The 136,227-nt window shown below is 48.0% G+C and overlaps 4 protein-coding genes and 1 long non-coding RNA gene across 8 annotated transcripts; 2 read left to right on the top strand and 3 right to left on the bottom strand.

The window, feature by feature from the left end:
* The first annotated feature begins 54,639 nt into the window (after positions 1–54,639).
* Positions 54,640–69,701, top strand: XYLT2 (xylosyltransferase 2). The gene is made up of 11 exons (XM_054456108.2): positions 54,640–54,867; positions 62,205–62,697; positions 62,983–63,158; positions 63,430–63,632; positions 64,080–64,160; positions 64,360–64,576; positions 64,664–64,840; positions 65,091–65,353; positions 65,637–65,832; positions 66,781–67,114; positions 68,545–69,701. Exons 1-11 carry the CDS (start codon positions 54,733–54,735, stop codon positions 68,865–68,867), a joined length of 2,598 nt encoding a protein of 865 aa, XP_054312083.1. The 5' UTR covers positions 54,640–54,732; the 3' UTR covers positions 68,868–69,701.
* A 6,711-nt stretch (positions 69,702–76,412) lies between these two features.
* MRPL27 (mitochondrial ribosomal protein L27) lies at positions 76,413–81,834 on the bottom strand. Its single transcript, XM_054456105.2, has 4 exons — positions 81,688–81,834; positions 79,007–79,138; positions 78,584–78,651; positions 76,413–76,844 (listed from the first exon to the last, which is right to left on the bottom strand). Exons 1-4 carry the CDS (start codon positions 81,734–81,736, stop codon positions 76,638–76,640), a joined length of 456 nt encoding a protein of 151 aa, XP_054312080.1. The 5' UTR covers positions 81,737–81,834; the 3' UTR covers positions 76,413–76,637.
* Positions 81,696–90,110, top strand: EME1 (essential meiotic structure-specific endonuclease 1). 4 transcript variants are annotated; one of them, XR_008494929.2, is made up of 9 exons: positions 81,696–81,834; positions 83,769–84,570; positions 84,653–84,780; positions 87,215–87,313; positions 87,406–87,527; positions 87,739–87,856; positions 88,084–88,199; positions 88,298–88,409; positions 88,940–89,073. XR_008494929.2 is itself a non-coding variant. In XM_054456100.2 (9 exons), the coding sequence occupies exons 2-9, from the start codon at positions 83,793–83,795 to the stop codon at positions 89,565–89,567; spliced, it is 1,728 nt and encodes a 575-aa protein (XP_054312075.2). In that variant the 5' UTR covers positions 81,696–81,834; positions 83,769–83,792; the 3' UTR covers positions 89,568–90,110. The 4 variants fall into 4 exon arrangements, 3 of the variants coding, with proteins under 3 accessions (XP_054312075.2, XP_054312078.2, XP_054312076.2); XM_054456100.2 differs by lacking the exon at positions 88,298–88,409 and adding an exon at positions 89,391–90,110 and having other exon boundaries at positions 88,940–89,129; XM_054456103.2 differs by lacking the exon at positions 88,298–88,409 and adding an exon at positions 89,391–90,086 and having other exon boundaries at positions 87,700–87,856; positions 88,940–89,129.
* On the bottom strand, positions 89,865–106,831 carry LRRC59 (leucine rich repeat containing 59). Its single transcript, XM_054456104.2, has 7 exons — positions 105,938–106,831; positions 103,651–103,710; positions 101,461–101,619; positions 101,119–101,223; positions 96,754–96,826; positions 93,791–93,964; positions 89,865–91,903 (listed from the first exon to the last, which is right to left on the bottom strand). The coding sequence occupies exons 1-7, from the start codon at positions 106,040–106,042 to the stop codon at positions 91,656–91,658; spliced, it is 924 nt and encodes a 307-aa protein (XP_054312079.1). The 5' UTR covers positions 106,043–106,831; the 3' UTR covers positions 89,865–91,655.
* Positions 106,832–122,030: 15,199 nt separating this feature from the next.
* Positions 122,031–131,810, bottom strand: LOC134738745 (uncharacterized). The gene is made up of 3 exons (XR_010124731.1): positions 130,058–131,810; positions 128,800–128,902; positions 122,031–126,915 (listed from the first exon to the last, which is right to left on the bottom strand). It is a non-coding gene; the product is annotated as an uncharacterized LOC134738745 (long non-coding RNA).
* Between the last annotated feature and the right edge of the window lie 4,417 nt (positions 131,811–136,227).

Raw genomic sequence — 136,227 nt, 5'->3', positions numbered from 1 at the left:
TTTGTTTTTTTTGGCAGGGTCTTGCTTTGTCGCTCAGGCTGGAGTGCAGTGGCGCAATCACGGCTTACTGCAGCCTTGACCTCCTGGGCTCAAGAAATCCTCCCGCCTCAGCCTCCCAATTAGCTAGAACTACAGGCACATGCCACCATTCCTGGCTAGTTCTCTGTTTGTTTGGTTTTGGTTTTTTTTTTGTTGAGATAGTGTCTTGCTCTGTTGCCCAGGGTGGTCCTAAACTCCTGGGCTCCAGTGATCCTTCCGCCTCAGCCTCCCAAAGTGCTGGAATTACAGGCATGAGCCGCCACACCCAGGTAATTGTAAGAATTCCTAGCAGCCCCTCTGACAATTAGCTGCTCCAAACAGCTTCCTCAGAGACAGCCTGAGCCAGTGCCTCCTCCCAGGAGGTTGAACCCTCTGGACACAAACCCAGTGACCCACCACCATTCCTTTACACAGTGTCCCTCCTTTCTAGCTCCCATTTGGTTCCTGTGCCACCAGGCCCTCTACAAAGGATGCACAGGGCTCGTGGAGGACTCCAGCTCCACTTCCCTGGGAGCTTTACTAAGATTTCAACATTTTACGCCTTTGGCCGGGAGCGGTGGTTCACACCTGTAATCCCAGCACTTTGGGAGGCTGAGGTGGGAGGATCTCTTGGGCCCATGAGTTCAAGGCTAGCCTGGACAACATGGTGAAATCCCGTCTCTACCAAAAATTAAAAAAAAAAAAAAGAATTAGACAAGTGTGGTGGCGCACACCTGTAGTCCCAGCTACTACGGAGGCTGAGGTGGGAGGATCGCTTGAACCTGGGAGGTGGAGGTTGCAGTGAGCCGAGATTGCGGCAGTGCACTCCAGCCTGAGGGACAGAGCAAGACCCTGTCTCAAAACAAACAAAAAAACATTTACGCCTTTGATGGAAAAGAGTCTTAAAGCTTAATTGCTGGGCTGGGCATGGTGGTTCACATCTATAATCCCAACACTTTGGGAGGCTGAGGCGAGAGAATCACTTGAGGCCAGGGGTTTGAGACCAGCCTGGGGAACATAGTGAGACCCTCTACTCCTAGCTATTTGGGAGACTGAGTCAGGAGGAGCATTTGAGCATTCCACTGCATTCCAGCCTGGGTGAGAGAAGGAGACCTCAGCTCTTGAGAAAAAAACAAAAAAAGCTGAATTCCTGTAGCCAGCACACACTATTTTCATAACCCTGCCTGCAGTTCTAGAGTGTGGCTTAAGGGCACAATCTAAATGTGAGGTCCATGGGCCCCAATAGCTTCCTGGATAGAATTCAGGGAGCTATGAACTGAAATGGAAAAAACATTACATCTTGATTTTCACAGACCTCTAACTGAAATTTATCACTTCCTTCAGTATGAGGGTAAGCAACAAGCCACAGCAATGTTAGCAGTGCCTGCGGATTTATCACATAGAAACCACAGCTACTTTAAACAATTGTTTATATTATTATTTATTACAGATGAGGTTTTGCTCTGTCACTCAGGCTGGAGTATGGCAGTGTGATCATAGCTCACTGCCGCCTCAAACTCCTGGGCTCAAGTGATCCTCCCACTTCAGCCTCTTGAGTAGCTGGGATTATAGGTGCAAATCACTACACCCAGCAAAACCACTACACCCAGCAAAACCACAGATTTTTTTTGTCACCTTATAGTTGTTACAAGTATCTTAAAATATTATTCACACTCCAAACTCAGCTGGGTGCGGTGGCTCACACCTGTAATCCCAGCACTTTGGGAGGCCAAGGCAGGCAGATTGGTTGAGGTCAGGAGTTAGAGATCAGCCTGGCCAACATGGCGAAACCCAGTCTCTACTAAAAATACAAAAATTAGCTCGGTGTGGTGGCGGGCACCTGTAACCCCAGCTACTCTGGAGGCTGAGGCATGAGAATCGCTCGAACCCGGGAGGTGGAGTTTGCAATGAGCCAAGATTGTGCCACTGCACTCCAGCCTGGGGATAGAGTGAGACTCTGTCTCCAAAATAAATAAATAAAAGTATGTTTAGGCATTATTCTGAGAAGGGGTCCATAGGTTTCACCAGCTTGCCAAAGGAGTCCAGGGCAAAATAAATAAATAAAAATTTAAAAAATTAAGTATTCTTGTAATCTGGGGAGAGGCTCCAGGCATAAGAATATTATGAGGAGGAAATCCACTTTTTTTTTTTTTTCAAGGAAAGCAAGGCTGAAGGAGTAAAAAAGATGCAATTACATGCTGCCTACAAGAGACTCGCTCCACCTTTAAAGAGACACATAGACTGAAAGTTAAGGGATAGAAAAGATATTCCATGCAAATAAAAGCCAAAAGAGGGCAGGAATAGCTAGACTTATAATAGATGAAATCGATTTTTAGTCAAAAATGGTAAAAAGTGACAAGAAGTTCATTATATAATGATAAGAGTCAATTCATCAAGAGGCTATAACAATTGTAAATTATATGCACCCAACATCACATCACCTAGATATATAAAGCAAATATTAATAGATCTTAAGGGAGGGATAGACTAATACAATAATAGCAAAGGACTTTAACACCTCACTTTCAGCAACAGACAGATGGTCCAGGCAGATAATCAATAAGAAAACATTAGACTGAAACTACACTTTAGACCAAACAGACCTAACAGACAAATACAGAACATTCCATCCGACAGCAGCAGAATGCACATTCTTCTCAAGAGCACATAGAACATTCTCCAGGATAGATTACACGTTAGGCACATGACATGTCTTATCAAATTTAAGATTAATATCATATCAAGTATCTTCTCAACCACAATGGTATGAAGCTAGAAATCAATAACAAGAGAAATTTCAGGAAATTCACAAATATATGGAAATTATACAACATGATCCTGAACCACCAATGGGTTAAAGAAGACATGTAAAAATATCTTGAGACAAATGAAATGGACCCACAAGATACTAAAACTTATGGGATGGGGCAAAAGCAGTCCTAAGAGAGAAGTTTATAGCTATAAATGCCTATATCACAAAAGAAGAAGGATCTCAAATAAACATCGTAACATCACGCTTCAAGAAACTAGAAAACTAGAAAATGAAAAACAGGCCAGGCACAGTGGCTCGTGCCTGCAATCATGCCACTACACTCCAGCCCTGGTGACAGAGCACGAGACTCCCTCTCAAAAAAAAGAAAAAAAGAGAAACAAACGGAAACAGAAGGAAGTAAATAATAAAGATCAGAGCAGAAATAAAGACTAGAAAAGATCATTGAAACTGAGTTTTGTTTTCTGTGACAGAGTCTCAAAAAAAAGAGTGCAGTGGTACAATTTCGGCTCACTGCAACCTCTGCCGTCTGGGTTCAAGGGATTCTCCTGCCTCAGCCTCTCAAGTAGCTGGGATTACAGGCACCTGCCACTATATCCGGCTAATTTTTGTATTTTTAGTAAGAGACAAGGTGTCGCCATGCTGGCCAGGCTGGTCTCAAACTCCTGACCTCAAGTGATCTGCCCACCTTGGCCTCTCAAAGTGCTGGGATTACAGGCATGAAACACCGGGCCTGGCCAAGTTGCGTGTTTGAAACAGTAAACAAAATGGACACATTCTAAGCTAGACTAACTAAGGAAAGCAAAAGTGATTTGTCTGGGAGACGCATTGGTTTGTGCGACCAGACCTCTGCATTGTAATGCAGAGGGCCCTGGAAGTCTAAGCATTCCTAAGGAGTTGTGAAGAGCCTGTCTCCATGTGCCTGCCACCTGTCCTGCCTGGGTCCATCATGTAACTGTCAGCGGACTCACCTTGTGCCTTCACATTCCCATGGCATGTCTGGGACATCCTGTCACTTAGTCTATGTGTGTCTACATGTGCCATTACATGTTCCCCTCAAAGCTCTGCTGTTTCTGTCCAGTGCCTGCCACATGTCACCCACATGTCAGCTGTATGTTCACATATGAATTCCATGTGTATTTTATTTATCCATGGGGTAATATTGCTGTCATAGGTCCTGCATGTTTTTGACATGTAACCATCAAGTTAACTCATGTATCCATTCATTCATTCATTTATTATTGAGTTCCTAGTATGTGGCACTGTTTTAGGCTCTGTGGATACAACAGTGAATAAAACAGACAAAAATACTGTCTTCCCAGAGCCTGCATTCAAGACGATATATGTAATAACAATAACAATATAGTAGAGGCCAGTAATCCCACACTTTGAGAGGCTGAGGTAGGCAGATTGCTTGAGTTCAGGAGTTTGAGGCCAGCCTGGGCAACGGGGCAAAACCCTGTCTCTACCAAAAATACAAAAAAGTAACCTGATGTGGTGTTGTGCGTCTGTGGTCCCAGCTACTTGGGAGGCTGAGGTGGGACGATCACTTGAACCTGGGAGGTGGAGGTTGCAGTGAGCTGAGATCATGCCACTGCATTCCAGCCTGGATGACAGAGTGAGACTTCTGTCTCAAAACAAAACGAAACAATATAATAAACATAGAAATAAATCAACAAGCATAATAAACAAATTATATAGTATGTCAGAAGGTGATGAGTGCCACGGAAAAAAATGGGGGAAAACAAGGGAGATCAGAGGTGCGGGTGGGACATATATTACAGTGCCCTTGTGAAAATTTAAAAGAAACAAAGAGAGCAGCAGGCAGAGTGGATACAGTTGTAAACAGGAGGTCAGGGTAGTCCCCTTGAAAAGTTGTCTGAGAGTAGACTTGAAGGCAGTAGATGAAGTGAGCCTTGAAGATATGGAGGAAACGCATCTAGGCAAAGCAACAGTAGGTACGGAAGCAGAGGCAGCAGCTTGTCTGGTATGTTGGAAGAATGTGGAAGCCAGTGTGGCTGGAGTGGAGTAAATTGAAAGAAGTCAAACAGGGCCTGGTGCAGTGGCTCACACCTGTAATCCCAGCACTTTGGGAGGCTGAGGTGAGTGGATTGCGTGAGCTGAGGGGTTCAAGACCAGCTTGGGCAACACAGTGAAACGTCAACTCTACAAAAAATAGAAAAATTAACCAGTATGGTGGCGTGCACCTGCAGTCCCAGCTACTCAGAAGACTGAGGTGGGAGGATTGCTTGAACCTAGAAGGCAGAGGTTGCAGTGAGCCAAGATCACGCCACTGCACTCCAGCCTGGGCAACAGAGTGAAACCCTGTCCAAAAACAAGTACATTAAAGAAGACAAACAGGACTTGAATCAGTTTATCTTGGCCTCAATGAATTTCAAGTTTCCAGTTTTCCTCCACCTTTCATATGGTTTAGCATAAACCCATCTGTGGACAACTGCCCTGGAAACCATTGACCACTGTGGTCCCAGGCCATTTTCAAATACTCTGAGTTTAATCTCAAGAAAAACAAAAACAAACCCATCTCAATGTAAATAGGAGTAGGGCAGCTGGGTCAGAAAATGAAAATTTTCTCCCGGGGAGGGAGAAGGGTAGGGGAAAGAATTCAGGCTTAGAGTCCCAGCTCTGCCACTCCACAAGCTAAGTGACAGTGGTCACTGTGCCAGCCTTGCTGAATCTGTTTCCATGTATGGAAAATGAGGTGAGACCCCCCACAGGGATGTGAGCATAGAATGCAAAATAAACATTCAGCCCCCAGCCCAAGTCTGACTCTCAGGCCAGCTCAGTCCATAGCCACTGCCTCCCTTCTTGGGCTTGAATGCCCAGTGTACTCCTCCTTTGACCTTCATTGTCTTGAAACTATACATTTAGCACCTGAGGGTCAGCTCAGGTGGCAGGTAAAATCTTTGCATAGTTCTGATGTAACTTTTTTTTTTTTGAGACAGAATCTCGCTATGTCACCAGGCTGGAGTGCAGTGGCATGATCTCAGCTCACTGCAACCTCCACCTCCTGGGTTTAAGTGATTCTCCTGCCTCAGCCTCCCAGGTAGCTGGGACTACAGGCGTGTGCCACCAAGCCCAGCTAATTTTTGTATTTTTAGTAGAGATAGGGTTTCACCATGTTGGCCAGGGTGGTCTCGATCTCTTGACCTCATGATCCACCCGCCTCAGCCTCCCAAAGTGTTGAGATTACAGGCGTGGCCTCTGATGTATTTTTTATCCTGAATTCTCCCATATAGCACAGGGCTTCAATTCTTGGGGAGAAAAAAGCTGGAGTTTAAATCCTAAAGAAATAAGAATGTGAATCTGAATTGGTATGGTTCATCTTGTAACTAATTAAATGGACACCGGAAACGTTTACAAGTGCCTACCTGTCACCCAGAGTCGGTGGGTGGCCGCCCTCTGGGACTCCTTGTCTTCTGCTGCCATCGCCTGGAGGCAAGAGGGACTGCAGGGACACAGAGGGACCGAGGCCCACAAAGGTGGGAGCAGCAGGGGCTCAGCCCCCTGGGGCAACTAAGGCCACCCTGGGGAGGCCAGTGGCTCACCTCTCATGAAAAGGCAGGTGGAGTGACTTGAAAGGCTAGGATGGCTGAGCATGGTGGATCATGCCTGTAATCCCAGCGCTTTGGGGGACTAAGGTGGGAGAATCGCTTGAGCCCAGTAGTTGACCAGCCTGGGCAACAAAGCAAGCCCCCCATCTCTACTAAAAATTAGCCAGGCATAGTGGTGTGTGCCTTTGATCCTAGCTACGTGAAAGGCTGAGGCAGGAGGATCGCTTGTGTCCAGGAGGTTGAGGTTGCAGAGCTGTGTTTGAGCCACTGCACTCTAGCCTGGGTGACATCGAGACCCTGTCACAAAAAAAAAAAAAAAAAAAAAAGGAAAAGCTGGTTTCCTGGCATATTAGTGGCCAAGAAGTCTCAATGACAAAGCAGGGAGTTTTAACGACTACAGCTCTAGTCTCACCTTCTCCTACAAAAGAGGAAACTAAGAGTCCCGCACTGTGGTGGAGTGTTTTTCCCAAGGCAGAGCTACACTGCTTCCCAAGGCAGGATGTGGCTTAGGGACAAAGTCGCATTCGAAGGCAGGCCCTGAGGCCTGATTCCAGGGTTGCTTTATAGCGCTGCTCACAGTGTTGTCCTTGGACCAGCAGCCTCAGGTCAGCTGGGAGCTTGTTAGAAATACAGGATCGCAGACCCCGCTGGCAACCTACAGACCCAGACTCCGCAATTTACCAGATCCCCCAAGAAATCCGGACGCCAGTCAGAGCCAGTGTGAGGGACTGGTTTAGACCACACTGCCTCTCAACAGTTTTAGGAGGGCACGTGAAGATAGTTTTATTTCCCCAAATGGAAATCACAGTATTGTTTATTCCTTTTTTTTTTTTTTTTTTTTTTGAGATGGAGCTCTCTTGCCCAGGCTGGAGTGCAGTGGTGCAGTCTCTGCTTACTGCAACCTCCACCTCCCAGGTTCAAGGGATTATCTTGCCTCAGCCTCCCAAGTAGCTGGGAATACAGGCACCCGCCACCACACCTGGCTAATTTTTTTTTTTTTTTTTAAGTGGGGACGAGATTTCACTATGTTGGCCGGGCTGGTCTCGAACTCCTGGCCTCAGGTGATCTGCCCACCTCAGCCTCCCAAAGTGCTGGGATTACAAGTGTGAGCCACTGCCCCCAGCCAGCATTGTTTTTTCTTGGTTATAATAGTTCTACATGCTCACTATAAAAAAATTCAGACAATATAGGATAATTTAAAGAAGAAAGCAATAAATATTGTGTTGTGTAAATATCCTTCTGGACATTTTCTATACACACACACTTTTTTTTTTTTTTTTTTTTAGATGGAGTCTCGCTCTGTTGCCCAGGCTGGAATGCAGTGGCATGATCTCGGCTCACTGCAACTTCTGCTTCCTGAGTTCAAGCAAATCTCCTGCCTCACCCTCCCAAGTAGCTGGGATTACAGGTGTGCACCACCACACCCTGCTAATTTTTGTATTTTTAGTAGAGACGGGATTTCTCCACGTTGGCCAGGCTGGTCTCAAACTCCTGACTTCAGATGATCTGCCCACCTTGGCCTCCCAAAGTACGAGGATTATAAGCGTGAGCCATCGTGCCTGGCCCACAACATTTTTACAAAAATCAGATTATGTGTGTATCCTCCATACTGTCTTGCCGCCTTTTCTTTCTTTTCTTTTCTTTTTTTTTTTTTTTTTTCCGAGACAAGATCTTGCTCTGTTGCCCAGGCTGGAGTGCAGTGGCATGATCACAGCTCACTGCAGATTCAACCTCCCGGGCTCAAGCAGTCCTCCCATCTCAGGGTCCCGAGTAGCGGGGACTTACTGGGGTGTGTGTGTGTGTACATATATATATTATATGCATACATGTGTGTACATATACACACACATATAAATATATATACATATATACATTGTATATATATTATTTTTTTTATTTTGTAGAGATGAGAGTCTCACTATGTTGCCTAGGTTAGTCTTGAACTCCTGGGCTCAAGTGATCCTCCCATCTTGACCTCCCAAAGTGATGGGATTTCTAGCATGAGCCACCACACCTGGCCAGCCTTGGATGTGATTTCTCTTTTTTTCTTTTTTTGAGACAGAGTCTTTGCTCTGTTGCTCAGGCTGGAGTGCAGTGGTACAATCTCGTCTCACTGCCACCTCCGCTTCCTGGGTCAAGTGATTCTCCTGCCTCAGCCTCCTGAGTAGCTGGGATCACGGGTACACGACAACACGCCTGGCTAATTTGTTTTGTTTGTTTGTTTGTTTGTTTTGTTTTTGTTTGTATTTTTAGTAGAGACTCATGCAACTGCAGCTGCTTGGGTCACGCAGGAGCCCTTGGGACTGTCACCCACCCCTTTTCCTTGCCTGGAATGCTCCTCTGCTCACCCACTCCACCCCTCCCTCCACGCTTACCCAGTAATTCCTATCTGCGTTTAGGCTTGGCCTGAAATGTCAGCTCCTGGGGAGGCCTGGGAACACCGAGGCTGGATCCCCTTGGTATTCACTCCTCTAGTGCCCTTTCTTTTCTCCTTTGGAGACATTTATCACAAATTCATGAAGTTTCCACTTGAATAAGAATTTGTTTATGTCATTCTTGTCCATGAAAGCAGGGCTTGTGTATCTCTGGGCTTAGGGACCTCTCTGTGCCTCACACTTTGTACAGGGCCTGGCACATAGCAGATGCTCAGAACATGCTTGTGACAGGATGAAGTGAAGGGATGGATGTTGCGGGTCCTCAGTGCACACTCAGCTTGGGTTTCTACTTGATCGTGTCAATCAAGCTCAGATTCAGAGCTGCTGGGGAACTGAAGATCTCTTTGGGGGCACTGCCTCTCGGCAACACTATTGCACAGAGGGATTTTCTGATTAGAGCACCAGAAAGAGCTCATCCCAGGGTCTGGTACACAGAAAGCACTCTGCAGGCCAGGCGTGGTGGCTCACGCTTGTAATCCCAGCACTTTGGGGGGCTGAGGTGGGCAGATCACCTGAGGTCAGGAGTTTGAGACCAGCCTGGCCAACATGGTGAAATCTCCTCTCTACTTAAATACAAAAAATTAGCCAGGTGTGGTGGCATGCGCCTGTAGTCTCACCTGCTCAGGAGGCTGAGGCAGGAGAATTGCTTCAACCTGGGAGGCAGAAGTTGCAGTGAACCAAGATCACTCCACTGTATTCCAGCCTGGGCAACAGAGCAAGACTCTGTCTCAAAAAAAAAAAAAAAAAAAGGAAAGAAAGAAAGAGAGAGAGGGAAAGAAAGAAAGAGAGAGAGAGAGAGAGAAAGAAAGAGAGAAAGAAAGAAAGAGGAAAAGAAAAAAGAAAGCACTCTGGAATGGCAGCTCCTTGGTGGTGGTGTGGAGGCTGGCATGGGTGTGCCCCCACTTGCTCCAGCTTGTAACACCCTGAAGTTTCCATGTGTCTTTGCCTCTTTCCAGACAGGCCACACCGAACAGCACGTAACAGCACATATTCCAAACACAAGCAGGGAGATGGTGCTGTAGGGTGACTTCACGGCTGACTAAACATGGACAGAGAACTACTAATGTGCCAGGTACTGTTCTGACCCAGGGTCCACAGAGATGGTGAAGACAGAAACTCTGTCACAGTCGCTCACAGCCTAGAAGCAAGGAGACCAGTCAGTACAATGCAGTGGAATGCATGTCATGGTACAGGTGAGTTCAATGCCAGGAGCAGGGGACCACAGAGGCAGTGAGTGCCTCTGTGTGAGCAGAGGCCACACCCTTCCAATGTTTTTTGTTGTTGTTGTTGTTGTTTTGTTTTTTTGAGACAGAGTCTCACTCTCTTACCCAGGCTGCTGGAATGCAGTGGTGTGATCTCCGCTCACTGCAACCTCCACCTCCTAAGTTCAAGCAATTCTCATGCCTCAGCCTCTTGAGTAGCTGGGATTACAGGTGTGTGCCACCACGATCAGCTAATTTTTATATTTTTAGCAGAAACAGTGTTTCGCCATGTTGGCCAGGCTGGTCTCAAACTCCTGAACTTCATGGGTGATCTGCCCACCTTGGCCTCCCAAAGTGCTGGGATTACAGGCGTGAGCCACTGTGCCTGGCCAGCCCTCTCTTAAAATCCACCCACACATTCCCACATCTCTTCAAATAAAATAATTTTTAAAAAGGTATCCAAGGTCGGGGATGGTCTGGCCTCTCCTGACACCTGCACCCTCACCTCCCAGCTTTGTCCTCTCACTCTCTGTATCCAGCCACATCATCATTCTCTCAGCCCCTTCCATGTGCCAAGCTCTGTCCCACCTGGAGGTCCTCGCAGATACTGGTTCCTCTGGCTGGAACCCTTCCCATGAGCACATTTTTGTGACTAGGCATGGGTATACACGAGGCTACTGAACAAACTGCTTTACTTCAGCCTTTAGTTCTGTTCCCAGTGCCCCGTGAAGGGTAGGCCCTCAATAAATATTTGCTGAGCAGACTATCTTTTATTCCTCACATTCATGGCAAACAGTTTCCCTAGATTATGGCTTGCCCTTAAATTTATTGTTTCTTTAACCTTCAGAAGTTTTACATTTTGATGTCGTCAAATCATCCAATCTCTCTTTTGGGGTTTGTCTGTTGCTTTACACACAGAAAGTTTCAGAGGTTTCATAAGGGCTGGTGCCTGAGCAAGGGCCCAAGTTTGAGGGATTCGAATCAGAAGGAACAGGAAGCTGATAACCTTGGTGGAAGCTGACGGAGGGAGTTGTGTGGCAATACCAGGTGCAATGGCGATATGGGGTTAGCATGTCTTGGGTGTGGCGTTCTTGGTCTAGCATTTTCCTCACGGTGCTCACCACCTCCTTAATGGGTCAGGAAAGTATTAACACCCTGGTACATGTTAAGGAAAAGCAGATCAGAGCCCACTGTTTGCTAGGCATTGTGTTAAGCGCTGGGGAACTTTTTTTTTTTTTTTTTGAGACAGGGTCCTTCCTCTGTCACCCAGGCTGGAGTGCAGTGGCCCATTCATAGCTCATTGTAGCCTCCAACTCCTGGGCTCAAGCAATCCTCCCACTTCAGCCTTCCAGGTAGCTGGGACTACAGGTGTGTGCCATCTGGCTAATTTTTTAATTTTTTGCAGAGGTGGAATCTTGCTATGTTGCCCAGGATGGGGAACTGACTTTAAAAGTAAGAATCAAAGAATAGAGCAGTAGTTTATTATGTGCAGGCTGTGTGTGTGTATGTGTGTGTGGGGGTGGGGGTGGGGGGGTGTATGTGTGCGTCTGGCAGGGATTCCAGACAGAGGGAAAAATATCTGTGAGGAGCCCAAGGTGGGATATAGTCAGATGGTCCTCATTAAATCCCAAAGGAGGCTGCAATCGCCAGCTCTCTCATTCAAAACTCAAAGACAGGTTTTGAGGCAAGGCAAGGAGAGGACGTTATTGACCATGATGTGTGGCCACGTTCTTGAGGGTCTCAGCCCAGCCCCAGTTGCCATAGAGGACAGGACCAGACTGCTTTTAGACTACAGCCACCATGACTCTCCACACGCTGCTGCAAGAGTTAAGGCAAAGCCGTTAGTACAACACAGCAGTTGTCCCAGGTGAAGCCCTTGTCAACAGGCGTCCTGCGGCTTTGTGGATGATTGTTCTATCCTTGGCTCTGAGAAGGGGCAGCCATTTGATGTTCAAAAATACCTGTGAGCGGCTCAGCTTAGTGGCTCCCGCCTGTAATCCCAGCACTTTGGGAGGCTGAAGCTGGCGAATCACTTGAGGCCAGGAGTTTGAGACCAGCCTGGCCAACATGGCGAAATCCTGTCTCTATCAAAAATGTAAAAATTAGCCGGGTGTGGTGGTGCACTACTATAATCCCAGCTACTCAGGAGGCCGAGGCAGGAAAATCACTTGAACTTGGGCGGCAAAGCTTTCAGTGAGCTGAGATCACACCACTGCACTCCAGCCTGGATGACAGAGTGAGACCCTGTCTCAAAACAACAATAACAAGAAAAAAACCCTGTAACCTACAGCCATTTAGGTGTAGGGTAGAGCATTTAACCTCATGGGGTGGCTAAATCAATCAAAGTGCTGTTCAGGCCTCCCCAGCCCTTAGTCCCGCCAGGTGACGCTGGGAGAGGGTCTCTCACCGCCCGCTGGAGACAAGTGAGAATAAATGACAACGCTATGACTCCCAATTGTGGGCATTTAAGCGGGAGCCAGGCCTTGTGCTGAACAAGCATTTCCCTTGTGTATAACCTTAGATGGTGGGTGTGGCTCTTTATTTTCTTTTTTTACAACTTCTTTAAAAATCTTTTTTTTAATCTTTTTTTTCTTTCTTTTTTTTTTTTTTTTTTTGAGCTAGTCTTGCTCTGTAGCCCAGGCTGGAGTGCAGTGGCGCTATCTCGGCTCACTGCAACCTCCGCCTCCTGGGTTCAGCAATTCTCCTGCCTCAGCCTCCTGAATAGTTGGAACTACAGGTGCCCGCCACCACGCCCAGCTAATTTTTGTATTTTTATTACAGATGGGGTTTCACCATGTTGGTCAGGCTGGTCTCAAACTCCTGACCTTGTGATCCGCCCGCCTCAGCCTCCCAAAGTGCTGGGATTACAGGCATGAGCCACCGCGCCCAACCAATTTTTGTATTTTTAGTAGAGACAGGGTTTCACTATGTTGGCCAGGCTGGTCTCGAACTCCTGACCTCAGGTGATCCGCCTACCTCAGCCTCCCAAAGTGCTGGGATTACATGCATGAGCCACCGCACCCAGCCTCCAAAAAATCATGTTTTTTGAATCATAAGGCGTGACTCTTATCCCCTTTACAGATAAGAATGGGATGCTTAGAGAGGTTTGCCCCAAGTCACTTAGCTATAACTGCCAAAAGTCCAGGATTCAGACCCAGATTGCCTGCCTCTATGGCCATGCGAGGAACTTCAATGCCCTGTGGTCTCCCAGATCGTGGTGGAGGAAGGAACATGTCTGAGAACCAGAAGTGGACACACATGAGGCAAGATTGGGAACTCAATGTCAGATATCTCTCGGGGAGGAACATGACTTCTGAGACTTTGACTCAGAAAAGGAACGGCTTCATAGGGATGCTGGGATGCCACTTTGCAGGCATTTCTTATAAATGTCTCCTCTGTCCTGTTGCAGGGCTGGAAGAGAACGATTTCAGTAGCATTAGGGCTGTGTAGGCTGCAAATGAATGGCAGGAGCTGGCTAGCCACGTACGGACAGAACTGGGGAAACACTGGCATGGTGGCTGTTAAGAAATATGGGAAGAAGGCTGATGTTACATGCTGTCACACACAGTGTCACATGCTGTTATATGTGATGTTACATGCAGTTACATGCAACATTACATACAATGTTCCATGCTGATGTTACATAATGTTACATCATCTTACATGTACTGTTACATGCTGATGTTACATAGTATTATGTGCACGGTTACATGGTGATGTTACATGATATTACATGCTGTTACATGAGAGGAAGACTGTTGGGCTGTCTGCTGTGTGACAGCTGGCAGAGGGAGGCTGTCCCCAAGGAGTATACAGGGCAAGGTGCCCATCTGGGCTGCGAGATGCACGGGCATCCAGTCCTCACAAAGAACAGAGAGGGGCCACCTCCCCTTGCGGCAGGCCCCGGGCTGCCTTCCTGGAGGAGGGGAACCCCAAAACATGGTCTGGAGACAAGTGAGTGGGAAAGGAATGTGGTGAAGCGCTCAGGTAGCGATCTGGGAACAGTGGCGAGTGCCACAGGCTCATTCACTGAACTGTGAGACTCCAGGAAGCCTTTGTGTGTCTCTGTGCCTGTGTGTTTATAAACTTCCTCCCTTCCAAGTTGCAATCAAGACTTATTTGGCAAAGAATGTTGTCTTTGGGGAGGGAGACTGCCCAGAGGTGGAAAACATGTAGATGAATTCGTTTCTTAGAGTTCTATATATGGCCTATCTGTCCAAGGCTCTGGTATTTTTCTAAGATAAATAATTGAATTGTTGAAACTGTGAAAATGAACATAGTGAAAACTTTGGAAGACTCTTAGTGTATGAATCTGGGGGGTCTGTGTCAGTTAAAGTTTGTGTACATGTAACTGACTTGAAGGGTGACGAAATTGGGGCTTCCATCATTTTTTCTGTGTGTTGAACGGTTTTTTTGTTCGTTTGTTTGTTTTGTTTTTGAGTTGTTCGTTTGTTTGTTTTGTTTTTGAGATGGAGTCTTGCTCCTGTCTCCCAAGCTGGAGTGCAGTGGCCCGATCTTGGCTCACCGTAAGCTCCGCCTCCTGGGTTCAAGCAATTCTCCTGCCTCAGCCTCCTGAGTAGCTGGGATTATAGGTGCCTGCCATCCCACCTGGCTAATTTTAGTATTGTTAGTAGAGAAAGGGCTTCACCATGTTGGCCAGTCTGGTAGAGACAGGCTTTCACCATGTTAACTAGGCTGGTCTCAAACTCCTGACCTCAAGTGATCCGCCCTCCTTGGCCTCCCAAAGTGCTGGGATTACAGGGGTGAGCCACTGCGCCTGGCCTGAATGGTTTTCTTTGAAGAAAATACAGTTGTAACCCCACACTATAATTTTTTATTGGATGAGACTAGAAATACGACCTTATATTGTTAGCTTTGTTTTAACTAATTGGTAGACTCTTTTGAGAGTAGTTTTAGGCTTATGGAAACATTGAGTGGGAAGTACAGACAGTCCCTCGTATTTCTCTACCCCCTATGCCCACGGTTTCTCCTATATTAATATCTTGCATTAGGGTGGTGTATTTGTTACAACTGAGCCAATATTGATGCATTGTTATTAATCAAAGTCTATCATTTACATGAAGGTTCACTCTTCACATTGTACATTCTATAGCTTTCCACAAACATAATGACATGTATCCACCATTATAGTATCAAATAGAATAGTTTCACTGCCCTAAACATTCCCTGTGCCACACCTGTTATTAATAGCTTTTTCAAAGGAAGATTTAGATTTCAGTGTTTTTCCCTTCCACTTTCTTTTAGAAAGTAGAAGTTCTGTTGCATCCTTCCCAGCCACATTTCTACCTTGCTCAGCACTGCTCTCCCACACACACATTCTAAGAAGCTGGTCAAAATGATTCCTCACTGACAGCCTCCAAAGGGATGGCCAGGAGATGCTCAGCACCTCAATTTGACATGACAGGCCCTTTAGGAATTGAGATGTTTACATGACTGTCCCCTGACATTGTAATGGGAGGTCGTTTCCCATGGTCCCAGTTCAGGAGTCCTGGGTGGTTTTCATTCCACTCATCCACATACGGGTATCACTCTCAGTCAGAAGCAACAGAAACCCAACTCAGGCCGGGTGCGGTGGCTCACACCTGTAATCCCAGCACTTTGGGAGGCTGAGGCGGGCGGATCACGAGATCAGGAGTTTGAGACCAGCCTGGCCAACATGGTGAAACCCTGTCTCTACTACAGACACAAAAAATTAGCTGGGTGTGGTGGTGCATGTCTGTAATCCCAGCTACTTGGGAGGCTGAGGCAGGAGAACTGCTTGAACCTGGGAGGCAGAGGTTGCAGTGAACCAAGACTGAGTCATTGCACTCCAGCCTGGGCAACAGAGTGAGACTCCATCTAAAAAAAAAAAAAAAAAAAAAAAACCCAACTCAGACTAACTTAGTCAGCAGGAGAAATGTACGTACTATAACAAAGACACTACTCAGAACTGGCCCTGCACAAGGTAAAGTCTCCATGGTGTCTAGTGGGGCTGGGTTAGCATCAATCTCCAAAGGACCCCTTCATCTTTTTTTTTTTTTTTAATAAAGCCTGGGTCTCACTCTCACTTTGTTGCCCGGGCTGGTCTCGAACTCCTGGGCTCCTGGGCTCATCATGCTGCTTCAGCTCCCCAAAGTGCTGGGATTGGGTCTTTGTATCTTGATGAGATGATAGAGATGACAATGCCTTTTATCTTTTTTCTTTGTTTGTTTTGAGACAGGTTCTTGCACTGTCACCCAGGATGGAGTACAGTGGTGTCTTCACGGCTCACTGCAGTTTTGACTTCCTGGGCTCAGGCCATCCTCCCACCTCAGCCTCTGGAGTAGCCGGGACCACAGGCACGTGCCACCATGCCCAGCTAATTTTTGTATTTTTGGTAGAGATGGGGGTCTCACAATTGTTGCCCAGGCTGGTCTTGAACTCGTGAGCTCAAGCAGTCCACCTGCCTCAGCCTCCCTGAGTGCTGGGATTTCAGGTGTGAGCCACCGCATCTGGCCCTTCTATTTGTTTCGTTGTGCCAGGGCCTTTAATCTCTTTCATTGTTTGAGGGGTTTGGTCTTAATCTAGGAGGGCTTCATATCTCCCCAGGTGCACAAATACAAAGTCAGGCTATTTCCCTCTCCTCTGGCCTTTTGTGCCTTTCCTTGTTAAAGGTCCAGTTCACTTACCTCATCTTTGTGAAGTTGCCCAACTCGGGTGGTTGAGTTGACTTGTAAAGAAGGTGAGTTTGACCCCCCACACTTGCCACAGGGAGACAGTTAGCTGCCTCCCAATCCTGCCAGGCTAGTTCTTCCCCTCTGTGGCTGGAGACCCAGGCAGGCCCCTGACAACTCTGGCCATCTTTTCTCCACTCCCTTCAGGTCACAGAACAGTGTCAAGTTAGTCATTAAAAGGTCTAATTCTGCAAAAGAGTGAAAACATCAATTCCCCTTGCAGAGAGATGTAGGAGACCAGAATATGCCGCCCCAAACTGTGCCCCTTCGGCACAAGGATTATTTTGAGTTTAAGACAATTGAGATGAAGCAGATATAAGGAGGCCTCTGCTCTCCCGCTATTTGCCTAAAAGTAGGACATAAACTTACAAAGGCGCCCTCCCCCCATCTACCAGGAAGGACAAAGAGTTGGCCACCAGAGACAGCTTTAGACCCTTATCAGCAACAGAAGAATCTCCATAACAAACCTTACAAGCTAGCCTCTATATACAATTTATTTGCGTTCTCACAATCTGCCACCCCTAGAGATTCCAAGTCCTTTCCCCTGGTCTTGTTATTTGCCTAAAAATTTATTGTGGCTGGATGTGGTGGCTCATGCCTGTAATCCCAGCGCTTTGGGAGGCCGAGGTGGGTGGATCACTTGAGGTCAGGAGTTCAAGACCAGCCTGGCCAACATGGGAAACCTCGTCTCTACTAAAACTACAAAAATTAGCCGGGTGTAATGATGGGCAACTGTAGTCCCAGCTACTCTGGAGGCTGAGGCACAAGAATCGCTTGAACCTGGGAGGCAGAGGCTGCAGTGAGCTGAGATCGCGCCACGGCACTCCAGCCTGAGCAACAGAGCGAGACACCATCTCAAAATAATAATAATAAATAAAAATAAAAAATAAAATTAAATTAAAAATGTACTGTTCTTTGTTGAAGATGCTGAAGGTCCCTTCTGTGGGATTTACTCATTTCCTGGGCATTTCCCTTGTTTATCTGAGATATGCATGTTAATAATCTCCTGGTTTTTTTCTCCTGTTAATCTGTCTTTTGGCATAGGAGCCCCAGCTAATAAACCTAAGGTGAGTAGAAGGGAAAATTATTTTCTTCCTCCCCTACAAACACTTCTGTCCAAGTTAGGACCCGTGTCAGGGAGAAGCTGGTGTCTGGAGAGAAGCAGGGCCATCAGTTTTGCTTGCTTTCTGCTCAGTGGTGGGACAGAAAAGTGCCACCCCATACTCCTCCAAGCAAGGACTTATCCCAGCTCCAGGAGGGCTGACATCTTCTTCAGGGTTCGCCTCAGCTGCAAAGTGCTGCCTCACCCAAGAGCACGCCTTTTGTTTCGTGGGGGGTCCATGTATAATGACTGATAGAGGTAGGGGTTGAAGGGCTGGCCATTTAAGTTATTAAAATAATTATCTGGGAGGCTATTAGGCTGGAACAGTTCCAGTGCCTTGGTTTTCTACGTAAGCAAACTGAAACCCAACTCAACATAAACTCAAGCGTAAACAATCAGTAACTGCCAACTAACCTCAAACTAGAGTTTTTACCAATTAAAAAGCACTAACTAAATTCTAACTAGGGACTTCCTACTTTAACCAATGGAAAATGTTATTTGTCTTTGCCTTCATTAACATTTCTCTACTCTTCTGGGACTGTCCTACCCAAGCAAATGGTTTGACTGTTCATTGCAGAATTTCCAGGAAGACCTTATCAGCTCTTCAATGGAAAGCATCAAATGTTACTTGTTATTTGTCTTATTTGTTAATTGTTATTAACAAATAACAATGTTATTTGTTATTTGTCTTATTTATCTTTCTGCAGCCACATTATAAAAGTCTCCTTTCCTGCCTGTTCTGGGGAGCACTGAACCACTTGTGGTCTGGTGCTGCCTAATTCATGAATTGTTGAATGGTCAAATAAACTCATTTAAAAAAATTATTTTTTTGAGACAGAGTCTCGCTCTGTCACCCAGGCTGGAGTGCAGTGACGCGATCTCAGCTCACTGAAATCTCTGCCTCCCAGGTTCAAGGGATTCTCCTGTCTAAGCTTCTCTCGAGTAGCTGGGATTACAGGCATGCACCACCACGCCCAGCAAATTTTTTTTTTTTTTTTTTTGAGACAGAGTCTAGCTCTTTCACCCGGACTGGACTGCAGTGGCATGATCTCGGCTCACTGCAAGCTCCACCTTCCGGGTTCATGCCATCCTTCTGCCTCAGCCTCCTGAGTAGCTGTGACTACAGGTGCCTACCACCACGCCTAGCTAATTTTTTGTATTTTTAGTAGAGACGGGGTTTCACCGTGTTAGCCAGGATGGTCCCGATCTCCTGACCTCGTGATCCACCCGCCTCTGCCTCCCAAAGTGCTGGGATTATAGGTGTGAGCCACCGCACCCTGCATTTTTTTGTATTTTTAATAGAAATGGGGTTTCACCATGTTGGCCAGGCTGGTCTCGAACTCCGACCTCAGGTGACCTCAAGTGAGCCACCCACCTCGGCCTCCCAAAGTGCTGGGACTTCAGGTGTGAGCCACTGCACCTGGCCTCATTAACATTTTAATATGCCAGAGTTTATCCTTTAAACTAGGCTCCCCACAAGCCATCACACCTCACCTTGCCCCTGCCCACACCTGCTCCGTCCTCTTCCCTTACTCAGGTATTGTTTCCTAAGAAATAAACCTCCTGAAGCTCAAACTCCACCTCTGCATCTGCTTCCAGAGAAGCCCACCTGTGAAGCCCTCCCTGCCTTTCACTCCTCTCCTTTTCTGTTAACAGAGGATTCTGACTCATCCAGGGCTGAAGTTCAAGGACAGAGATGATAGAAAGAGAGGCAGGAAAGCTCTTACTTCACTGATGCTGTCATGCAGCCCCAGCCTCTCTGTGCCCTCTGGACTTGGGGCATATTTGAAGCTGACCCTCTCATTGGCACTTACAAAAGTTATTCATGGGCTCAGCCCCCTTCCCATTGGGGGATTCTATCATCTTAGTGTCAGAAGTGGGCTCCCCAGACATCACCATCACGACCAACTGGTAAGACAAAGCTGAGCTTGTTGCTTCCAGCAGAGGTGAAAGATAAGGTCAGGATGTATGGAGAACTGGAAGTTTGGTTTAAAGTGAGTCTTTGAGAGAGGGAGAGTTGGCTTGCTTCAGACAGGGCAGAGATCACAATACAACAGTCCTGGATTGGTGGGAAAAGCAGGCTAGGATTTTGAACCACAATATTTAAAGAATCTTAGGGTTCAAACTCTTGATGCTTTCCACTGAAGAGCTGATAGGTCTTCCTGGAAGATGCTGCAATGAACGGTTGAACCATTTGCTTGGGCAGGACAGTCCCAGAAGAGTAGAGAAATGCAAATGAAGACAGTGGCATAACCAGGTCATGTTACTCTAGACTGTGAGGTGTGATTTCCATTCTCAGTGTCCAGGACAAGTGTGGGGAAGATGGTTTTGGTTCTGATTAATCGTTGGTTCAGGAGACAGACACACCCCAGGCAATAGAATCACAGCACTGCTGGGATGCTCAGAAAAAAAGACTTCCTGCTGTTCTCAGTAGGATTTGAACTTGCAATATAAAGTCTGGTTGCTGCTGGCAGTCACTCTAAGGGGAGAGCCTGCCTGAGGGTATGGTCAACACAGAAGAAAGAAACAAGCAATGGGAAGAGAGGAACTGGTCCTGAGCGAATCATCTGAGCCCCTGTGTTCAGCACCACCTATGCTGGTCAGACACCTGAGCCAACACTCCGCTGCTTCCACATAACCCGGTTAGGCCATTTTCTCCTATCAGGTGTAAATGCGGAATCCCCATGCACTAACAATGGGCCAGTGCTCCTAATCCCGGTGCCCTACTGCGTGTTTGCCTGGACTGGCCTGAGGCAGAGAGGGAGGTTCCAGTGATATTAAAGTAACTGTTGGCATTGAAGAGTCCCGGTGAATTACACTTTATGATGTTCTCTCCTGCAGCTCTGAACCAGATGAGAGATTGGCAAAGAAGCTAGGTAGATGACAATCACAATGTCAGCTTTGGCTGGATGCAGTAGCTAACGCCTATATTCCTAGTGCTTTGGGAGGCTGAGGGCAGAAGGATCACTCGAGGCCAGGAGTTTGAGACCAGCCTGGGCAACATAGCGAGATCCCATCTCTATGAAAAATTTTTAAAAGTAGCTAGGCATGGTGGTGCACACCTGTAGTCCCAGCAACTTGGGAGGCTGAAGTGGGAGATCTGCTTAAGCCCAGGAGTTTGAGGTTACAGTGAGCTACAATCACGCCACTGCACTCCAGCCTGGGTGACAGAGAAAGAGTCTATCTGTAAAAAAAAAAAAAAAAAAAAAATTTTTTTTTTTAATAAAGTCAGCTTTATTACTGTCACAGCTGGAAAAGAGCATGGCTTAGCTGAGCAACAACAACAGATTTCCCAACACTGTACCCCGGAACCAGGCTGACCTGTCCCCTGGTCACAGGCAGTGCTGGGCTGGGCAAATTGTCCTCTGTAGCTTACTACACTAAATGTGGGCTTCCCATGGGCACCCAGCTCCCACGCAGAAGGAAGGAGCTGGGAGGGCCTGCCTGGCTCCTCCATGGAAACTCAGAAACTTGACAATCAGATGTCACACCTCCTGCCATGGGGAGGAATGAGGGAGAGGGCGGAGCAAGGCCAGGAGCTTAGCCTAACAAAGCTGCTTTCACAGGCAGCATGAAGCAAGATCTCAGGAGGTCTCCCGCCACCTCCCCAAGAACTAATCAAAAGCCCAGGAAAGGATTAAATCTAAAGTCCAAGTGGTTTTGTGTTAACTCAGAGCTGCTCCACTTCAGTGCCGCTGACATTCAGTACCAGATACATCTTTGCCATGGAGGGGCTGTCCTATGCTTTGGAGGAATGGATTGAGCAGCATCCCTGGCCTCTACCCACTGGATGCCCATAGCATCTCATCACCCCCACCTCCCAGTCATGACCAGCAAAATGTCCCCAGACATTGCCAAATGTCTCATGGGGCTGACATGACGCCTGGTTGAGAACCGCTGGGTCAGGTGATTAGAAAGACAAGGATGGGCCCCTCTCCTAGAGGCCACAGCTGCAGGAGTCAGAGGAATGCACCCCACCTGGAAAGGAGAGGACCAGAGGTGAAAAGAAGAGTGAAGCTGTTTCTCCTGGAGATAGGTGTGGTGGCAGGGAGTTAGTGGCAATGCAGGAGTCTACCACTGGGTGGGCAAAGAGGAACACATGCGGCAAATCCATGCTGAATAAGTCTGATTCCTCAGGACGACTGAGAAGAGTTCCATGATGGAATAACGTATATGGTGTGGGTGGCATTTAGGGATACCAACAAGGGGCAGAGAAGCACCCTCAGACCAGCATCCATGGGGCACTCTTGCCTCCACCATGCCTGAGGGTAAGGGCAAGAGGCAGTCCCCAGGCTGTAGGAGAGAGCCTCTGGGCAGAAGCTATGGCAGTTGGGAGAATAATGCCACCACTGCTATGCCCAGCCTGTCTAGTCAAATCAATATCCCACCTTACTTCTGCCTACCCTCTGATCTCCTGATAGTGCCTTTCAAAGACCAAACCCAACTGGAAGGTGGGAAATGGGCCCTGGGGACAGATGAAGATTACTCAGCACACACACCATGGAGTACTTTACAAAGTTAGAAGCAATGGGTTAGATGCACCCAGGGCCACATGGACAGATCTCAGAAATATAAGAATGGGTGAAACAAACAAGCAACAGAATGAGATATATAACCCGATAGCATTTGTGAACATTTAAAATGTATGCCTAGAAAAAATACAAAACATCAATACTCCCTTTACAAGAATACATGAAAATGAAAGACTCACAGAATATGAGCCTATGGCCAGGCGCAGTGGCTCATGCCTGTAATCCCAGCACTTTGGGAGGCCGAGGCAGGCGGATCACTTTGAGCCCAGTAATTTGAGACCATCCTCGCCAACATGGCAAAACCCTGACTGTACAAAAAATACAAAAATTAGCTGGCATTGGTGGCATGTGCCTGTAGTCCCAGCTACTTGAGAGGCTGAGGCCAGAGGATCACTTGAGCCTGGGAGGCAAAGACTGCAGGAGCCGTGATCATGCCACTGAACTCCAGCCTGGGCAACAGAGCAAGACCCTGCCTCAAAAACAAAAAAAGAACATGTGCTTATTATGGGGAGGGGCTGGAGACTGGGATAGGATATGTGGATAAAAGAGAATAACTATAAACCAGAGAGGGGACTTACATGGACTAGTGATGAGAAAGTGCCATGAACTAAGGCATATGATTAACTAACTCAAATGTCTGCAGCTGAAGTTTAAAAACAGTGGGGAAAGAAAAGGAAGGGAGGAAGGAAGAGGGAAGATAGCCCATCAGCCCTGTCCAGCATGTCTGGGGGGAGAGGACTAGGGGTGGGAGCCCCTCAGGGGCGCTCAGTCTCTGGTCTGGAGGGGCGCAATCCCAGATGGGGAAGGAGTTGCCTCAGGGAGCCTCTCGGAACTTCCTTTTCATTTTTATAAAAATGGGAGACACATCAAGAGATTGTACAAGGGCAAATGCCGTCCTCATTTCCCAAAATGATTCTAGAATTTTAAGCCACCGATCTTGACACCTTTGATTTTGGAATGAATTCAAGTCCAAAGACCCGAATGGAGCCCCGACTTTGTATCCAGCCGGGTATGAATCATCCAACAGATGGTGGGTGCACATTTAGAAACCAGCCCGGTGAGCCCTCAGAGACAGGCTCTTAAGACAGCCCTGCCAAGCTAAGCTGATGTTCTCTTCTGACGTCAGAGAATTTGTGGGTTCTACTCTTTCTGGCTTCAGGGATTGGCTGTGACTCCACAAATTCAAGTCATGGGGAGTGGGGAAGTGGCAACTGTCAGAACAGGAAAGCAGATGTTAGGAGCTAGCTCAGCCTGAGTCACATGTCCACAATGGAGCAGAAGCCAGTGGGCACTGTGATTAACAGCATCCTCACCAGGACTCCAGGGAGGTGGGTGCAGTTGCTCCAAAACAGGGGTGCTAATACCGGAAGAAGGCTGATGAGCACACAAAATCAATAACTATGACAGCCCTCTAGGATCCCCTTGGAAGTGGGGATGAGATGTAGGGGAGGGGAGGAAGAATTTCATCTTTTTTTTTTTTTGAGGCGGGGTCTTGCTCTGTCTCCCCGGCTGGAGTGCAGTGGTGCAACCTCCCAGTCGCAATTGATCCACCCACCTCAGCCTCCTAAGTCGCTGGGACTACAGGCACTCACCACCGCACCTGGCTAATTTTTTTATTTTCATAGAGATGGGGTTGCTCAGGCTGTCTTGAACTCCTGGACTCAAGTGATCTGTCCGCCTTGGCCTCCCAAAGTGCTGGGATCACAGGCGTGAGCCATAACGCCTGGCCCCTATTCTTACTTTGTAACAAAACAGGCATTTTTGGTTATTTTAATCTGCTATTGCCTTCTATACTGGATTTCTGTCACTCGCAATCAAAAGAGTCCTGACTCTTCTAGAAGCAATATGGGGGGGAAATCATTTTTGCATTTAATTTCAGTATCCATGTGCTTTGCCATAAATGTTTTTTAAGAATTTTAAACTATTTGGCCAGGTGCGGTGGCTCACGCCTGTAATCCCAGCACTATGGGAGGCCGAGGCAGGTGGATCACGAGGTCAGGAGATCGAGACCATCCTGGCTAACACGGTGAAACCCCATCTCTACTAAAAATACAAAAAATTAGCCAGGTGTGGTGGTGCGTGCCTGTAGTCCCAGCTACCCGGGAGGCTGAGGCAGGAGAATGGCGTGAACCCGGGAGGTGGAGCTTGCAGTGAGCTGAGATCGCGCCACTGCATTCCAGCCTGGGTGACATAGCAAGACTCCATCTCAAAAAAAAAAAAAGAATTTTAAACTATTTTAAGGTTTTTAAAAAAAATTTTGGTAGTTAATTCTTAATTATGACATGCATTTTAAAGATATGCTTTCAGTGGTTTATCATATTCTCTCTTTTCCACATAAAACTTTTGAATCATTTATTGGCAAATGTGACTTGTTTAAAGTGTAAATTTCATGGTTTTGCAGGTGTACATTTAGAAATGAGCACGGTGAGCCTGCAGAGACAGGCTCCTAAGACAGCCCTGCCAAGCTAAGCTGATGTTCTCTTCTGAGACCAGGGAATTTGTGGGTTCCACTCTTTCTGGCTTTGGGGAGACCGTCTGACTACACAAATATTGGCCACCTAAAGAATTTAGGTCCTTGCCACTCGGACAAGCATGACCGGCCCCAGTTCCCACAAAGAAACATCTGTCTTCCTTCGTGTCATGGACTTGCTTGTATAGTTTCATTTTAGTTTCAAGTACTTGTCTGAGCAAGTCTGTCTTTTCATGGATGGCTGAAAACGCTTTATGAAGACGTACACTTCACAAGAGTTAATAACAGAAAGCACTGTGTCAAAACCCAAGACATAAATATAATTAAAATCACACTGTATTTCCTATTGGTTGCTGAAATAGACATTAAGAAAGTCTTATCTTTAATAGTACATTTAGAATTCCCTGTCATAGAAAATTATCTTTAAATGATAGCTCAGAAAAGAAATACAAAAAGCTCTCATGCCATTTATTATTAATGTGATTTATGTTAAGTCTCTCAGTGGAATGCTGAAAATGTGCCAATAAATTAGTTCAAGAAATGATGCAAAATTAAATATTAATGAAGCCCTCAAACAAGCACCAATTATACTGCAGTATAAGCTTGTAAATATTTCCATAAGTAATTTTCACTCCGTATTCAGGTGGCACCATGGAGCAAGAAAAGAACCATCATTAATTTATGCAGAAATCTTTTTTACTAATAAATTTTCCAAATCACAAATTTAATTTTAGCTTTTGATTTTTAAAAGGCAGTAAACTGTTAAAGTTTGTACTTGGATTCATGGATACTCTTTTTTTTTTTTTTTAGAGATGGGGGTCTCACTATGTTGCCCAGGCTGGTCTTGAACTCCTGGGCTCAAGTAATCCTCCCACATTGGCCTCCCAAAGTGCTGAGATTACAAGCATGAGCCACTGTGTCTGGCCTTTTCTTTTCTTTCTTTCTTTTTTTTTTTTTTTTTTCTGACACAGGGTCTCACTCCGTCACCCAGGCTGGAGTGCAGTAGTACAATCATGGCTCACTGAAGCTTTGATCTCCTGGGCTCAAGTGATCCTTCCACCTCAGTCTCCCGAGTAGCGGGGACTACAGGCATGCATCATTATGTCCAGCTGATTTTTTAAAATTTGTAGTAGAGATGAGGTCTCACTATGTTGCCCAGGTTGGTCTTGAACTCCTGAGCTCAAGCAATCCTCCCTTGTCAGCCTCCCAAAGTTTTGGGATAACAGGCCTGAGTCACCACGCCCAGCCCATGGAGAGTCTTTATGTCGTAAGTGATAGAAAGCCCAATTCACATGGTTTAAACAAGGAGAATTTGCCTGCATGCTTTAGAGAAAAGTGCAAATAAAATGCCGCTTCAGGCAAGATTTTATCCAGCAGCAGAAATCCCAACTCACGTGGCTTAAACAAAGAGAACTTGCCTACATGCTTACCTGAAACGTATACTTGAAACGTGGCTTCAGGCAGGATTTCATCCTGCAGCTCAAAGGATGTCACCAAGAACCTGGTGTCTTTATGCCCTTCCTCTCTGTCTTCTGCTGGGTCAACCCCTTCCTCAGGTCAGTGGCTCCTAGAGTGCACTACCTCTCTCTCTCCCCTTCAAAACCAGACCACTCATTCTCCAGCTGTAGGGAAGATTGGCTGCTGATGGCTCACAGCTCTCGCAGCTGAGCCTCCAGGCATTGTTTCATGTTCATAAATGCCCAGGCTTTATTTATTCCCATCCAAAGACTATCCTCTGCCTAGCCCAAGCTTTATGTGATCTGCCAACGATTGGTCAGTGCAGAAGTACAAAAGCGTAGTCCTCCTGTCTAGATCTGAGACAACTCCGAAGGGCCACCTCAGGTCCAAAGCTCCCTTTAGCATCAGTTGAAGCTCTGCTGCAACTGCAACCCAGTTCCACTTCTCCCTCTGCTCAACCTGCTTCATTTACTCCCTTACAAGTATTGTTTCTGAGACCATGGCCCAGTAAACTTCCGGTGTGTAAATATCCATCACAAATCTGTTGGCAGGGAGGGACCCAGACATGAGGCAGCTGAGGCCAGGAGTAATTTTTAGGAAGCAGATTCTAAAATAGGTGTTTGGAGCTGGAAGGTGGAGCACTAATTGCCCCTGGCATTCTAGCATGGTGTACTTGTTTAAACTTTCACTGGGGATGTACAGGAATGATGGGAAACTGATGGAAGGGAGGCACTGGTGGAAGCAAATTCCCAGGCATTTGAGAGGTTTGAGTGAACTAGTAATATAAGGACTGTGAAATCAGATGGCTCTGGGGCTAGCAATGCTTAAAGGAAGACAATGAAAGTTTGAGAGTACTTAATCATCAGTTTGAGACAAAGTGTGAAAGTCTCTTGGCAGCATATAGAGACTCTGTAGCTGGAGGGCAGAAAAAGCTAAGGATCAGCCCGAAGCTTCATTATAAGGGTAATACAGCTTCAGAGAGGTTGGATTCTCAATCAGAGCATGTCTGCTCTGTCAGGTCATACCCCAGTAGAGAAAGATCAGAACTCAGAGACTTGGGGTGGCACATCTGGGTCAATGCACTAAAAAAATCTTGAATCTCCACATTCCACTGAACCCACCAGGCCTGCAGAAGCGGCCCCCTGCCCACTGTTAAGGGCTAAAACTCCCCTCATGCTTGAAGATGGTGCAGGGCCTTTGCTTTGCAAGATGATATGCACCTCCTTCCTGGCCACCAGACAAATAGCTATCAAGTCACAACAAAACCGGCCAGGGATGTGCCAGACCTGCTGCTGAGGAAGGAATGAGACTGCACCCTGGAGGAGCTGCAGGAACTTGCCAACATGTGCTGGCAGGATTCTGGAGAGTAGAGATGGGACTGGATTCTGAGGATGGGGATCAAAACATAAAGCTTGATAGGAAAGAATATTGAATAGGAGTGTGCTCCTGTGATGCAGGATTTTACCCCCTGGCAAGGACCCCAGGAGAAGTGCTAGAATGGCTCTTGGAAGCCTAGAAACAGCACTGGCCCAAACTAAGTTAAGGAGAAAAGTTCAAACAGCATGGCAGATGGCAGAAGGGATCAAATGGATCAAAGGAGAGGGTTTGCTCAACCGGATCAGCCTGTGTCGGGCCTGCAAATTCCCCAGCTGACTATGTTCCCTGGGAGAGCCCATAAAACACTCTTTTACCAAAGCAATAAAGAAGGTGCCGGTGGAGGAGGAGCAGCAGCATCGAGAAGTCTATCATTGGCCATCCTCAGGGAGGCCGTGAGGGTGAGAGACGCTGTTACAGAGCGGGGTCGGGGGGTGGGGGGAGCTGATAGTAATGGGGATAAGAGGAGCCCAAAATAATCAAGGCCAAGTGGCAGTGTTATAGGAAAGGGGTCCCGATCCAGACCCCAAGAGAGGGTACTTGGATCTCACGCAAGAAAGAATTCAGGGTGAGTCTGTAAAGTGAAAGCAAGTTTACTAAGAAAGTAGAGGAATAAAAGAATGGCCACTCCATAGACAGAGCAGCCCCGAGGGTGGCTGGTTGCCCATTCTTATGGTTATTTCTTGGTGATATGCTAAACAGGGGGTGGATTATTCATGCCTCCCCTTTTTAAACCATATAGGGTAACTTCCTGACATTGCCATGGCATTTGTCAACTGTCATGGCACTGATGGAAGTGTAGCAGTGGGATGACCAGAGGTCACTTTCATCACCATCTTGGTTTTGGTGGGATTTAACCGGCTTCTTTACTGAAAACTGTTTTATCAGCAAGGTCTTTATGATCTATATCTTGTGCCGAACTCCTATCTCATCCTGTACTTAGAATGCCTAACTGTCTGGGAATGCAGCCCAGTGGGTCTCATTTTACCCGGACCCTATTCAAGATGGAGTTGCTCTGGTTTCAACGCCTCTGACAGCAGCACTTATCTGTCAGAAGGTGGGCACGATTCTCACACTGAGCAGCAAGGTCAGGGAGGCAGCCAGAGGTCCTGCTGCAGAGAACTAAGTAAATGGTGTTTTTTTCTTTCTTTTTTAAGATATATTTTTAATAGTAAAGACGGGGTTTCACCATGTTGCCCAGACTGGTCTTGAACTCCCGCACTCAAGTGATCTGCCCGCCTTGGCCTCCCAAATTGTTGGGATTACAAGTATAAGCTACCGTGCCAAGCTGGAAATGATTAATAGAACACAATATTCCTTGTGGTAAGATAGATGGGCAGCCAAAGACAGCGTATTTTATTTTATTTTTTAAATTTATTTTGAGACAGAGTTTTGCTCTTGTTGCCCAGGCTGGAGTGCAGCGGTGCAATCTCGGCTGACCACAACCTCCACCTCCAGGGTTCAAGCAATTCTTCTGCCTCAGCTTCCCAAGTAGCTGGGATTACAGGCATGCACCACCAAGCCCAGCTAATTTTGTATTTTTAGTAGAGACGGGGGCTTCTCCTTGTTGGTCGGGCTGGTCTCGAACTCCTGACCTAAGATGATCCACCCGCCTCAGCCTCCCAAACTGTTGGGATTACAGGCGTGAGCCACCGCACCCGGCCCGAGAGCTTATTTTAAACCATCAACCACCCAACAAAAAGCCATGATTCCTTGTCCAGTTTCCAGCCTAAGTTAAGATCTAGAACGTGCTGAATGAAGAAGGACGCTGCATCAGCTGGCATATGGACAGAATAAGGTTTCACCAGCACTTCCACAGGGAGAACTTGAGTAATCATACACTGGGGAAAGAATGCAGATCTTCTGAGAACTGCTGAACATAGGGTCCAAATTGACATTGATACCAAGGAAACTGAAGCATCATCAGGGTGCCTTGTTAGGGTGGTGGAATATGGGGTCAAGTAATAAGTATAGTCCCAGCCATGACCAGCTTCACAGTATGTCCATTAGGTCCACAGACCCACCTGGTAGTCATTTCCCTGGTCTCTCTCTCTCTCTCTTTATTTATTTATTTTTTTTGAGACAGAGTCTTGCTGTGTCGCCCAGGCTGGAGTGCAGAGGTGCAATCTCAGCTTAATGCAACCTCTGCCTTCCGGGTTCAAGCGATTCTCCTGCCTTAGCCACCAGAGTAACTGAGACTACAGGCAGGCGCCACCATGCCCGGCTAATTTTTGTTTTTTTAGTAGAGATGGGGTTTCTCCATGTTGCCCAGGCTGGTCTCAAACTCCTGGCCTCAAGTGATCCGCCCGCCTCGGCCTCCCAAACTGCTGGGATATAGGCCCTGGTCTCTTAACATATAACTAGACTCAGCATAACCAGTATTGCCAGAACTCTTCCAGTGGTTCCTTGGCCTATGGGGTAACAGCCATCATAGTGAGGCAGGTGAAATGGAAGCCTTTCAAACGGACTCCCACCTCAGCCAATCGAAAACCATATCACATCCTGGGGGATGGCAGAGATTAATGCCACCCTTACAGATGTAAAATGTGGTCTCCATAATTTCCTCCATTTAATTCCTCAGTATGGCCCCTACAAAAGCCAGAGAGATCCTGCAGGATGACAGTAGACTACCACAAGCTCTGTCAGGTGGTGGCCTCAATGGCTGCCGCTGTGCTGGGTGTGATTTTGCCACAGCAGATTCACATTGACTCAGGTGCATGACGTGTAGCTACTGACCTGGCAAGCGCATTCTTTCCCATCTCTGTAAAGGAGGATCAGGAACTGTTTCGTACTGCCTGGGATGGTCAATAGCACAGTTGTGCCTTGATATTCACAGGGGATTTGTTCAGGACCCCCGCCCCTCCACATACGAAAATCTGAGGATGCTCAAGTCCCTTATATATAATGGCACAGTATTTGTATGCAACCTACATATATATTCCCATATACTTTAGATCATCTCTAGATTACTTGTAATACCTAATACAATGTAAATGCTACTTAAGTATTTTTCTTTTTCTTTTTTTGAGACAGAGTCTCGCTCTGTTGCACAGGCTGGAGTGCAATGGCGTGATCTCGGCTCACTGCAACATCCACCTCCTGGGTTCGAGCAATTCTCCTGCCTCAGCCTCTCAAGCAGCTGGGACTACAGGCCTGTGCCACCACGCCCACTATGCCCAGCTAATTTTTGTATTTTTAGTAGAGATGGGATTTCACCAATTTGGCCAGGCTGGTCTCAAACTCCTGACCTCAGGTGACCCGCTTGCCTCGGCCTTCCAAAGTGCTGCGGTTATAGGTGTGAGCCACCACACCTGGCCTGTAAGTAGTTTTTAGTTTTTATATTGTATTTTCTATTTGTATTATTTTCTATTGTTGTATTGTGTTTTTTCACTGTTTTTTTTTTCTAATATTTTTAATCCATGGCTGCGGAGCCCATGGATATGGAGGCCAACTGTACACATTTGCAGTCTTGACCTTAGGCATGCGAACTCTCCCACTGTCTGTTATAATATAGTCCAAAGAGACCAGCATCTTCTGGGCTTCCTGCACAACATTACAAGTGCACAACTGCATTGATTACATCACGTTAATCCAATCAAATGGGTAAAAAATGACAAACACGTTAAAGCCCTGGTTAAAACGTGCTCTGGAAGGTGGGAGATAAACCCTACAAAGATTCAGGAAACCATCACATTAGTGAAGTTCTCTTAGGAGTCCAGTGGAGATATTCCCTACGAAGTAAAGGGGAAATTATTTCATCGTTTTTTTTTTTTTTTTTTTTTTTTTTTTTTTTTTTTTTGAGACGGAGTATCGCCCAGGCTGGAGTGCAGTGGTGTGATCTCAGCTCACTGCAAGCTCCGCCTCCCAGGTTCAAGCCATTCTCCTGCCTCAGCCTCCCGAGTAGCTGGGATGACAGGTGCCCGCCACCATGCCCAGCTAATTTTTTGTGTTTTTAGTAGAGACGGGGTTTCAGCATGTTAGCCAGGATGGTCTCAGTCTCCTGACCTCATGATCCGCCCGCCTCGGCCTCCCAAAGAAATTATTTCATCTTATAGCTCCCGTTATTAAGAAGTAAGCTCAAGATTTGTTAGGCCTCTTCAGGTGCTGGTGGCACTTGGAATCCTGTTCTGATCTAATTACTGAGTGAAATGGAAGACTACCATCTTTGAGCAGGGCTTGAGGAGGAAAATGTTTTGTAGCAAGTCCAGTCTGTAATATGAAGGAGCACAGGGAACTTCACCCCAAAATATGGCTCCCTGGTATGATGAGTATTTAAATTAAAGGCCATTAGGTATCAATAGATGCTGGAAGACACTTTCGCCTTGTGTACATAAAGACCAGACAGACCCACCTAGGAGAACGATTATTTTCCTTCCCCTCCCCGCTATTTCTTAATCCTCTGAGAACTTCACTGACATCGTGGTTTCCTGAATCTTTGTAGGGTTTATCTCCCACCCTCTGAGCACATTTTAACCAGGGCTTGAACGTGTTTGCCATTTTTTACTCATTTGATTGGATTATCATGATGTAATCAATATAGTAGTGGACTTGTAATGTTGTGCAGAATGCCCAGAAGATGCTGGTCTCTTTTCTTAATCCTCTATTTCAAGCTTGTCCAACCCATGGCCCCCGGGCAGCATGCAGTCTAGGATAGCTTTGAATGTGGCCCAACACAAATTCTTAAACTTTCTTAAAACATTATGAGATCTTGGCCGGACGCGCTGGCTCACACCTGTAATCCCAGCACTTTGGGAGGCCCAGGCGGGCAGATCACCTGAGGTCAGGAGTTCAAGACCAGCCTGGCCAACATGGGAAACCCTGTCTCTACTAAAAATACAAAAATTAGACTGGCCTGGTGGCAAGAGCCTGTAATCCCAGCTACTTGGGAGGCTAAGGCAGCAGAATCGCTTAAACTCGGGAGACGGAGGTTGCGGTGAGCCAAGATCATGCCGCAGGACTCTAGCCTGGGCGACAGAGCAAGACTCTGCCTCAAAAAAAAAAAAAAAAAAAAAAAAAAAAATTACGAGATCTTTTTGCAATTTTTTTTTTTTAGCTCATCAGCTGCCGTTAGTGTTAGTGTATTTTATGCGTGACCCAAGATAATTCTTCTTCCAATGTGGCCCAAGGAAGCCAAAAGATTGGACACCCTGCCCTATTTATTTCAAAACACAGGCTGAAGTTCCCTTATCTGCCTAAAGTCTGGATCTACCAAAGAAGAAAACGATTACCTCCAGTCCCTTCTCTGAGTTTGTATTAACTGAACCCGTATCACAGGAAGCAAGACTAAAGCCTGTTAACAAACCAGGACAGACTTTTGTCACAAATCATTGTCCCCTCTGCGGGCCCAATGGGTCTGCCCCAGACCATTGTATATTCTTCAACCCCATTGAATTCCCCTAAAAATCACTTACCATCCCCCTAAAATCACCCATACTTCCCCATCCCCCCTTTCCCTAAGAAGTAGGGTACACAAGCATCTGTACCCCATTAGGATATGGGGCACGGTAGTAATGCATTTGTAAAGGTTTTTCTCTTATTAATCTGCCTTATTGTGGGTTGATTTTTCAGCGAACCTTTGAGGGTGAGGGGGAAATTTTCCCTTTGTCCCTACAAGTACAAGCAGCTCTGCCATTTGGACCCTATGACTCAAAGTACTCTATGGTACTACAGATATCTGTGGGAGGAAAAGATTCTGTGTGAAGTTTACAGAAAGCACCAGTGGGAGAATCACAACATATCCCTAGGGTTCTGGAGCAAGGCTGAACTATCCACAGTGGAGAACTCCACGTCAGTTGAAAACCAGCTCCCAGGATGCGTCTGGGTCTTGGAAACAGAGCATCTGTATTAGTCAGGGTTCTCCAGAGAAACAGAACTGATAGGCTATATAGAGACATAGAAGAGGAGACTTCTGTGGGAATTGGCTCATGCAATTAGGGAGGCAGAGAAGTCTGTAATACTGTCTGCAAGCTGGAGAATTAGGAGAGCCAGTGGTATAACTGGCTTGAAAGTTACACCATTGGCTACCCTGCTTCTCAGGCCTTCAAACACAGTCAGAGTTACAATAGTGTAACTTCCAGTCCAAGGCCAAAGAACTGAAAACCAGGGAGGCTGCTGGTATCAGTCCTGGAGTGCAAAGGCCCAAGAACTAGGATCTTCAGTGTCCAAGGGCAAGGGAAGATGGATGTTCTAGCTCAAGAAAAGGGAGGTTGGGTGTGGTGGCTTGTGCCTGTAATCCCAGCACGTCCAGGTGGGAGGACTGCTTGAAGCCGGAAGCTGGAGACCAGTGTGAGCAACATAGTAAGAACTGTCTTAAAAACAAAAACAAAAACAAAAACAAAAAACATGTCCGGGTGTGGTGGTGCAAACCTGTAATCCCAGCACTTTGGGAGGCCGAGACCAGTGGATCACCTGAGCTCAGGAGTTTAAGGCCAGTCTGGGCAACATGGTGAAGCCTCCTCTCTACCAAAAAATACAAAAAATTAGCCGGGCATGGTGGTGCAAGCCTGTGGTCTCAGCTACTTGGGAGACTCAGGTGGGAGAATTGCTTGAGCCTGGGAGGTGGAGGTTGCAGTGAGCTGAGATCATGCCACTGCACTCCAACTTGGGTGACAGAGTGAGACCCTGTCTCAAAAATATATATATTATTATATATAATTTAATATATAACTGTGAAATATGTATTATTACACAGTTTCAGTACTACCTCCAGGACTGGACACAAACAGGACCAGCAGGCTCAAGTGAACAGCACGAGCAGATGACCACACCCCTCTGTCATCCACCACTGTTGAATCCCTGCCTCCTCCTTCGATCACATCTATAGCCACCTTAGGATACAGGGTCACGGGCCTAGAACCAGCTGATGGAGGACAAAAACCAAGCAGGTTTGCTTCCTGGATGAGTTGGCTGGGAAGCGGGGGTGAAAGCCACAAATGGGATTCTGCCGCTCTGTGGCTCTACTCAGGGCTGGCCCTGGAAGCACAGGGGCAGAGCTTCGAGGGGTATGTGTGGTTGTCCACTTTGTGTGCACAGAGAATGGCCAGTGGTGGGAATAGCCGTGGACTCAGGGGTAGTGGCAAGTGGCTTGGCTGGTTGCTCAGGGACCTAGAAGGAGACACATCGGATTAGGGAAAAGCAATTCTGGGGAAAGACACGTGGATGGGCCCACGGAGGCGGGCACAGGGTGTGAAGATTTGAATCACATGTTAGCGTGATCAGTGAAGACCACCCAGGGGCTGGAGTGAAGCCAATCCCACCCAGGCCAGAGAGAAATAAAGAAACAGTTTTGACAGAAGGGATAAAGTGTTCTTGGAGGCGGAAACAGCAGATGTCCATTACAATGACAAATTCTTTTTTGGAACAAGTAGCCAAGAAAAATTTCCCTAGATCTTTACTTCTAGATAGAGTCGATTGGTCCAGTCTCTCACCAAAAAGGTAATTAACTGGCCTCCGTGTGAATACTTTCAAATCAGGATCCTTATTACCTGTAGAGGCAACGTGTGTCCCTCGAGGACATTCGCCATTGAGGCAGGCTGGGGCTTTCTTTCTTACCCTCCAGGGAGGTGCTCTTACCCTCCCCATGTTAGGCTCACACCAAGCTAGGATATGGAAGAAGGTTTTTGTTTTTGTTTTTGTTTTTGTTTTTTTTTTGAGACAGAATCTCCCTCTGTCACCCAGGCTGGAGTGCAGTGGAGCAATCTCGGCTCACTGCAACCTCCGCCTCTCAGGTTCAAGCAATTCTCCTGCCTCAGCCTACCAAGTAGCTGGGACTACAGGCACAGCACCACACCCGGCTAATTTTTGTATTTTTAGTAGAAACGAGGTTTCACTATGTTGACCATGGTCTCGAACTCCTGGGCTCAGGTGATGCGCCCACCTTGGTCTCCCAAAGTGCTGAGATTACAGGCATAAGCCACTGCACCTGGCTGAAAGAGGGTATTCTGATAAGATGAAGAAAAGTGACAGATGCTTTGTTAGTAGAACAATCTAGTGAAGTTATGCTGCAGGAAATGATATATTTTACTAAGAGAATGAATGGTTTGGTAAATGTTTCACTCATGGGTGGGTGGGGGGTACTAAAACCGTCTCCCTAACACACAAACCACCTCCACTTCCACTGAAAGAAAAACCAGAAAGAATCATTTGATGAGAGCCTGGAACAGGGATGCAAATGGAAAAAAGGCCCTGGGGGCTGGAGTGGGAGTTGGGCGCGGGGTGTATGGGGGAGAGGAGAAACCAGAGACGGGGATTTGCTGAGCTGGTCTCTATACCATGCTTGAGGCTCTGACTGCAGTTGATTGTCTAAATGACAAGGCTTCCTCTTCCTGCCCTTATATTATTTATTTATTTATTTGAGACAGAGTCTCGCTCTGTCACCCAGGCTGGAGTACAGTGGTGCGTTCTGGGCTCACTGCAACCTCTGTCTCCTGGATTCAAGTGATTCTCCTGCCTCAGCCTTCTGAGTAGCTGGGACTACAGGCGTTCGCCATCACACCTGGGTAATTTTTATACTTTAAGTAGACAAGGGTTTCACTATGTTGTCCAGGCTGGTCTGGAACTCCTGACCTCAAGTGATCCACCCACCTCGGCCTCCCAAAGTTCTGGGATTACAGGTGTAAGCCACCACGCTGGGCCCACCCTTTTAGATAGTAAGGGTTATACTTACCTGTAGCTTAAACCGGTACTAATTACTTCTTTTTTATTTTTTTTTCTTGTTAAATTAAAAGAGATGATTTATTTGAATGGGAAAGGAATAGAATAAGAAATGATGTATTTGAATGGGAAAGGAATAGAATAAGAAGACACTTTTATTATCACCATGACCATATAGAAGGAAGATATATTTTTAAATAATATGAGTGGAGCCAGTTAAGAAGCAACCTTTCTTCTAGCAGATTTACTATTACCCCCCTCCCCCAAATTGTCTTCCCATGTTAGGCCCAAAATTCTACTTAGAATGACTGGCTTTACATTCCATTTAGTCCTGAAGTAATGTCTCCAAAAGTATACTGAATTTTGAATTTAGAGAAAACGGTAACAGACATGGATGTCTTCATTTTTATTTATTTTTTGGAGATGGAGTTTGATTCTGTTGCCCCGGCTAGAGTGCAGTGGCACGAACGCAGCCCACTCTGCCTCAAACTCCTGGGCTCTAATTACTTCTGAGTATGATCCAGATGTCTCTTGGTGGAGCCACATTAAGAGGCAGGCCACGGGTGTTGCAGTGAGCCGAGATCGCGCCACTGCACTCTGGCTTGGGCGACAGAGCAAGACTCTGTCTCTAAAAAAAGAAAGGCAGGGCAGTATGGCAGCCGCCTGGGGCGAGCCCTTGGGATTAATCAGAAAGGTGCTGCCAGTGACCTCAGGTTTCCACCTGGGCTTCCTCACGTAAGGGGTGAGGTGTAAACGATCCCTATCCCACCAGAGTGGGCGATGCCCTCGAGTGGAAATTTTAAAATACTGTTCACCGGCCCCAAAGGGTTTCTGTGGAGTGTTTTCACAGAAAACGCATACATCGCAAAGTGCGGCCGCGGGCCTGGCAGTAACTTCAACGCGGCCGGCGACTCTGATGTGCTTCCCTGAAGTCAGCAGCTGCAGTCAGCTGAAATTACAAAAGCAAATCACACCAGGGGATGCTGCTCACACCAGAAGGAGAGATTTATTTTGTTGCCTAATATTTAAACAGTTTAAAATCCTCACAATAAACTGTCTAGTTCAGAAAAGAGGAGGTAACAAATGCATGCAATAAATCTCTCATTTTTAAAGAAAGGGAATATATTTAGTTTTTATTAACAGAACATCTGTTTCTCTCCATCTCCACTTAGTAAGTGTTTAAAGAATGTTGGTTTGAAGGGGCACCCACATCTCCCAGTCCTCCAGCCCCGGCCTTAATAGCCTGTGAGTGCAAACGAGGCCATGTTATCATTGACGCCCAACCACAAAGTGCTTTGCAGCACCCCAGGTGCACAGCCGCCCCCTCCCCAGCATCTCTGCACCAGTCTCCCTGTGCCCAACAAGCCTCCCTGTCCGAGCCTCCTCCACAGCCAGCCACTTCCCACGTGCTCCCTCATAAGGAGCCCAGCACTGCTATGGATTCTGGAACCATGCAGCACTCAAGGCCTCTGCTGATGCCATGGGCCAGCTGGTCCGTGCTGGGGGCACCCAGAGCCCTTGGGCCATGAAGCAGCTTTCTGTAGAGATCTGGAGATAGAGGAACAGAGGGACAAGGCCCCTGGGCAGCTCCATACCACCCACTGTCACTTGGATTTTGAGGGGCAGAGAGGTGTCCAGAGTGTCCCCACATCCTTCAGCTTCTGGCCTGACACCTGTCTTCATGAGGATTCTCAACCTGTTTCCCAGGCTGAGCCAGGAGATAGCCCCTCCATTCCCTCCCTTCTCCTCTCCCACTTCCTCTCTCTGCTTCCTGGATTTTCCTCTTTGCCAGTGTGTGTGCATGCACACACACACACATGCACACACACTGCAGGCACGCCACCACACCCAGCTAATTTTTGTATTTTTAGTAGAGACGGGGTTTAACCATGTTGACCAGGCTGGTCTCAAACTCCTGGGCTCAAGTGATCCACCCGCCTTGGCCTCCCAAGCCCATGAGGTCAGAGGTTTTTTGCCCATTTAATTCACTATTATATCCTTAATGCCCATAACAGTGTCTAGCACATAATAGATGCTCAGTAAGTTTTGTAGGCCAATTGAACAAAAAGTGAATAAAAGAAATGCTCATGACTCCTCCTTCCACATAAGAGCCCAAGCCCCTCTATGTATCATTTCAGATAAACAGAACCCATGGGGTCCCCAGTCCATCAGCTCTACAGGTTGGGCTCAGCTAGGAAACCTGCTATAGGGGATGCTGCTGTTATCAGCACGCCCTGGCCTCACCAGCTGGGGTCTGCCCAATGGGCACAAGTCCGAGGGCTCCAATTCCCATTCCACGCAACTCTAGGAAGCCCAGCCTTCCCCAGTACTCCTGGGACCCACTGGGCACTACTGACCTGTTCCCTTGGGTCATCCTTGTGCCCTGTGCCTCTGCCTCTACTGGCCACTTGGCTCTCTCCTCCTACTGCCCCCTCTGTCACAACCTATCCCAGCTTCCTACAGCCCCACCCTCTTCCTCCCTGGCACTGGCTCAGACCTTCCACGATAGGAGGAGACGAGGTTCTAAGTACTAAGGACTGCTGTAAGTTTGAGGCTAGAGGAAGAAAACAGAAGATAGAAAAACGCATGCAACAGCCTCTCAATGAACCTGAGCTCATCCTTCAGGACTGCTGACATCTCCTTGACCACCCCAGCCAGCTGTTATGGGCAGCGCAGCCACCCTCAGATATAGGATTTCTCCTTTGCCATCACTCTTCCCTCGGGTCCTACTGCTCCCCTCAGCCCCTCCGTCTGCAGTCCCTTGAGCCTTCCTTCTCTTCCAAGAATGCACTGGACTCACTCTGCCGCAGGACGTGTGCTTGTCCTGGGATGCACACCCCCAGAACCTGGGCCTGGCTGGCTCCTGGTCATGGCTTTCTGTCCTCCTGTTGCCACGGGGGGCTTCTCTGAGCACACCATCTACAATAGCCACTGAGCCCTTCTCTATCGCTTCAGCCTCTTTATGATCCTCACAGCGTCTGCCACTATCTGTGTCTCTCTGACTCATTCATTTCTGCTTATCTGCTTCTCTCTTTGGTAGACTGTTCTGTCCTATATCCCAGTGCTTAGAATAGTGCTTGGCCCAGGCACAGTGGCTCAGGCATATAATCCCAGCACTTTGTGAGACTAAGATGGGAGGATCTCTTAAGGCTGGGAGTTCAAGGCCAGCGTGGTCAAAATAGTGAAACTCCATCTCCACAAAGAAATGTTTTAATTAGCTGGGCCAGTGGCATGTACCTGTAGTCCTGGCTACACATGAGTTGAGGTAGTATCGCTTGAGCCCAGGAGTTCGAGACTGCAGTGAGCTATAATTGTTGCACTGTATTCCAGCCTGGGTGACAGAGAGAGACCTTGTCTCAAAAAAATTAATTGTTTTAAAAGAATAGTAACTGGCACATAGTAGGTGCTCAGTTCAAATCCACTGGGTGATGAAAGCTGAATATCCTCTCTACTGGGAGTCCTGGGCGAACAACAACCCAGTCCTGAGAGAGGAGAGGCTTTCCCTCCTCCTAGCTTTAGGTTCACCTCCCAGTTTCTGATATTTCATGATGGGACCTAGCTCTTCCCAGCATGCCTGGTGATGGAATTGCTGCCCCTCCTCAAGGGTCAACAGGGATGTGGCCCTGAGCCCCAGTCAACCTGGACAGAACTCCCCAACATCAAGACGCTTCGTAGCGATGGTTATGCAGGGTTGAAGACCACTCTGTGGAGGGCATCAGCTGTCCAGTCAAAGTTAATCTCTGGCCAATCCAGGCCAGTTTCTTTTCAGTGAGTCAAAGTGAAAACTGAGTCAGGCCTATGTGGGCTTCCTCAGAGCCCCAGCAATTCTGAGAAGCAAATAATTAGTATGGAGGTCCGGTTCTGCACAGCATGACCCCTTACCATGGGGGAACAGACCACTTACTTCGTCACAGGATGACACTGGATGGTCCATGACTCAAGGGTACTCTCCAGGAAGGATGGGGGGAACTTGCTTCTCGTCCATGTAACTCATTCCCCTCCTGGCGCTTTGCCCAGAATATGAATCAGCCTTGGCACAAGGTGAATTCAAGAGTCCACTGCAGTTGCTTACACTTATCTTTTTTTTTTTTTTTTTCAGAGACAGGCTGTCGCTCTCTCACCCAGGCTGGAGTGCAGTGGCATGGTCATAGCTCACTGCAGCCTCAAACTCCTGGGTTGAAGCGATCCTCCTGCCCCAGCCTCCTGAGTAGCTGGAACTGTAGGTACGCACACCACGCCCAGCTAATTTTGTTTTCTTTTTTGGTAGAGACAAGGTCTTGCTATGTTACCCAGACTGGTCTCGAACTCTTGGCTTCAAGCAATCTTCCCACCTTTGCCTCCCAAAGTGTTGGGATTATAAGCATAAACAACTGCGCTGGGCCTGCTTCCACTTTTCAAAAGGCAATGTTTCCAGATCTAGCCCTCCAGGTTTCCAAAGCCCCCCAGGCCCTGGGCATTCTGTTCTCAGAGTGCTTTCTCCTGCATTATCTCCTCTAATGCACAAACACCGGGGAGGCTTGATTAACTGGGAATGTCTTTAGTTGTTTTAGCCTCTCTATGATAATTTTTAAAATGTTAAAAGCACAGCAGATGACTCTTGAAGTGTTTCACAATCAGAAATCAAAGTAGGGGGGAACCTTTTAAAATCAGGACAGACCAAGAGTGGAACACGTGCCTCACGTATGGGTAAGTGTGCTGATGGGGAAGTAGGGGGCACATGCACTGGGAATCGGGCACGTGTGGTCAGCCCTGCCTGGAAGAGCGAAGGGACCTTGAGCTGCACTCAAATGAGATTGTGCATGCCTGGTAACAGCTGATGAGTGGTTCAGAGGTTGTCCAGGCCTGTGCTCTGCCACCTGATACCATTTTCATGCAGAAACTTCTGTCTTCAGAGCCTTTGACCTCAGAATATTGTATCACAGTAACCAGGAAAAAAGGAGCCAAAAAGTGTGGAATGTAGAACGTTAAGAATAGGAAGCTCCAATGTGGCCAACGTGGCAAAGCCGCATCTCTACAAAAAATACAAAAATTAGCCAGGCGGGGTGGCACACACCTGTAACTCCAGCTACTTGGGAGGCTGAGGTGGGAGGATCGTTTGAGCCCAGGAGGTGGAGGTTGCAGTGAACTGAGATCATGCCACTGCACTCCAGCCTGAGCGATGGAGCAAGACCTTGTCTCAAAAAAAAAAAAAAAAAAGTAATTACGTTTTCTCCTTTTCAAAGTTTCAAGTAGACATGATAATTGTGAAGATGTAACACTTGGCTGGGAGCACCCGGCAGACAGGTGGCACACACATGGCTCTCTGGATATTGTCCTTGGTTTCCCCTGATTCCTATCCCAAAAAAATACCTCTGAAATGGCCATCTGAAAATGGGGAAGACTTGCAACAGAACTGAAAACTAGCCATCCACACCGAGGAAACTGGAGGAACTTCGACCAGGCTGTGACTATGGGGCCAAATGGAAGGCATCATTGAGAGAAAACAAGCCGTCACCCTGTGTGTTCAGGTCAAAGCAGGAAGGCCGGGCACGGTGGCTCACGCCTGTAATCCCAGCACTTTGCGAGGCCATGGCGGGTGGATCACCTGAGGTCAGGATTTCGAGACCAGCCTGGCCAATATGGTGAAACTCCATCTCTACAAAAATACAAAAATTAGCCAGGTATGATGGCGGGTGCCTGTAATCCCAGCTATTCAGGAGGCTGAGGCGGGAGAATTGCTTGAACCTGGGAGGTGGAGGCTGCAATGAGCTGAGATTGTGCCACTATACTCCAGCCTGGGCAATAGAGCAAGACTCTGTCTCAAAACACACAAAAAAACACGAGATGCCAGCTACCCCAGGGAGTCCCCTGCACTCAAGGGCAAGGACTAGAGGCCAGGGTGGCTGGAGGGATGATGAGGCAAGGGCGCCCCCAAGGTTTTCAGACCGCCCCAAGTGCACTGTGGGTGCGCTTTTCTCTTTGAGAACCAGGCAAAGCAAAGCTCACAGGATCTGGGGAAAGATTCTGCAGCTTGAAAGATAAACATCCCTGAAGGTTTGGAGGAAGCTGCCTCTCTGTGGGGGAGCGAATTTACTACAGCACAAGTTTAAAAAAAAATCTGAATATTTAATTCAAATTCTCAATAAGATTCCATGGGGTGCTGGAAAAGATCTAGAAACTAGAAAAGATCCTAATAAAGAGGGAGACATCTGAGAGCAGGAAGTGTAGCAAGGAGACAGAAACCACAATAGCCTGGTGGGAAACCATGATGGAGGCTGTAAATAGCAGACAAGACACGGAGAAAATAAAATTAACATGACCAAGGGCAAAATGATAAAAAGACGAAAAGAAAGAGGCAGGCAGTCAGACACAGGGGATATAACCTGGGAATAATCGGAATTCTGGAGAGAACAAAACAGACATAGGGAAAGCAGTATTCAAAGAAATGGGAGGGGAAAACTTTCCTGCTGTAAAGAAAGAACTCAGCTGGAAACTGACACCATGTTCTGACTTCCCAGCAAAGTTAATGAAAAGAGGGCCCCACTTAGACACACTATGATGGAATTCTCAAAGTTAAAAAAGTTAAGAAAATTGCCGGAACATACACACAGACACACCCTTGAAATAGGAAACTGAAAGGGAAGAGAGATTTTACTTTACTTCTTTTTCTTTTTCTTTTTTTTTTTTTTTGAGACAGGGTCTTGCTCTGTTGCCCAGGCTGAAGTGCAAAGGTGCGATCTCGGCTCACTGCAACCTCTGCCTCCCAGGTTCAAATGATTCTCGTGCCTCCCCAGTAGCTGAGATTACAGTCATGTGCCACAACACGCAGCTAATTTTTGTATTTTTTTGTAGAGAAAGGAGTTTGCCATGTTGCCCAGGCTGGCCTTGGACTCCTGGCTCAAGTGACCTGCCCGTAAAGTGCTGGGATTATAGGCATGAGCCACCATGGTTAGCCAGAGATTTTACTTTTCTATCTTTTGTTCTCCTGGATTTTTTTTTTTTTTTTTTTTTTTGAGACGGAGTCTCGCTCTCTTGCCCAGGCTGGAGTGCACTGGCATGATCTCGGCTCACTGCAACCTCTGCCTCCCAGGTTCAAGCAATTCTCCTGCCTCAGCCTCCTGAGTAGCTGGGATTACAGGCATGCGCCACCATGCCCCACTAATTTTTGTTATTTTTAGTAGAGACAGGATTTCACCATGTTGGCCAGGACGGTCTTGATTTCTTGACCTTGTGATCCACCTGCCTCAGCCTCCCAAAGTGCTGGGATTACAGGTAGGAGCCACTGCGCCCGGCCATATTTTTTTAAATAGTTTTTAAAACAAATTTAAATGCAGGCAGGGGTGGTGATAAATAAGGATCTTACAAACAAATGGGAAAAAATAACAGAAAGCTTAAATTAAAATGATCTCAGACTTCCCTTGAGCCCAAGAGTTCGAGGCTGCTGTGAGCTATCCCTCCTGAACACTCTTCTTGAATAAATCACTGTCTTCTGAAGACTACAGCATGCAAAAGAAGAAAATGTCAATTTCTTTTTATCTCAAGTCATCATTAGAAATACATTTTACTTTTAGACCAGGCGTGCTGGGATTACAGGCGTGAGCCACTGTGTGGAGCCTTGTTTTTCTTGTTTTTCTGAGACAGGGTCTTGCTCTGTCACCCAGGCTGGAGTGCAGTGGCATGCTCATAGCTCACAGCAGCCTCAAACTCTTGGGCTCAAGTGATTCTCCCACCTTAGCCTCCCAAGTAGCTGGGACTACAGGTGCACATCACCATGCTCGACTAACTTATTTTTATTAATTTTTCATTGAGACAGGGTCTTACTCTGTTGTTCAGGCTGGAATGCAGTGACACAACCATGGCTCACTGCAGCCTCCCAGACTCAAGCAATCCTCCCCCCTCAGCCTCCTGAGTAGCTGGGACTACAGGCATGCGCCACCACACCTGGCCAATTTTTTTTTTTTTTTTTTTTTTAGTAGAGACACCCAGGCTGGTCTCAAAATCCTGAGGTCAAGCGATCCGTCTGCCTTGGCCTCCCAAAGTGCTAGGATTATAGGTGTAAGTCACCATGTCCCACCCCCATTCTATGTTTTTAAAAATGTAGCCATAATCCTTTAAATTGAGTGGGTTGTGACCTGTAGTTTGAACTACACTGATCTAGAGAAACCTAAAGGAGAGGCCATGTTGTCATTCATGTATGAAGGCAACAAAAAGACCTCAGGTGTGTAAGTTATTTTGAAAAGAATCCCTCCTGAATACTCTTCTTTAATAAATCACCTGAAGATGTATGCCAGGACAGGAGGGAAAAAATCAGATGTAAATACTCAAGAATGAGAAAAATATCTAGCTTGAAGCACCTGCTTAGAGGTTTAGGGGAAGGAGAGTTTTCATGTCTTCTCAAGACTACAGATTGCTAGCACCTTTTTGCAATGTTCTGGCAATATCTTTTAAAAGTGAAATGTACATACCCACCTCACTCTTGGAAATCTACCATACAAAAATAAAGACACCGGTATATCAGGTGATATGAACTAAGATGCTTCTTGAAGTCATATGTGTAGGGGCAAAATAACTAGCAATGACCTCAACGCCCAGTAACAGGTGAATGGCTTAATAAATTATGGTGTATCTATACTAAAGTAATAAACATTGTGTAGCTATTATGTATTAACCTGGAGGGGTAAAATGATGATTTATTTAAAAACGCAGTGTTGGGTAATTTCCATATCATCTTACTTCTGTAAAACATGGAGTGGAAACCTATCAAAGTGTTGACATCTGCATATATTTATATGAGCAGAGAGAAGAATGTGGAAGCAACAAAGCAAAGGGGCCAGGCTGGTTAATTCTAAGTAGAGAGCAGAGGGGAAAGAAAGGGAGATCATTGGCTGTTCTGAAACAGTTTTTAATTAATTCGTTGCCTTGTTTTTGAAATTTTTGAACTATTTCTTTTGAGACAAGGCCTTGCTCTGTCACCCAGGCTGGAGTGCAGTGGTGTGATCATGGCTCACTGCAGCCTCACTCCCCTGAGCTCAAGCAATCCTCCCACCTCAGCCTGCTGAGTAGCTGGGACTACCGACGGTAGTCCCACATCTGGCTAATTTTGGTATTTTAAATACAGATGGGGTTTTGCCATGTTGCTCAGGCTGGTCTCAAACTCCTGGGCCCAAGCTATCTGCCTGCCTCAGGAAGTAATTTTTTAAATTATCTATTTGGCAAAGGGCATTGAACAAGTTAATATATATGCATTACTCTAAATATTTTTAAATAGTCTCAAAACTGAAGATTAAAAAAAAGAGATTATTCCCTTAAAAGAAATTAGCTACATTATAGACCAAAATGACAAAGTTCATAACCCCAGATGAACTTTTAACAAGTGAGAATGATCTTTGTTCACATAGTAGAGAGAGAAAAGAAGTGGGGATGAATAGGGAGAAACTAATTTTCTACAACGCGAAATAAAAATTATAGTTCTATGTGGACTGTGATCATTGAATATCTGTGAAGGCTAAAGCAACTCCACATTGGAGGCTAAGCCGCCATGATGACTTCTGATTAGCCCCAGTTCTGGGAATTCCTCTAAGCTTTCCAGTCTATCTGTTGTTACCTGTGTAAGAACAGGTACTTACCTCCCTTAGGTCAAAACAACTTTGATGTTATCATACTTCAATTGTCCTTCACCTGCCTTCTGGATCACGTATACCCCTTCCCTGTGGTAGATAAGCCCTGGGTCTTAGGGGGTAACATCTTGTCTCCCTGCCAGCCACTGCACAAGACACAGACCTGGCTTCTGTTTCTAATTTCCTATTGTGTATTTCTAAGAAACTGAATTTGTCAGCCTTTTTAGCCTTTTTCTTCAGTCTCTCAGTTTCCTTGGACTTTGGGGACAGGTTTGCACAGGCCTACCCACTGAGGAACGATGTCACATTAAAATTATCTGAAAAGTTGTAAGTAAACACAAGTAGAATTTTAAAAAGAATTCTAGAGCTAGGCACAGTGGTGCACACCTGTAGTCCCAGCTACTTGGGTGGCTGAAGAGGGAGGATCACCTGAGTCCAGGAGTTCAAGGCCAGCCTGGGCAATATAGTAAGATGCTCCTTGTCTAAAAAAAGAAAAAAAAATTTTTTTAAAGAATTCTAATTCTTGCTTTCTAAATTATTAAGGAAGATTATAGCAGACGAACAGTCTATATAGCCCTGAAAGGAAAATTAACAGCAAAATGCGTTTAAGGCCTAAAACTCAGGCCCAATATTAAATGCTGATGCTGACTTTATATGCGGTGAAATTGGGAGGCTTTGACTGGCCTAGCCACAAGTTCACCTCCTCACTCTGCTCGCTTGGATAAGGTCCTCCAGCCAAATAACCCCCCTTATCAAGGGGACCAGGAGCACTTCCTGCTTATTCCTGAGTAGTGGGTTTCAGTTTCCTGCCAGGCTGCAGCCTGCATAATTATCCACATAAGCCAGTCACATCTTCCTGCTGAAACTAGGGCACATCTCATCCTCTCGATACTACAAAGCCTGCCTCCCACAGCCCTTAGTTGCTCACTGTCTCTGAGTGCAACCCCTGTGTGGCCCTGCATGGTGTGTGATATCCTGCCCTGGGCTATGAGTATATGTGACTAATACACTGCTGTCAATCTCATCCGCCCAGAATCAAATGTCATGTGTTTGGCCATCTCTGTAAACCTAGGAGGGGAATCCCTCCCTCACCAATGGAGTGAATAGCACAGAAAATATTAAGGAAAGCCATTAAATAAGTTGATAAAAGCTGTACCAATCCTGGTACTGCTGGAAGAGAAAAAGGAGAATAGAAGATTTTACCAATCCAACAGAATATAGTAGAGGGAAAAAAAGTGGAGAAAGAAGGCAGTGAGCAGAAAATGTGGAATAATCATAATCAAAGAAAATCCAAATAATCCATTAATGGCACTAAATGTAAACTGATTAAAGAAACAGTAAAACATAGAGTATCAGATTGAGTTTTAAAAATCAAAATCCTCTTGTATGTTACTAATATTTTCCTTGAATTCTGAAATAATCTCAGCTATCATAGCTTCAACATTATTTCCTTGCCATTTTCCTTATTTTCTTACTCTGGAAATCCTGTTATACATAGTTTGAGTCTCTCAATCTATTCTCCTACTCTTCAAACTGTTCTTATTTTTAATCAAAGTACCTCTTTTTGCTGCATTCACTGTCAATTCTTTAGAGCTATCTTCCAATTCATTAATTTTATCTTCAGCTATATCCAGTCTAAAGTTCATCTTATCTTTTGAGATATTTTTATTGCTTTACTACATTTTTATTTCTGAGATGTATAATTATTTATATTTCATTTGTATATCTTCACTTCATTTTCATCTACATTTGTTTCATAATTTGTCAGATGATTTCTTCATTTACTTCTTTGAGCATCCTTATTTTCAAGTCTTTGTCATATGAGTCCAAGAGATGAATTTCATGTGGAGAAAGTTCATATTCCAGTTGTTGAATTGCTTGGCTATCTTTTTTATCATTCCATTTCTTCATGTCCTTTGGAATTTGGGTTTACAGGCTCATTGTAGCTGAGAATTTTTGTTTTTGCTTTGTGCTTTTTACTCTCTCCTTTTTTGTCTGGTGGGTTTAGTTTTGTCATGGCTTTCACTGTGCCCTAGTCCAGAAATAGTTCTGTGATGGTGGTTGGAAACTCATGCTCTTCACTGATATTGGGAGATGTGCAGACCCAGAGTTAGAGGATGGCTTGACCTAAGTCTTGGTTGTGAGGCTTTTTTTATTCTGCAGCCTTCCTAGGTCCACCATTTGGGCCATAGTTCCTGAGATCTGGTCAGCTGCACTTTTTGTTTTCAGTCTTCACAAGCAGGGTAGCCTCACTCTAGTCTGTGGCTGCTGCCAGAGTCTGGTTCCATCCCCCATTCCCTGTGCAACATTTTAGCTCCCATTACCCCATAGGCCCTTGGCTTTGGTCCTACTCACCACTTTGTTTTCCAGTTTGTTCTCTTTCTTATCCACCTAAATGTATGTCCTGTTTTTAAGCCTATATATATCTTATCAATGCCTTTAAAAATTTTATCTCTCATTGTTAAGTATTTGGAGAATAGAGAGTGGGTCAAAGTATGAACTTTCCAACCTTCCTCTCATTTTATTTATTAATTTTTTTCTTTTTTGAGACAGAACCTAGCTCTGTCACCCAGGCTGGAGTGCAGCGGCCTGATCTTGGCTCACTGCAACCTCCACCGCCCAGGTTCAATTCTTCTACCTCAGCCTCCTGAGTAGCTGGGATTACAGGCATGTGCCACCATGCCCAGCTAATTTTTGCATTTTTAGTAGAGACGGGGTTTCACCGTGTTGGCCAGGCTGGTCTCGAACTCCTGACTTCAAATGATCCACCCCCACTTGTCTTCCCAAGTGCTGGGATTACAGGTGTGAGCCACCGCACCTGGCCTCATTAATGTTTCAGTCACTTGTACTGGAGTGGAGACGGAGTTTCTACTTCTCACAGTGGAAATATACTAGCCAATAGAATCTGGGGGTGAAAGAGCTGAGCACTGAGGCTGCAACCCTGGGAGTCCAAGTAATGGGCACTTTGTCTAGGCTTAGTAAGCAGGTCAAGGAAGTGGATCAGAGGAGCAGTGAAAGCCCGTATGGGCAACTTCTAATTATGGACCAGCTTCCTATAGCAACCCCATGTAGCAGTAAGATGATTTGCAGGAGCACAATGTTCCATCACCAGTGCTCTTCAGCCTGGGTGTGGAAGCCCAGTTCATATCCCCATGTGAATTACACGTGCCTACCCCACAGGCTTAACTAGAGGACCAAAGAGGAAGCGAATATTGCATATGGGCTCTCGGCTGGCTAAATAGAAAAATGAAAGATATGTGGACCTTTCATTTTTGGAACACTTCATACTGTTGACATACAATATAAATAAAATAACTGCAAAAGAAAAATAAGAGAGATGCAGTGGAGTGTTTACATTTTTCTCTAGAATAACATTCATAATGACGATGTTGATTGTTTAGTAAGAATTATAGGAGGCTGTTGTTTTGTATTGAGCTCCTGCACTAGGCTCCAACAGACCAGACTAAAAATCAAAATGGATTCACTCATGCTGGGGTTCCAAAATTGATGTTTTGTCCTTTAATATCTCTATTTTTTCCCCTATTGGTTATTGGTCCCATTCAGAATTTTCTGCTTTTTTTTTGGCAGGAGATCGGGGGGATGGTCAAAAGTCAAAATTACAACAAACATAGTTTAAAGATCTTAATTGGCTTTATATGTGATTCTAGAATCAGGCAACACTTCATCCATAAAATAGAAAAGTGTTCCAGGGAGCCCACCAGAGGAGGTTGGGCTTAGAGACAGAGAAGGGCTGAAAACAGCAGATGCAATGAGCAAAGAGCATCTTCATTAATTTTCAAAGTTACTTTTTTGTGGTAAGGCAGGAACATAGAGACAGAACAATAGAAAATAACTGATGAGCGAACATCGGGTTACTTCAGGCTACCTTTGTAATGTAAGGATTAAAGCAGAGGGAACTTATGCCAATTAAAATTTTAAACTGGCCTGTTTGGGAAATTGGCCATTATTTCTCTCTCTTGATTTCTCACAAGGTCAGATAGTGACTCCATTTTGATTTTTAGTCTGGTATGTTGGGGTCTAGGGGTCTAGCACAGGAAATTAGCCATATGTATACATACTTTTTTTTTTTTTTTTAAGACAGGATCTCCTTCTGTTGCCCAAGCTGGCTGGAGTGCAGTGGCACAATCATAGCTCACTACAGCCTCAACCTTCTGGGCTCAAATGATCCTCCTGCCTCAGCCTCCCTAGTAGCTAGGACTATAGGTGTGCACCACCATGCCTGGTTAATTTTTTTTTTATTTTTATAGAGACAGGGCCTCACTATGTTGCCCAGGCTAGTCTCAAACTCCTAGGCTCAAGCGATCCTCCTGCCTATTTCCCAAAGTGCTGGGATTGCAGGTGTGAGTCACCATGCCTGGCCCTCCTATAATTTTTATTTAACAGAAGTTACCAAAGAATTAGCTTTCTAAAGGGCTCCTGTTAGATGCTTTTGCTAGCAAGGCTTTTCAAATGCTTAAGGAATAGCAGTGTCTATTGTTACATAAATTATTTCAAAAACAGAATTTTAAAAATGCTCCTCAACTTATGTTGTAGACTGGAATAACTGATTCCCAAATCTACCAAAGCTTTAACAATGAGAAAAGAAAACCACAAACTGGGGGTGTCTACAAGAGCCAGAAAATAACATAAATGGGTGCAGCTGATTGGGTATGAAATGAAAGGAAAAGGTGAGAGCTGCAGGCACTGGTGAGTGTGCACCCCTTCTTCAGGAATTCAAACTCGAATGCTTCAAAACCCTGTGCTGGTCAAATAAACAAGGCCTACAAGTCACCTCTGATTTTGCAGCTTCTGGTACATCTCCATTACAAACAGAGATGTAAACATTCTTAGGCCGGGCATGGTGGCTCATGCCTGTAATCCCAGCACTTTGGGAGGTTGAGGTGGATCCCTTGAGCCCAGGAGTTAAACAGCAGCCTGTGCAACATAGTGAGACCCTGTCTCCACAGAAAATTTTTTAAAAATTAGCTGGGCATGGTGGTGCACCTGTGGTCTCAGCTTCTCACGACGCTGAAGCAGGAGGATCACTTGAGTCCAGGAGTTCAATGTTACAGTGAGCTATAATCATGCCACTGTACTCCAGCCCGAGTGACAGAGTGAGACCCTGTCTCTAAATAAATAAATAAATAAATAAATAAATAAGACCAGGCGCAGTGGCTCACACCTGTAATCCCAGCACTTTGAGAGGCCGAGGCCAGTGGATCATGAGGTCAAGAGACTGAGACCATCCTGGCCAACATGGTGAACTCCCATCTCTACTAAAAACAGAAAAATTAGCTGGGTGTGGTGATGTGCGCCTGCAGTCCCAGCTATTCGGGAGGCTGAGGCAGGAGAATCGCTTGAACCTGGGAGGCAGAGGTTGCAGTGAGCCAAGATTGTGCCACTGCACTCCAGCCTGGCAACAAAGCGAGATTCCATCTCAAATAAATAAATAAATAAATAAAATATTAGTAAATCCAATTGAACTTACACTACAACTTAAAGAAAAAAAAAACAGCTGCTAAGACCAAGTAACATTCATTCTAGGGATGCAAAAATGTTTTAATATGTGGAAATTATTTTTAAAATATTTCATAATCTCAATAGGTCATGCTAGAAAAACCCATATGATCCTTTCACTAGGTGTTAGAACTTCCTGACAAGCAGGGACCCAGGGATCCAGAACTGGCGTGGGTGTGGGCTGGCAGAGGGTACACGCAAAGGTAGCATCCAGAGGGAACGCCAGGATCAGGGCCAGCAGACAGCCTAGTAAAGTGTCAATCAGAAGGAACTGGATGGATAAGCAGAAAGCAGATAAAGGCCATGGGACAGAGCCCAAGGAGATGCTTGGAGGCACAGCCTGGAGGTTTTCCTGCAGGGACCTCCATGCCTGCTGGTGTTGGACCAAATTTGGACTCTAGCTGCTGCAAATGCATTTGAAAACATTCAGCATACATGCCTCATAAAATAGCCCTAAAAATGAAGACTATAAGGATCATTTCTTCACATGAGAAGGAATATATCATGCAGGCAGCCCAATTATGACTAAAGACTGCTTTCCTATTCTGCTTTTCTGAAAACCATTTGGTACTTTCAAGACTTTTTACAATAAAAGAAAAAAGCACAATGGAACCTATTAGAGAACCAGAAGAGGAGACAGAGGGAAACAATGATTCTTGCATTTTATATGGTCAAATCTAAGCCAGTCTATGCATGCTATACCTCAATAACAAATTTGGGATTTTATTTTTAATTATTTTTTAGAGACATCTTGCCGTGTTGCCCAGGCTGGTCTCAAATTCCTGGACTCAAGCAATCCTCCTATCTCAGCCTCCTGAGTAGCTGGGAATTACAGGCACCACAATAACCAGATAACAAATTTGTTTAACAACAACAACAACAAAAAAAACAGTGGGCTGGGCTCGGTGGCTCATGCTTGTAATCCCAGCACTCTGGGAGGCCGAGACAGGTGGATCACGAGGTCAGGAGTTTGAGAATAGCCTGGCCAACATGGTGAAACCCCGTCTCTACTAAAAATACAAAAATAAGCCGGGCATGGTGGCGCGCACCTATAACCCCAGCTACTCGGGAGGCCAAGGCAGGAGAATTTCTTGAATCCGGGAGGCAGAGGTTGCAGTGAGCTGGGATCGTACCACTGCACTCCACCCTGGGTGGCAGAGCGAGACTCAAAAAAAAAAAAAAAAACCCAGGCGTGGTGGCCACGCCTGTAATCCCAACACTTTGGGAGGCTGAGACGGGCGGATCATGAGGTCAGGAGATCGAGACCATCCTGGCTAACACGGTGAAACCCTGTCTCTCCTTAAAAAAAAAAAAATAGCCAGTCGTGGTGGTGGGCGCCTTTAGTCCCAGCTACTACTTGGGAGGCTGAGGCAGGAGAATGGCATGAACCCGGGAGGCAGAGCTTGCAGTGAGCCGAGATCGCGCCACTGCACTCCAGCCTGGGCAACAGAAGACTCCGTCTCAAAAAAAAAAAAAAGAGAAATGGAAAGGAAGGGAAAGGATAGCCACCAAAATGTTAATGATGATCATCTTAAGGGGTGGGATTGTAGGTGACTTTTACTTTTTTTCTTATTCGTTTAGTGTTTAAATGTTATATAATGAGTATTACTTATATAATCAGTGAAAAATAAACCTATTTTCATTGTTGTGGGGGTAATTATTGGCAGGTAGAAGTCCCTAGAGGATCTGATTTAATGAGCACACAAGATCAATGTTTAATTAACATATCAATTGCTGGGATGTCAACTGATGTTTTCCAAAATCGTTGAAGTGTAGGCTCTCTTAAGTAGCCAAACTGTCGTCGGAAACATGGTTTACAATTCTCCCATTTAACAAACGCGGAGGAACAGAATGATTACAAATGCTAAAGCGCAGGAGACAATTAAAGTAGGTTTATTTATGTACCATCAAATGCTTGTGTATCCTGTACACATCAGTTTAGAATTCTCTCATCAACCCAACCTTCTGGCAACTTCCAAACCCCTCCATCATGGCCTTCTAACTTTTCAAACTTTTTTTTTTTTTTTCTGTAAGCCACTTCTCTTTCCAGACCTCTCTGTAGTGGTTCCTAAAGTCTTCCCTTTAAACCTTCTAACTTGTGTTTGCTATTTTTATGACTTCCTCCTCCCAGTGCCTGGCTTCCCCAGCTGGGGATTCACCTTGTTTTGGTGGCCACTGTTTTGCTCTTCTCGCCTTCCCTCTCTCCATGGGCCTGCCAGGCTTAGGGAAGGCCGCAGGTGCTTAGACCTTGTCCAATGCGGTGCTCATTGAACACGCCGGGTTCTCAAACAAATGTTAGGGACAGCTGGTTAGACGGGAATCTGAGCCCCGCCTGCTTGCTTTCCGCAACATTTCTTGAGCATTGCTGGGTGTCCAAGGCAGGGCGAGATCCCAGAGCAGTCACGACCGGATGTATGATTGGTGCTCACTGCACAGTGCTGGGGACGCACAGGGAGGATGCCACTGATGGTGTAGGGGGTGGGGACTTGGCAGAGGGAGCAGCATGTGTCGAGGTCTACTGGTTCTCCAAGTTTGGTCCCAGAGCAAAGGCATCAGCATCACCTGGGAACCTGCTGAAAATTCTAATGCTTAGACCCCACTACCGACCTACCAAAGCAGACACTCTGGGGGAGGGAGGAGGGGCACTAAAAATCTGTTTTATCAGACCTCCAAGAGACTCCGACACACACTAGAGTAGTTTGAGAATCACGACTCTGGGAGCAGCCTGAGGATGCTTAGGATGAGTGCAGAGCGGAAAGGAGGATTCGTGAAGGCTCTCTGACGCCAGTCAAGGGGTTAGACTTTGCCCCGCAGGTGCGGCCTCCAGGTTTTTAAGCAGAAGCCTGTGGCTCTCACACGCCCTCTCCAAAGGCGGCGTCTCTGGGAGCCCCGGCGTACCCTGGGTCCCCAGGACCGAGCGCTTACCCGCGTGGGACTGAACTCGCCCACGACCCCCGACACCAGGCAAGAGAGGTTGTGCCGCAGACCCTCCACTCCCCAGCACCAGGCGCTCGCCGTCCAGGTGGAGGGGAGCACACGTGGCAGCCAGGGGCACCGGCGGAGACACCAGCGCAGAAGGCACGCGCTCAGGCCCACGCCCGCGGCTGCCTGGGCTGAAGGTGTTGCGAGCCCCGGCTCCACCCCTAGCCTTCGGTGCCCCGTGCTTTGGCCCCGCAGGCCCCGCCCCCAGCCCCGCCCCGGCGCGCGCCCAGCCCGCCTCCCTGGGCGTGGAGGCGGGGGGGCGGCTCAGCCCCGCGCCCGTGCGCGAGCACGCGGCCGGGTTGCAGCGCTGGGCGCGCGCCCCGCGTCCCGGGCAGGAAGATGGTGGCGAGCGCGCGAGTGCAGAAGCTGGTGCGGCGCTACAAGCTGGCGATTGCCACGGCGCTGGCCATCCTGCTGCTGCAGGGCCTGGTAGTGTGGAGCTTCAGCGGCCTGGAGGAGGACGAGGCGGGCGAGGTGCTCCGACGGCCGGGCGGGCGGGCAGGCCGGGCGCGGGGGCGCGCGGGGTCTTGGCGGGGCTGCGGGCGGCCCCAGCCGGGGAAGTGGGGCACGGGCGGCGTGCGTGCGTGCGGGGCGTCGGCGGTCGCCCAGAGCGGAGCATCTGGCCCCCGGCACTCCCTTCCCCAGCAGGCCTAGGAAGCTGCGCGCGGGGGCAGTGCGTGACCTGGAGACCCGGGCCCTGGTGGATTGGGAGTCGGGCGGGAGGAGCAGGTCATGCTGGGGTGGTCTCCGGCCAAGGGAGCGATGAAGGTCAGGCGCGGCGAGCGGGGCTGGGAGGCGGGGCTGGGCCCGAACCTGTTCGGAGGTGGGGGGCCCCAGGCCAAACTTTCTGAAGTTGGGAGGGGGCGGGGATATGCGCGCCGTGGGCGGAGGAGTAGGGCCAAGGGACTCAGGGCGTCCTTCCCCAGCTGAGCCCGAGGGGCAGCGGCCGGTGAGGAAGGGGAGCTCGGGGGTGGAATTCAGGCCTGGGACAAAGTGTGTACCCGGGAACTGAAGGAACAAGGAGTGACCCCGAGGGAGAGAACTGGAGTCTTCCCGAGGTGTGTGGCTTCCTCAGCCGGGGGTTTGAAGAACCTGGATGGGTCTTCGGAGGGCAGGGGGAGGAGGAACTGAGCTGGTGAGTGGCCTCAGGACCTTAGGGAATTAGGGAGGGGCCCTCTGGCTTTAAGGGAATGGGGACTGTAACAGAGCCCCAGCCGCAGAGCAGGGGCAACCAACAGCCGTCTCAGCCCCCAGGTCCCTGCCTCGAGGGTCTTTCTCCCTCTTCCCCGATGTGGTTTCAGCTGGAGGCTCAGACACCTCAGCGGTGTGGTGAGGAAGGGTCCATTGGGTCTGGGTTCGTGCTGCGGTAATGGAGAGGACAGGCCACACCACAGCCCTAAGCTGAGGCCCAGAGGTCAGGACCTCCCTGCCCCCAGCGCCCCTGTTCTGCTGCCTCCAGGGCTCCGGATCAGAGACTCTGTCTGCTGCTGTCCTCAGGCAAGCCCCGATACCTGCGACCCCTTACCGCATCTCGCCAGTCTGGAAGGCCTGGTGTGGAGACAGAAGAGCTGCCCTTGCCTTTTTTTGGGAGAACCCAGAGGGTGGGATGGTGACGGGGGCTGGAACAGAGTCACATGAGACCATAACTCCAAAAGGAGGTGGGGCGGGGGTGGGGCTGGCTCCGTGACATCCGCGGGGTGTGGACCTACAAGTAGGACGAGTAAGTAGGAGAGTGTTTCAGGCCCAGTGTAAGAAGACTTTTTGGGCAGATGGGACATTCCATGATGGAATGGGCTGCCAAGGCAGTTAGGGAGCCCTCTGACCCTGGAATATGTGACCACTCTAGGCTACCGCCCCCATCCCCCACCTCCTCCTCCTCCAGCTTCCCGGCTGAATGAATAGGGGAATCCTGGACTGGAATGTTTGAAAAAGCTTGTGCGGTCCAGGCACCCATTGCTGCTTGGACCCCCTCAGCTGCTCCCTCACCTGACTCGGGTTGCCAGGCAGCATAACGGGGTGCATGGGAAGGTGAGTGCTGAAGCTGGACCGCCCACTTCACCACTTTCTTCCAGCTCTGACCCTGAGAAGCCCACCAGCAAATCACTTTGCCTCCTCCCTTATCCTTATCAGTATCCCTCCTCAAGATGGGGATAATAATGGCACCTCCATGTTGGGTGATTATAAAGATTAAGTGAAAATGATGCCTGTGAAGCACTTGCAGGAGTTCCTGGCACATGCTCAGCTGTCAGTAAATAAATAACTCTTATTATCCCAGCACTGTGCATTGGGAATACGATTCATTCATTCATTCATTCATTCCACAAATAGGTATGAAGTCCTACTTTGTACTAGACACTGTGCTAATACTGGGGATACAAAAATAAAATAGATGAGGTCTCTGCCCTTATGGACAGGTAATCTACAGAGAGAGACAGCGAAAAGGAATTTAATAGAATTACAAAGGGGTTGGGTTAGATCAGGGGGTCAGGAAAGGCTTCTCACAGGAAGAAGTGGGCAGGAGAGTTCAGGCAGAAGACCTGAGGAGAATGGGCTTAGCTGGGCACCCTTGAGGAATGGACAGGAGGGTGTGGTGCTTTCCCTGGAAGAAGGTTCCATCCTGTGCGGCTGAAAGGACCACAGCAAGGGGCAAGGGTTTTATTCTAAGTGCAGCGGGAGAGCACTGAAGGGGTTTAAGCAGCACAGGATTCAGTGTGCATTTAAGACGTGCACTCTGCCCATCTATGGAGAGGCTGAGAGTGGATCCCAGGGATGGTCACTAACCTCCAGAGAGCCACTTGATAGTTTCCAAAGCTTCCACAAACACCGTCTCACCACTTGTTTTAAATGCAGCCTGAGAAGTCCAAGGAGGTGGGGTATGGGGGGAGCATTTCTGTCGTCACCCTTTCTGTGACTTACAGAAGGATTCTAAGGTGGAGCTACAGAGCCAGGAGGTGGCAGAGGATTTTAATTGCCTCCTTGGAGGAGAGGATGGAGCCTCTGAGGCCAGAATGTATCCTGGCCAGAAGTCAGAGGACCATTCCCCACCCTCAGTCATCAGAAGGGCTCCTGACCTCAGGGGCTGCTGGGGGCAGCCTGTGAGGGGCACAAGGCTGGGGCTGTGATGATGATGCTCCTTGGACATGCCTGGAAGGGATGGAGGTGGGGGCTGACTGCCCACCAGGGCCTCTCTGATCCCTCACTACTGCCTCCTCATTCCCCAGCCTCCTCTGGGATTGTCCTTCTCAGGGTCAGCCAGCTCCCACTGCAGTGCAGGGACCAACATGCCCATCTCCTCCCATACCCTGGCCCCCACACAGCCAACCTGGCCCCGTGCCTCATGCCCTACCCTCCTGACCAGCTTCCTAACTCACTGATACTGGCTTCCACTCAGAGAGCCTACAGCTCTCTGCCATCTCTACCCACCTAAGCTTGGGAATGTCTTTCTCTGCTTGCTCTGTGGCCAAGTCACATGTCACCAGGCTGATGCACACTCAGCTCAATGGGGCTGCATTTACCTTTGCTAGGGATTCCCCAGCCTGTGGTGCCCTCCCCAGTGTGGGTAGAGAATAGGGTCTGCTGCCTCCTCTTGTAGGTATCTCTTCTCGGATGGGAATGGGCACTCCCCAGCTCCCACTGGCCACCTTTAAGAGATCAGAGGGCAACCGGGCACTGTGGCTCATGCCTGTAATCTCAGCACTTTGGGAGGCCAAGGTGGGAGAAGCGCTTGAGCCCAGGAGTTCGAGACCAGCTTGGATAACAAAGCGAGACTGTATCTCTATTAAAATAAATAAAAAGATCGGAAGGCTGGCTGGGTGCTAGGCACAGAGGGCATGGATGTAGGGATGGGGCTCTGGCCTGAAGGTGGCTGTCAGCCTGACAGCATGAGGTTCCTGATGTGCCCATACTGGTAGTGGGTAGGGTAGTGGGTAGGTTGGGGGAAGTCCTGGGGAGGTGAGGAGCACAGAGAACCCAACCCAGCTGAGTCCGAGATGTCCGGGATCTTGGGTCTCTCTTGACTTCATGTTTGACTATTTCCTCCTCCCATCTGAGTAATCATAATGATAAAGATGGCAGCATTGGGCCAGGTATGGTGGCTCACGCCTGTAATCCCAGCACTTTGGGAGGCTGAGGCGAGCAGATCACTTGAGGTTGGGAGTTTGAGACCAGCCTGGCCAATATGGTGAAGCCCGGTCTTTACTAAAAATACAAAAAGTTGCCGGGCATGGTGGCACATACCTGTAATCTCAGCTACTTGGGAGGCTGAGGCACGAGAATCGCTTGAACCTGGGAGGCAAAGGTTGCAGTGAGCTGAGATCATGCTACTGCACTCCAGCTTGGGCGACAGAGTGAGACTCCATCTCAAAAAAAAAAAAAAAAAAAAGAAGTAGCAGTACTTATTGAATGCTGTGCCTATGCCAAAAGCCTTGCATTCATTCATTCATTCAACAAATACTAAGGCCAGGCACAGTGGTTTAGGCCTGTAATCCCAGCACTTTGGGAGGCCGAGGTTTGTGGATCACTTGAGGTCAGGAGTTCGAGACCAGCCTGGCCAACATGGTGAAACCCTGTCTCTACTAAAAATACAAAAAATTAGCCAGGCATGGTGGTGCGCACCTGTAATCCCAGCTACGTGGGAGGCTGAGGCACAAGAATCGCTTGAACCCAAGAGGCAGAGGTTGGAGTGAGCCGAGATTGCACCACTGCACTCCAGCCTGGGCAACAGAGTGAGACTGTCTCAGAAAAACAAACACTTACTGAGTATGTGCTACAGCCAGACACTCTCCTAGGCGCTAGGACTATGTCAGTGAACAAAACAGGAAAAAAGCCTTGCCCTTGGGGAACTTACAGTCTTCTGAGGAGAAAGACAAATTTAAAAAAACAGTATAAATAGTAGGATGAGAGGAAATGTTGTGCTATGGGAAAAAGCAGAGGAGGAGGGAGGGCTGGCACTGTAAATCCAGTGGTGAGGGTGGCCCTACTGAGAAGATGCCATCTGAACAAAGAATTGAAGGAGGCAAGGAGTGTGAGCAGTAGGGCTATCTGGGGGAGGGTGTGCCAGGCACAGGGGATAGTGGGTGCAAGGGTTGGAGCCAGGAGTGCCAGGGGGGATGAGGGGACACAGAGAAAGCCACTGTGGCTGCAGGAGAGTGAGCATGACAAATTCCCAGATGAGGTCAGAGAGGCCTGGGTGGAGAAGGGGGCATCCAGACAGCTCATGGAGCCTCTGTAGTCTCCTGTAAGGGCCTTGGTTTTTATCCTAAGAGGGGAAGCCACTGGAGGTTTGGAGCAGGGGAGTGATTAAATGGGATTTTAAGAGTTGTAACAGAAACACCAGCTGCTGTGATGAGAACAGAATTTAGGGGAACAAGAGTAGGAGCTGGAAGACCAGGGAATCCAGGCAGGGATAGTGAGGGAGGTGTTGAGAAGGGATCGGATTCCAGATGTATTCGGAAGGTGGCCCTGATGGGATTTACTGATGGAGTGGATGTGGGGTGTGAGGGAAAGAGAGTCAAAGATGACTCCTGGCTGGGCGTGGTGGCTCACATCTGTAATCCCAGCACTTTGGGAGGCCAAGGCAGGTGGATCACGAGGTCAGGAGTTCAAGACCAGCCTGGCCAACTTGGTGAAACCCCATCTCTATTAAAAATACAAAAATTAGCCAGGCGTGGTGGCATGTGCCTGTAGTCCCAGCTACTCGGGAGGCTGAGGCAGGAGAATCACTTGAAGCCAGGAGGCAGAGGTTGCAGTGAGCCAAGATTGTACCACTGCACTCCAGCCTGGGCAACAGAGCAAGACTATCTAAAAGAAAAAAAAAAAATGATTCCCAAAAGTTTTTGGCCTGAGCATCCTGAAGGATGGAGATGTCATTAACTGAGATGGGGAAGATGAAGTAGGAGCAGGTTGGGGACGAAGAGCAGGAGGTACTTTTGGGCTTGTGGCCTTGAGAGGTCTATCGAGCTCCCACGTGAGATGTCAAGGAGGCTGGTAGTTAAATGCCTGAAGGTTCAAGGGAGCTATCCAGGCCAGAGAGACAGAGAGATCAATCTGGGGGTGGGGATGGAGTTTAGAAACCCAGGGACTGAAGATCACTTAGGAAGTGAAGGTGCTAGGACAGGAAGGGCCCCCAGATGTGTCCTGGGAGACAAGGAAGCACCAAGAAGACCATAAGGAGTGGCAGTGGAGAGAGGAGAAAAGCCAGGTGGGTATCCTGGAAAGCAAATGTGGAGGGCGCTTCAAGCAAGACAGAGTGGTCCATTAAGTCACGCCGCTGAAAGGCCAAGAAAGAAGAGGACTTAGTCCTGGAGAACTTGTGAGCGTGGAGGGGAAGGCCTGTGGGAGAGGGTTTACAAGGCTGGAGGCGGCTCTCCCTAGCTGCGGTGTCTCATGCTCAGTTGTTACTCCTCCTTACAGCTGAGGGAGCATGCTCAGAGAAGTTAGGGAACTGCTGGTGAGCTGGCAGAGCTAGGCCCAGAGCCCTGGAGACTTTAGAGTGTTCACATGGTGGCCCCTGTTCCTCTGTCCGTTCTACATCTCATCCACCAGACACCAGCTAGGTGTCCATGTGTGCTAGCTGCTCTGCTGGGCCTTGGAGAGATGGAGCTGACATGTCTCTCGTCAAGGAGTTCATTACTAGAGGAACATCCAGGGCCTTGGAGCCCAGCCCATTCCACTGCAGGGCAAATGGAATGGCTGCATGCCAGGGGCCTTGGAGCTGGATCTGAAAGGATGGATGGGATTTGGTCAGGCAGGGCAGGTAGGATGGGGGAACGGAGGAGGAGGTGGCTGGACATGCTGTTCAGTCACCACCAGGCCATCTAGGGAAGTGCCTGGATTTGAGGAGAGGCAGCAGGTACCAGAGCACTTAGAGCCAGGAAGCAGGGGCGCAGCAGCGGTAGAGGCGCCCCGCTGCAGGGATCCCTTCAAAGGAGAACCTGCTGCACATGCAGCGAGGTGACAGCCTCCAGCTGTGGGCACCTTCAGGCCCTGCCTCAGCTTTCAAGCCAGGGACTGAGTGTGGAGGTGGCTCAGGGCTCACCAGCTCCAGGCAGTACATGTGCCAGAGTTTTCCCGGGAGCCGGTCAGGACTTCCTCGAGGCTGTGCTGGAGGCGGATGCTCTTCTTGCCCCTCTCCTTGCATGGCCGTCTCCTTCGTGGTCCAAAGCCTTCCCCTGCCGGCTCCTGCCCCATCGTTCACAGGGGTACCCGCAGTGAATCTCATGCCCTATCACTCTGTCTTGATCTGCTTCCTAGAGGACCTAAGCAGTATTGGGGTCTCAGGCTTCACCTCCATCATCCCCCATGGGCACTCCTCCTTCACTGTGAGGTGGCCTCAGTCTTCCCACATGGAAATGCTTTGGATTCATCTGGAAGTTAGAGTCTTCTGAAGACCACTGTCTCCTTCCAGCCCTCGGTGGGAGTGCTGAGTCTTAGGTGTACACTTGTACCCTCGGTGGGGTCTTTGCACCCTTCCCTTGGGACACACGTGGATATTTATTTTAACATCTGCTGAAAAAGAAAGTGGTATCTGAGTCCAGAACAGAAAACCAAGCACAGTGCCATGTAATCTGAGAGCAGTGGGGGACGGGGGTGTTGGTATGATGGAGGGAGGACCAGTGCTCCCTCAGTGGCTGGACAGGGAGGCGCTCCCATGGTGGTGCTGATTGTGCAGAGTCCTTAGGTGAAAAGCACTTCTCTGGGTAAAAGGTGGGCAGGAACATCTAGGTCTGAGGGTGCCCCCAACCAAGATGGAACTCAAGGAGCAGGAGGAGGTGAGGGGCTGCCCCAGTGATGTGTCTGCATCTCTCTTACAGAAAGGAAGGCAGAGGAAGCCACGGCCACTGGACCCTGGCGAGGGTTCCAAGGACACAGACAGTTCAGCAGGGCGACGGGGCAGCGCAGGCAGAAGGCATGGGCGCTGGCGGGGCCGTGCTGAGAGCCCAGGAGTGCCCGTGGCCAAGGTGGTACGGGCAGTAACCAGCCGGCAGAGAGCCAGCCGGCGGGTCCCACCTGCCCCACCCCCGGAAGCCCCAGGCCGCCAGAACCTAAGTGGGGCAGCAGCTGGGGAGGCGCTGGTAGGGGCAGCTGGCTTCCCACCACACGGAGATACAGGGAGCGTGGAGGGCGCCCCCCCGCCCACGGACAATGGCTTCACCCCCAAGTGCGAGATCGTGGGCAAGGACGCACTGTCTGCACTGGCCCGGGCCAGCACCAAGCAGTGCCAGCAGGAGATCGCCAATGTGGTGTGCCTGCACCAGGCTGGGAGCCTCATGCCCAAGGCTGTGCCCCGGCACTGTCAGCTGACTGGTGAGGGACAGGGGTGCTCCAGCCCTTCCCAGGCGGGGGCAGGGGTATGGCATGGCCCGGATCCTCACCCCTATCTCTCTGAGGAAGAAAGAGCCAAGGGGATCCTACCTCCCTGCCTAAGTCTTCATCCAGTGTACTTACTAAGTGGCAGAGGCAGAGTGGGGACCCACAAGCATGGAGCTCCAAGTCTAGGCTTCTTCGGAAGGCAGGCAGCTCCCTCTTCCCATCTCACCCCCACCCTGTGACCTAGGGTGGGCCTCGCCAACGCCTGTCCTCTGCTCTCAGGGAAGATGAGCCCCGGCATCCAGTGGGATGAGAGCCGAGCCCAGCAGCCCATGGATGGCCCCCCGGTGCGAATCGCCTACATGCTGGTGGTTCACGGCCGCGCCATCCGCCAGCTGAAGCGTCTCCTCAAGGCCGTCTATCACGAGCAGCACTTCTTTTACATCCATGTGGACAAGGTACTGTGGTGGGGAGAGGCCAAGGGGTCTGGGATGAGCAGAGCAGAAACAGAAGGTTGCAGACAGACAGGGTCTCTGACCTGGCCCAGGTAGCCTAGAAAGGGAAACTGAGGCCCTGAACAGGGGGGTGGCAGCACGAGCCAGCTCAGCCACTTAGGGGTTGGAGCCCTGCCCTGTGCTTTCCTCGTCTTGTGTCCCTTCACTCTGTCCTGGGGTGGGAGTGGGGATGGCGATAACACTGGGGGCTAGCTGAGTGTCTCCTCCCCACCAGCGTTCCAACTACCTGCACCGGGAGGTGGTGGAACTGGCCCAGCGCTATGATAACGTGCGGGTGACGCCCTGGCGCATGGTTACCATCTGGGGCGGGGCCAGCCTCCTGAGGATGTACCTGCGGAGCATGCGGGACCTGCTAGAGGTGCCTGGCTGGGCCTGGGACTTCTTCATCAACCTCAGTGCCACTGACTACCCAACCAGGTGTGGGGATGGGGCTCTGAGTCCTCGGGATGGGAGGGGACCCCTGTCTGGGCACCTGGGGTTGGAAGGCTTTGGTGGACCTTCTCTGCCCCATAAGTGTAACTCTGGGATCCGCCCTGCTCAGACATGGGCCCCTGGGCCCCAGCCATGTTTTAGGGGAGGGGTTGGTGTAAGATGATCTGAGAATTGAGCATGATAGGAGATGGGGAGGAGGAGGAGGAGCCAGAGGTCTGTACCTGGTGTGCTGGGTCAGACAGCATGGGGCAGAGGAAGGATGGGGTGGTCTTCCTCAGGGGCCTCTGGTGCTCACCACCCCAGACATCAGCCAGGGGTAGGGCACATGGCCAGACAGCAATCAGGGAGAGAAGAAAAGCCAGAAGGTCTGCTCTGGGCCAGTGACTGAGCAACTATCTCATGCGGCTGCCTGTCAACCCATTCCTTCACCAGGACCAATGAGGAGCTGGTGGCATTCCTGTCCAAGAACCGGGACAAGAATTTCCTCAAGTCACATGGCCGGGACAACTCCAGGTGAGAGGGTGGGGAAGGAGGCCCTGGCCCCAGAGTCTTGTCCCGACCCCTCCCACACAGTTGGGCTTGGTGGCTCCAGCCCTGGGTTTCAAAGCCTCCACACCAGTCACAGGTTGAGGAGTGTTGGTTGCCAGGCGGATGAAAGAGCTTAGATCCCACCCTGCAGGATCCCCAGCCATGGCCTCTCTGCCACCCACAGGTTCATCAAGAAACAGGGCTTGGACCGGCTCTTCCATGAGTGCGACTCACACATGTGGCGCCTAGGCGAGCGGCAGATCCCAGCAGGCATTGTGGTGGATGGCGGTTCTGACTGGTTCGTGCTGACACGCAGCTTTGTGGAGTATGTGGTATACACAGATGACCCGCTTGTGGCCCAGCTACGCCAGTTCTACACATACACACTGCTCCCAGCCGAGGTGGGTGGCCCAGCAGGCATGAAGGCCGGGGAGGGCGTGGGTTGGGCTGCCTGCAGCTCACCTTCCACCCTCCCTTGCTGCTTGCAGTCCTTCTTCCACACGGTGCTGGAGAACAGCCTGGCCTGTGAGACCCTCGTGGACAACAACCTGCGGGTCACCAACTGGAACCGCAAGCTGGGCTGCAAGTGCCAGTACAAGCACATCGTGGACTGGTGCGGCTGCTCCCCCAACGACTTCAAGCCACAGGACTTCCTCCGGCTGCAGGTGCTTGCCCGAGGCCCCAAGGCCCCTGGCTAGGTCTTCTCCCCCGGCTTTTCACCAGGAGAATGGCAGGGTGGGCCAGTCAGAGAATCTTGGGGGGCCACGGCCTGCAGCAGCCTTCAGGGGTCTGGGGCTACAACAGCAGCAGGAAAAGCCACAGGAGGCTGAGCTCTAGGCAGTGCTGAGGGGCCAGCCCCACCATGCCCTCTGGGGCTTCCAGAGCCCTTCACCCTCCTTGCCTCTCCCGCTCCAGCAAGTCTCCAGACCCACCTTCTTCGCCCGGAAGTTCGAGTCGACTGTGAACCAGGAGGTGCTGGAAATCCTGGACTTCCACCTGTACGGCAGCTACCCCCCCGGCACGGCAGCCCTCAAGGCCTACTGGGAGAACACGTACGACGCGGCTGATGGCCCCAGTGGGCTCAGTGACGTCATGCTCACTGCTTACACAGCCTTCGCCCGCCTCAGCCTGCACCATGCTGCCACTGCTGCACCCCCAATGGGCACCCCACTCTGCAGGTGAGACCCCCTTCTGACATACAGCAGGCCCTCGGGGTGTGGTGCCCTAGGGGGAGGCCAACCAGAGAGTGACGTCCCCTGCCCACAACAAGGCCCCAGTCTGAAGCAGGGAAAAATGCAAATATCGAAAAGACGGCTAGAGCCAGGCATGCAGGTGCTGTGGGGGTGAGATCTGGGGAAAGGAAGTGCCTGGGGATGGGACTCCCCAGAGCCCCCTCCCTGGGACTCCAGGCCAAGTCAGGTGTGCTGATGGCATCTCCCTTTCTCCCTGCTGGCACCTTAGGTTTGAGCCCAGGGGCTTACCGTCCAGCGTGCACCTGTATTTCTATGACGACCATTTCCAGGGCTACCTGGTGATGCAGGCGGTGCAGCCCTCAGCCCAGGGGCCGGCAGAGACGCTTGAGATGTGGCTGATGCCCCAAGGGTCGCTGAAGCTGTTGGGGCGCAGTGACCAGGCCAGCCGGCTCCAGAGTCTGGAGGTGGGACAGGTCCCCCACTTGCTTTCTCCCAACCCCCACCCAGACTTGGGGTAGTGGGAAGAGAGGGACAGACACCAAGGGAGGGATAAGGTTATTTTTCCCAGTCATGGCAGCCATGGTGATGCCCCCACGCAGACATGCTGTGTCACCCCCCAGCCTGTGCACACTGAGGAGCACCTCCTGGTTGGGCTATGAAGAGGACATGCAGGGAGCAGGGAGGGAATTGTCAGTTCCACTACAACACAAGTCCAATCTTCGACTACAGAGATTTCGCCTCGAGTGGCAGGGACATTCGAGTTGGGCCATGAAACTACACTTCTGAGTGGCTCCTCATAGTCTCTCTTTTTTTTTTTTGAGACAGTCTCACTCTGTCACAGCAGCGCAATCTCGGCTCACTGCAACCTCTGCCTCCCAGGTTCAAGCGATTCTCCTACCTCAGCCTCCCGCGTAGCTGGGACCACAGGCGCGCGCCACCACGCCCAGCTAATTTTTTTTTTGTATTTTTAGTAGAGACGGGGTTTCACCATGTTGACCAGGATGGTCTCGATCTCCTGACCTCGTGATCCACCCGCCTCAGCCTCCCAGAGTGCTGGGAATACAGGCGCGAGCCACCGTGCCTGGCCCCTCCTCATAGTCTTTCTTAGAGGCTTTGGCTTCATGTGGGAATGGTCTCTGGGCAGGACTTTGAACCTCATCCCTGCCGTATTGTCCCCAATAAGGGGGACTGACCTCCACTGCCTAGCAGTCAGAATGGAAGCCTAGAACGAATCTCAGAGCTGGGAGAGATATTAAAGATCTCCTAGTCTGACCCCTTCATTTTGCAGATGGGGAAACTGAGGCCCAGAAAGAGACAGTGACTGGCCTGAGACTACACAGTGAGAGGCAGCTTCAGAGGAGGGAGAAGGACCTTTCCCCCACACTCCTGCCCAGCTGCCTCTCTCTCTACAGGTTGGCACTGATTGGGACCCCAAAGAGCGTCTTTTCCGGAACTTTGGGGGGTTATTGGGGCCGCTGGACGAGCCTGTGGCCGTGCAGCGCTGGGCCCGGGGCCCCAACCTCACAGCCACAGTGGTCTGGATCGACCCAACCTATGTGGTGGCCACATCTTATGACATCACAGTAGATACGGAGACTGAGGTCACGCAATACAAGCCCCCACTGAGCCGGCCCCTGCGGCCAGGGCCCTGGACTGTTCGACTCCTTCAGTTCTGGGAACCGCTGGGTGAGACCCGCTTCCTTGTGCTGCCCTTGACCTTCAACCGCAAACTACCTCTCAGGAAAGGTAAGCGTGCAGTTCTCAAATGAGGCCCAGAAACCAGACAGAATAGGACTCATCAGAGAGGTGACCCGAAGAAGCCAACCATCAGAGCTGACTCCCATCCCTAGAGTCAGGGGAGCATGGAAGGGCTGCGGCCTTCATCTTCTTTCCTGTAGCATGCAGGGTCCTGCACTGCAGTGTGGTGGAAAGGGGAGCTTTACAGTCATGCACACTGGGTTTGGAACATAACTCTGACGAGTTCATTGGCCTTTTGTCCTTGGAAGTTACCTGGCCTTCCTGGGCCTCAGTCTTAGCATGTGAAGCTGGAATACTACACCTATCAGGGACCTCCTGGTACATGCAACACAAATCCACTCAACCTAGCTTGAGTTAAAAAGGGGAGAAGACTGGAAGAATGCAGAGGTCTCCTTCACAAAACTAGGAAATGTCTCAGGCCTCACTGTGAACCAGAGGTGCTTTCTCCATCTCTCTGGGGCCATCTTGTTCCTCATCCTGTCCTGTCTCTATGCATTGGCCTCAGGCTCTGGCTCCCCATCCGTGGCCTCTCAGTGCAACAGACACTGACCAGGGACTTTTAGTCCCCAGGTTTCACATTCTTGGGACAGCAAATCTGATTGGCTATCCCAGTCCACTGTCTGGCCAGGGGGCAGGGTCATGTGGCTCTCTGCCCACTTGGCTGAGGCTAAGGGAGCAGGCTCTGAACAGACACACAGGCTGGGCAAATTTCCTGCAAGGGAGGGCCTAGTATAAGTAACTCCCCCTGGGAGCTATGGGGGATGAGCCTCTGGAGGGAAAGTGGCCAGTATGCAGGAGGTGATCAATTGGTAGGTGTTTCCTTCCCCCACCACGTCCTATCACAAGAAGGTGGTTAAGAGGTGGGGTACCCTAGAGGAGGAGGGGGTGCTGGTGGGGCTGCAGCAGATCCAGGGCAGGCAAGCTGTGTCCCCCGCACACCTGGACCTCCCAGTCAAGGGAAGAATGGCAACAATGCACAGCAGGTAGGGACAGGGGCTGTGCCTCAAGGACAAAGTCAGAGGAGGTGCTCTAAGCCAAGGGGACAAAGCTGGCCACTGTCTGTGCATGAAGGGCTGAAGTGCCCGAGTACAGGCTTCTGAGGGCTCCAGGAGCCACCGATGATGGTCAAGAAAGGGTGTGGGACACAAACCAGACTGTTCCCTTCTTTTCTAAAGTGCCTTGAACCCACTGCTTTACTGCATCCTAAAGTTGGGAATCTAGGACTTACTGCCTTGATTTTATAAAACTCAGTTTTATAGGCACAGAAAGTCCCTTGGATTAGCCTAAGGTCACTCAGCAAGCTGTGACTCAGAAGTAGGGCTGTGACAGGAACTGGGGTACCCAGACCCAACTCCTGGGTCTGGCCTCCACGGAGTCTGTTGCAGGGGGTGTGCTTACTGCCTGCTCTGCACCCACAGATGATGCCAGCTGGCTGCACGCAGGGCCACCCCACAACGAGTACATGGAGCAGAGTTTCCAGGGCCTGAGTAGCATCCTGAACCTGCCTCAGCCGGAGCTCGCGGACGAGGCTGCCCAGCGGCACACACAGCTCACAGGCCCTGCGCTCGAGGCCTGGACAGACAGGGAACTGAGCAGCTTCTGGTCCGTGGCTGGACTGTGTGCCATAGGCCCCTCTCCCTGCCCCTCCCTGGAGCCCTGCAGACTGACCAGCTGGAGCTCTCTGTCCCCCGACCCCAAATCAGAGCTGGGGCCTGTCAAAGCAGACGGGCGACTCAGGTAGCAGGGCCCCAGCCAGTACCGGTGGAGGACCCGGGGAATTGCACCTTACAGACAATGGAGGGGTGTCCCCTCCCACAGGCAAGAACCAGAGGCCCAGGCTGCACACCCATTTCAGCCATCTAGAACCCACACAGACGGCAGGGAAGGTGGACACAGTATGAACTACTGCTGATGTCTCTGTTGGGGATCAGAGGGCTGGTGGGAACGTGAGAAGGGCACCAGCAGCATTCCACACCCAGCTCTTCCTTACCTTCCTGTCTAGTTTGAAATTTTTTTTTTTTTTTAAAGGAAAATCAGTGGTTGGGAGAGAAACTAGAATAGAAGATGTGCAATAGGGCTCAGAGCAGCCCCAGGAAGTGGGCCATGTCTGTAGGGAGCAGGGGCTTGCTGAGCCCACCTGCTATTGTTCTGCATGAGGCTGGGCCTGCCTCGCTCTCCAGGGCCTCATGCCCCATCCTGGGCCTGTGGTGCTCATGGCTGAGGCTCCACAGGGCTGCAAGTGCCCTGCCAGGCTCTAAGGCCCGAATAACAGGTGATATCGGGGGCACTGCAGAGCTGGGCTCTAGCAGGACAGTTCTTTTGTAGCCAGGGGACCCTAGAAGCGGGGTGGGGCTGGTTCCAGGGCTTTCCAGCATACCCTGCCCCTGGATGGGAAAGGCACGGTCAGGGCCCACTGAGACCCATGCAGAGTTTCCAGGTGTGCACTGGAAGTGAGGTCACACGAGCAGCGTGAGAAGAAGACTCAAGACTCTCAGAAGAACCTGGAGTAATTGTGCCTGAAGCTCAGCGTGAAGTCTGAAATATGCAACAGAAGAAATATAACTCTGTCTCTCTACTCTGGGCTCTGTGTTTTTCCTCCTGGGTGTCAGGAAGCCATCACCATTCATTGAGCCTTCTCCAGAAGTCTTAGCTGGTACTTTGGTAGCCTTGAGAAGGTAAAGATCTCATTCCTCCAGATTAAGAACAGTTTGGAATCCACCCAAAAGGGACTCAAGAACCCATCTAGCCTGGGTGCAGGGGTTCATGCCTGTAATCCCAACACTGGGAGGCTGAGGCAGGAAGATTGCCTCAGCCCAGGAGTTTGGGACCAGCCTAGGAAACATAGTGAGACCTCGTCTCTACAAAATTTTTTTTTTTAATTAGCCAGGTGTGGTGGCGCACATCTGTAGTCCCAGCTACTCAGGAGGCTGAAGCAGGAGTTTGAAGCTGCAGTGAGCCAAAATTGCACCACTGCACTCCAGCCTGGGTGACAGAGTGAGACCCTGTCTCAAAAAACAAACATCTAATCCAGCTCCTTTTTCTGAGGGGTAAACAGGCCCAGAGAGGCTCGAAGACTTCTTCTTTGCCACCCAGCAGGCCAGGGGACCAGCAGGACCTGAGCTTAGTTTGAGAGCCCTGACCCAGCACTCCCACCCCCACCACCAGGCCAGGCTGCAGTAGGTGCTGGCTTCCCTATCCTTGGCCTTAGCAGGGCCCATCCTAGAAGCCTGGCCCTGCCACATGGGGCACCTTCAACAGAGGCAATCCCAGCCATGGCCTGGTCATTGCGATTGGAGCTTTTTCTTTTAGGGGCAGGCGAAGCAGCAGCCTAGGTCCCTGGTCACTGTCCTAGGACTCCTGTTGAAAAGGGTTGTCCATCCTCCCTCCCTTTCCCAAGCCTCCTCTCCCCCTCCCACTCTCCTACCATTGACAGCCAGAGCTCGGTATCAGTCCTTCACAGCTTGCTTAATGTGGGAGCAAGGTTGAAGGTTTCCAGACCTAAAGTCACCCTATCAGCCAGCCACACTGAGCTCAGCTTGGGGAACAAATTCCTGCCCAGGCTGCCACATGTCAAGTTCTCCTAGTTGCCAGGAGGGGGCACTCCTGACAACCAACCAATAACAGCATTGGGGTTTTTGTCAGCTGCCATGGTGCTGACCATGCCTGCAGTATCTCAATCCTTACAACTCTTGGAGGGAGGCATTTTTATTATCATTTAGCAGATCAGAAAACTGAGGCTTAGAGCTGTGAAATGACAAGCCCAAAGTCACAGCTAACTATTAGATGGTGGCAGCAGCCTTCAGAAAAAGGCAGGAAGCCTCCAGAACCACTCAGTCACTACACTCTCCTGCTCGCATAAGAGCCTGACTGGGCAGGTAAGTAGGAAGGAGCTAACAGCAAGAATTTGAAGGAAAGGGTGCTTAGGTTCAGAGGCTAAGATAATTTGTTTTTCCTGGCTCCTGTTTCAGTGAACATCTGAAGCTGTACCCTGGTTCTCCAGAATGTTGTGGTTTTTGTTTCCCAATATCAACTCTCAGGTCAATAAGGAGGAAAAATTAACAACTAGGTTCAGCATATTAGGCACAGGCAGTAAATATTAGAACACTTAGACTCTGCTGCCCAAGAGCTCACAAACTAGCCTGTGGGTTTAACCTGGGCTATGGCTGTGCTGTGTTAGGCTAGCACAACGGTTTTCAAAGTAGTAGTAGCAGTAGTATTTTTAGAGACAGGGTCTGGCTCTGTTGTCCAGGCACGATCACGATCATAGCTCACTGCAGCCTTGACCTCCTGAGCTCAAGTGATCCTAAGTAGCTAGGGTCACAGATGTGCACCACCATGCCTGCTATGCATGCATGCATGCATTTATTGATTGATTGATTGGCAGAACAGGGGTCTCTCCATGTTGTCCAGGCTGGTCTCAAACCTGGCCTCAAGCAGTCCTCCCGCTCCAACCTCCCAAAGCGTTGGGATGACAGGCATCAGCCACTACTCCTGGCCTCAAAGTACCATTTAAAAAAAAAAAAAATCTTAGGTAGCGTATGCACTCACTGCATCCCTGTCCTTCTCCACCACCATATTAGATCAGGTCGTAGTTCCCCATTATTGTCACCTGCTGTTAACATTTTGAGTTTACATTCTTCAACTCAAGTGAGTTGTGATCCTGACAGAGGATTCTGATTTAACGATCTGAGGTAGCAACCCACAATGGTATGCTTTTAAAGCTCCTCAGGCCTTTCTAACAAGCAGGCAGGCAGAACTAGGGAAGCATAACCCCACCCCTGCTGCTCTGGCAGGCCTGTCTTGGCCCCACTGAGTTGGAAGCACTGCAGGACCCAGGACCAGGCTCCAGGACTCCTCCTGACAGGTTCTGAGGGCAGGTTTGCAGGTGGAGGCGCTCCTCTCCCATTCTCCCCCCTGTTCAGGTCACTGAGGTGAGTGACAGCCCAGCTTTGCTGCCTGAGTTCCTGGCAGACAGTGTTCTCTATCCCCCACCTTTGTGTAGGGTTAGCTCAGCCTGGAGGCTTGGGTTTTTTGAGGTTTCTTTGAAATCCACTCCTGGCTGGATCCCTGAGGTCAAAATCAGGATTTGGGCCAGGCAGGACACAGAGTGGGGGCGGGGAGCGGGCAAAGGCAGGCTGGACCCCCAGAGCTGCACAATAACTGCTTTGGAGGGAGGAGGAGAGCCTGGGCAGAGAGGCTTTTGTATTTCATGGCCTGGCGTACCCAGTTTCCAGGGCAACCATGGACACCACGGTTCTGTTAGAGGTGGAAGCCAAGACCAGAAGACAGCCAATTAACATCCAGAGCCCAGTTATCTAAGCCAATGGGAAGTGGAGGTGGGCAGTGGGGCTGGGAGGGATCTGGGACTGAGAAGTGCAGAGATCTGGGCGAGTTGGAGTCCCACTGGCTGTCAGGTTCAGCAGAAGCAGAGCCTGTTCCCCCCAACCCCTGCTCTGAAGGTTGTAGCGGGACCCTCATAGCTGCCAGGCCTGCAGAGGCAGGAGAGGCTGAGAGCCTGGAAAGCTGCTTACAGATGCCCCTGCTCTGAATGAAGCTGTTCCTCTGGGCCAGGGTTCCCAGGGAGGGGTGTGGCACCTCGGGGAGGGTCAGCCCTGTGGCCCTGCTGGCTGCCCTCAAGGCTGATGCCCTTTCTTGGCATCCCCTGCCACTGCTTCTCCGTGTGCAGACATCACCATGGACAACAGCCTCCTGGCCATAGTCGTGGCCACCGGTGAGTACCTACTGCCATTCCGTGTCCCAGGGGTGGGGCAGAGGCACCTTTGGCCCCTCACCGTAGGCAAAGCCCAGATTCTTCATCTATAGGGTCACCTCAAGCAACAGCCCTCCCCAGCCAAGACTTGAGAAGTATGCTGTGCACGGCTGGTCTTTGATCCCTCTGGTCCCTTCCCTGTGCCAGGTCCTATGATGCCACAATCTTTGGTAACGAGAGGGGCTGGGCACCAGGGGCTGTTGAGCTGGGCTCTTGGGTCCTTTCCTGCCTCCTCAGATCCACTGTTTCTCAGGGTATCTGCTCCATCCCCTCCCTTTGTGTCTCTGTAAAATCTCCCTTACACACATCACCCCCTGGGCTGCAGGCAGGGAAGGGACAGGGCTACTCTGCTCCCCCTCACAAATCTCTGCCCCAAGGACTTGATGCTGTAGCAAAAAGGGAGCTGCCTGCACCTCAGTTTGCCTTGCTTGTCAAGCTGGTATCAGTACCAGTCAGGTCATTCCTACACCAGCTTCTGGAGTGAATTCCAATCTGGTGAGGAGATGGGCCTGTGCGTGCTGGGTCCAGGCTGCTCCCTGACGGTGCCTCTGGGGGGAGGGCAGCCTCATCCACGGTGTTCATCATGGCCATCCTGCTGCTGCTGCTGCTGCTGCACCAGCGCGACCCCCAGTGCTGCCAGGTCCTCTGCACCTGCCACTTCTTCTGGAGTCCCAGCCAATACGTAAGCACCCCGACCCACCAACCTCTTGCCTTCATGACCCCAACCCCCGGCCCAAATCCTGACAAAAGGGCACCTGTGCTCTGGCCAAGGAGAGACAATTGTTCAGTATGGAAAGGAAAGGGCCTTTGGAATCTTTCTCTGCAGCATCCAGTCTGGGTTCCCTCTGAGTCAGGGGAGCAGTGTGGAAAGGGTTAATAACATCTAGGCCCCTCCCTGACCATTGTTAAACATAACTCAGTGCAAGGAGCTGCTCAGTGAAGACAAGGTCTTTTTCCAGCTCCCAAGAGAAAGTGCAGAGCCCCGACTTCTGGGGAAGGGGGTAAGTGGCAACTACAGCACTGTAAGTCCTCTCCCCAGGGACAGCGTGCCATATGGCATCCTGTATAGAAAGGAAACAAAATCGGAGCTGCAGCCCCCCAGTCTCTGACACCATTCCCCAACACTGGGCACCAGACAGGATGGAGGGGTAGGGACAGGAGGTGGTTTTCTCTGACTCTCCCACCAAAGGTCATCAGACCTGGCTACCAGACGGTGACAGAATGAGCTACTGGCCAGAAAGGAGTGGATTCTCTTTACACCGTAGTGCATTTCAGAAAGGCTGAGGGTCTGAGCTTTGTGCCTTGGCCCAGGTGGAGAGGATTAAAGGGATGGAGAAAGGGGCGTGGAGGGAAACAAAGGGTTTGGAATCTGCTGTCTTGCACACTGACCCTGAGCTTCACCTTGAGCTGTGCTTCATGATCCCAGGGCTGCCCGCCTCCCTACTTCAGCACCATGGGATGCCACACTGAGGTCCAGCCAGTGGAAAGGAGCCGAGAGTCCCAGGGGATACAAGTGAGGCTCCCTGGGCCTGCCACCTGGGATGGGGGAAGAAGTGTGTGCTGGGGTTCTGAAGCCAGGCAAGGGACCTAGCGTGGTTAAGGGGACTAAAAAGAATGCAGGGGAGGGGAAGGATGGGATGAAGACTGGAGAGGCTTCTTGGAGGAGAGGGAGGAGTGCAATACCCCTGAACTTAGGCTTGCTCTGGGGAAGAGGACCCAGACTGAAGCTGGATAATGCTGGTGCATGCCTCCCTGGCTCCCTTGGCTTTTCTTGGTCACAGGGCCACTCCCAGGGGGGTGAGGTATTCTGTGTGGGGCTGCCCAGGAGCCACCAGCTGCCCCTGTGGCAGCCAGCTCGCCTGCCCAGCTATGAGAGTGTTCGAAAGAAGGACCGGCAGCAGCAGATTCACCAGCTGATTGCACAGCACTTCGGGCTCCGGGCCTGCAGAGAGGTGAATGTCCAGCCTTCTCAGCCCTGGGTGCCCTGGGTAACTGAGCTTTTCACATATCGTATTTTAACACACAATACCCAATTAGAGGCCCTGGGGGTCAGGAAAAGGACCACTAGTGGAGAACTCAAGGATATGACTGGAGGCCCCAGTTCACCTCTTTGTGTAGATGGTGCAGACCCCAGCGCAAGGAGGCCTAACCAGAGGGGTTTCCATGGAGCCAACATCTCCAGGGGAGATGCAGAAAGCCACAGTCCAAAGAAAGGGTGTTGCATATATGGGAGGAGGGTAAGAAAGTGGCTAATGCCTTTGCTCTCCCATCTCTCCAGCTGCCACCAAGCTATGAGGAAGCCATAAGGTCACTGCCTCCACCACCAGCCAGCTGTGGCTCTACTCAGTCATCCCAGGAAGCAGCCACCTGCCCTGCTCAGGGGAACACCACAGTGTAGGAGGGAGCAACCACCTCTGTCCTGCCCTTCCCCTTTCTCCAGGGGATTGGAAAGGAGAGCACTGAGCCTGTGGAGACAGCCCCCATCAATCTCCCCTGCCTAAAGACTATCCCAGCTGGGCCTTGGTACCTGATGCCCCCACACAGGGTGCCAAAGTAAACCCCACAAACCCCAGGTCATCTCTGTCAAGGACCTGCAGGAGGTGAGGAATCTAGGGTCATGTCCGGGGAAAACAAGATGACATGTTCAAGGCAGAACTCCAGAACTGGGAGGCTTCTCTGACCTCAATCTCTGGAGTGTCTACCTTCAGGGCAGAGTAGAGTCCCTGAAAGGAAGCCACTGGACCCAACAGGCCCCTCTCTGGGGCTGCAGCCAACACCACCTACCTCCAACAGCCAGGAATGACCATCCAAAATGAGATTTTCTTCCCGGCCCCTCCACTCAAAGCCAAGCCTCTAAAGGTCCTGGCTGGGACGACAATAGAGTGGCCTGACCCCAGCGCACTCTAAGCCCTCACCGAGTATTCCTGAAGCCAGATTCTTTGCTACTGTTTATCATTTGAGATAAATCAAGAACGAGAAGAGAATGTGGGCTTGGTGCACCTACCTCTTCAGGTGAGCGGGAAGAAGCCATTTGTTACCTACTCTGCCCTACCACTGGAAAGACCTCGGTAGTCCAGGGCAGTTGGGGCCTGACTGAGCCTCTCAGAAGCATCTCCTGCCATCCCACAAGCTCTCTCTCTGCCCTAGACCTGGACAGGCAGGGAAGAGGGTTTCCTGTGGCCCCCTCTGGGGCTGCAGCCCCAGCTCCCTTTGAATGTGGCTACAGGAGAACATGACTGTGTTGCTTCCTTTACTGGCTGGCCCCACCCCTCCTCCCAGGGCCCAGCCCCTGGCCTTTTCTGGGATCTAAGAGGGGAAGCAGCAATGACACCCTCAAGCACAAGCTCCCCTCCTCCCCCTCTGGAGGACAGTGCCAAAGCAAGTCCCTCCTACAAAGTCCCCCCCTTCTCATTTCCTCACTCAGATATGTTCTTTCCTGCTTTGAGGCTCCCCCTTGGTGTGCACTAGAGAACCTGGGTAAGGACCAACAGATCACTAGGCAGTTCCATCCAGGTGTGTCCCTAAATAGCATGCGTTCATGACGCTGGCTCATTTTATTTTTGGCCCCAGGTCAGGTCTCCCAAAGGGTTTCCCAGCAGTCACTTCAGAGTCTCCTGCAGAGTCACCATCAAGCAGACCTCTTCCTCGGGAGGCCGTGTCGCCACCCCAACCCTTGACTTCTGGTATCACCATCTCCTGTCACCTGGGCTCCAGTCTCTGTCCGATGGCCTCAACAGGACATCAAAGCATAGCTACCAGTTTGAAGGTGCCCTCAGGCTTGGCAGGAACCACGTGGACAAAAGTCTTGTAGAGCACAGCACCCTTGGGCAGCCTGGTGATCAGATCCACAGCCTCCGTGTTTCTGGGATGAGGCACGTAGACCTCCTTAGTGTAGCGGACTATCCCCTCTTCCAGGGCATACAGACATTTATTCTTCCCAAGACCCACCTGCAACACACAGACCTGGTCAGCTGGTCAGCGAGGTGGTCCGTCCCAGAACTTTGGGACAGACTTCTCACACAGAGCCAGGCCCTGGGGCCAAAGGGGGGATCAGAGAGCTCCATCTCAGGTTCCCTTTCCCACTGGCTGGCACGTCCAAACCTTCTGCTTCTTTATTGATTCATAACAAATGAGGGGAAAGAAAGCTCCAACAGCCAACATAGGCTACTGCTCAGTCCCAGGGGCTGTTACCTGGAGCCATGTCTATGCAGCTGGTCAGAAGCCACATTGGACAAATCCCAAAACCCAGGAAGATGCCCTAAATCTTCACTTAGACTTAAACAACACTAGAACTGTCACATTAAAACACTAGTTTGATGTAAATTTTCATTTAGATAGTGATCTATAAAGTTTAGGCTCTATGGAAAATATAGACCAAAGCTATATGGATAATGCATATGCTAATAAAACAATCATACTACTGCATTAGCTAATACCCATGTAAGCCCTTTAATACACATTAAGTCATTTAATTCTCACCTAGTGAAAGAGGTATTATTTCCAACGCCATTTTTCAGATGTGAAATATGAAGCAGAGAGGTTAAACTGTGTTGTATATAGTTTTTAACCATATTTTTTAGCTTTTTCTTTTAGAACTTCAGGCTGGGTGTGTGGCAAATTTTACCCAGGTAGTCCAGCATTATTCTCTGTCTCTCTGATTAAAAGAATAGGCTCTGGAGCCAGGATGCCTGGTTCAAATACCAGCACTGCTACTTACTCCTGTGTGGTCTTAGGCAAGTTACTTCACTGTGCCTCTATTTCTTCATCTGTCAAATGGTGATAATATTAACTATTTTACAGGGTCATTTTGAGGATTAATGCTCAACAATCATAAAGGGCCTAGAATACTGTCTAGCTCAAAATGTGTTAGCTTTGATTGTTATTGTTGACATAGCTACACATCTAATGTCTTCAGTTCTAAAAGATAAAGCTACTACATACATAATCAATTCACATACAAATTATTATCTTTGAAATAAATACAGGTTACTATCAACCTTTTTGTACCTACTAAAATTATCGAAAAAGGGGTGGGGGAGGGGAAACTGTTTACAAAGGCAACTAATATTTAAAATAATGTGAAGAGTACAGTGTCATTATGTCTCTGTAACAAAGAACTGTCCTACCTATAAAAATGATGCCAACTTGCTGAAACTGAAATCCCCACCTGGTATGAACCTAATTTCTGGCACACTGAATTGTATTTCATTAAATTCAAGCTATCTTTCAACCATCTGCAAGTAAGTTTATACAAAGGAAGAAGTCTTAGACATAATGAAAAACTAATAAATTGAAATTAGTTTCCCAAGACTAAAATAATATTTTAAATCACCAGGTATCTTGTCCTCCAAGAACTGAGGGTTAGAAAGGAGAACCAAGAATACCAGGCCAATGCAACACCAAGGCAAATCATAGTGATCTGGGAGTTAGGCAGACCTGGTGCAAATCCCAGCAGTCACTTGCTCCTTCCACCCCTCTAGGTCTCTGGCATTTCAACTATAAAATGGCATTTCACCTTACTCACAGGGATATGGTAAGGAAGAAATGAGATCGGGTAGGCATGGGAATCAGCACAATGCTTGCCATTTGGTAAACACTCAGTACATGCAACTGTTATTACCATGCTTAGGGGTAAGGAGAGTTCATCCTAGAAAAGGAAAAAGGGGGGCAGCAACGGAGCAACTCACATGGGCACCTGGGTGCCAGCGGAAATGGCGCTGTGTTGCAATGATGTTCCCAGCATGAACATAGTGACCTAGAAGAGAAGTCCACAGTGACTGGGGCAGCATAGCAAACTACCAAGAAAACATGACGGCCCAAATGCTGCACACCAACCTCCAAGCCTGCCCCTGGCCAAAATCAACTCCCAGACAGTCCAACACAAGCAGCGCAGCATCTGCCACCCAGCAGCTCTTGTCTCTAATTGCATGGTTATGGCTCACACCCACCCACTCGATGACCCTTCCTCAGGTCTTATCTGTTCCTTTCAACTGGAGCCAATTATGATGGTGAGGAAGAACACGGCCAGGCACACTCAGGGTTCTTCTGCTCTCCTAAGGAACACGAGGACAGGGTGCAGCTAGGAAAGGGAAGCCAAGGCACATCCTCACCTTCCATTTTCTTAATGCCTTGGCGTCTGCCTGATGACTTTCCACCGAGGTTTTTGGAGCTACCACCCGACTTCTTGGATGCATATCTGACAGCAAGAGCTGTAGCCAGAGTGGGGCTTAGCAAGGATGTAACTGCAGAGAAAACAGAAACACTGTTCAGACAGACAGGCTCAAACTATTTCTGCCTCAATGGGCCACATGCTGATAGGTGAGAGGCGGTGGGGAGATGAGAAAGATGTGTCAGGGGAGCAGAAGTGCCACTGAGTGTATTAGTTCTCAGGGAATACCTGCAAGTCCTTGGCTTTCTCCTTTTGGGGGAGGGAGCGGGGGAGCAGTGAAACACAAATGGAAAAAAATAAACATCATGTGTTCTGGGTCCTGACACATTCAGTCTAAATGTGCTGAGGAGAAATGGACACCACAGAGCTGCCTGCTTCAGAGACTCACTCACCCTCATGCACCACGGAGGGGCCAGAACAGACTTGGGGAGCCCAGCACATCCAGAAAGGCTTCTGTTTCAGGCTCACCCACGACTTTCTTTTTTTTTTTTTCTTTTTTTTTAAAGACGGAGTTTCGCTCTTGTTGCCCAAGCTGGAGTGCAATGGCATAGTCCTGGCTCCCTGCAAACTCCGCCTCCCGGGTTCCAGAGACTCTCCTGCCTCAGCCTCCCAAGTAGCTGGGATTACAGGTGTACGCCACCACGCCCAGCTACTTTTTTGTATTTTTAGTAGAAACGGGGTTTCACCATGTTAGCCAGGCTGGTCTCGAACTCCTGACCTCAGGTGATCCCAAAGTGTTGGGATTACAGGCCTCACCCACGACTTTCTCAGCTGTCCACTCATCCACTGCTCACCAAATACTAGTAAACCAAAAGGATAGCTGGCCTAAAGGTGGCTCCCACAGGGTCCTGGCCATTTCAGAAGGCTGGGCCCTTTCTTCTCAAAGCACATCAAGCAGAGGCCCAACCATGACCCACACACTGCCCTTGTTAATCTGACCTCTCCATACTCATTCCAAAGTGCTCAACAGCATTCATTTGAAGAAGTAAAATGAACTAAAATTCATACTAAGATGGTAGTCCCTTGCTGTATGACAAGCCTAGGGGTGCAACTCCTTGCCTGCAGGTCTCCAGACACAGCCATGATTTAAGGTCCATGCCAGTGTCTTTAGAGAAGCCTTGTGGGTCTCTGGAGCCTATACGTTCAGAGTTCCTGAAGCCTGGGTTTCTGACATTTCCATGACACCAGAGACTAGCTGGGGCAAAGGACCAGAGATAAGGACTCAGAAAGACAACGTGTTAAAACATGCCCGGCGCCAGGATCTACCTACCTTTAAACATCTACTCATTCATTTACATACTTACTAAGCTCAGGAGCTGGGCTTTTACTTTACTTACATTATCTCACTCACAAATCTTTGCTCTTCACCTTACTCCCCATCCTCCTCCTCAAAGTAAATGGTGCTACCATTCATCCAGTTGCTTAAGCAGAAACCAGAGTCATTGGGGATTCCTTCTCTTTGCTGACCTCACATATTCAGTTCACCAGCAAGCTCTGTGTATGCTAACTCCAAAACAGATCTCAAATTCATCCGTTTTCCTCCAAGTTCACTGCCACCACAAACATCTTGGCTAAATCATCTCTCCTCAGGGCTATTACGACTTTCCATTTGATTTCCTCATTTCCACTCCTATCCCCTTTAAATTTACATAAGAGCAATAGTTTGCTTCTCAAAATGTAAAACTGGCTCAAGTCACTCTCCTGTCCCTCACTCTACACAGGGCTAGGTCTCCTGTCATTCTTTTTTGGGGGGGGGAGGGGATAGGGCCCCATTCTGTCACCAGACTGGAGTGCAGTGGTATGAACATAGCTCACTGCAGCCTCGACCTCCCGAGCTCAGGTGATCCTCCCACTTCAACCTCCTGAGTATCTGAGATCACAGGCAAGCGCCACTACAGCCAGCTAATTTTTGTATTTTTTGTAGAGATGGGGTTTTGCCATGTTGCCCAGTTGGTCTTGAACTCCTGGGCTCAAGCGATCCGCCCACCTCGGCCTCCCAAAGTGTTGGGACTACAGGCATGAGCCATCACGCCCCGCCTCCTGTCATTCTTTAGGTCTTAAATGTTATCTCCTCAGAAGCCTTCCTTCACCGTCCAATCTAAAAAAAGACACACACACAGACACACATTTTCTTTCTTCACAGCACTTGCCAGTCTGCAACTACTTTATATGTTCATTTATTGGCTTATGCACCAGAGAGAACCGTTCGGGGGCTAGAAGCCACGTCTTCACGTTTTCTGCTGATTTTCCGAACACCTACCGCCGTGTCTAGCACAAAGACCTCAATCTGCTGAATAAATAGATTAATTTTTTCAGCCCCAATGTGCCAATGTTACTAATACTTCTACAGAGAAAGGATCCACCCAAACCTCCAACCGCCAAGGAACCCGTTCGTGTGCTGAGGCAGGAGAAAGACAAGTGCTCTTCAAATGCCCTCACTCACGGCGCCACCCAGGATGTGTCACGTGACCAGCGACACCGTCCCTCAAACCTGGAGTACCCCACACACTTCCCCTCGCATCCAAGGTCCTCCGCGGGGATCAGTGTCACCTCCTTCCCTCCCTGCTGGAGCTCCACTCTGCCTCTCCGCCTCGCCCCGCTCTGACTACTGCGTCCCATTACCGGCTGTCCGGGTCCTCAGCGCCAGCACCACCGACGCCATGCTTGCCATCACTCACTTCCGGTCTCGAAAAGTTTCTAGTTCCGCTATCAAGAGATCTACTTCCGGGCCCTGCGTGGCAGTTGGAAGAGTGGCTGGAGAAGTTGCAGGTGAGCGTCCCCGGTCGCAGGCCTGCGGATTGGGCAGGGCTTCCCTCCTGAGCACCGCTCTGCAGAGTCTTGGTGGCTAGGGTGTACAGGAGCCTCTGCAGCGGACCGCCAGCCTGACAGGCGCAGAGCTTGTCGGGCAGGGGCCCGCTTGTCCCACTCCCCTGATTTGCAGATGTCAACGGAGGCCCAGCGAAGGGTCAGAGATGAGGCCCCCTCCCTAGTCATTTAACTTACTCTACTTAGCCAGCTGTGTGCCAGATGCTGTACTAAGCGCGGTGGATGCATTATTTTATTTAATTCTCCCTACCTTATAAAATGGGTGCTGTTATCATCCCTGTTTTACTAAGGAAGAAACTGAGGCCTAGGCAGGTTACATGTCTCCTCCTGGGTCATACCTACAGTGTTAGTAAATGTTCAAGAAATGATTAGCTTTGCATATGACCCAGCAATTCTACTCCTAGGTATATACACGAAAGGGATTTGAAAACATACCCCCACAAAAGCTTGTACGTCAGTGTTCATAGCAGCATTATTCATAATAGCCAAAAAAAGGAAACAAATTAAATGTCCAAGTGATGAATGGATAAACAAAATGTAGCATATCCATACAGTGGAATATTATTCAGTCATGAAAAGCAATTAACTACTGATACAGGCTACATCATAGATAAACCTTGAAAACATGCTGAGTGAAAAAAGTCAGTCACAAAAGGCCACATAGTGTATGATTCTATTTATATGAAATATCCAGAATAGGCAAATGCATAGAGACAGATTTATGGTTGCCAGGAGCTGGGGAGAGGGAGTGAATGGACAGTGACTGCTTAATGGCTGCAGGAATTCTTTTTGAGGTGATAAAGATAGTGGTGACGGGTGCACAACATTGTGAATATACTAAAATCTACTGAACGTACACTTTTAAAAGGATATTATGCTGTGCAAATTATCTCTATTTTTATTTTTATTTTATTTATTTTTCTTTTGAAGCAGGCTCTCACTCTGTCACCCGGGCTGGAGTGCAGTGGTACAATCACAGCTCACTGCAGCCTTGACCTCCCAGGCTCAAGCAATCCTCCCACCTCAGCCTCCTGAGTATCTGGGACTACAGGTGTGAGCCACCATATCCAGCTAATTTTTGTATTTTTTTGTAGAGACGAGTTCTCACTATGTTGCCCAGGCTGTTCTCGAACTCCTGGGCTCAAGTAATCCTTCTGCTTTGGCCTCGCAAAGTGCTGGGATTATAGGCATGAGCTACCATGCCCAGCCTATATCTCAATTTTTAAAAAGAACAGTTTTTGGCCAGGTGCAGTGGTTCACGCCTGTAATCTCAGCACTTTGGGAGGCCAAGGCGGGCGGATCACTTGAGGTCAGGAGTTCAAGACTAGCCTGGTGAACATGATGAAAACCCGTCTCTACTAAAAATACAAAAATTAGCCAGGTGTGGTGGTGGGCGCCTGTAATCCCAGCTACAGCGCCTGTAATCCCAGCTAGGCTGAGGCAGGAGAATCGCTTGAACCTGGGAGTGAGGTTGCAGTGAGCCAAGATTGTGCCACTGCACTCCAACCTGGGTGCCAGAGTGAGACTCCATCTCAAAAAAAAAAAAAAGAATAACTTTTGACATCTCCATTTCAAACGTGAAGATCAACAAGGGGTTGGAGGTGTTAAATCTTGTTACCACCTCCCCCCATTAAAATTTTGTAATGGTAACTCTACTTTGTTTATGCTTCAGCTTGACCTGGAAAGAATTTGAGGAGGATTCCTGTTAGATTACCAGGAGTTAGAGTTCCAGATTGAATGTGTTGGGGCCATGTCATATTTCTCTGTTTCTGTATTCTCTATATCTTATATTTATGTCATAAAGCCTGGCTATGGAACACAGCTAGTGGACTGAATTGAATGCTCCAGTCTGTGTTGTATGTCTCTTTTCCTTTTAGGGAATTATTTGATAGCACATACTGATGGCTCTGAAGAAGTCATCACCCTCACTGGATTCTGGTGATAGTGACTCTGAGGAGTTGCCAACATTTGCCTTTCTGAAGAAGGAACCATCTTCAACAAAGAGGAGACAGCCTGAAAGGGAAGAGAAGATTGTAGTGGTTGACATCTCAGATTGTGAAGCCTCCTGTCCTCCAGCACCAGGGTTACTTTCACCACCTGTCCCAGACATAGCTGAAACTGTCACACAAACACAGCCAGTCAGGTTGCTAAGCAGTGGAAGTGAAGATGAAGAAGAATTTATTCCTCTGGCTCAAAGGCTTAAATGTAAGTTTCTGACCCACAAGCAACTGAGCCCTGAGGACTCTAGCTCCCCAATTAAAAGTGTTTTGGATCATCAAAATAATGAAGGTGCGTCATGTGACTGGAAAAAGCAGCCCTTTCCAAAGATCCCTGAAGTTCCCCTCCATGATACCCTAGAGAGGAGTGCAGCAGATAACAAGGACCTGATCTTAGATCCATGCCGTCAGCTTCCAGCCTGCCTGTCTACCTGCCCTGGCCAGAGCAGCAGCTTGGCAGTAACTAAAACAAATTCTGACATCCTTCCACCCCAGAAGAAAACCAAGCGGAGTCAGAAGGTCCAGGGAAGAGGCTCACACGGATGCCGGCAGCAGAGACAAGCAAGGCAGAAGGAAAGCACCCTGAGAAGACAGGAAAGAAAGAATGCAGCACTGGTTGCCAGGATGAAAGCCCAGAGGCCAGAGGAATGCTTAAAACACATCATTGTAGTGCTGGATCCAGGTCCTCACATGTGTCTTTGTCCTGTGCTGAGTTATCTGCTTTCTGGACCACCCACTGACAGTCCCTTTTCCATCTGTTGCAGTGCTTTTACAGATGGAAGGTGGGGGCCAGCTCCTAGGAGCACTGCAGTCCATGGAGTGCCGCTGTGTGATTGAGGCGCAGGCTGTGCCTTGCAGTGTCACTTGGAGGAGAAGGGCTGGGCCGTCTGAGGTAGGGGTTTTCTGGCTGACATTTCCTCCCCCTCCTCCCCTTACAATTACAGGATAAATATCCTTTTATTTTAAAGGATACTTATCAGTCAGGGCCCCAGCAGGAAGACAGATGGCACATTCAACTCAGGGTAATTAAAAGAAGATTGAATAAAGGGACTGTTTGCCAAGGCATGGGCAGGGTACGAGGAAACTACCAGTGACAGCATGGTACCTCACAGTAATAACAGCACAACTTATGGTTTTTCGACCTCAGTATTGTTGACATTTTAGATTGGAGAATTCTTTGTTTTGGGGGCTGTCCTATGATGTGCAAAATGTTTAGCAGCATTCCTGGCCACTATCTACTAATGTACCCCTCTCAGTCATGACAATAAAAAATGTCTGCAGACACTGCCAGATGTCATTTGTGGGGAAAAATCACCCCTGGTTGAGAACCATTGGCATAGCTGTTACCATCCCTATGCCTGAAGGGATGAGGGGAAGGAGTGGTTAACAGAATCCAGGAGAGAGAAATGGAGAGAGGACCACCTTGAGCGAAGCTATGAGCTGCCATAGAGGGGGACAGCAAACCCTAGGTGACCCCACTGGGAGGGAGCCAGGGGAAAAATACCCTGACTTCACTTTTCTCCTTCCCACTAGTCCTCTCCTCGGGTCCCTGCTGGTGACACCCAGCTGGGAGCCAGACGACATGTGGGCCCTGTGTTTTTTGTAGAGATCGCAGAGTGGAGCTTGTATTTTTGGTAGAGACGGGGTTTTGCCATGTTGCCGAGGCTGGTCTTCAACTCCTGAGCTCAAGCAATCCACCTGCCTCGGCCTCTCAAAATGCTGCGATTACAGGTGTGAGCCACCTTGCCTGGCACTAAGATTCTTTTTTATCTCACCAGAAGCATCTTGTATAAAAAAAGAAAAAAGATTTTTTTTTCCTCTCTTTGATTTCTTTTTTGGATCTGATAACTTTCTCAGTAACACAGGACAGTTCCCCACCCTTTTTACTCTGGGGGTATTAGCAAGCCTTTATATTCATAGAGCAGCTTACCCTCTCAAGGCACTCCCACATTGTCTCTTGTGTTTCCATCAGTCATCCTATAGGGTAGAACTTCTCCCCACATCACAGGTGGGGAAACTGGGGCTCAGAAACGTTAAAAGCCTTGTTGAGGATCACAACGGGAATGAGAACCCAGAGCTCCCCCAACCTACACTTTGCTGTAATATAGGTCTTGCTTTGCTTATAGGGACCCAATCAGAAAACTTTCTATCAAAGTCCTGTTCCCCAATTACTCCATAATACTGTACTGCTGGAGGATTGTTGGCCTTGAGGCATCCTTGACTTTGATTATGCCCTACCTGTGATAAACAGGAGGTGCTCTCATAGACTGAAGTTTCCCTTGTGATTCTTGTCTTTGTCACAAAAAAACCTATGTGTTTGTAAGGACCACTCAGCTCACAGCATCTACCCTCAAAGCCAGAGTGATTTACTTGTACTAAATCCTTTGGAAGAGTTTCCCTTCCCTCCATTCCCGTATTCAAAATGTACAGAACAAATTGGCCCCAGCCCCTTTCAACTTGCTATGTTCCTTTCTTCTTTCTTTCTTTCTTTTTTTTTTTTGAGACAGAGTTTCACCCTGCTGCCCAGGCTAGAATACAATGGCATGGTCTCGGCTGACTGCAGCTTCTGCCTTCTGGGTTCAAGTGATTCTCCTGCCTCAGCCTCCCAAGTAGCTGGGATTACAGGCGTGTACCACCACGCCCAGCTAATATTTTTGTATTTTTAGTAGAGACGGGGTTTCACCATGTTGGCCAGGCTGGTCTTGAACTCCTGACCTCAGGTGATCCACCTGCCTAGGCCTCCCAAAGTGCTGCGATTGGGATTACAGGTGTGAGCCACCGTGCCTGGCCTGCTATGTTCCTTTTTTTTTTTTTTTTTTTTTTTTTTTTTTGATGGAGTCTAGCCCTGTTGCCAGGTTGGAGTGCAGTGTTATGATCTCGGCTCACTACAACCTCCACCTCCCAGTTTCAAGCAATTCTCCTGCCTCAGCCTCCCAAGTAGCTGGGATTACAGGCACGTGCCGCCACACCCAGCTAATTTTTGTATTTTTAGTAGAGACGGGGTTTTACCGTGTTGGCCAGGATGGTCTTGATCTCCGACCTCGTGATCTGCCCACCTCGGCCTCCCAAAGTGCTGGGATTACAGGCGTGAGTCACCGCGCCCGGCTGCTATGTTCCTTTCTTATTCACTGTCTCTGAGATGCAGGGCACCAAGACTGAATGATTGAGGGCTGGGAGGGACAGCGACACTGTTTCTTGCCACAGTGACTTCATTCCAGAAAGGATAATGCATAAGGGGTGGGAGTTAGTTCATTCACCCAGAAGACCTGGGCCACTCTCACAGGTGCTCAATACCTGCTGACCTCCCTCCCTGTGCTGTGTTCCAGGTACTTTGGCAGGACGGAGAGGACTGGGTGGAGGAGCCAACAGTACTGGTGTTGCTCCGGGCAGAGGCATTTGTGTCCATGATCGACAATGGAAAGCAGGTGGGCAGAGCCAGAGGGTGGGAGGACATGGAACAGAAGGCTGACTCTTACTAGGAAGCAAGTATTAATGCAATTTCTGCCCCTTCATGCAGGGAAGCCTGGACAGCACTATGAAAGGCAAGGAAACGCTTCAGGGCTTTGTAACTGACATCACGGCAAGGACAGCAGGGAAAGCTCTGTCACTGGTGATTGTGGATCAGGAGAAATGCTTCAGGTTTGGATTTGCCCTGGTGATTTCATGTTAAAAGGGGCAGCTCTTGGGCCAAGAGGGGTGAGTTTAGTTTATTCATTGCAGATGTAGGTCACTCTGCAAGGTAGTCTATCTCTAACAAGTCCGGGGGGATGCTCTGGTCCAGTCTTCTTCCGTATCTTCTGCCTGACTTCAGCCTGGAGCTGCTGTTCTTTGATTTCCTCCCCTGCACCAGTGCTCAGAATCCTCCAAGAAGAGGGAAACAGGGAGCAAATAAACAGACCAAGGAGAAGCAGCAGAGACAACCAGAGGCCAGCATAGGGTCCATGGTATCCAGGGTAGACGCTGAAGAGGTAAGAACGTCCTGTTGCCTGAATTGGGCTGGGTACTCACTGGTCACCTGAGACTTGCTATTGATAAGAGAATAAAATGCCTGCTGCATACTGCTTTCTGCCTTGGCACTGACTAAGAGAAGGTACCAAACAGGAAGCCAAGGGGCTGGGGTGTGGCTTTAGTGGACAGTGACTTGCAGATAGTCTCTTCCTACCCTTCCAGTCCATTGTTGCTTTTGGGTTTCTAGGCATTGGTGGATCTGCAGCTACACACAGAAGCCCAGGCTCAAATTGTGCAGAGCTGGAAAGAGCTAGCCGACTTCACATGCGCATTCACAAAGGCTGTGGCTGAGGTGCCCTTCAAGTGAGTAACCCCAGCAAGTCCAGCCTCCACGCTGGGCCTTGTCCTTTACCATGGCTCTTGCAGTCAAAGCAAATGTCCCTTTCCCCTCATCTCTGCAGTCAGCCCATTGTCTCTCAAGCTTGAGGCAGAAGGAGCTGACCTCACACTGGAGATTCTTGAGAAGAGTCCTCAAGCCTAGCCCCTTTTCAAATATTCTCCTTTCGCCTATATGTAAGTATGTGTTCTGCAGGCTGATATCATAGGCCAGGTTACCATAGGCCAAGTTACCAGGATTAATTACAGGTCAGATCACAATGTAACAAGCACTAGGAAAGCAAATTTTTAGCCTACTCAGTTCAAGAAGTGTTCATTGTCAGAATTTAAAATAAGTAAATGACCTCAGAGATAATCCAGTCCCTTATTTTATACTTGAGGGGACTGAGGCCTGAAGAGATTGACTTGTCTAAGCTCCTAGCAGTTAGAAGAACCAGAAATAGATTCCAGATTGCCAAATATCCAAAGAATCTGGTATCTTTTCTTCTACTAAAATGGACTAGATGTAGTTTTTAAATGAATCAGCAACTGGCCCTATACCTGGGAACAAAGTGAGCACTCAAATTGTCAAAGGCACAAAAAGGCCAGACGTAACATGGCGCCCACCTCTTCCAAGGTCAGTGGGGGGGTTTTTCAGTTCCCACTTGAGGGGAACAGGTGTAGAAGAGTAATGAGCAACTTACAGCTCTCCAACTACGCTGTTGCAGGAAGCTCCGAGATGAAACTACCTTCTCCTTCTGTGTGGAGAGTGACTGGGCTGGAGGGGTGAAGGTGGACCGTGCTGGCAGGGGACTCGCACTAGTCTGGAGGAGACAGATTCAGCAGCTAAACCGAGTCAGCCTGGAAATGGCCAGTGCAGTTGTGAATGCCTATCCCTCCCCACAGCTCCTGGTACAGGTATGCCGCTCCAGGGCTCAGGGGACACTGCCCATTGCCTGTGGGCTCAGTGGGCCCCCAGATTTCCATAGACAACTGTTGAGGGCCCACAAAGGCCTCACAGGTCAGCAGTGCAGGCCTGCTAAGATCAATGTTGCTAATGCTGACCCAGGGAGGGAGGACAGGTTCTCATGCCCCAAGCCAAGCGTAGCACCCTCCATGCTCATGGAGAAGGGATCACCATGGATGGCACCATATTAAGAGGTCATCTGCCACTTCCAGGCTTATCGGCAGTGTTTTTCGGAGCAAGAACGCCAGAATTTGCTCGCAGACATACAGGTGCGCCGTGGGGAAGGTGTGACATCCACTTCTCGCCACGTTGGACCAGAGCTATCCAGGCGTATCTACCTTCAGATGACCACTTTACAGCCACATCTCTCTTTAGATAGTGCTGACTGATTCTAGCTCTCAGGGATGAGGATGAAAAGTTGGAAATTTCCACCTCCCCAACCTCAGAGCCTGACTGCAATGAAGAAACTGGCAGCACCTCCTGGAACACAAGCTTAGGTGAGGCCCAGTCTTTCTTGGGTCTTATTATTTGTGAAGGTCTCTGCCTATCAGCTGGGGCAGAGACTGAAATACTGCCACCTACCTTTGGCATTTAATGTTCCTCTCCTGGCAAAAATTCACTAGCCACAGACAAACCACCCCCACTCCTACCCAGCCAGCCCTCAAAACACAAAGGAACAAAGACAGTCCACTCAAACACTTATTTAATAACTGTAGAAATCCAAAAGAATTAGCATCAAATCTTGAAGTCGTGAGTGAAGCTGCGGGTTGGCTTGACTGGGCTCAGCCACTGAGCTGCCTCAACCAGCCAAGGAATGGGATTATGATGACTATGCGGACTTCTATATTGTCTTCATCTCATTGTGTGTATTATGTATTTAGTTTCAATAAAGCATTTGTACCAATGGCTCTGGAGCTTGGAGGAAGACTAAAGGAATGTGTAGTGATTCTGAGTAAGGTGTAGACCTACGCAGCAGAGCTATGGGGGAGAAGATTAACAAAGTCCTTTCTTCCAATATCAGGACAGTCATGAGTGGCAGTCCCATCCAAAAGGTCTTTAGGGCTAAAAGGCCCTCTCTGTCTCTGAACTATGAGATTCTTGCTCCCTCCGGGGGAGCCAAGGAGCTTGCAACTGGGAGTTTGCAGTGAATGAGCACCATGACACAGTCATTTCTGATCCCTCTATCCAGCTGTTGTCAGTCATTTCTGATCCCTCTATCCAGCTGTTGTGAAAAGATGAAGCAAAGGAGGCAAGAAAATGCTTAATCTAGCAGACAAGAAAATGGACAGTGCGATCCTTGTTTGTGCTAGCCATTGGGTGATGCACCACTTTTCAGCTCCATGATGCTACTTGTTTCCCTTCGTTTCCTGTTTCCATTTATGCCCTTCAGTTATGGTCTAGAATCAAACAATTCTAAACCTCAGTGTCTTATGAAGCTGACACTTCAAAACCTGCAAAAGCAGGTTGCCTTTGAGGTATTTAGTCACACCAAGTACAACTAGAGCTGTCATAGACAGTGTAGGTTTGCAGAGATCCACCTCCTTGCTTACTGGCAATTAGGGAGTTAATGCTCTAAAATTGAGGCAAGGAGCCTGGACGGTTGCCATTTTAAGGAAGCCACATAAATTGGGCAGGACTCCACAGGAGCTGCCCATGACTTGATGATAGCAAGAGATTTCTATCTCTGAGTCACGAAATCTGTCTACCATGAAAGAGTCTATGCTTCGCCTGAGAAATAATCAATTCTGGTGTGAGTGCTAGTCTCTCAGGACATTATAAAGGAGGGAAAATGATGTAAAGGGAAGAAAGAATACCAGAGTGGGAATCCAGTTTTGCCTCAAACTAGCTGGGAGACCAGGCAAGTCATGGAAGACCTCCGTTTCTCTGTCTGCAAGTGTCATATTTGACTGGATGGTCATGAAGTCCCTTTCATAGCCAGAGATTTTGTGTGGCTGCTAACATGCTTACATCTCTGAGGTACTGAAGAAAACAGGAATACCCCTACCTCCCAGTTTAGACTGGATTTACTGAGTGTGGTGTTCTAGTCCCCCCCAGTTCCTCCTGATCTACCCTGATTCCCAGGGAGGAATGAAAGAAAGGGTTTGTGGCATACAAAAGTATAAATGTAGTGACAGCTGACCATTTAGTACAAACAAGCCTTGCCTTTACACAGCTTTGTATAACAACTAGAAAAGGCTATGTTTTCTCTCTCCCCACCCCCAAGCCTACTCCTTTAGGCATGCAGGTAACTGCCCCCCCGCGCCCCCCTGCCACCTCCCATTTCTCCTCATTCCACCAGGGAACCCTGACTAAGGAATGAAGAAGTCCTACAAAGAGGAGGTCTCATGTACCAATCTGCAGCCATTTGATGATGGCAGGTAGGTCTGATGCTAAAAAGAGGTTGTGTCCAGCAGAACCCAATTCCATAGGAATCCAAACTCCAAGGCTGGGAGGCAGCAGGTGTGCTGGGGACAAGCTCACTGCTGAGAGTCGGTCTGGAGGACCCACTGGAGGATCTCATGGCGGCGTAGACCCTGGACCGCATTGTCATAGATGGTGTTCACGCTGGTGCAGAGGGGCTGCTGCTGCAGCTCTGTCACCCGACAAGCAACCAGCCCTCCCGCCACACCAAATAGCAGCAGCAGCAGCAGCAGCTTCAGCACAGCCCAGGAACGAGTGTGCTTCCGGGGTGGTGGCTTGCGGGGACGGGAGCCAGACTTAGATTCTGGAGGAACAGTAACAGTAGACAAAACAAGTTCAGTCAGAGGAGACCTGCTCTATACCAATCTCTGCTAGTCTCCTCCGTGCAGATCTACCTATATTCCTTCCTCAAGCAAAAACTCCCCAGGCCCTGAAGAGAAAAAATGTCTCCAGAGACCGAAACAGAAACAACTTTTCCCTTGGATCTCAAGGGGGTAGGTTTGAAACTGGCACTCATTCTGTGTGTCTCATGTGGCCCACAGCCCTCAGGGTGCTAAGTTCTCCTTGGTAACATGGTGATCCACGCCTCTTGGGATCACAGAGGGAGAGGCTTATCAGGAGGCATCCAGCGCTGACAGAGTACTGTCCACTTGGGGAAACACGGTCAGGATTTATCATTATTGTCATTATTATGATATAATGTGTATATAAAAAGAAAGCCCAAAAGGTAATACACCATATTGTAAGCAGTGATGATTTCTAGGAATGGGGGAGTACAGGTGGTTGCCATTTTCTGATATATGTATCTAGATAGAAAGTATCTTTTCTTAATTCTTTGCAATGAACATATGTTACATTTTTAATTAGAAAAAAATTAGTTTTGAGATTTTTAGACAAAATTTTAAAAAACTTGACTGAGCATCCACAATGCCAGGAACTGCATGATCCTCCTTCCTCATTTAATCCTTATCACTACCCTGTATGATCTTCATTTTCAACAAGGAAATTAAAAACCAGTGAGATCAGGAAGGTGGAGGCCTGTGGCCCTGTCCTGTTCAAGACAAGGGTGAGTAGGGGCAGGGCCACAGGCCTCCACTCTCTGTACAGAGCTCCTTCCCTCACCTGCCTCTCCCTCAGGGGTCCCTTTTCACCCAGAGGGTATCTGACCCTCTGCAGCATGTGGAGCCAGGTCACTAACGAAATTCAACCATATTCAGGTAAAACACAAAAATGTGTTTTCTATACAATGTGGCTCCCTGAATGCAGGCCAAATGACTCCTCTAGTGTTCAAGCAGAGAGGGGTCTCACTGTTGCCCAGGCTGGTCTTGAATGATCCTCCTGCTTCAGCCTCCCAAGTAGCTGGGACCACAGGTGTGTGCCACTACACTTGGCTAATTTTTTAATTTATGTAGAGACAGAGTCTCTCTATGTTGCTCAGGCTGGTCTCAAACTCCTGGGCTCAAGTGATCTCTTCTCACCTTAGCCTCCCAAAGCACTGGGATTAAAGGCCTGAGACACAGAACCTTACTGTAAGGCACTTTTAAGAGTAAACTTGCCGGGCACAGTGGCTCACACCTGTAATCCCAGCACTTGGGGAGGCCGAGGCAGGCGGATTACCTGAGGTCGGGAGTTTGAAACCAGCCCGACCAACATGGAGAAACCACATCACTACTAAAAATACAAAATTAGCCGGGCGTGGTGGCACATGCCTGTAATCCCAGCTACTTTGGAAGTTGAGGCAAGAGAATCTCTTGAACCCAGGAGACGGAGGTTGCAGTGAGCCAAGATCACGCCATTGCACTCCAGCCTGGGCAACAAGAGTGAAACTCTGTCTCAAAAAAAAAAAAAAAAAAAAAAGGAAACTTGACCATGTGTGTGATTTTTACATATCTCAATGATTTTGGAACCTCACCTCTAAAAAAAGTGAGACTGTTCTGGGAATGCTCCAAGACACATCTGACCCAAACACCTGCACAGAAGTATGTGGGCACTAGAGAAACAAACAAGCTGGGCACTGCCTCCCTAGAAGAGTCCCTCATTCCCTGTAACCAAACCTTCTCATCCACTCCCAAGCTTTAGAGTGTACTTTATCTAAGGTTTGCAGGCCTGCTCACCCAGTTGTCTATGCCTGGAAACATTGAGTGTCTCCACTGTACCCCTGCTGGAATCTTACAACAGGCAGAAAACTTACTCGGGGCCTGATTTGCTTCCTTCTTAGGTTTCTTCTCCTGCTCCCGCTTGGCTGCTTTGAGGGCATCATACTCCTTTCTCCGGCGCTCCTTCTCTTCCGCCTTCTCCCGCTTCCGCAGTTCCCGCTCCTGAGCTTCCTTAGCTCGCTGCTTAGCCTCACGCTTCTTCTCTGCCTCTACAACAAAACATACCAAAATTTGACTTCTCTCCCACAAACACTCCAGCAGTTTGCTTTCCCAAGTGATTAAAAGTACAGATTCTGCCACCTTTACCCTGGTGCCATGGTTCACATAAGAAATATTCAAAGGAAACAGCCATCCTTCTGCTCCTGGAAGTAGCCCTCCCCAAAAGCAGCTGCTCTCAGGGTTTGCCGAATGGTTTCTGATTACGAGGTTCCTATCCTCAAGCAGCAGAGAAATTAGGGTAAAATAACAAGGAGGACCTAAGAAAGCCATGAGGGATAAGTGGTGCTCCTCTAGAATTAGGTACTAACTCAGAAGGCATAGCAACTGATTGCCTTCTAGAACTCAGCTATGAAGAGAAAAAACCATGGCAGTTTTCTATGGGACTCCTATCTTCCCAAGCTTCAGAAATGAATGTGGCATGGGGGGCCAAGTGAGAAGAGAAAATGAGCACTCAAGTTTAGGGTTAGAAACAATGACGCCAGGAGCAGTAGCTCATGCCTATAACCCTAGCACTTTGGGAGGTGAAGCTGGGAGTATCACTTGAGGTCAGGAGTTCAAGACCAGCCTGGGCAACATAGCAAGACTGTCTCTATAAAAAAACGAAAAAATTAGCTGGGTGTGCTGGCGCATGCCTGTAGTCCCAGCTACCTGGGAGGCTGAGGTGGGAGGATCGATTGAGCTCAGGAGGTGGAGGTTGCAGTGAACCGTGATTGTGCCACTGCACTCCAGCGTGGGTGACAGTGAGACCATGCCTCAGAGAAAATAAAAGAAAAAAAGTAACAATGGCAATGTTGTTCTAAAAAAGTGAACCTACCTTCTTACTACTGCACTGACTGGTTTTTTTGTTTGTTTGTTTGTTTGTTTTAAGGCTAGTCAAGTGAAGCAGTGGGAGTGGAGAAGGAAGAAAGAAATCTCTAACTGGTTGTGATGAATTAGTTGTAAACACCACTGCACTAGGACCAGCCTGCACTTGACTAGTCTTAAAAAACAAATGCTTGAACTCATGAATCTGAGAACTGAACACAGGAACACATTCAGATTTACTCAACGGTTCAAGCATGTTTACAAACTTCCAAATTACAACCTCCAAATTATTGGGTTCTAAAAATGCATTTCCAAATTAGTTATTTGGAAGTCTGAAATACATTTTTCCAAAGCCAGAATGCCACAAATGATGGTTAAATGTCCTTTTAGGGCTTAAAAGTCTATGTTAGCCATAATGTAGCTGAATAGTACTACTGTAAATACTGTAGCTTTCCACTGCTTCTCCACGTAGAAACAAGCTCCAAGTTCCAGCTGGGCACCAGAATGCCAAGAACACACTCCACCCAGCCTCTAGGGAACATGGGCCACTGAGAGGTGAAGGCAGCAGGGGTCAGAGTAAACACGGGTATGTCTTGCCACAGTGGCCATGCGTAATAAGGGATGACTATAACTTGGCATGGTGCTCTCAGGGACTGCCTGTAATCAGTACTGTACACATCCCTTCTTGAACCACAGGAGTCCTCCAGTGAGGGGGCTCAGAAGTCAGCCAGCCAGTCAACAGAGCACCTACTATGCCAGAGGTTATTTTAAGTGCTTGAGATGCAGCAATGGAGAAAACAGGCCACATTCCAGTGCCTATATCATTTACTTTCTAGAGGAGACAATAAACAGGTGAATGTAACAATGACAGTGATCTGTGCCCTAAAGAAACTAGCAGAGGGGCACCTGTAGTCCCAGCTACTCAGGAGGCTGAGGCAGGAGAATGGCTTGAAGCCAGGAGGCGGAGGTTGCAGTGAGCCGAGATCGTGCCACTGCACTCCAGCCTGGGCAACAGAGTGAGACTCTGTCTCAAAAAAAAAAAAAAAAAAAAAAAACTAGCAGAGGGTATGACAGAGTGACAGGTAGAATGGCTACTCTAGTCCAGTGGTTCTAAAAGGGTTACAGTTAATCTAAGGCAACATTTGAGCAGAGATGTGGGATTATGAAGCCAGCACTTAAAGAGACTAAGGGAAAAGGAAACCCAGCAAAACCCCGAGTGAGACTGCAGTTGGTGTACTCAAGCTGAAGTTAATGGCCCAGTTTCACTTGTGTGTGCAACAAGGCCGGTGGAGAGCAGGCAAGTAAGCTTGGGCCAAGGTGGGTTTTGCTGGCCTTGTCAATGAGTTTGGATTTCATTCTAAGTTCAGTGGGATGCCATTAGAGGGTTTTAAGCAAGTAGCAGCATAATTATTTATGTTGTAAAAAGATCTCCCAGACTGTTGTGAAGAGAATGAGTTTAAGGAGATGGCAGCATCATGGAGACATGCTGGAAGGTATTGTGGTGGTCCCAGAATGGTGGCTGGTTAGAGATGGCACCGGAGCTGGAGAAACAGTCCCACACAGGACTTGCTGACAGATTGGATGTGGGAATTATAGAAAAAAAGGAGTCATTAACATCTTTCCTATTTCAGGCTTGAGTAACTACAGGGAAAGTGATTTCCTATCACAGGGAACACTGGGAGGGACTGAAGGGCCATCAGGAATCTGTTTTAGCCACATTTCATATGAATGCCTATTAACCCTCCAAGCAGAGATGAAATATAAGCAGTTGACTGCCTCTAGAGCTCAGCAGAGAAGCCAGGACTAAAGAGAGATTCATCAGATAAAGACGATACCATCCACCACAATACTGTCCCCCCACCGCCCACTAACTGTTCTTCATGACTATTCTACTGGATCCCAGCTCCTGAAGCATGAGAATCCACTGGCTGGGATGAGGACCTGAAAGATAACTACAAGACGGACAGCCACCTACCACGTTCTACTTCCAGCCGCCGCTGCCTCTCCCGCTCCTGATCTGCCTGCACGGCCTTCATGTGCTGTAACACCTGCAAAGGAAAAGGAGGAAAGTAGTGCTCTTCATAGTCACGTTTGCTCAGGGAAGTCTCAAAACAGACTATTTTCAGGCTTCCAGATTATCATGGTAGCAATGTAGAACTAATAAGAGTTAGGCTGAATGTGGTGGCTCATGCCTGTAACTCCAACACTTTGGGAAGCCGAGGTGGAAGGACTGCTTGAGCCCAGGAGTTCAAGACAAGCCTCGGCAACATAATGAGACCCCGCCTCTACAGAAAAATGTAAAAAATTTGCCAGGCGCAGCGGCACATGCCTGTAGTCTCAGCTACTTAGGAGGCCAAGGAGAGAGGATCACTTGAACCCAGAAGGTCAAGGCTGCAGTGAGCTGTGGTCATGCCATGGCACTCCAGCCTGGGTGAAGACTGAGACCCTATCTCAAAACAACCACCACCACCACCACCACCACCAAACTAATGGAGTTAATTGTATCTTTGTATCCTAAAATTACTGTGCCAACCTTAGTTGGAGAAGAGTGTTATGAGCCCAGGTCATTAAAACTGTCAGAAAAAAGTGAAACACAATGCCAACTCGAATCTGTAAAAAGTTCTGCCATTTACACTCACTCGCACATGCATGATTCCATATGACCCTCAGCAACAACTTGGGAACAGCATTTCCTCCAACACGCTTTCCTGACTGCCCCTCCTGTGGCTACCTTAAGTCCCCCTCCATCTATTCCTGTGGAATCCAACACAGGACATTGTAGCCACTTGCTACCTACCTGGCTTGGTCATAAGATGGCAGATTCCTTAATGGCAGGAACCGCTGTCTGGTCTGTAGGTATCACACAGGGGCGTGGCTAGCACAGAGTTTAGCTAATTGCAGGCATTTAATACATACATGAGGAATGGCTGATTCCCATTTCAAAAGGAAGAAAACCAAGACTCATAGGGTGATTTGTCCACTGCTAATGGCCAGAAAGCAGCACAGCTAAGACCTGAGCACAGTCCCCTGCATTCCTAGGGCAGAGCTTGTCGCACACACTTTCACCACATGCAGGAGAGCCCCGAGAGAAGCCTACACACAGCACACTTGTACTCGGCAATCTGAGCTCCCCAGATCCACATCAACTCGCTCATGGATGACCTCCACACAATCACAAAGATTCTCGCTATGGTGGGTGGAGGAGGTAAAGACCTTTTTTGTTTGTATTTTTTTAAAGCTGGTATTCTTTGGCTGTAGGGGACAGAGTGTAAGCTTGGAGCCCAACGCAATCCTGACTACCCCTTATTGTATAACCTTGGCAAGTGACTTAACCTTTCTGAGCCGATTTTCTGATCGAGAAAACAGAGATAAGATATACTTCCAGGGAGTGTTGTGAAGAATAAATAATATAACTTGTATTGGCTGCCTTGTATAATCTCTGGCATTATATGTGCTCAGTAAGTACTGCTGCTTATTTTCTTTACCATGTGAGTAAGAAAAAAGAAGAAAACCCAAACTATTAGCAAAAGGGTCTTGTTTTACTACTGCACTTAACAATTACATTTGAATATGCATGCGCATGAGACAGACATGTATATTCATATGTAATTCTTATTTCTAGAAAACTCCAGACATGCATACCTCCAGACAAGCACACACCCATCATAAGAAGTATTCAGGAGCAGACCAGCAAAAGGATCTCCTTTCAAGGCCTGGTTTGGGCCAGGCGCAGTGGCTCACGCCTATAATCCCACACTTTGGGAGGCTAAGATGGGCAGATCACTGGAGCTCAGGAGTTCAAGACCAGCTTGACCAATATGGTGAAACTCCATCTCTACTAAAAAATACAAAAATTAGCTGGGCGTGGTGGTGTGCACCTGTAATCCCAGCTACTCAGGAGGCTGAGGTAGGAGAATCTCTTGAACCCGGGAGGTGGAGGTTGCAGTGAGCCGAGATTGCGCCACTGCACTCCAGCCTGGACGAGAGCGTGAGTCTGTCTCAAAAAAAAAAAAAAAAAAAAGAAAGAAAAAGAAAAAGAGAAGAAAAGAAATCAGGTCTGGACCCAGAGTTAAGGCTCAGGGCACTCAGGTAGTAGAGAAGTCATGGGTCCCGTTGCCATGATGCAGGGAGAGTGTGGAAAGTAAGAGTCCAGGGTGTTGGCTGAGGAAGAGGAGTGAGGGGAGTGGATCACCTGAGGTCAGGAGTTCAAGACAAGCCTGGCCAGCATGGTGAAACCCCATCTCTACTAAAAATGCAAAAATTAGCCAGTCGTGGTGGCACGCCCCTGTAATCCCAGCTACTTGAGAAGCTGAGGTGGGAGAACTGCTTGAACCCGGGAGGTGTAGGTTGCAGTGAACTGAGAGTGTGCCACTGCCCTCCAGCTTGGGTGACAGAGCAAGACCCAATGTCAAAAAAAAAAAAAAAAAAAAAAAAATTAATTATCTGAAAACACGGGCAATGCAGAAATGGGACAGATTCTCATAGTCTGGAGTCTGTGAGCTCCTGGAGGGTAAATTTTTGTCTAGCTACTCTAGTTCATAGCATACAGTAAGCACCTGATGAATACATTGAACAAATCATTTTTAAAAGTTGCTTTAATATGTACCAAGCAGATTAAGACTAACCCATATACCCACCAGGGTTTAGGTCTTACCTGGTCAGAGCTAGTAAGACCTAAACTAATTCCTGCAGACAGACTACCTGATTCTGACTGGCCCAGGCCATTTCCCTACAAAGCCTAAAGGTGTGCTGCAGCTCTAGGACAGCTGTGCCAGGGACCATGGCTTTAGTTACCACATCCACTATGTTGCCTGGAGCTTTGTCTGAAAGACATATGCAAATACAAAAGGCCTTTGTACTCAATCAAAATTATTTTTGTATGTCAAAAACTGTGGAATATCATCAATTTCCTATGGTTCCACATATTACCTACTGAATGAATGGATGGATGGATGAATGAAAGGTGTGTATATGCTGAGGGTTTCTTGTGTCAGAGAAATGAAAGTAATGCCGACTCCTCAGAGCTCTGAGGATTGTGAGATGGTGCATGGAAAGCATCCAGGACAAGGAAAGAGTAATCAATGGTAGCTACTGTCAACTTGCAGAACAGACATCAATCCTACAGCACCCAGTTTTCAAAAGAGGATTTCACTGATCACTTATACTGTTCTGATCTAAGGGAAAACTCTTATCTTAGCTACTTGGTTGTGTTAACTTTGTGCTTGATTTGTTGTAATAAGAGATGATACAGATGACGAGATTATATAAGAAGCTCTGAGCTAATGATAAGAAATATCTTACTCTCTTACTCTCTACTTGAGACAGCAGAGACTCATCATTCACCCATGAATTCTAGTATTTAAAGTTAAGTCTTTTTTGTTCAACATGCACCTTAAACATAGCCAAGTTATCTGGTGCTCAGCTGAAGCAGCAGCAATCTGTTCCAAAGCTGGAGGGAAAAAGTGACTATAGTTGGAGTTATTAAGAGATAGGTATAATGCTGTTCTTAATAGGCAGGGTACGGCACCTTCCACGCTACTGACCACAGACAATGGTTGTCTTGCATGCTGCTTTCAGTTCCTCACTCCTATGTCAGATGACTCAACTGTAATCAAATAGCAGGTCTGCCCAGGACGTGCCTGCTTACAGCTATAAACTTACAGCTATAACACCTTTATCATCACTTTTATTATCAACATTCCTACGACTGTGCCTCAGAAAGGCCACAGCCCCCAACCCCCTGGTACTGTTAAAACAACTGTCCACACAGTGTCATGTTGCATCATGCAAGGTCCTGGCTTCTTAAGAGAGGAAGTAGAGAAGGCAGTCTTGTTCTGCGACTTGCGAAGTAAATGCAGGCCAGGCACGGTGGCTCATGGCTATAATCCCAGCACTTTGGAAGGCCAAGGTGGGTGGATCATTTGAGGTCAGGAGTTCGAGACCAGCCTGGCCAACATGGCGAAACGCCATCTCCACTAAAAAATACAAAAATTAGCTGAGCATGGTAGCAGGCGTCTGTAATCTCAGCTACTCGGGAGGCTGAGGCAGGAGAATCGCTTGAACCTGGGAGGCGGAGGTTGCAGTGGGCTGAGATTGTGCCACTTGCACTCCAACCTGGGCAACAGAGCAACTCTGTCTCAAAACAAATAAAAAACAAAAAAATAAAGTAAATGCAGAAACAAAGGTCTCTGTTTGACAGGCTCATAGTGGACATATTTCACTCGGACCTGAATGCTTAACTCCACACAAAGCTCCAGGTGCCCTAGGAGGGAAAAACAGGAGGAGGAGAAATCCCTGGGGAGTGTGTAAGGAGCCACCAGGGAGGCAGCTTGGTGCTTACCTTGTTTGCACACTGCTTACACTGCTTCTCATCCAAGCAGTCACCTGCCACCTTGGCCAGGACAGGATCCAGGGGGTTATCCTTCAGGTCCAACCACTTCAGGTTCTAAAGAGATGGGCAATGGGCAAAGAGGCTCGTTAAGCCCGAGTTCACATACATAGTCCCTCGGGGTGAAACAAAATAAGCAGGAAGAATGCCCCTCTGTGTTCCACATATAGGGAGCGCCATCTGAGGCAGGACCAACAAGGGGGTATTTCTGTCAGCCTTTCTCAGGGCCGTGCTCCAGAGTCCTTGAGTTCTCTGCCATATCTGGCCGTGAAACACTGGTTCACAAATTGTTACCTTGAGCTGAGCAAAGCTGACAGGCAAGGTGACCAGCCTGTTGTTGAGGAGATCCAGGTGCTGGAGGTTGACCAGACGGCCAAAGTCTGCCGGCAGCTGCTGCAGCTTGTTCTTACTCAGGTCTAGCTTCACCAGGTGTGTGAGGCCACAGAAATCCGACTAGGATCCAAAGAGAGAACCTAAGCTAGGCTTGTCCAACACACGAGCCACGACAGCTTTAAATGTGGCCCAATACAAATTTGTAACCTTTCTTAAAACATTACGAGATTTTTCTTCCTTTTTCAGCTCATCAGTGTATTTTATGTGTAGCCCAAGACAACTCTTCTTCTTCCAATGTGGCCCAGGGAAGCCACAAGATTGGACACTCCTCATCTAAGCCTTGGGCTCACACACTTTGGTGTAACAGTCTGGAAGCCCTCAAGTCAGAGGTACCCCCTGTAAAAATCCTGGCTCTACCGTTAGCAGCCGTTCTCCTCAAATGAAAATGCAGAGAACACCTACCACTCCTGGTGATAATTACCAAGATGTGTATGGAAAAGGGCTTAGCACAAAGTAGGCACAAAACACTATTCCTTCATTCTCAGTTCTTGCTCCAGCCCACCCTCCACACTGCTCCTAGAGAGGTGTGGTACCCATTCTGTCCTTCCACAGCACCCTATGCTCACCATCCGTAGGATCTGTCAAAACAGCGTGCTCGTTCATTTTCTTAAAAAGATCAGGCACTCCTGGAGTACTCAGTCTGATTCTTGTTATTTGCAGCGCCTAGCACAGTACTTACCACAGGTGCTTAATGGACATTCTGTGAATAACTAACTGAACGGGCTGGGGTCCATCCTACCCAAGTCCTGGCTCTTTCTCAACACAGGTCAAAACATCCCCCAACATTAAACCTTTGCTAAGCACCCATCTGAAAGCGATGGTACAACCTCAGCTAATGAGGCACTATTCATGCTCTCTAGGGACTTGGAAATGCCAGTGGATCTGCAATGCAGAGTGAAATGGAAGTTGTCAGTGCAGACAACAGAACAAGCTCAGATCGAAAAGTGCACTTGGCTGAATGACCATCTGGCAAAGTATACAGAAGGAGTGCGGCTGCAAGGAATTGCTACCCTGCTTTTATTTTTATTTTTTTAGAGGTGGGGTCTTGCTATGTTGTCCAGGCTGCTCTCAAACTCCTGGGCTAAGTGATTCTCCCACCTCAGCCTCCTGAGTTACTGGGATTATAGGCATGAACCACAGCTCCCAACATATTCTTCTTTTATTCAACACAAAATACTTTCTGGAAGAAGTGAGATCTCAGATGCTTTTTGAATGTTAGAAACAGTTTTTGATGAGCTGTGAGAAGGTACTGTGGACAATGAGCAAGGCCTAGGAGAATACTGAGAGGTGAGTGGACTAATAATCCAAATGAGGACATTGCCAACTTCTGAACTCGACCCCTGAGCCACAGCCAGGGCCAAACAGGAAGTCACCCTGGAGTACAGCAAGGAGTGGCACGGCTAGAGTGATGGGCAGAAGTGGCAATAGCAGCACACTTAGGCCTGACCGTGCAGGAGCGCTGCTATGTCGGAGAGGCTGAGGGGCTGAATGAATCCACTGTCTACATAGGTGGAGCGGAAGGAAAACTAGCAGACGTTGTGCAAGAAAAATAAAAAGGATTTGATCATAGATTGAATGTGCTGACCAAATTGAGCAAATCTCAACGAATTCAAGTCCTTTGGGAGAATAATGACAAGGTAGCCCATAAAATCACCTTCTTTCTTGCTCCCCATCAAAAGATGCACAAGGAAGCTGTTCACAGCTTTCTCCCTGGAAAGCAGAGCAACTTACAAAATGGTCTCTAGCATCCTTTATGCAGTAGGGAGGTAAACTATTTTTCAGAGGAATAAAATAATGTAGAAAAAAGATGAGCCCAGTAAGTTACTCAGCATCCTGTTGAGTTTAGTTTTCTGTGGCCTGACTTACCACTGTTCTGAAGAATGAGGCCTCCATCTCAATTCCTTTCCCACTGAGACTAACCACCCCATTCCACTGTGCCTCCCCTACACACTCAGATTTAGCTATAGCCTGTCTGTAGGCCTATCCTGAAATTATGCCTTATGACACCCTCCCACCCCCCCTCAACCCCCGAAACAGGAAGGAGATGCATCCGAGGCACCAGAAGGAGTCATGGCTGCATGCCAATCTTACCGGTAGAGTAGTCAGTTTATTACAAGACAGATCCAGGATGGTGGCCTTTGGAAGGGCAGCCTAGGTAAAAGAGGATGAGAAAAACCTGTCAGACCAACACCTGGAACAATTCAGTGACATCTGTTAATGAAGCATTTTCCAGAGAATGTTCCCATGATTAGGAAAGGCCTTTTTAAAATGGCAGTAAAGAGTAATGTTCCTGGGAAGAAGAGGAAAAATAAGCCAGTCAACCATGATCTAAGGAAGAATGCAAAGAGAAGGGATGTGGCTGTACAACCTCCAAGAAGGGAAACCTTAGGCGAGGCACAGGGACTCACACCTGTAGTCTCATAGTCTCAGCTACTCAGAAAGCTGAGACAGGAGGATCGCTTGAGCCCAAGAGTTTGAGGCCGGCCTGCGCAACAGTGAGACCCCATCTCAAAAAAAAAAAAAAAAAAAAAAGAAAGGAAGGCAGGCAGGCAGGCAAGCAAAATTTAGATTCTTAAACATTATTCCTGGCACTTTAAAAATAAATATTACCCAGCATCCCTCTTATTAGGTTTCAGGGCAGGGACAGTGTCTAATAAAGCTTTGCAATTTCCATATTCCCCAGTTCAGGCCCTTCCTCAGAACAGGTACTCAATATCCATACATGTTGCCTGAATCATGACTGATCGAGTAAATAGCGGAGTGAATGACAGAGTGAAAAAACAAGGCCCTGCTGGGTGCGGTGGCTCACGCCTGTAATCCCACCACTTTGGGAGGCCGAGGCAGGCAATCACCTTAAGTCAGGAGTTCAAGACCAGCCTGACCAACACGGAGAAACCCTGTCTCTACTAAAAATAGAAAATTAGCCAGGCATGGTGGCACACGCTTGTAATCCCAGCTACTCGGGAGGCTGAGGCAGGATAATCGCTTGAACCCGGGAGGCGGAGGTTTCAGTGAGCCGAGATCACTCCTGGGCAACAACAGCGAAACTCCATCATCAAAAAAAAAAAAAAAAAAAAAAGGCCCTCACAGCCCATCTCTATTTTCCCATGGTGTCCAGGCTGGAGAAGCTCAGCAAAACTTTCTCCCTAGGGTTAATGCTGGGCTGTTCAAATGCCTGGAGTATATGGTTTCAGAGAGCAGTCCTAGGGCAGGGTGAAATAAGCCTGGCCATCTATCTTCCTGGGGTAGAAAAGCAGGCATATATTCAGTTAAGGATCCTCTGGCAACCTGCACTTTCTGTTACAAAGTCGTAAAAGTGAAGTTTGACCACCTAAAAAGTTCTAAATACTACAGTGGGAAAAACACAATAACAGCTACAAGTATCAGTATTTGCTCCTTCCAAGCATTTTCCATTACAATGGTATTTAACCTCGCAATAAGCGTATGAGATGGAAACTATTATCACCATTGTATAGATGAGGAGATCTAGGCATAAAGGCTAACTAGCTTGCCAAGGGCACTCAGCTATTAAGCAATGGAGCTGGGAGGGGCTGGGAACCCGGTTCTAACCACCGCAATACCCGTCCACGGTGGAAGAAAGACTGGGCCCAGCGCCCAAGGCAAATGTAATTTATCAACGGCAGAAAGCAAAGTGTGGGTCACTCAAAGTGAGTCTAGTAGGGCGTTGGCGGGGGTGGGAGGGGAAACGGAGTAGGAAAAGGAGGGATGTGGGAACTAGTTCCACGCTGACAAAACTAGATGCCTACTAATCTCCCTGGAGCTGTAAGCCTCAGTTTACAGGGGAAAGGTTGGGGGAGAGAGGGGCGAAGGGGACTCCTGCCAGTTTCAGCGGAATTGGGATGAGACTTTACCAGCCAAGCTGTGGGGAGACTTTACTTTCTTCGAGGTAGGCTGCCTCACGGCTCGGGCAGCCAGCTGGAATTGCCAGCTTCCTAGAAGAGCCAGGTTCTGGGCCACACCCAGGTCTACCAGGAGGCCTACTCCCCCGGAACAAGTCACTCATTCATTCTCGAATACATCCAGTAACTGCACCGCGTGCTCCCACTCAGAGTCGGGCACGGAGCTGGGCGCTGTGAAAGCCCCTCAAAGGTGACAGATTCGCTTCTTGGCCTGTAAAAAGCCTAGGGCCAGAGAAGCAGATCTTCCCTATGTTCTGGAACTGCGCCAAAGTGACACGTGTACATCCCGGGAAGAACCTTGGGCTGGACGCGACCTCCTAGGGCACTTAGTCCCAGCAACCCGCTTCTTTTCAAAGAAAAGGAAACTGATGTTTTTAAAGAAGAGGAAAGTAGGTGGCCCACGTAGGGGCCAGCGCCCGGCGAACGTGGGCGCCTGGGCCTCGCGGGACGATACTGACCAGCTCCTTCACCGGGACCTCATTCAGGTCGCTGAGGCTCAGGTCCAGTTCGTTGCCGTCCAGCTTGTCGCGGAGGTTCCCGCCCTTGCTACCGGCCTTGGTCATGGTAACGCCGGCTGAGCGGGCCCCGGCTCCGGGGTTCCGGCGGGTGAAAGGAGCTGAAATGTCGCTTGTCAGTTCAGCGGCCCCCCACCCAAACGACGACGCCTGAGCCCTCCGTCGCCGCCGATACGAGACCGCCTCCGCCCGTCCGCCCGCCGGCCGCACTCCGAGCCCCGCGCCTAGCTCCCACCGGTGCCGCGACGACGACCACTTCCGTGTCCACGTCACCTTCCGCGACCACTGAGATGGGCTGGGCCAGAGCGGCCCGAGCGTGTGCGGGCACGCCCCCTGGTGCCCAGGGTGATGCACTGCACGTCGCCGCCGCCGGAGGGGTGGGGTTGGAGGCTGCGAGCTCGGTTCACCGGTGGCCCGCGGGCATTATTGCTGGCAGTGCCACGAGGCAAAAGGGCACAGACTGGGCGCCAGAAGACTGGGTTGACATCCAATACTGACCTCATCAGATCACCCCAATCCCCCTGATTACGAGCAGAAGCTGGGTGTCCTCCAAAACTGCTCCCTGTCCTCTACTTAACCCCCGAATAACCATCATGGGGAAAACTCGACTTCCTGAATTTCTCCTCTCTCCTCCCCACTCACTGCCTCAGTGCTTGTCTCTGTCCTTCCATCCACTTTCACCCAGCTCCCCGGTGATCTTTCTAAAAATCTGGCCAAGTCTCTCCCCTGCGTAAAACCCTTCAAACTTGCAGCTACCTCTAGGATACGGACCACTTTCCTTTGGAAGCTGGGTCCTGCCTGCTTTCGCAGCTTCCTCACACGCTCCAGTCCATGCCTGGCCTAGATGCTGTGTAGATTTCCGGGAGGTGGCTCCCACGTCTGGCCCTCCCCAGCGATGGCCCTCCCTCCCCCGCCACTCACCTCTGTCTAGCTAATTCCTTAGTCCTTCAGGAAATCTCCCCTGAACACCGTGAACGCCAGACTGAGTTAGCCCCCCCACCCACCAACTTAGGGCCCCGTTTGCTACTTTATCATCAGAGACAGTAGAGCTTGATGGCCAAGTGGGACCTCTGGCACTAATACTCATCCACTGGGTATTCATCCTGGCTCTGCCACTTGCTACTTATAAAACCGTAGACAATCACCAGGCTTCAGTCTTATCTATGAATCAATCTATGAGACATGTAGCTAACAGAGGTTGGGGAGAACTGAAGGAGTAAAACACACCAAGAGCTTACAGCAGTCACTGGCACTTAGTAAGTACCCAATAAATATTAGCTACAATTCATGATCCACCTTGTATTGTACTCATCTTTATGTGTCTGTCCTTCATTCTGGACCGTGAGGACAGGGATTTTTGTCTGAATCATCTTCGTATGCCCAGAGTTGGCATACCCTGATGCAGGATAGCTGCTCATTCAGATGTCTGTTGAATAAATGAATAGATGTATGAATGAATGAATGAATGAATGAATGAAGCACTTTACCCACTCCAAACCTCAATTTACTCATTTTGAAATGGGGATATTAAAGCTTATCTCAGAGGGGCCGAGCAGGATAGCTCACACCTGTAATCCCAATACTTGGGAGGCCAAGGTGAGAGGATTGTTTGAGGCTAGGAGTTCAAAACCAGTCTGGGCAACATAGCAAGACCCCATCTCTACAAAAAATAAAAAATAAAAAAGCTTGTCTCAGAGGGAAACTATGAAGAACAAATAAAGTAAGTGCAATTATTACGGGGGGTGGGTGGCGGGGGTCCTTGTTCTTAGAACTCTCAAGGTGGTGGCAGGCCACTTCCAAGATGGTGGGAAGCCTCTTGTTCTCTGACCTGGGTTTCTTGGCCTCAAACATTCCAAGGAATGGAATCTTGGACCATGCGATGAGTGTTATAGCTCTATTCAGCTCAATTAGGACAAACCCAAACCCAGGCACTTAGCCATGCAGGAACAACGGCAAGCCTTTAGCCTGATCCGGAGCAGCAATGGGCGCCTCGCTGGATCGGGAGCCCAGCAGACACCCTGCCAGATTCAGAGGGGTGGAAGTCAGCGGTGTGTCTGTGACAGCGGCAAACAGCAGTAGTGGACAGTAAGGAAAAGCTCAGCTCAAGCCATAACAAACATGGACCAGAAGAGTGTGCAGTTGCAAGATTTAATAGAGTGAAAACAGAGCTCCCATAAAATGGGAGGGGACCCAAAGGGGTTTGCTGTTGCCGGCTCGAATGCCTGGGTTTATATCCCGATCATTGTCCCTCCTCCTGTGCTCTCAGGCGATAGATGATTGGCTATTTCTTTACCTCCTATTTTTGCTTAATTAGCATTTTACTGAGCTCTCTTTACTACCTGATTGATCAGGTGCGAGCTAAGTTGCAAGCCCCATGTTTAAAGGTGGATGTGGTCACCTTCCCAGCTAGGCTTAGGGATTCTTAGTCGGCTTAGGAAATCCACCTAGTCCTGTCTCTCAGTGCCCCCCTCAACAGGAAAACCCAAGTGCTGTTGGGGAGGTTGGCCGATGACCGCTCTAACTGCTTCCTGCTGAATTGGGGCGTAGTAGGGGTTGTGCAGTTGAGATTTCCTCGGGAGGGGTGCCTTCGATGTCACCAACATTGGAGCATGGGCTAGCAGGCTGGTCCAGGGGTCCACGGTAGATCTTAGTCATGGACCGCATCTGGGGCTCCATTTAAAGAACCATTTGTAGTTTTACAGCTTCGATTCTGGAATAGACAAACTTAACAAGGAGGTTAAAGATACAGGGATTGAAATGTATGGCCTGTAATATAGGGGATTATTTCTTTGGCACACTTCACAGGCCCTGACTATCTGCTTGATGGTTTTGAAAAGGCCTGTCCAGTAAATAATAATTTGGCCATCTGATGGGTGCTATCAATGCCTAAGTGAAAGGTTTGCTGAAGGGTTTTAAGTAATTTTCATTGGTTAGCTGCAGGCAAAAGTATTTTTCCTTCTCCAGTGGCTAGTCATCCTGAGGGGAGGAAACTATGTCCTGGTCAGGTTCCCCATTCTATTTCTCCTGCTGAGTACTGGGGCTTGGTTTCCTGGAGGGGATTACCCCATACTAGGGGTTCTTCTATAAGCATTTCTAATGGAGAGTCCCACCTTGCAGCTCTTTTGGCTTCAATATCCGCTTGGCGGTTCCCTTCTATTTCTTCTTTCCTTTCCTTTCTGATGACCCCGGTAGTGTAAGACCACCACCTCTTTAGGTTTCTATACAGCCAATAATAATCTCCTGATGGCTTCCTGATGTTTGATAGGTGTTCCCTTGGAAGTTAGGAATTCACTTTCTCTCCATATTGCTGCATAGGCATGGAGGACTAGGTAAGCATACTTTGAGTCTGTATATATATTTACCCTTTTCCCTTCTCCTAATTCTAGTGTATAATGTCCCCTGCTTTTGCTAGAATGTCTCTCCCTAACAAGGGAGTGGGGCTTTCAGGCATAATTAGAAAAGCATGTGAAAAGAGTAAAGTTCTCCAGTCACAACTTAGTGGCTGGGAGAAGTATCTAGTGACTGGCTGTCCTAGGACCCCTCAGATAGTGACAGATCTGGAGGACAGTTGTCCAGGACAGGAGAGTAAGACCGAGAAAGCTGCACCAGTGTCCAGGAGACAGTTAACCTCCTGGCCCTCAATGGTCAAGCATACCTGGGGCTCTGTGAGGGTGATGGCATGGGCTGGCGCTTGCCTCGGGCACCCTCAGTCCTGCTACTGGATCATCTGGTTAGTGGCTTCTGACTCAGAGGACCTTCGTCCCATGGAGCAGTGGGCCTTCCAGTGATTTCCTTGACATAAGGGGCATCGACGAGGGGTGGCTTATTTCTATTTGGACAATTTTTTTTTTTTTTTTTTTTTTTTTTTTTTTTTTTTTTAGACAGGGTCTCACTCTTTCGCCTAGGCCGGAGTGCAGTGGCGCGATCTCGGCCCACTGCAAGCTCTGCCTCCTGGGTTCACACCATTCTCTTGCCTCAGCCTCCTGAGTAGCTGGGACTACAGGCACCCGCCACCGCGCCCAGCTAATTTTTTGTATTTTTAGTAGAGACGGGGTTTCACCATGTTAGCCAGGATGGTCTCAATTTCCTGATCTCATGATCCGCCTGCCTCGGCCTCCCAAAGTGCTGGGATTACAGGCATGAACCACCACGCCTGGCCTTGGACAATCTTTTTTAAAGTGTCCTTGTAGGCTGCACTGGAAGCAAGCCCTATCAGGCATTCGATTTGCTCAGCCTTTCCATGTTCCAGAGCCTCCAAGGTCCACTTGCCTGAGAGCCATGACTAAAGCTGTGGCGTTTTTCTTATCTAATTTGTCCTGTTCTCCCTGTTCCTCCTGATCCCTATTATAAAAAACTGAGGTTGCCAAGTTCAATAGGGTTTCTAAGTTTTGCTCCAGGCCTAAGGCGGACTTCCGAAGTTTTTTTTTTTTTAATGCCTGCAGCTGACTGAGTGATAAACTTATCAAGATTAGTTGGTCTTCAATAGAATCAGGTGACAGAGAGGTAGGCTTCCTCAATGCCTCCCTTAGTCTCTCCAGAAAGGCAGTAGGATTTTCTTCCTTTCCCTGTGTTATAGTGGACATCATTGAATAATTCATAGGCTTCTTCCTTGTTTCCTTAGTCCTTCTAGCACGCCAGTTAGTAAATGTCTGTGGCACCAATCTCTATGTTGTGATTCTGCATCCCAATGAGGGTCTACACTGGGAACTGCCTGCTGGCCTGTGAGAAATCGTTCTCTTTCCTCTGTTGTCATCCTATCATTGACCTGACTGAGATACCAGATATCGCCAAACTCTCGGGCTGCAGTTATGGCGGCACTTCTCTCATTTGTGGTTAGTGTCTGATCTAGCAGTAACATTATATCTCTCCATGTCAGAACAAAGGATTGTCTTAACCCTTGTAAAACATCAATATAGCCATCAGGGTTATCTGAGAATTTACCTAGGTCTATTTTTTTTTTTAAGATGGAGTCTCACTCTGTTGCCCAGGCTGATATGCAGTGGCACGATCTCGGCTCACTGCAACCTCCGCCTCCCGGGTTCACGCCATTCTCCTGCCTCAGCCTCCCGAGTAGCTGGGACTACAGGCGCCCACCACCACACCTGGCTATTTTTTTTTTTTTTTTTTTGTATTTTTAGTAGAGATGGGGTTTCATTGTGTTAGCCAGGATGGTCTCGATCTCCTGACCTCGTGATCTGCCTGCCTCGGCCTCCCAAAGTGCTGGGATTACAGGCATGAGCCACCGCGCCCGGCCTTACCTAGGTCTATTTTAATTTGCTTCAAGTCTGACAGGGAAAAAGGTACATACACTCTGACTGGGCCGAATTCTCCAGAATACATCTTAAGGGCATTTTTGCCTTGGGGGGAATGTTTCCCATCTGAAAAAAAACATAGAGATGCCAGCACCCCTAGTGATTTTCCCATGAGCATTAGTCCTAGAGGGTCCTCTATGGTCCTAATGCTTATTCCTTTCTAGGGTGAGTAACCACCCATGGACTTTTGCTTATCGGATTAGTTACGCTCACCGATGTAGCAGTCCTGCACCCCTTTTCCGGCCCTTTCTTGACCACAAAGAAAGGGGTCCGAGCTGCTGGATTCTAGTGGTCCTTTACCAGCGTGCCCAACATTGCCTTTGTGCTCAGAGGTGAGTTCCAGAGCTGGGCTGAGTTCTTGAGTATTTCATAACAACCTAGCTGCCCCATCAAGATGCATCCCCATAAACAACAGTTCTTATGCAAATTCGCTTCAGAGAGGGTGTAGGTAACCTTTTGAGTCAGGATTGAGATAGAGTCTTTTTGATTCTGTAAGTACTTTAAGGCTTGGCTGAGTGCAAACAGCTTCCACATTTGAGCAGACCAATTATTAGGCAATTCTTCTAACTCTGCTCCCACAAGAGTCTCCCTATCAATTACTGAATACCCATTGTGTTTTTTCCTCAATCACCTGGGAAGAGCCATCTATCCTTCTTTTCTGAAGGGAGTTCCTTCTAGGTCTGGTTGGACCTTTGTATGGTAATTAAGATTTAAATCCCCTGTTAGGAAATCTGCTGGGTTAAGGGAATTTTCAGTGGTTAGTGTTAAATTACCTTTTTCTAACAGAATAGCCCCATACTTTAAGATTTTTGAGTTAGTAAGCTACCTTTTTGCTTTTCTGACTTAGAATAATTCTGAACTGGTGAGGTGTGCTCACAGTGAGGTTTCCTCAAAAGGTTACTTTTCTAGGCCGGGCACGGTGGCTCATGCCTGTAATCCCAGCACTTTGGAAGGCCGAGGCGGGTGGATCATGAGGTCAGGAGATCGAGACCATCCTGCCTAACACGGTGAAACCCCATCTCTACTAAAAATACAAAAAAAAAAAAAAAAAATTAGCCGGGCGTGGTGGCGGGCGCCTGTAGTCCCAGCTATTCAGGAGGCTGAGGCAGGAGAATGGCGTGAACCCGGGAGGTGGAGCTGGCAGTGAGCCGAGATCGCGCCACTGCACTCCAGCCTGGGCGACAGCATGAGAATCCGTCTCAAAAAAATAAAAAAGTTACTTTTCACTTTCTTCTGTTAGCAAACCAGTTGCTGCTACAGACTGAATGCATTTGGGCCATCCATTGGTTCCTGGATCTCAGTGCTTTCTGGCTATGCCCTTGTTTACACTGAAAACAAGGCAGTATTGGAGTGTTATAGGGTCACAGAGAAGACCTTCAATTATCAATTATAGGTTTTAAATTTACCCTGGCTTTTAAAGGAATAGGGCACACTGTTTTTTCTTTACTACATCTATCTCTCTTTTTCTGTCTCTCCCTCTCTTTTTTCTGTCTGTCTCTCTCTGTCTCTTCTCTCCTTGACTTACTCAATTCACTTTCATCCTGATCTATTATGTTGTCATAGACCCAGTTCCAGTTGTTAACATACTGGGTCATCAGTTCTAAGGCCCTGGCCAAGGAGCCAAGGCTTGGAGATTGTATTGCAGAGGGATAAGCTGGGTAGAAATTGGGGGAGGAGAGCATCTTACACAATGGGAGAGCAATCCTCCTAGCCATTTACAAACTTGGGGCCCTGGCAAGGGTATTGGGGAACGGGTCCCACCTAACTGCCCATGTCGAGAGATGTATGCCTAAATTGGGAGGTACATCAGGGAAAAGACTCCCTGGATTCATAGCCTAGATGCCTAAGGACACAGCGTAGAGCTTCCTTAGATTGCTTTGGGGATACAACCTGCTCTAATACTTGGAGAGGAAGTGAAAGTCTGAAGCATTAGTACCTAGGAGGCAGGGATCAGAGGAAGTAGATTCAGAGGTAAGGAGAATTTTGGGGCTACACTTTCAAGAAAGTCATGGTCGGGACCCAGGAGGTATGGGTCAGAAAGAAAGGTAGGGGCGCACGCATGGGTGACTGTTGAGTAGAGACTTCTGGCTGCACCATGATCTCAACTGGCTAACCCCGGGAGTTCGGAAAGACAGCTTTCTGTCTCTAGTCAGCCCTCAGCTTCCCCAGGAAAATTGAAAGCGGAAGCTGGTTCCAGGCAGACCAACACTTCCAACCCAGAAGGGTTGGGGGTTGTTAGAAAGCCCTTTCCAAGACAGCCTTATACCTGAGTCTTAAGTGAGGCAGCCACACTAATCGTTTTTAACTGGCCGACAGATGCCCAGTATTTTCCTCCAATTCTAAGGAAGAATAGGACAGAATAGTAAGTGAAAGTGGTCCAATATTACTGCTTTGGAGGTCCCTTCATGGTTGCCAATATCTTACCAGGGGATCCTTGTTCTTAGAGCTCCCAAGATGGTGGCAGGCTGCTTCCAAGATGGCGGCAAGCCTCTTGTTCTCTGACCTGGGATTCTTGGCCTCACGCATTCCAAGGAATGGAATCTTGGGCCATGCAGTGAGTGTTATAGCTCTATTCAGCTTGATTAGGATGAACCTGGGCACTTAGCCGTGGAGGAACAATAGCAAGCCTTTAGCCCAATCAGGAGCAGCAGTAGGCACCTCGCTGGATCAGGAGCACAGCAGATACTCTGCTGGATCCGGAGGGGTGGAAGTCAGCAGCAGGTCTGTGACAGTGGCAAACAGCAGTGGTGGACAGCAAGTGAAAGCTCAGCTCAAGCTGTAACAAACATGGACCAGAAGATTATGCAGTTGCAAGATTTAATAGAGTGAAAACAGAGCTCCCATAAAATGGAAGGGGACCCAAAGGGGGTTACTGTTGCCAGCTTGAATGCCTGGGTTTATATCCCGATCATTGTCCCTCCTCCTGTGCTCTCATGCGAGCACAGTAAAGAAATTGGCTATTTCTTTACCTCCTGTTTTTGCCTACTTAGCATTTTACTGAGCTCTCTTTACTACCTGATTGGTCGGGTGTGAGCTAAGTTGCAAGCCCCATGTTTAAAGGTGGATGCGGTCACCTTCCCAGTTAGGCTTAGGGATTCTTAGTCGGCCTAGGAAATTCAGCTAGTCCTGTCTCTCTCTCACAATGGCGTACTCCTTATTTAACAAATCCCCGCTGTGCACACCCCAACCCATCCCCAGCAAGGCACTGTGCTGGGCTTCTGGGAAACAGACAAGGGCAATTGGATAATACATACATTAGCATTTGGCAATCTCTAAATCCTTGAGCATCCATTATCTTATTTTGATAATGTACATGAGAAGACAGTGAGGCATATTTTATTGTACTCCCTCTCTTAGGGAGGAAGAAACCAAAGCTCAGTGAGGAAAAGTCACTTGTTCTCAGCCACACCATTGGTTGAGTGGCAGACTTTTTTATTTCAAATCCTGTTTCTTTTCACTACACCCTATTTTTCCTACCATGAAGGAGCCTACAGTCCATGCAAATAATTATTATACAAGGTAAAACGATAAGTGCCTGAACACATAGAGATGAGATCTGTGAATGAATATGTAGGGCTGTGTGTGTGTGTGATAACATCAGGTTGACAAAAAAACATTATTTGTGCCTCGGACTGTGCTTTACATATATTATGTCTTTTAACTTGGCCTTCACAACAGACTTATAAGGCAGACATTATTTCAGTTTTACAGGTGAAGTGATTGAGGTTCAAAAAGGTCAACTATTTAATGACAATCACAGCAGGAAAGTGAATGCATTCCAAGAAAGGTGGGTGCAAACCCAGCATGGTGGGGAGAAGCCTATACGGAAGACAGAAATCAGAAAAGGCACCATGGAGAAGGTAGCATTTAGGTTGGGCTTTGAAGGATGGGTGAGGTCCAGACAGGCAGAGATGCAGCCCAGGGAAGCAGAGAGGCAGAGCGAGGAACTGACCACAGGTACTGACTTTGGGGAAGATTTGTTTAAATCTCTTAGGCTAGAGCCCTGCAGCTTTGTGAGAAAGTGAAGCCTGTCATCTGTTGGCAGCCTTTTTCTTGGAAACAACAGGCTGGCCCTAGGCTGAGCCCCCCAAAACCAAATGCCACCTTGTGCTTGGATGTCTGAGGTTGTTAGGGGAGCTGCCAAACAGAACACAAGTACCAGCAGCAATTGAGAAGCCCAAGATCAAGACCAGGAAAGGAGTCATCAGCTGCCTGAAAACCCGTAGGCGTCAGGCTAGTGCAGCCACTGCTAACTCTGGGGCAATCTTGGCAACTTGTTACACTCCCAGCTTCTGTTCCTCCTTCTGTAAAACGGGTATAATAGCCAGGTGCAGCAGCCCTTGCCTGTAATCCCAGCTACTTGGGAGGCTGAGGCAGGAGGATCACCTGAGCCTAGGAGTTTGAGGCCAATCTACGCAACATAGTGAGAGCACCCCCCATTCTAAATAAATAAATTTTCAAACATTGAAAAAAATGAGCATAATAATATGAAGTAGCACATCAAGGATCCACAGAGAGACAGGTGAGAAACAGCCAATAGCACCACGCAGCAGGAATCAACTTTTCTAAGGGCAGCTGAGTCCCTTTAGGAGGTGGGTTGAAAAAAAAAAAAGGCAGGCCAGGCATGGTGGCTCATGTCTGTAATCCCAGCACTTTGAGAGGACAAGGTGAGTGTATCACCTGAGGCCAGGAGTTCAAGATCAGCCTGGCCAATATGGTGAAACTCCATCTCTTCTTAAAAAAATACAAAAATTAGCTAGGTGTGGTGGCATGCACCTATAGTCTCAGCTACTGTACTCGGGAGGCTGAGGCAGAAGAATTGCTTGAACCCAGGAGGTGGATGCTGCAGTGAGCTGAGATCACACCACCACACTCCATCCAGCCTGGGCAACAGAGCAAGATTCCATCTCAAGGAAAAAAAAAAAAAAAGCAGTCTCAGGCCTTGAGGATGTGAGCCCCCAAAGTACATTTTAATATTGATCTCCATTTATATAGTCTACTTACTTACATAAATTTGCTTTTTTCGAGACAGAGTCTCTCTCTGTCTCCCAGGCTGGAATGCAGTGGCATGATCTCAGCTCACTGCAGCCTCCACCTCCTGGGTTCAAGCGATTCTCCTGCTTCAGCCTCCAAGTAGCTGGGATTACAGGTGTGAGCCACCATGCCCAGCTAATTTTTGTATTTTTAGTAGAGACGGGGTTTTACCATGTTGACCAGGCTTGTCTTGAACTCCTGGCCTCAGGTGATTCGCTCACCTCAGCCTTCTAAGGTGCTGGGATTACAGACATAAGCCACCATGCTCGGCTATAAATTCGCCTTAAATACTTCCACATGTAGAGACGTATGTGTGGAATGTAAGTCACCATGTTCCTGTAAGTCAGCCTTTCCCAAGGTAACCCTCAAACTGAAGGCAACTGCAATTAGAAATCCCAAGATTTTTGTTTCATTTTTGTTTTTAGAACTAAGTAAATATTCTCTTTTTCTGTTTGTTTGAGACAGGGTCTTGCTCTGTTGCCTAGCTGGAATGCAGTGGTATGATCACAGCTCACTGGAGTCTCCACCTCCCAGTGCTCAAATGATCCTCTCCACCTTAGCCTCCCTAGTAGCTGGGACCACAGGCATGGACCACTGTACTCGGCTATTTTTTTATTTTTTGTGGAGACAGGGTCTCCCTATGTTGCCCAGGCTGGTCTTGAACTCCTGGGCTCAAGAGATCCTTTCACCGCCACCTAGCAAAAGTGCTGGGATTATAGGCAGGCCGCTGCGCCTGGCCTAATATTATCTTAAAATGCATATAGAGGGGCTGGATGCAGTGGCTCATGCACTTTGGGAGGCTGAGGCGGGCAGATCATGAAGTCAAGAGATGGAGACCATCCTGGCCAACATGGTGAAACCCTGTCTCTACTAAAAATACAAAAATTAGCTGGGCATGGCGGCATGCGCCTGTAGTCCCAGCTACTCGGGAGGCTGAGGCAGGAGAATCATTTGAACCCAGAAGGCAGAGGTTGCAGTGAGCCGAGATCGCGCCACTGCACTCCAGCCTGGGCAACAGAGCGAGACTCCGTCTCAAAAAAAAAAAAAAAAAAAAAAAAAAAAAAGAAAGCGTATAGAGGGGGCCAGGCGCGGTGGCTCATGCCCGTAATCCCAGCACTTTGGGAGTCTGAGGGGGGTGGATCACGAGGTCAGGAGTCCAAGACCAGCCTGGCCAAGATGGTGAAACCCCATCTCTATTAAAAATACAAAAATTACCTGGGCGTGGTGACAGGCACCTGTAATCCCAGCTTGGGGGGCTGAGGCAGAGAATTGCTTGAGCTGGGGAGGCGGAGGTTGTAGTGAGCTGAGATCGTGCCACTGCACTCCAGCCTGGGCGACAGAGACTCTGTCTCACACACACACACACAAAAAGCATATAGAGGGATATGACAATTGTACTTTTTAAATAAATATTTTTAACAAAAAAAATGCACATAGAGGGAAAAGTCAAGTTCATATGGCAAGATAAATGTGCAAGAATTGCCATGAAGCTGGGCACAGTGACTCATGCCTGTAATTCCAGCACTATGGAAGGCCAAGGCTGGAGGGTTGCTTGAGCCCAGGAGTTCAAGACCAGATTGGGCAACATAGGGATGGATACTCTGTCTCTACAAAAAATAATAAAATTATTCAGGCATAGTGGCCCACACTTATGGTCCCAGCTACTCAGGAAGCTGAGGGAGGATGAGCCTAGGAGGGTGAGGCTGCGGTGAGTCGTGATTGCACCACTGTACTCCAGCATGAGACCCTCCCCTTACCAAAAAAAAAAAATAAATAAAAAATAAAAATAAAAAAAAGGCCAGGCGCAGTGGCTCATGCCTGTAATCCCAACACTTTGGGAGGCCAAGGTAGGTGGATCACTTGAGGTCTGAGGTCAGGAGTTGGAGACCAGTCTGGCCAACATGGCAAAACCCTGTCTCTACTTAAAAAAAAAAAAAAAAAAAAAATTAGCCAGGTGTGGTGGCACCCACCTGTAGTCCCAGTTATTCGGGAGGGTGAGGCAGGAGAATCGCTTGAACCCAGGAGGCGGAGGGTTGCAGTGAGCCAAGATCGTGCCACTGCACTCCAGCCTGAGTGACAAAGCAAGATTCTGTCTCAGGAAAAAAAAAGAAATAAGTCAAATCCATCAACAAGTGAGTGGTTGAAAAACTGAGAATGTATTTATACAATGGAACATTACTGTGGAAAATTATGCAGCCATTAAAGGGAATGACTAGGAACTGTGTGTACTGACCTGGAAAAAAATGTTTATTGCATATGGTCAAGTGAAAACATGCAAGTCATTGAGTATGGTACATGGCCTGATCTCATTTTTTAAAAACAGAATTTCATTTTGACATTATTTCAGATTTACAGAAAAGTTGTAAGAATAGAAAGAATTCCTGGAGCTGGGTGCAGTAGCTCACACCTGTAATCACAGCACTTTGGGAAGCCAAAGCAGGAGAATCACTTGAGGCTAGGAGTTTGAGATCAACCTGGGCAACATGGCAAGACCCCATCTCTATTATAAAAATAAAATAAAATAAAAATAATTTCTGTGTACTCTTTTTTTTTTTTTGAGACGGTGTCTTGCTCTGTCACCAAGGCTGGAGTGCAATGGCACTATCTCGGCTCACCGTAACCTCCACCTTCCAAGTTCAAGCAATTCTGCCTCAGCCTCCTGAGTAGCTGGAATTACAGGAGCATACTATCACGCCTGGCTAATTTTGTATTTTTAGTAGAGAGGAGGTTTCTCCATGCTGGTCAGGCTGGTCTCAAACTCCTGACATCAGGTGATCCACCCATCTTGGCCTCCCAAAGTACCAGGATTACAGACGTGAGCCACTGCAGCTGGCCCTCCTGTGTACTCTTTACCCAGATCTCCCATTTGCCATTTCACTACAGTTGCTTTATCCTTCTGTCTCTCTGTCTCTCTGTCTACACACACACACACACACACACACACACACACACACACAATTTCTAAACTGTTTGAGTATGTTGCAGATATGATGCCCTTTTATCACTAAATATATCAATGTTTTTTTTTCTAAGTACAAGGAAATATATAACCACAGGGCAATTGTAAAAATCAACAAATTCACACTGATCAATACTACTCTCTAATCTATAGACTTTATTCTGATTCTATTAATTGTCCAGCATGATCTTTTTTTTTGTAAAAATAGCCAGATTTGATGGCTTATGCCTGTAGTCCCAGCTACTCGGGAGGCTGAGGCAGAAAATGGTTTGAGCCCAGGAGTTTAAGTTCAGCCTGGGCAGCATAGCAACTCTTCTTCTCTTAAAAGAGAAAATAAAAAAATTATATATATAATATTAATAGAAATATGATATATTAATATATAATATATAATAATATACATAATATTCCTAGGCTTAATATATATGAGCCTAGGAAAATGTATAGATGAATATCCATACTTTTTAACCTAGTTCACCTTAAAAATTTGCTAAAATCAGCCTTATTACTTTCTTAATAAATTATAATATAGAAAAGTTTATTACAAATAAATAAGCAATGAATGAATGAATAAACAAAATCATCATATGTTGAGATGGAACCGAGATCAAATCTGGTTCTACCAACTTTGGACACATTACCTAATCTCTCCAAGCCTGGATTCCTCAATCATAAATCTCCACCTATAGAAGAAACTATTTTGTTTCTTTGTTTGTTTATTTATTTTTTTACAGACAGAGTCTTGCTCTGTTATCCAGGCTGGAGTGCAGTGGCGTGATCTCGGCTCACGGCAACCTCCGCCAACCAGATTCATGCGATTCTCCTGCCTCCACCTCCAAGTAGCTGGGATTACAGATGTGTGCCACCATGCCTGGCTAATTTTTGTATATTTGGTAGAGATGGGATTTCACCATGTGGCCAGGTTGGTCTCAAACTCCTGACCTCAAGTGATCTGCTCACCTCAGCCTTCCAAAGTGCTCAGATTACAAATGTGAGCCACTGAGTCCAGCCTCTTCTTGTTTGTTTGTTGGTTTTGAGACAGGGACTTGGTCTGTTGCCCAGGCTAAAGTGCAGTGGTGGCGTGATCAGGTGACTGTAACTTTTTTTTTTTTTTTAAATAGAGACAGAGTTTCACCATGGTGCCCATGCTGGTCTTGAATTCTTGGGCTCAAGTGATCTGCCCATCTCAGCCTCCCAAAGCACTGGGATTATAGGCCTGAGCCATGGCACTCAGCCAGCTCACTGTAACTTCAAATGCCTTTGTTCAAGGATTCCCCCACTTCAGCCTCCTGAGTAGCTCGGACTACAGGCATGCACCACCACACCCAGCCGGAAGCTATTTTTTCATAAGGATTAAATGAGTTCTTAGTCCATAGAAGGCACTCAAAAAAATCATTCCTGTAAAACCGTTCATCTCTTCCTTATTCCCGCCTTCTCCCCTCTGTTCATTCCATTTGGCTTGGAATGTCCTTTTCTTCCTCCCCTTCCATGATCACCATCCTTTTCATCCTTCAAAGTCCAGTCCAAATACCACTTCCTCTAAGAAGTCTTACCTGATCACCCTGACCAAAAGTGAGCTATTCTGCTGATGCCCATAGCACTATGTCCCACTTTGCATTAGTTGTTGGCATGGGTAGCAGAGATAGCAGAGGAGCCCAAGAGAAGTCTGCTGGGGGTTTCCAGAGAAAGGCTTTCCTTGCTCATCAAAGGCAGGCCAAGACCATGAGGGAAGGCACTACCTACTTCAAAAAAATAAAACAAGGAAGACAGAGGGAGATCCGACAGAGAAGAGGAGGAAATGTGAGCACAGATGCAGAGATTGGATTGATGTGGCCACAAGCCAAAGAACAAATGGAGTCACTAGCAGCTGTAAGAGACAACGAATGGATTCTTCTCTGGTTCCCCTCGAAGGAACTAGCCCTGCCAACACCTTGATTGTATTTATTTATTTAATTTTTTTTTTAAGACAGAGTCTCACTTTGTTGCCCAGGCTGGAGTGCAGTGGTGTGATTGATCTCCACTCACTGCAACCTCTGCCTCCTGGCTTCAAGCCATTCTTGTACGTTAGCTTCCCGAGGAGCTGAGATTACAGGTGTGCGCCACCACACCCAGCTAATTTTTATATTTTTAATAGAGACAGAGCATCACTGTAGCAGGACAAGCCACAGACAAAACCCCTCAGACACTGAGTTAAAGAAGGAAGGGCTTTATTCGGCCAGGAGCTTCAGCAAGACTCATGTCTCCAACAACTGAGCTCTCTGAGTGAGCAATTCCTGTCCCTTTTAAGGGCTCACAACTCTAAGTGGGTCCATGCGAGAGGGTCATGATTGATTGAGCAAGCAGGGGGTATGTGACTGGGCGCTGCATGCACTGGTAATTAGAACAGAACAGAACAGGACAGGGATTTTCACAGTGCTTTTCTATATAATGTCTGTAATCTATAGATAACATGACCCCGATTAAGTCAAGGGTCGATCTTTAACTACCAGGCCCAGGGTGTGGTGCCAGGCTGTCTGCTTGTGGATTTCATTTCTGCCTTTTAGTTTTTACTTCTTCTTTCTTTGGAGGCAGAAATTGGGCATAAGACAATATGAGGGGTGGTCTCCTCCCCTATTCCCCCCCTTTGAGAATCTCACTCAATAGTGGGAGTTCTCACTTTCATTTTTATTACCTATGTCTTCTTGCAAGACAGATCGATAGTGATTCATATAGTACACTTGTGCTGAAGCATTTTGGTGAACTAACGTAGCGATGAAGCTTTTTATCATTTGAAGAAGAAATACAGGTAGCAAACAAGGGAGCAGCAAGTAGGTTTCTATTACTATTATAACTCTTACTATAAGAGTTTTAAATGTTCTTAATGCTGGGAACCATTTCTCAAACATGGCCCCAGGATCAAATCCATGCCACACTTGCACAGGCACATGTGCCAGTTTTGTCATATTTCTATGTCTTCAACTACTTGCCCTTGATCATCTATGTGTAGACAGCAATTAGTAAGGTTAAATTTCCTACAGACCCCTCCTTCAGCTGCTAGCAAGTAGTCAAGAACTAATCTATTTTGATAGATAGCATTTCTCATCTGAGTTTCTTGCCAGGCCAGAATAGTCAAGGCTCTGCTGGTCTTATTAGTGATTATTTCTAAGACAACTTGTAACTGTGTGATTCAGTTGAGCATGTAAATGGGAGTCGGGTATCCCCATAAGCCGTCTTGTGCCTAAGTGCCAGGCCTATAATATTGTATGATTCTCTCAGGGGGCCATTTATCATCTTTTTAATTTTCTAGTTATGCTTCTCTTTTTGCAGGAAGCACAGACAGGGAAGCCCAGGAGTTTGCCTGTCTTTATGGGCAGTAGGAAGAAAGATGGTTTAATAGTGCCAGGAACACAACTAGCTGCCCACTGGTTGGGTAATTTGGTATAAGCTCTATGCCCACATATCCAGTATAATCCAGTGGGGGCTGTCCAGTCCCGGTGGGACTCCAGGTGGGTTCACACAGTTTGCAACTTTGGGAATTTACTAAATGGATTTTTCTTAGTGTGGTTTGAACTCCACTAGGTGGCTGTTTTTGTAGTATTATTATACAGTTTTTGCCCAAGGCAGCTGAGTCTTCCCACAGGAAGGGTGAAGTCCTTCCTTACTTTTGCTATACAGTATTGTCTAATGATTGAGGCTTTTAGGACCTAGAAGTTATCAGGGTGATTCTTTTGAGCCAGGAATTCATCAGGAACTGGGTCTGTAGGTACTAATTCTCGGGCTTCCTATGGCCATTGATCTCCCATTACAGTTCCTCTACATATCTACATACATAACATGAAGTGACATTGAGAGACTGGGCTACATGCTCAGCTAATTGCAAAAACAAATTTCTTGTTTTTCCTGGAATTTCTGGTACTGGCACAGTCACTTTATCACAGAAGGTTTGAAATACTGGCTAAGGAGAGGGTTTATAAACTTCTCCTCAAACCACGATATTTACTTGAGGATCCAGTCCAGCCCCATTGATTCCTAGGGTTACACGCTTCCCTTTTTCCAGTGAGGATCAAGGGATTGGTTATTACTAGTTCCAAGGTGTTACACTGACCACTGGTACAGAAAGAGCCAGTTTTCCCTTTCTGAAGGTGGACAGGATCCTTTTTATTTTTTATCCAAGTAGCCTAAATGACACAAGAACAGTATCCACATTATTTCCACACAGTCCTAATTCATGACAAATGTACTTATTTTCTTCCATACAGCCTCTTTCCTAATTAAGAGAACCACATCCTATTTCTAACTTATTACTATTAATGACAGCGCAGGCATCAAACTTTAAGGTGACTTGTTTGGGCAACCCTTTTTCTTTTGTTTTGGCTAACACCTTACTCATATCGTTTATAAGCCTTCACCAGCCCTCAGTCCTTAATCTTATTTCAAAAACTGTGGTCACGGGAGGCTCAGATGGGTCATAACACACACGAGGTTGGTCATTTCCTGGGCTACATACCTTGCATAGAATAGCATTATACAAACAAGTTTTTTTTTTTTTTTTGTCCCAGTACACTTATAATAATCATAAAATAATAAGACTGTAGCAACTTTTTGTCCTACCTCAGTGACTTGATGTATGCACTCTAAGCAGTCCTCAGTCTGAGGAAGGTCAGTTAAAGTCCTTACTGTACAAGTCCAAATTTTAAGGAAAATGAGTCCCATGATGAGTTTTCTCATGCTTCAGCTGTGTGTGGACCAGTCAGCTTCCGGGTGTGACTGGAGCAGGGCTTGTCGTCTTCTTCAGAGTCACTTAGCAGGGGTTGGCGAAGCTGCTCCCGTCCATGTACCGCTCACAGTCTACTGATGTTCCAGGATGGTTTCGGAGGTTGGGCCTGGTAGAATAAACTGAGTCCAACACCTCTACACAGTTATGTTCAACTGGGCTCTCTGACACCAGCAGCAAGGTGGCGGGGTTTAGGTTGTTGCAAACTTCAATGGTTATGCAGGGATCTTCACATAGCAAGCTTTGGTACTTGGTTAATCTAGCATTTGTTAACCAATGATGTCCTTTGGTAGTCATTAAAGTTACCACGGCATGGGGGGCCTTTATATTCAGGTTTTGCCCAAGGGGTTAGTTTATCTGCTTCTTGTGCTAACAGGGCTGTTGCTGCCAGGGCCCTTAGACATGGGGGCCAGCCTTTGGAAACCCCATCTAGTTGTTTTGAGAGATAGGCCATTGGCATTGGCCAGGGCCCCACAGCCTGCGTTAAAACTCCAACTGCCATTTTTTCTCTTTTTGACACATAGGGTGTAAAGGGTTTGTCAGGTCAGGTAGCCCCAGGGCTGGAGCCGACATGAGTTTTTCTTTTAACTCATGAAAAGCTCATTGCTGTTGGTTGTAATAGATGTAATTTATCCAATTTATATTTTTATTAACTGTCACCTACCAAAATATTGACTCAAATCCTGCAGCTATTTGATTTCAAGTTTAAATTGATCTGGTATTCTCCGTAGGACTCCAGTTGTGTCTAAATCAACATGAGAGTTGAAAGACCCATAAGGGGCTTCTCTCGCTTTACGATGCCTTATTTTTTCTCCTTCTGGTTGATGAAATGCCAGGGTGAAAGGGATAGCCAATTGGACTAAAGTACAAGTGCCACTCCAGTTATTCAGCAGAGTGCCCAGTAAAGGTCCACCACAATACCACCACACATCCACTTGGAGATGAACAAGGGCTGACTGATTGATAAGCTCTTGAAAATTTTTAAGCTCACTACATCCCTTCAGGTCTAAGGAATCTAAGTTTCCTCCCAGTCATGAGAGACACGAAGTGAACTTAGAGTTGGGAGACGGAGGCTGGATGGCCCTTGGGGGCTGACCCGTTGACCTGCAGCGTGCCAGATATAGCAGAGAGAGCTTGGCACAACTTATTACTCAAGGCTGTAGAATCCTGGAAAAGAGCTACCAGGCAGCCCATGCCTGGTCGACTGGAGGACCACCTTAGTGGAAAGGGAACAATCTGGGCCTCTGGCCTGCCACGTGCACAAGCATAACAATTGCTTTTGTTTAACGTGTGGATGGAATATTTGATCCATTCCAATGAGGCATTTGCATCTTGATATGCTGTCTTAATTGCCAAAGTTTGTTTTTGTTTGTTTGTTTGTTTGTAGTATTTATTGATCATTCTTGGGTGTTTCTCAGAGAGGGGGTTATGGCAGGGTCATAGGATAATAGTGGAGAGAAGGTCAGCAGATAAACACATGAACAAAGGTCTCTGGTTTTCCTAGGCAGAGGTCCCTGCGGCCTTCCGCAGTGTTTGTGTCCCTGGGTACTTGAGATTAGGGAGTGGTGATGGCTCTTAACAAGCATGCTGCCTTCAAGCATCTGTTTAACAAAGCACATCTTGCACCGCCCTTAATCCATGTAACCCTGAGTTGACAGCATGTTTCAGAGAGCACGGGGTTGGGGGTAAGGTTATAGATTAACAGCATCCCAAGGGAGAAGAATTTTTCTTAGTACAGAACAAAATGGAGTCTCCTATGTCTACTTCTTTCTACACAGACACAGTAACAATCTGATCTCTCTTTCTTTTCCCCACATTTCCCCCTTTTCTTTTCGACAAAACCGCCATCGTCATCATGGCCTGTTCTCGATGATCGCTGTCTCTTCGGAGCTGTTGGTTACACCTCCCAGACAGGGTGGCTGGGCAGAGGCGCTCCTCAGTTCCCAGACTGAGTGGCAGCTGGGCAGAGGTGCTCCTCACCTCCCAGATGGGGGCGGCCGGGCAGAGGCACTCCTCACCTCCCAGACGGGGCAGCTGGGCAGACACACTCATCACTTCCCAGACTGGGTGGCGGCCGGGCAGAGGTGCTCCTCACCTCCCAGACGGGGGCGGCCGGGCAGAGGCACTCCTCACCTCCCAGACGGGGGCGGCCGGGCAGAGGCGCTCCTCACCTCCCAAACGGGGCAGCCAGGCAGAGGCACTCCTCACTTCCCAGATGCGGCAGCCGGGCAGAGGCGCTCCTCACTTCCCAGATGGGGTGGCAGCCGGACAGAGGCACTCCTCACCTCCCAGACGGGGCAGCCGGGCAGAGGCGCTCCTCACATCCCAGATGATGGTGGCCAGGCAGAGATGCTCCTCACTTCCTAGACAGGGTGGCAGCCGGGCGGAGGCACTCCTCACTTCCCAGATGGGGCGGCCGGGCAGAGGGGCTCCTCACATCCCAGACAACGGGCGGCCAGGCAGAGATGCTCCTCACTTCCCAGATGGGGTGGCGGCCGGGCAGAGGCTGCAATCTTAGCACTTTGGGAGGCCAAGGCAGGCGGCTGGGAGGTGGAGGTTGCAGCGAGCCGAGACCATGCCACTGCACTCCAGCCTGGGCAACATTGAGCATTGAGTGAGCGAGACTCCGTCCGCAATCTCAGCACCCTGGGAGGCCAAGGCAGGCAGATCACTCGAGGTCAGGAGCTGGAGACCAGCCTGGCCAACATGGCGAAACCCCGTCTCCACCAAAAATACAAAAACCAGTCAGGCATGGCAGCGCGTGGCTGCAATCCCAGGCACTTGGCAGGCCGAGGCAGGAGAATCACGGGAGCCCAAGGCAGGGAGGTTGCAGCGAGCCGAGATCACGGCAGTACAGTCCAGCCTAGGCAACAGAGGGAGACCATCGAAAGAAAGAAAGAGAGAGAGAGAGAGAGAGCCAAAGTTTGTTTTAAGTCTTTAACTTCTATGATCCTGTAGTAAAATGAGTGTATGATTTAGGGAAATTACAAAAACCGGTTGGGGCAGTCCATCCTTGCTCTTTAGTGGTCCACAGAATGTTGGACCAACTACAGCATAAAAGCTCTACATTGGGGAGCAAGACTCCTGGTTGACACTGGAGTCTTTATCAAAATTTCCCAAGGTTAAATGGTCCTAATTTACTAATGCCCAGTCTGAGGAGAGTCAGGAGGGACAGAGGTACTTTTCTGAAGTAGAGAACTGTCTTTGACTTGGCAAGTCCCCATAGGGTATAAAAAGGCAAACATTAAATGCAATAGTTTGAGGCTAAATGAACTTGGTTATGTTAATAACCAGATGGTCAGCAATAGAGCAAGGAAAGAAGAAAGAGTAATAGAATAGATGAAAGAGTTAAATTTTTCTTAGTTTTAGTTTGGTAGGGTTTTCCCCTGGGACTGTGGCCCATGACTCTGGAGGGGGTGGCACTTTGACTCGGGTGTGATGAGTCCATCCCTTTTTCGCTGTATGAACAGCAGTCTTGGAGGTTAACAACACAAGGTAGGTCCTTCCTAGGCTAGCCTGAGTTTTTCTTTTTTCCACCTTTTGATAAGAAAGTGATCTTCAGGCTGGTGCTGGTTTACTGGAAATTCTAGGGGTGGTACCTGTGCTAAAAGACTTTCAGTTTTGAGGGAAAGGAAAGTGGAAGATAAACCAAGTATATAATTTCTAAGAAATTGACTTTTTGTTTTAAATGTGGGGACATCAACAGTGGACTTTATAGTCTTCGGTGCCTTCTTACTGAGAAATTTCCTTTAGCACCTATTTGTATTAGTTTTTAGACCAAAGAAAGCCAAACACCATTTTATATTTAATAATGCTTCTTGTATGATTTTTATACCAGATAAGCTAAATTTCACCTTTATATTAGTGTGCTACTAATGTTAAACTTAGTTTTAATAAAACTTTGTATACATATTTATTCAATTTTTAAAGTCGGACCATAAGGTAAGATTTTTATAGACTCTTTTTAACCTTTTATAATCGTTGTTAAAGAGAAGGTTAGTGCTTTAAGAAAAACCCGTTGTGTTTTTACTTTAATGTCCAGTTCACAGAAAAACTGGATGATACCCCTTTAACTTTAGCTAATATGTTTACAAACAGAATTTTCTTTACAATTAACATTTTAAAACTTGCTTAAACCTTCAAAACAAACATTTTTTAACCTTTAATGTAGGTAAAAATTTACATTCTTATGCCTCCTTATAATCCTTTTACCAAAGGTATATTTTACTTTCCTTATACACCTTGCACATAAACTGTTTTTTTTTTTTCCAATAGTTTTACATTCAGGAGGCCTAGTTACCTTTAAATTATACAACATTTCTTGCATAACTTTTTTTAACATTTTTTTCTTTCACAACTTTTGCAGACAATTCTTTGACATGTCTTAACTTTCTGACTTATTACAAACTTTTTTTTAAAACAACCAGTTAATTTATTTCAGGACAAGAGTTTACCATACAACACTCTTTTTACATAAATTCTGCCTCCTCTTTTTTTCCCTTTTTTTTTGAAGATGATAACCATTGTTTTCCAAAGCGAACTTCTTTTATGTCTGTGGACTAGACTAAGGCCACAAGATTAGAAGTTACTATAATACATATTACACGGTTAACTTTTAGCAAACTTTACTTTTGTTGAAAACCTTGTAAGTTTGGGATTTTAATTGTCCTTTGCTATTAATAAGACCTTGTTTTGTCCAAATTAACTTAGAATTGGTATAGATGGCTTTTTTTTTTCCTTCAATTACCTGGGAGGAAACATCGATCATCCTGTCCTGAAAGGAGTTCCTCCGAGGTCTGGTTGGATCTTTGTATGGTAATTAAGATTTAGATCCCCTGTTAGGAAACCTGCTGGATTAAGGGAATTTTCAGTGGTTAATGTTAAATCATCCTTTTTTTGTTTTTTTCCTTAGGATACTTCTGAACTGGTGAGGTGTGCTGACAATGAGGTTTCCTCTAAAAGTTATTTTTTTACTTCTTTCTGTTAGCAAAGCAGTTGCCGCTACAGATTGAATGCATTTGGGCCATCCACGGGTTACTGGGTTAAGGATTTTTGATAGGAAGGCCTCAGTGCTTTCAGGATACACCCTTGTTTACACTGACAGCAAAGTGGTATTGGAGTATTACGGGGTTATAGAGAATACCTTCAATTATCAATTATAGGTTTTAAATTTATCTTGGCTTTTAAAGGACTAGGGTATGCTGTTTTTTTTCTTAACTGCTTGTATATCTCTTTCTTTCTTTCTCTTTTTGATTTTCTGTCTCTTTTTCTCTTTGACTTTTCTTTTGCCTCTCTTTCTCTCTGCCTCTCTTTTTCTCTCTCTCTCTCTCTCCTTCCTTGACTCCCTCTTTGTCTCTCTGTCTCTTCCTCTTTCTCTCTCTGCTGGTCTTTCCTTTCCTCTGCCAGCTGCTTATGCTGCTGTTCTCTCAACCACTGTGGGGGGTGGGGGTTCTAAAACCAGCTATAACCAAGTGTCTATGTATGGGAACTGGTCTGGGTGTCCTGGCTTACAGGTTACCTTGTGCCATACCTTTGAAACAAGGGACCTGTCCAGGCTTCCTTCTGATGGCCGACCCACCTCTAATGCTGGCCAGTCTATCTTAAACAAAGTTTTAAGTTTTAATGGTGTCATAGTACTCCATAGTCTCCCTTAAATCCTTTCTTTAAATTTTTCAACATAGTTCCTAGTGGGGTGGGCTTACTTTGTGCCTGACCCATGCTTCTTCGAGACAAAACACCACACTCACACCAAACACACACCACAAAACAAAGAACAGGTAAAAAGGGCACACACACACTTTTACAGTTTACACCAAACCAGAATCAAAAACAAAATCAGAGTATCAAGAAATCCAAGCCAGGTCAAAACCAAAACCAAACCAAAATATCAAGCAATCCAAGTCAAGTCAAAAACAAAAACCAAAGTGCCAGTACAGGCACACTGTGGGTGATCAGGCCACGCTTCCACTCAAATGGAGTGGGCAAGTTCCAAAGACTAGTCTTACCAAGTTTCAGATGTCCAGACTCCAAGTGCCAGTTCCTTCCCGGAGTTCAGCCACTGCATTGATCCTCCATGGGGGCCTGCCACACGCTGCTCTGGCGAGGCGTTCCTCCGGGCCAATTGCTTACCTGGGATCACTCTCAGGATCTGCATCACTCAAGCTGGCTGGGGTACCCTGCAGGGATTCTCCACAGGGCAGGCCTAAGCTGCCTAAGGGGCTGCCTCGACCATCCCTTCATCACCTTGCTTCCCGATCAGGGAACCAAGAAATGAAGCATGACAAGCCACAGACAAAACCCCTCAGACACTGAGTTAAAGAAGGAAGGGCTTTATTTGGCTGGGAGCTTCGGCAAGACTCACGTCTCCGACAACCGAGATCTCCAAGTGAGCAATTCCTGCCCCTTTTAAGGGCTCACAACTCTAAGGTGGTCTACGTGAGAGGGTCATGATCGATTGAGCAAGCAGAGGGTACGTGACTGGGGGCTGTCTGTACCAGTAATTAGAACGGAACAGAACAGGACAGGGATTTTCATAGTGCTTTTCTATACAGTGTCTGTAATCTATAGATAATATAACTGATTAGATCAGGGGTCGATCTTTAACTACCAGGCCCAGGGTGTGGTGCTGGGCTGTCTGCTTGTGGATTTCATTTTTGCCTTTTAGTTTTTATTTCTTCTTTCTTTGGAGGCAGAAATTGGGCATAAGACAATACGAGGGGTGGTCTCCTCCCTTATCGCCATGTTGACTAAGCTGGTCTCAAACTCCTGACCTTGGCCTCCCAAAGTGCTGGGATTACAGGTGTGAGCCACTGCGCCCAGCCCAACACTTTAATTTTAATCATGTAAGACTCTCTTCAGACTTCTGGCCTCCGGAACTGTAAGACAATAAATTTCTGGGATTTTAAGCCACTGCGTGTGTGCAATTTGTTCCAGCAGCAATAGGAACCTGACACACTGCTTCTTTCTCAGGACTAGATGCAAACCTCCAGGAAGCCTTCTGCAACACACCTTGGGTAGGTGCCTCTTCCCCAGCCTCACTCACACAGCACTGGCCACACTGCAGGCCATTGTCAGTCTCAGGGTTGGCGTTTTCTCCTAGATAGCGAGCTCATTGAGAGCAGACAGCATGTCTCATTCATATCATGCTTGTCAGCAAGTAGTTACTCAATGAATGAATGTTGAACCAATGAATAAAAAAAGAAAATTAAATTAGATTTGGTTTAACACTGGGTCTTTATCCAAGACTTCACAGTTGACTTTAGTTCTTGACTTTGACCCAAGAAAACTAAAATATTACACCATCCAAATAAAGATTTTTGTCCTATCCTCTTACAAAAGCAAGGCTTTCACAGTTTTTTGGCAGTTGCTGTTATTATGGCTTAGTTTTTCAATTTGGGGATGTAAGCAAGAAAATACTGATCACTTAAAAACACGTCTGCCTGTGCCTGCAGCAATTGTTAGTCGCGATCAAGATAATTTTACTCAGCTGGGTGTGGTGGCTCCCGCTTGTGAATCCCAGCTCTTTGGGAGGCTGAAGTAGGAGGATCACTTGAGCCCAAGAGTTCAAAATCAGCCTGCGCAACACATGGAGATCCTCATCTCTACAAAAAAGGAAAAATTAGCCCAGTGTGGTGGCATGTGCCTGTAATCCCAGCTACTCAGGAGGCTGAGGTGGGAGGATCACTTGACCCCAGGAGTTCAAGGCTGCAGTGAGCTATGATTGCCCTACTGCACCACTCCAGCTCCAGCCCAAGTGAGAGTGAGACAGTCTCTTAAAAAAAAAAAAAAAAAGATAACTAAAAGATAACTTGACTCTACACAGTAGTTCAAAGCAAGTTCCTCATTTTCACTTTCAGTTTGAGAGTTTGAGAATGAGAAACATCCATGTTTAGAACAATTTTTATTAGCCTTTTTTTTTTTTGATATTGGCTACTGGATCTAATTGGCTTGATTAGCAGAATATACGCATTCTGTTCCAAGTCATTTCAATATCTTTGAAAATGGAAACTTCCTTCCTCAACTTCCTCTCCCCTTTTCTTTCTGTGGCTGCCAGTGGTCTCTCTTTTTTTTTCCACCTCTCCTTCATGATCACTGCATTCTTATTAGACAGCTCAGTTCTCAAACACACAGTGAAGGAAATTCTTTAAAAGGGCCATTTTTTACTTACTACTTGGAGACAGTCAATTACAACAGAGAGCTATGAAAAATTACACCAGAGAAAAGGGATTTGCTCCAGGTCATTGACAGAAAAAGCACTAGGGCTGGATTCTTTCCAGATCTGACACTGAAGTTGATTCCAAGCCTAAGTAACCTCTTTGCACTCACTGTTTTTACACTGAAAACCTCATCAAACACATTAGTTCCTGTAACTGATTGAAGCCTCCCTCAGGCACGTTAATAAAAAATTGTATTAAGAGAAATCATATACACCATCTTAGAAAATAACATAAGAAAACAGCTTTTTTTTTTTTTTTTTTTTTCCGAGATTGAGTCTTGCTCTGTTGCCCAGGCTGGAGTGCAATGGTGCCATCTTGGCCCACTGCAAGCTCCACCTCCCGGGTTCACGCCATTGGCCTTCCTCAGCCTCCTGAGTAGCTGGGACTACCACGCCCGGCTAATTTTTTATATTTTTAGTAGAGACAGGGTTTCACTGTGTTAGCCAGGATGGTCTTGATCTCCTGACCTCATGATCCGCCCACCTCGGCCTCCCAAAGTGCTGGGATTACAGGTGTGAGCCACCGCACCAGACCAAAAACAGCTTTTTTAACAAAAGCCTGTTCTCTGCCCTCACTCTTCCTCCCACTGCTATACCCCAAAGAAAAGCTTTTTTAAAAGTTGTGGAAAAATAGACATAAATAAAATATATCATTTTAGCCATTTTTAGGGTTACAGTTCAGTGGCATTAAGTATATTCACACTGTTATACCACCATTACCACCATCCATCTCCAAAACCCTTTCATCTTCCTAAACTGAAACTCTATACCCATTAAACAAATAATAACTCCCCATTCCCCCACCACACCCCCAACCCCTGGCAACCACCATTCCACTTTGTCTCTAAGAATTTGACTACTCTAGGTGTTGCATATGAATGGACTCATACAGTATTTATTCTTTTGTGTTTGGCTTATTTCACTTAGCACAACGTGTTCAAAGTTCATGTGGACTGTAGCATGTGTCAGGATTTCCTTCCTTGTTTGAAAGCTGAATAGTATTCCATTGTATGGATATACTGCATTTGTTTATCCATTCAATCATTGATGAATATTTGGGTTGTGTCTGTCTTTGGCTATTGGGAACAATTCCGTTGTGAACATTGGTACACAAACGTTTGTTGGAGTCCCTACTTTCAATTATTTTGGGTATATACCCAGAAGTAGAATTGCTGGATCATATAACTCATTTTTAATTTTTTGAGGAAGCACCATACCATTCACTGTGGTGGCCCCATTTTACATTCCCACCACCAGTGCACACATGTCCAATCTCTCCACATCCCCACCAATACTTGTTATTTTCTGTTTTTTTTGTGGGTGTTTTTTTTTTTTTTTTTTTGAGACAGGGTCTTGCTCCAGGCAGGAGTGCAGTGGTGTGATCTCAGCTCACCGCAGCCTCAACCTCTTGGGGTATATATATATACACATACATATATATATATGTATGTGTGTATATATATATGTATGTGTGTATATATATGTATGTGTATATATATGTATGTATATATATATGTATGTGTGTGTATATATATATGTATATATATATTTCTTTGGTGAAATATCTATTTAAGTCCAAAGAGAATCATTTGAACTATTGTAACTATTTCTGTTTTATCTTCTTCTGCTACTTGCCTCTAAATGACATACTTATTTTGCCAGTTTTAGATTTTCTGTTTGATAAGTGGGTACTTGCACCCCATCTCTCCTCCCTAAGTCCTGGTACTATAGTTTTATTATTATTTTTGTACATAATGACATACCCTTTTATTTTTATTTTATACTCTCCCTCGCCCCTTCCCTCTCAACTACTATCAGATGTAACTTCCAAGGTTAGTGATACTTACATTTACATTCTGTTCTGTAACTGTGACTAGGTCTTCTGTAGGTTGATGTTACGAAAGAAAAAAAAATCAATAAATGGCATTTACATTTTGAGCCTGCTTCTGAAGCACAGAAGCAGGACATGGGCAAAGGGGCGGGAATAAGGGCTTTCTCATGGTAGCCAATGGCATGAGCCAAATTACAGGGACCATAAATCATGCAAGTCACGTGCAGCATAAAGGAGATGTGATGGCTCAGGCAGAAGGCCCCTTGGGGAGCAACGGGGAATTTAATTGGTTAAAGGGAAGGGAAGGGAAGCTGGAGAGCCTGGATGGCCCACTGCCCTGCTCCCCACTTCCCTCAGCCAAAGAATGCTGGGTCAACATGATTCCCCCACCATGACTCACGGACTTCCCCACCAGCCGTCTTGACTTTCTCCCAGCCCTCCTCCCCATCCACAGAACCAGTGCCTACCAGGGCTTTGCAGAAATAAAACAATTCCCCCTCCTAAAATAGGTTTGCAATTCTTACACAGAGGAAGGTCTTAGAGTGAAGACACGAGAGGAAGGAGAGGATGGAAAAAGAAATAATCACTGAAAACTGGCCGACTACCAGTTCTGTGCCACCTACTCAATTCTTACACAGCCCTCTGCGTGAAGTTGGTATTATTATCCCCATTTGACAGATAACGAGGCTGGAGAGGCCCCGTGACTTGCCCAAAGTCACAAAGAGACAAGAGACTACGGGCAGACCTTTGGCCTATGTTTAAGAAGCTGAACCTCTTTGGGATTCAGTTTCTTCGTCCATAAAAACAAAGACACATTCCAAAGCATGCCTGTTTCTTGCAGGGTGTTTGTGAGGGTCAGAGAAAATGTCCTTGAAGAGCCTGGCATGTACAAGATACCCTGAAACTGGTGGCTATGATGCCACGGCCTGTGCACCTAGGAAGAGTCAGGAAAGCCCAGTGTCTTGAAAAGCCGAGGCTGGAGCAAAGTTCAAGGAGGAACTCACTTCTCTCCCACTCTAGGACTGACCCTCAAACTAGCCAGGAGAGTAGAAGGACCTACAAGATCAGTACCTACCCCACACTTCGTAGGCCAAGAGAGGCACAACGGTTTACCCAGGGTCACCCAGCATGCTAGAGGCTGAGCCTGCCAGCCACGGCTGGGACCCCAGGCTTGTGAATGCCCCGGCCCTCCACATTCCCGGGTCCGCTATCAAAGACAGTTAGTCTAATTAGGAAAGCACACCCTTGTAGGCCCAGCCTCCTGTGATTTCTTTGTTCCTCTGTCTCTTCCTACCCCAACCCCACAGAAACTGAAGTGTGGGGACCCTCCCTAGGAACCGGGGTTCCAGGGAGGATTTGAGGTCATGCTCAAGATCATAAAGAGGCCCAGCATGGACTCCTTCTCATGATCGAAGTGGAGCCAGAGTTCCCAGATAAGGTCAAAGGTCACCTCAGACCAGGCTCCACTCTCAGTCACCCCTTCTGCCCGGTAGGGTTTACTTCATCTCCTCCAGTCAGGAGAGGGGAGGTCACACTGCCAGGGTCTTTGCCCCATTCTTCTCTAGCTCCTTCTCTAGAGGAAGAGTCATGGCTACCCCGAGGCAGTGTGGACCTGGAACAGGTATAAACTGTGCTACTCTTTGGTGCTCAGTGCCACTTTTCCTAGCCAGGACCAGAGCGGGATTATCACCTTCTCTGTCCCGCAGCTCTGCCCAGGTGTTAGTACCCCACTCACCCCTGGGCCTCAGGAACCCTAAGGAGGGGCATAGGGTTGCTTTCCATTCACACCTGGGGCAGCACAGGGAACTGTGCCACAGGCCCCAAGACAGGCAGATGGAGGATGAAATACACAGGTCCCAGTCCCTAAGGCCACCTTGCGGTGTCCGGCCCCCAACCCTGTGCAGAAGGTCAAGGCAGAGGCGCCGAGGAGGGATGGGAGGATGCCTCCTGTGAGATGGGGCACAACTGGTGTCCCTTCTGAAGCTGACATCCGGCCTCAGCTGGGACTCTGGCGCCAGCGGGCCTGCAGGGGTTCACCCGCGACACCCTTTGTTCTGGCTGCCTCCCCATCCCCGCGGGCCCTCTGCTCCAGCTGGCATGCCTCAAGGACGCTTCGCGCCTGCTCCTTT

Source organism: Pongo pygmaeus, chromosome 19, assembly GCF_028885625.2.
Source record: "Pongo pygmaeus isolate AG05252 chromosome 19, NHGRI_mPonPyg2-v2.0_pri, whole genome shotgun sequence".
Lineage (NCBI taxonomy): Eukaryota > Metazoa > Chordata > Mammalia > Primates > Hominidae > Pongo > Pongo pygmaeus.
Note: the sequence above shows the minus strand (reverse complement) of the source record. Positions and strands in the feature narration are given on the sequence as shown.

Excerpts from the sequence above, each read along its gene's own strand:
- LRRC59 (XM_054456104.2), bottom strand. The coding sequence starts at position 106,042 with ATGACCAAGGCCGGTAGCAAGGGCGGGAACCTCCGCGACAAGCTGGAC. Across the intron at positions 103,711-105,937 it reads AGGTCCCGGTGAAGGAGCTG|GCTGCCCTTCCAAAGGCCAC; the intron begins GTCAGTATCGTC and ends TCTTTTACCTAG. Across the intron at positions 91,904-93,790 it reads GGAAGCAAATCAGGCCCCGA|AATCTAAGTCTGGCTCCCGT; the intron begins GTAAGTTTTCTG and ends CTGTTCCTCCAG.
- EME1 (XM_054456103.2), top strand. The coding sequence starts at position 83,793 with ATGGCTCTGAAGAAGTCATCACCCTCACTGGATTCTGGTGATAGTGAC. Across the intron at positions 84,781-87,214 it reads GAAGGGCTGGGCCGTCTGAG|GTACTTTGGCAGGACGGAGA; the intron begins GTAGGGGTTTTC and ends GCTGTGTTCCAG. Across the intron at positions 88,200-88,939 it reads GTGGCTGAGGTGCCCTTCAA|GAAGCTCCGAGATGAAACTA; the intron begins GTGAGTAACCCC and ends ACGCTGTTGCAG.
- MRPL27 (XM_054456105.2), bottom strand. The coding sequence starts at position 81,736 with ATGGCAAGCATGGCGTCGGTGGTGCTGGCGCTGAGGACCCGGACAGCC. Across the intron at positions 79,139-81,687 it reads GCTGAGGACCCGGACAGCCG|TTACATCCTTGCTAAGCCCC; the intron begins GTAATGGGACGC and ends TTTTCTCTGCAG. Across the intron at positions 78,652-79,006 it reads AGGCATTAAGAAAATGGAAG|GTCACTATGTTCATGCTGGG; the intron begins GTGAGGATGTGC and ends CTTCTCTTCTAG.
- XYLT2 (XM_054456108.2), top strand. The coding sequence starts at position 54,733 with ATGGTGGCGAGCGCGCGAGTGCAGAAGCTGGTGCGGCGCTACAAGCTG. Across the intron at positions 62,698-62,982 it reads CCGGCACTGTCAGCTGACTG|GGAAGATGAGCCCCGGCATC; the intron begins GTGAGGGACAGG and ends CTCTGCTCTCAG. Across the intron at positions 63,633-64,079 it reads GCCACTGACTACCCAACCAG|GACCAATGAGGAGCTGGTGG; the intron begins GTGTGGGGATGG and ends TTCCTTCACCAG.